This window comes from Choristoneura fumiferana, chromosome 18 (assembly GCF_025370935.1).
Source record: "Choristoneura fumiferana chromosome 18, NRCan_CFum_1, whole genome shotgun sequence".
In the NCBI taxonomy this organism is placed as follows: Eukaryota; Metazoa; Arthropoda; class Insecta; order Lepidoptera; family Tortricidae; genus Choristoneura; species Choristoneura fumiferana.
In genome coordinates, this window is record NC_133489.1 from 9,696,971 (window position 1) to 9,841,149 (window position 144,179).

At 38.3% G+C, this 144,179-nt stretch overlaps 7 protein-coding genes and 1 pseudogene across 23 annotated transcripts in view; 4 read left to right on the plus strand and 4 right to left on the minus strand.

The window, feature by feature from the left end:
* Positions 1-6,825, plus strand: part of Lpin (phosphatidate phosphatase LPIN) — a 23,934-nt gene extending 17,109 nt beyond the window's left edge. For 3 of the 4 annotated variants that reach the window (XM_074102117.1, XM_074102118.1, XM_074102119.1), the window contains 3 exons: positions 842-1,057; positions 1,648-1,751; positions 4,567-6,825. In XM_074102117.1, the coding sequence (XP_073958218.1) occupies positions 842-1,057; positions 1,648-1,751; positions 4,567-4,729 (483 nt within the window). In that variant the 3' untranslated portion in view covers positions 4,730-6,825. Of the gene's footprint in view, positions 1-841; positions 1,058-1,647; positions 1,752-1,856; positions 1,993-4,566 lie in introns of all 4 variants that reach the window. The other variant, XR_012452472.1, reaches the window with a different exon arrangement.
* A 2,298-nt stretch (positions 6,826-9,123) lies between these two features.
* RpLP0-like (ribosomal protein LP0-like) lies at positions 9,124-11,428 on the minus strand. The gene is made up of 4 exons (XM_074102061.1): positions 11,319-11,428; positions 10,567-10,811; positions 9,936-10,184; positions 9,124-9,480 (listed from the first exon to the last, which is right to left on the minus strand). Exons 1-4 carry the CDS (start codon positions 11,344-11,346, stop codon positions 9,265-9,267), a joined length of 738 nt encoding a protein of 245 aa, XP_073958162.1. The 5' UTR covers positions 11,347-11,428; the 3' UTR covers positions 9,124-9,264.
* A 756-nt stretch (positions 11,429-12,184) lies between these two features.
* Positions 12,185-17,506, plus strand: 14-3-3zeta (tyrosine 3-monooxygenase/tryptophan 5-monooxygenase activation protein zeta). 6 transcript variants are annotated; one of them, XM_074102067.1, is made up of 5 exons: positions 12,185-12,301; positions 14,669-15,002; positions 15,570-15,693; positions 16,115-16,278; positions 16,604-17,506. In XM_074102067.1, exons 2-5 carry the CDS (start codon positions 14,703-14,705, stop codon positions 16,757-16,759), a joined length of 744 nt encoding a protein of 247 aa, XP_073958168.1. In that variant the 5' UTR covers positions 12,185-12,301; positions 14,669-14,702; the 3' UTR covers positions 16,760-17,506. The 6 variants fall into 6 exon arrangements, with proteins under 6 accessions (XP_073958168.1, XP_073958163.1, XP_073958165.1 ...); XM_074102062.1 differs by lacking the exon at positions 16,115-16,278 and adding an exon at positions 15,866-16,029 and having other exon boundaries at positions 12,187-12,301; XM_074102064.1 differs by lacking the exons at positions 12,185-12,301; positions 16,115-16,278 and adding exons at positions 12,427-12,580; positions 15,866-16,029.
* Positions 17,507-22,235: 4,729 nt separating this feature from the next.
* On the minus strand, positions 22,236-25,117 carry LOC141437697 (uncharacterized; annotated as a pseudogene).
* Positions 25,118-30,528: 5,411 nt separating this feature from the next.
* Positions 30,529-70,544, plus strand: LOC141438178 (A disintegrin and metalloproteinase with thrombospondin motifs adt-2-like). 4 transcript variants are annotated; one of them, XR_012452458.1, is made up of 15 exons: positions 30,529-30,758; positions 39,929-40,095; positions 51,759-51,930; positions 52,912-53,238; positions 53,571-53,779; positions 54,044-54,235; positions 55,706-55,834; positions 56,526-56,643; positions 59,287-59,433; positions 60,176-60,306; positions 62,174-62,333; positions 63,091-63,214; positions 63,700-63,875; positions 69,382-70,314; positions 70,349-70,544. XR_012452458.1 is itself a non-coding variant. In XM_074101918.1 (14 exons), the coding sequence occupies exons 1-14, from the start codon at positions 30,684-30,686 to the stop codon at positions 69,628-69,630; spliced, it is 2,376 nt and encodes a 791-aa protein (XP_073958019.1). In that variant the 5' UTR covers positions 30,529-30,683; the 3' UTR covers positions 69,631-70,544. The 4 variants fall into 4 exon arrangements, 3 of the variants coding, with proteins under 3 accessions (XP_073958019.1, XP_073958022.1, XP_073958021.1); XM_074101918.1 differs by having other exon boundaries at positions 69,382-70,544; XM_074101921.1 differs by lacking the exon at positions 30,529-30,758 and adding an exon at positions 36,324-36,549 and having other exon boundaries at positions 69,382-70,544.
* A 16,857-nt stretch (positions 70,545-87,401) lies between these two features.
* Positions 87,402-114,630, plus strand: CAH1 (carbonic anhydrase 1). Its single transcript, XM_074101924.1, has 5 exons — positions 87,402-87,587; positions 106,254-106,445; positions 108,110-108,327; positions 112,899-113,120; positions 113,483-114,630. The coding sequence occupies exons 1-5, from the start codon at positions 87,551-87,553 to the stop codon at positions 113,609-113,611; spliced, it is 798 nt and encodes a 265-aa protein (XP_073958025.1). The 5' UTR covers positions 87,402-87,550; the 3' UTR covers positions 113,612-114,630.
* Positions 114,631-116,167: 1,537 nt separating this feature from the next.
* On the minus strand, positions 116,168-123,748 carry LOC141438179 (uncharacterized). Of its 2 annotated transcripts, none has more exons than XM_074101922.1 (4): positions 123,471-123,748; positions 122,051-122,222; positions 118,972-119,119; positions 116,168-118,228 (listed from the first exon to the last, which is right to left on the minus strand). In XM_074101922.1, exons 1-4 carry the CDS (start codon positions 123,577-123,579, stop codon positions 117,647-117,649), a joined length of 1,011 nt encoding a protein of 336 aa, XP_073958023.1. In that variant the 5' UTR covers positions 123,580-123,748; the 3' UTR covers positions 116,168-117,646. The 2 variants fall into 2 exon arrangements, with proteins under 2 accessions (XP_073958023.1, XP_073958024.1); XM_074101923.1 differs by lacking the exon at positions 123,471-123,748 and adding an exon at positions 123,109-123,189.
* A 1,002-nt stretch (positions 123,749-124,750) lies between these two features.
* The window catches only part of gpp (DOT1 like histone lysine methyltransferase grappa), a 45,437-nt gene continuing 26,008 nt past the window's right edge, over positions 124,751-144,179 (minus strand). For 2 of the 5 annotated variants that reach the window (XM_074102263.1, XM_074102267.1), the window contains exons 4-16: positions 142,730-142,870; positions 141,902-142,087; positions 140,913-141,341; positions 138,552-138,712; positions 137,575-137,747; positions 136,584-136,753; positions 135,702-135,926; positions 135,031-135,237; positions 133,170-133,829; positions 132,596-132,868; positions 131,692-132,016; positions 129,489-129,677; positions 124,751-128,954 (exon numbers count right to left, since the gene is read on the minus strand). In XM_074102263.1, the coding sequence (XP_073958364.1) occupies positions 128,578-128,954; positions 129,489-129,677; positions 131,692-132,016; positions 132,596-132,868; positions 133,170-133,829; positions 135,031-135,237; positions 135,702-135,926; positions 136,584-136,753; positions 137,575-137,747; positions 138,552-138,712; positions 140,913-141,341; positions 141,902-142,087; positions 142,730-142,870 (3,516 nt within the window). In that variant the 3' untranslated portion in view covers positions 124,751-128,577. The remainder of the gene's footprint in view (positions 128,955-129,488; positions 129,678-131,691; positions 132,017-132,595; positions 132,869-133,169; positions 133,830-135,030; positions 135,238-135,701; positions 135,927-136,583; positions 136,754-137,574; positions 137,748-138,551; positions 138,713-140,912; positions 141,342-141,901; positions 142,088-142,729; positions 142,871-144,179) is intronic. The other 3 variants (XM_074102266.1, XM_074102265.1, XM_074102264.1) reach the window with 3 other exon arrangements.

Below are 144,179 nucleotides of genomic sequence, written 5' to 3' on the forward strand. Positions count from 1 at the left end.
CATCTACAGCACACATATTTTCATATAAAAAACAAAGTTTAGTTGAACTTGTTTCCATCAGTGCTGTGCTATGTAGACCAATGAATATGATTGGTGGATATCAAACGCATCCGTAGCAACGTACACAGCACATCTGCTGGAAAGGCACCTTAAACGTAATTTATGCTAAGGAAGTGATTTCGTTGCGATCGTGTGTGTGTGTGCTTTGAATACTTCATTATACAAGTTATGCTCATTTGCAACAAATCGAAACGGAATGCTAGAAAACAATTGACTGACGATAATTCCATGCTATCTAAAGAATTCAAGCATAGCCCGCAAGGAAAATGTAAAATGAAAATGTATGTTATTAATTAGATTGAAATACCTATGTAGAAAGTGACAGTGGTTCACAGCACATCTGTCATCATAAATGATGCATATTTATGTAAGATAACAATAATCCATAAAAAGTTTAAAAAAAAGTATTACGTCGGTGAGATTGCCAATTCCGATATATGCATTTTTTTGATATATGTATTTTGGCATTTAATTTAAAAGCCATTGAGCCAAAATTAATATATGAAAAATACACATAACGGAATTGGCAATCTCACCGACGAATTTAGTTTCTTAAAAATAAATATTTACAACAACATTCAACATAACTTAAATTATCATTATGCATTAAAATAAATACAAATTAACATTAAAATCTGGTATTATAATGTAAGTTCCCAATCCGTACTGGGCCCGCGTCGATACTACGGCCCAAGCCCTCTCTGAGAGGTGACCTGTGTCTACCAGTGGGCCGCATACGAACTGGGGAGATGAAGACGAATAAACATGTAAACATTAACAGGTGACCCGCGAGTACCTCCGCTCCATCCGGCAAGGCGAGGTGTGTCTGCCGGATGGCCCGCTCCTGCTGAACCCTACGTCGCTGCTGCGCGCGTTCCACCGCGAAGTCATCGAGAAAAAACCCGAGGAGTTCAAGATCCAGTGCCTCGCCGACATCAAGGCGCTCTTCCCGCCAGGCTCTAACCCTTTCTATGCGGGATACGGGAACAGAGTCAATGTAAATAATCCTACTTCCTATATATTATAACTCCACATCGCTGCTCCGCGCGTTCCACTGCGAAGTTATCGAGAAGAAACCCGAGGAGTTCAAGATTCAGTGCCTCGCCGACATCAAGGCGCTTTTCCCGCCAGGCTCTAACCCTTTCTATGCGGGATACGGGAATAGAGTCAATGTAAATAATCCTACTTCCTACATATTATAACTCCACATCGCTGCTCCGCGCGTTCCACCGGGAAGTCATCGAGAAGAAACCCGAGGAGTTCAAGATCAAGAAGTGCTTCGCCGACATCAAGGCGCTCTTCCCGCTAGGATCTAACTCTTTCTATGCGGGATACGGGAACAGAGTCAATGTAAACAATGATTACTATTTTTAAATAACGACAGTTTAGAATCACCATTAGCGACACCATGTGGATGAGAAACATAATTGCTACTAATTGAAGCAACAGTTGATATAAGTAAACCCTACATTATAGGTTCTTTTAATTTTGAATCTTTAAATCTGATTTCGAAGATCACGATCGCGACAATGATGTTTTTTATTACGTACCATATTTTTTTTTAATGTTATTTTTTTTTATTTGTAGGACGTGTGCGCGTACCAAGCCGTCGGCATTCCGATCGTGAGAATATTCACCATCAACTACAAGGGTGAACTGAAGCACGAACTGACCCAGACATTCCAATCAACGTGAGTATTCGTCCCCCCTATCCGCACCGCGGCCGCCTCACTGCCTCACGTCCACTAACATCCCGTACTTCCGCATTGTAATAAAGAAGTATATTTTTATTTCAGTTACAACGTGCAAAGTGACATGGTCGATGATTTCTTCCCGCCACAAAAATGCGATAAAGTTGTTATAAGCTAGCTCAAATATTAGCGTAGTAGTAAATTATTTAAATGGCGGGGATAATCACGCAACGCATTGCCGGTAAGCCGTATGGCATGACAAGGGCTTGGTCGCTCGCGGGCGCACTTCACTCCCATCAGTCGATACTCTCAATATCACACCAACCGATAACTTCATTACAACTAAACTGCCCAATAACAGACAGTTACCATCGTGAGTCATCTGTTTCGTATATTTTCTGTCTTCAGAGTTGAATCCAAATAATTATAACTCAAGTGTGAACATCCTTGCGGATGCTTCAATTACTAATTTTTGCTTATTAACTGAAATTATAGTAAAAACTCTAAGAAAACTAACATTCAAATAACAGCCTTTAATATCCAGCCGCGAAATAATTAAAAATATGCTCAAATTAATTGCTAATTCAGAAGCTTCACTCCGCCTAATATGATGTATAAAAACTTTAAGCGTTCCTTGCTTGTAAAGTTCAGCCCTAAATTGTGGTTGTGGAACCCTAAATAGTGTTGTAGACTATCCACTCTTTCAGCACATGTGAGACCTAATTATTTTGATACATCATTACAGTGAACATACTTATTCAAACGGGTCTTAAATTAACACAGAATCCATAGAATCATGCACTATTTTTGTCTTCCCTCTGTCTATGTAAGTAAACATTGGTGATGGAATTCATATTCTGTGTCGGCTTCATTCAAATCACAAATCAAATAAAACATATAATAAAAGAAAATTTCATAAAAATAAATATGAATTCTCACCTAAAGTAAAATATTAGACCAAATAATTTCAACTTCAGCAGAACACTAAAACTTAAAAAGTTACAAGGGTTCATGCTCTAATAAAGCTTCGTTTCTATTCTATCTGGCCGGATAATCATTTGATCTTCTAAATGCTATGCATGGCAGTGCGTGTTTAGTCTGCCCTACCAAATTGACATTGAGGATGGGCAGAATCGTCACAAACACATTACAGAATGTAGTAAATATATAATCGCTTCCAAATTAAATATCTATTAAAAGACATTTAGCTGACGATTAATTTCGTACTTCGCACAAAGAAGATTATCAGTCAAAACAGACTACGAACAAAGAAATGTCGCCTGTGCTTCAGAAGTAATGTAAAAACAACCTCCGCTCCTTACCCTACACCAAGTTTCCTCTCATTGGCCCTCATTATAGAACTGACAGTTGGCGGTCAGTACTACGTAGTACGAGTATGAATTCCTCGACAGGTATTACGGGGCCGTATATTGGAAGTAGCGCAGCATAATCTGCGTTACTTATCAGAATCGATCAGTATTCGGCCCTGCTTCCTGAAGGAAGCCCAGCTCTATGGCCCTAGATGGTTTTCAGGGTTCCGTAGCCCAAATGGTAAAAACGGAACCCTTATAGTTTCGCCATGTTTGTCTGTCTCTCCTTCCGCGGCTTTGCTCAGAGAATATCAGTGCTAGAAAGCTGTTATTTTGCACGGATATAAGTAGATTTTTTTTTTAGGGTACCTCCCATAGACTTAAAGTGCGGGTGTTATTTTTTTCTTATCTAACCCCGTAGTGTGGAGTATCGCTGAATAGGTCTTTTAAAATCATTGGGGGGTTGTGAAGACGATTTTATGATTCAGTAATCTGTTTGCGAAATATTCAACTTAAAGAGCAAATTTTCATTAAAATCGAGCAGGACTCTAAAAGCGGTTTGAAAATTTGGAAAAAAATCGTGATGGTAGTAAGTATATCAAACTTACAAGTAATACTGTAACGGCTAAGTTTGCTTGAGAATTAACAGTTAGTTTATGAGTAAATTGCAGCCTAAGGTATAAAATATACTTAAAAAAACTTGGAAGTTTTATCGAAATGGCAACGGAACCCTATCTTGGGCGTGTCCGACATGCTTTTGGCCAGTTTTTTATATTGTAATTAGTTTTTCTTTACATTACCTAAACACAAATAGCTACGGTACTGATGACTGTAGTCCTGATTGATATACCTATCACTTAATTGACTCGTACGACTGCTTGGGCAGTATACTGAAATTTACATAACAGATAATTTCTAATTTCTATTGGTATTTACGTGTGTACGTGAGCCCATAATGTGTGTTTTCAATGTACTCAGTTAATATTTCATGCCTCTGGGACCATTGTGTTGTCTGAGTTGAGTAGTAAATGTAGTAATAAAATATCAGCACATGGGAAACTACGTCTCCATGAAACCTATTTTTAGTTGGTTTGTTTATGATCAAATTCGATGTAAATACTTACTACTTAATAATACTTTAGAGTTTTTTTTCCGAAATCATAATATTGTAATGTAACACGAAAGGCTTTTAAAAAAGGCATTTTAGTCTTTGAGGTCCCTCGGGACATGGTCTTTACGTTGAATCCTATCATGACAGAAAAGTAACGCTATTATATTGTCATTATATACATATACTAGTATGTTAATATTTATAGTTATACATTTTGTGGAGGCTTTGAACACTCCAGGTGATCATGTCAGCTTTATGAAGATATATTTTATAATATAAAAGGGTAACTTTTATTCATCATTGTAATTAATTAAAATGTAATAGCGTTCCAACCCCCTGTATAAATTCTCTACCTGGTTTATAATTTTATTTGTCTTGCATGTTCTGTTCTTAGGTACTCTCACATGACGGTGCTTGTGGACCAAGTGTTCCCGCCGGCGCTCTGCGAGCCCAGCGACGAGTTCTCCCAGACAGTGTTCTGGCGCGACCCGCTCCCGGCGCTAGAAGTGCCGCTGCCAGTCACCTTGGCGCCGCGAGCCGCCCAGAAGACACATTAAACTGATACCTGCTAGTACTTTGAAAATGTTGTCCACGAGGCCATAAAGATACAGATCGTCCAGTCACACAAAGTGCGTTATACAGGCCCGCCGGTGACAATCGAATGATTATGGCCTCACGGTCATCTAGATTTTGGTTCTACTCTAGTTGTGCTACAAGGGATAGTTAATTTTATGTGATGGTAATAATATACTGCATCCCTTTCGTTGGTTGGCGTATCAACGTGATTGTACCATATCAACGCCAAAGGAGTTATGAGTATGCAGCTTTTGGATGTTCTCGGAAAGCATTCATGATAGATTTTCTAGTTGAAAATCCATTCGATGTTATTACTGAAGCCTCGGGGTAAGCTACGAGTACTACAATTTTGTCATAGTAAACGTAACAGCGTGTCTGCTATCCCAAAAGTCTCAATAATATCATTTAGAGATCCGGGCAATATTGCGTCATGAATGTAAGGAAATTAAACCAGTTCCGTATCGAGAATCTCAAAAATTATACGCTCGTTCCTTATAGGTTACTTAATGAATGTCGTCTTATTGGAGTACCTAAGTATGTACATGAATGATACATAGTTAAATGGGTTGGAGCACCCTTCTCATAAACCATTGTATCTGTAAGGCTATGCACCAAGCTAGTTGTCTGTACACGCCATTTTTAAACGGTCAGCGTCTAGTATTTTAGTAAATTGAGAAACCTACTTAGTGTACCTAATGATCGTTTTTTTATAGCGTGTGCAAACCATGACGTTTACTAATTAAATCGTACGGTCGGGCTTGCTTGTACCAAAAATATTGTTAACTTTGTGAACATTTATAGAAGAGAACAATGTATGACCTGAGTTACATAATACTTTAAAAGTAATAAATATAAACTCCAAGCGACCCGTGCTGGCATTCTTTGAGTTTGAACTAGTGTTATTGAATGGCCTATGATCAATTTAACATGCGTAAAGGGAATGAAAAAGAAAGTAGCACGCAAATAGTATTGACATTTTTAAATATCAACAGTACAAAAAGCTTGATTCATTTTAATTTTTATTTATACCCGAAATTAAAACAAAAGAAAACATTATTTAATTTATTGCATCTTTAGTTTCGAAATGTCATAGCTGATGCTAGACTATTCAGTGATTATTCCCGGAACGCCAGCAGTCATATAGCCGTAGGTATATCTATTAGTAAATTTTACCCCTTCCATTATTAAACGTTATTACTTATATTGTCGACCAACCCGACTGAGTTAGATACTTACCAGTTCCAAGTCCTACTTATAGCTCTCGTGAAAATGTGTAAGTTTACAAATACCCCACGATATAGTTGCATAAGAATTGATTAAAAAAAATTGGAAGCAAATATATAGTTACACACTTGTAATTGACTACTGCGTTTCATAAATGCTGTGATACTGATCTCGGGATCGTGACATCAGTATATGCCGAATGTTGCGATCTGCTAGATTATCTCCTTACAATAATAAGCGGCAACAAGCATGTTGCTGTAGCACTGTACGTACTCTCATTCAATACATACAAAGCTTTTGATTACACAAGGCATCCACCAAAATGTAATAGGATAACAAAGCAGTAGTCTCACTGACGTAGCGACAAGATATTTGAATGATTTGCTTTCATTGTATTCAGTAAATATGAGTGTTTGTAGAAACGTAATTTTAGTTAAAAATATAATTTACAAAGACTGGTATAGTTCCACGCTTGATGATTATAACGTATCATGAATTTGTAGATTGTAAGTCTAGGTCATGAGTTTTGGTTTGCTGATGGCGTATGCTGTGATGTCGACTGATGAAGCTATGCTTTATTTTTGTACTGTGATTACTTATTTGTATGTATGATTAAGTTTTCTTGTTTAGAAACATCCATAACAAAACAATAGGGGCAAAGCCCCTTTCATGACTTCTATTTGACATATTTTACAGAGAATACTGATTACAGAATCACTATTTTTTGTACTAATGTAAGTCCATACAAATTGTTTATAATGTTTTGTCTGATTAGAGTTTGGTATTTTTCTTTTAAATTAATTAGATAATTTATTGTTGTCTCTGTGATTATTTTAATAAACTATTATTTTCATATTTTATTTTAATACAGTCTTTATTGGTCCCTGTTTTCTTTTAACAGGTTCCCAGTCTCAAATCAATGTGAAGCGTTCTTTTGACACGTCCCCATAGTAACGATAAAGTAATGTAATATCCCCTAAATGTCCCCAATGATTACATCCCTATAGTAATTTTCTTTGGTTATCTAAATGTGGTTCAAGAATAAAAATAATGTAAGACATAATAAAATTTATTATTTATCGAAAAAACAACTGCATTATTTACATCACTGGCCATGAGACCAGCCATGAGGGTGCCTCATGGACGTACGAGTCACGGCCTCATGGTACAGGGAACGGGAACCTGTTAAATACTGTCAATATTCCAGTCTTAGTTGGTCTCGCTCGCTAGTCAAGTTGTAGACTGATGAATTAAAAAGTTTTAATGTCGTTCGCATAAAGTGTAGTTTGCTTGGTCCAACTCACAGATAAGTTGGTCAGTCTTTACATGAGAGGGAATGAGAGATCATTTTTAATTAGGAGCATTCAAAAGACATAACTTTGCGTTTGAACCTAGTTTGAACTAATAAGACTAATTGAGAATCACGAATTAGCCAGTTTTTTAACCAACTTCAAAAAAGGAGGAGGTTATCAATTCGGTTGTACGTTTTTTACCCCAGAACTCCGTCATTTATGAACCGATTTGTTTTTTTTTGCGTTTGTCTAGGAATGTCTTGAATTAGGTCCCATAAGCACCAAATCAGGATCTGATGATTGGATTTTAAGGATATCGAGGGAACTCTTCAAATGTTGTAGGGACACCTATAGTAAATTGGATATATATATTTAGTAGTAACTCGTGCATTTGCTCTTGAAAATCATCATTTGGTGAAGTGGACCTGATGATGAACACTACAGTTGACCATCGGAGTTACTACTCAATAACAAGTATTTCATGGGTTAAATTTTAATTACTTTGACACAGTTGCTAAGCAATTTATGCACCTCGTAATGCATAGGTATGGTAAAACGGGTGGTGAAGCACCAGGATTCCTCAATAATGAACGTCTCTGCATCGGAAAAACCAATCTTTCGTAAAAGGTGACGAGCAGTTGATATAAAACTATTGTAACTTAGATTACTTACACTAAAAAGCGTGAAATAAAAATATTACAAAAAATTTAACTAACTACAAAAAAACCATGAAAATAATTTTCTACCAGTCTGAAGTCGGTCGGTGCCTCAGCACGAGCCAGCAGGAGTGGACCTATAGTCATCTACCTCACCTACGTAATTTTATAGTGCTTTATATTGGGCTTCAATCACATCTGCTGGCTCGTGCTGAGGCACCGACCAAGTTCAGACTGGTAGAAAAATATTTTCATGGTTTTTTTTTAGTCAGTTAAATTTTTTGGAATAATTTTTAAATGTTTTAAACACAGTAACATTTTGAGTAGTCTGTGTGACAGTTTGGTCACTATGCACACAGATATAGATTACACTATGTAATGTAATGTATATCTATGGGATGAGGGCTGGCTTGTGCGTGTGATAGCAAAGAAGCTAGGAAAAAATTGTTGGTAGTTCCTTTGTAAAGAATTTTGCAAGTATGAATTTCAAAAAAAAAACAAGAAACAGGATAATAAAACGAGCAAGCGAGTCGTCCGCAGCGCAGGTGTTCATCTGTTTACACGCAACAGTAAGTTTGTCAATGCATTGATAACTAACCCAAATAATGTAGAATGGTTACTTCTATTTACGCACATCTAGGACACTTAAATGAATCCGCAAGTTTACAATGTTGCAAGTTTTTGCGTTGGGTAAAGCTTTCTCACGCGTATCTGCGTTTCAGCACTAAACGCTATAGAAATGTGGGTAATATATCCGTGCGATACTATGATAAGTTTTGTGACATAGGTAATTACGTCGACCGAGGTGAAGCTATGAAGATTATTAATAGGTAAGATAATACCGCCAGTTCTTGACTAGGTAGCAATTTAACTATTCATGTGAGCGACGACATGCGACGACGGCAACATTGTGTTGCTGAAATTTTCATGCAATGACGCACGGACTAAGGTCAGACTTCTGTAACTATGCCTTGAAACATAGTGAAGAATATTATGCCTGCTGGCTGATCTAAAATATTTTGGTTCAGACTGACTTCAGGAGATGTAGGTATTGATAGGATTGATGGTGATGCCATTAATGATGTTGCGTTCAATACTTATTGCAAGTTGCAGGTGAAACGAACATCTTCATTTAAAAAATCGTTATCATGCATTTAAAAAAATAGGTGTGATAGATTGGTTCCATAATTAAAAAAACATTAAAACATTATAAACACTAATTATAATTTCATAAAACCAAGTATCCTACAGACAGACATAAACCACAACTATATTTTATACAGTAGAATCCTTTGGACTCAAATAATAAATTTTGCTATGGTCATTTGTGTATCTTTGGATCACTTATGTTTCATCTGCCTCCATGTCTTCATCCTCCATATTTTCTTCCTTCTCATCTTCTTCATCTTCATTATCGCTTGGCCCATCAATATCTTTGTGGAATCCCTTGCCTTTGGACCAGTGGCATTTAATGGCCACTTTGAATGTTGCTAGTTGTATACCAAGTAGTTTCAATACACTAGCTTGTTCCGGTGTTAGTACAGCACCCTCCTTGCAAACCTAAAATAATTCAAATTATTATTTTATTGTTATTTGAGCAGAGAAAGCTGAATAATTATTGCCTCGAAAATTATGCAAGTCAAGTGATAATAATTATATATAATCTACTAAACGATTCCAAAATATGTAGGTGGTAGGTACCACATGTTTTATACCAGAATAGCAATGCAAAATACATTGGATACAATAGTACCCAACTGAAAAAACAATTAAGCTCATTTGTTACATTAACTTTAAAGGTGAAAATAATAAGGAATGTTTTAGCCATACAACTGAAATAGAACTTAGGGTGGTAGAAATTTCATGGTTGACTATACCTGTTCTAATCATTTGTAGAGAGTAATATTTCCACTTAATTTTTTTTTTATTTGACCTGTTAGTGAAAGAGAGCTTCAACAGGAAAGATTTTTGCCAGTGGCATTATGAATATGTCTATCGTAAATGTTATGGTGTACCTGGTATTCCTTGATTAAAGTCACAACACCCCTTTCAAGGGCTGTGGGCAATCCTAGTTTTCTTAAATGTGGCTCTATAGTGTGTGAGAAGTCTTCAAGGGGTCCTTGTGGCAATATCACATCCCGGGTGGCGATGTTGCCTGAACGGGCATACTCAGCTTCACTGAAGTCATTGAACCACTGCAGGACATCCACAACATCTCTGTTTGTCATTAGCAATCCACATTGACCCTTAATTTTTTTTGATAGCTGAAAAATAATAACAATAAACAGTTTGAGGTACTTTTTTTAGATTACCTATATTTTTAGCTAATTTTTTTACTCATCAGGTAAGACAATGGTCAATATTAATATAAAATAACCTAATCAACTTAGACAAGTTGAAAAATCCTAAATTTCTAAGTTCAATAATAATATCTTAAATCAATAAGAATGAATGTAAGCTAAGGCCGCTTGTAGATGTCTGTAGTTTCGTCAAACAAACTTTGTCCAGAAGTAAACAAAGAGTGATCCATGACAAAATAGTAACAATCTTGATGATTTCCATAAAAAATACATTCCATACATTTAGAAAAAAACTTTTAAAACTGCATAACTAAAGTGAAACATTCATTAATGTAATGAATCTTACCAGATTGAGTTGATCTTCTATTTCATCACTTTTAGTCCTTCCTAGAGCAATTGCCATTACTTTATTTTTTCCAAAAAAGAACCTTGAGTCTTTCCATTCATGACGTAAATCTTTCAGTTTTGCATTTCTCATATTATCCACCGTAAATAGAAATATATGTTCATATTTCGTCAAGCAATTTCTGATTTCTTCAATAGTTTTTTGTTTAAGTTGAAGTCCTTTCTTGTTTGTTTTTGTAAGTGATACTGGAAATTATAAAAATAAAGTATTTGAATTCAAGGCCCAATTGCATAATAAAGAATAAGTAAATAGTATTAGCGATTTCTGTATTGAAATACACTAATATTATCTGAAATTCTTATTTCATTGTAATGTTTATCCTACTAATATTATAAATGTGAAAGTTTGTGTGTGAGTGAGTATGTTTCTTACTTCTTTAGGCTGAAACGAATAGACGGATTTGGATGAAATTTGGCAAAAAGTTAGTTTACAACCGGGATTAAAACATAGAATACTTTTTATCCCGATATTCCCACGGAATTGGGATAATACCTCGAAATAACAACCGCTAATTTTAGGGAATTCCCACGAGAATTTAATAATCCCGGAATTTCAATTCAACTGCAATATTTTATGATTTACGCGTGCGAAGCCGCGGGTAAACTCTAGTCTATCATATTACTGTAGCAGTAAAAATCAGTCATTTATAAACAATAAATAGCAGTTAACGAGCGAATATAACCCCATTTTACCTTTTTTATCTCTTTTTGACTTAGGCATTTTGTGCTTCTAGCACTTTTTTATATTTCCACTAATTTGGTATAATAGAAGAAGACTTGGTACAACTACCACGTTTTACAACTTCATACAAAAAGAAAGAAGAATGAGCGAAGATGCAATGCACGCACGTGGTAAACAAAAATTTACTGTCAAAATTTTGACAGTGACGTGACCGACCATTGTCAATCAAAGTGATAAATGCTAGTCATATTTTTCTCATTATTTTCAGGGTTAACTCGACAATTCTAAATGCAATTTTTCGAAGTTTCTGATTCCTACGATTTCAAACTGATTTGCTAGCTGAATAGATACTTATCTATCAGTTCTTTCAACAGAATTTCATAAACAATATAGGTTTAAAACATTAAAAAAGACTTTTTGTGTGGCTTTTCGCCTTTACCTTTTAAGAAGATGAAGATAAATTCGGAAGTAACTGATTGAGTTCAAGCGGTTTAACTAATGTCTAGAACAGACTTCGATATGGATAAAAAATAATATTTTATTTATTTATGCAAGAAAAAAATATTAAATACGTTTATCTGACAGCGATTTAACTGGATTTAACCTTAAAATTATTGCTTGTTTCGAGTTCTGTCTCATGATTTAACATTAATTAAGTTAATAAAAAATCATAAAAAATTGATTATTTTGCTTGTTTATATATTGTTTGTATTCTTTCTAGCATAAATATCACATTTATGTAAATTATGTTTATTATGAAGTGGTCTGCCAACGAAGTAACATTATTTAAAATCAACTATTTAAAATTCCCGCTCAGACTAACAACTTCCTTTATAGACATTTCAAAATGGCCGTCTTGCGTTGAGAACCCTGTTCCGTTTTTTGTTTCCCCTCTGGCCCCGCCGCCGTCAGTGTAGTGTATCGTTCGCCGCAAGAGAAAAACTGATATTGTCCAGCAATTTGCTGTTTTTATTACTTTTTTCCCTTCCAACAAGTAAGTGCATTAAATTTTTATCGAGTGCTTATCATAATATGTGTTATATATGTACGGAAAGTGTCCATGTTGGAAATTTACATCTCCAAATGTGACTGTGACGCATAGAAGGAGTGCCCCTTGCAGCCATTTTGCCAGAACCGGCGACACGATTCCGCGGCGCGGTTAGCTATCATTCCAAATTTTATACTCAATTATGAGATTCCATTAGTTTTACTTAAATTTGATTCTGTAATTGCTGTGTGCGGAGTTAAAGTTGTAAGTGTCTTGAAATTACCCGTAAGTTGAAAATTGGCCCGTGTACATGCTTCTGAAGTCTAATTATATTTTTGGAGTCTTCAAGTAAACTGAAGTACAAATCTCGTTGATGAGATTATTCACGTTTAGGAAGGATTGTAGAAGATCGATTTAAATTTCGTTTTATATCGAGTAGGAGTATTGAACTTTCCACAGACGTAACCTTAACCAGTGCTCACACTAGTGCGTCGTAATTTCACCGTGCGTAGTCGTGCCGTTATCAATGTCGATTCGATAACGAATTAACGTCACCCGAGTTGCTAAGAGTGTAAACTAGAGAAGTAATCGGTCAGTTCATTTTTAATTACTGTGTGTGGCCTTTTGCTGTCCTGAATGATTCATCGCAATCGAGTTTCCGTTGTGTAACTAGTAAAGGTTGTCAGGCAGAGCTTGGTACTACGTTACCTACATACCTGTATTGAAGCTGTGGGCCGCGGCCCTTTTCTCGCTCGTCGAAATGGACACGTGCGTGACATTGAGGCGTTGTGCGGAGACGCAGCACGCATTATGCCATCCATCGCCCATCTAATACACCACTTTATTTAAATTCGCAGCAACTCTGACGCATTACTAGTTTTCATCACATCATATTTCCAGTATAATTTCCTTTTTACCTGCTTGGTTACGATTTCCCCATAGATTTTAAAGGCAAAATGTCGTTAGAATCGTTAGATGGAATAACCACCCCATTACTTAGTTCTTTAACGTATTTTACAATACTTAAGTTTCATTGCCCAATCCCTTCAATATTATATAGTTATGTCCATCTCCATTGTTCACTGCATTTTGATACTGTCATTTCATAACACTGACTCATAGGATGCGAAATTGCCTTCTGTGATGTAGTTAGGTATATTCAATTAGACCCATAAAATTAAAATTGAAAATAATATTTTATGGAATAAATTAAGTGGGAATACAAGTGTAGGTGAAATCAATTCTGATCTCTCACCAAACTATCTGATCAGATGTGGTTCTGTTAACAAAATTCACTGTAAATAGAAAATATATTTAGGTTAGGATTATATATGTAATTTTAAATTTGATTATTGACAGACATTATAATTTATTTGATCTTCATTGCATGCATTATTTTTTTAGTATTCTAAAGATGAACATCGACTCTTTCAGTCAACCATTAGGCAAATCAGAAAATTGGGATACAGACAAGGTTTTCCTTATACTAGGTATTTGTTGATGGGGCAAATCAAAAACTCCCTCATTTTGTCAGAACTATTAGTTGAAATGTCATTTGTTTGAAAATTTGTTACTGATTTACTTATCACTTATACTGATAAACCTGTTTGGCAAATGTCATCAGCAGTTATTAGGTATTTAAGAGGTTTCAAAACTATCAAACTATGCATATGGTTTTGTGCCATTCATTGTGATTGATTTCTTGATAGAATGTTTCTAGATAGATTTAGAAATAAACCCTGTGATTCTACCCAATCCTGGGGAACACCTCAATTTAAATGTCCATCAGTCCCATAATTTTGCATCAAAATTGGTGTTTAGTAATATAGCCTGGCAACAAAGGTATGGGGTGAAATATAAAGTAGGTACAGGTTAGAATGGTACATAGAGGCAGAGGAGGCATGTTGGGTAGGCAGGCGCCGGGGCGACGGGCGCGGTGCAGGCAGCGGGCGGGCGGGCGCGCAGGGAGGGCGAGGGGTGTGTGCAGTCGTCGCGCTAGTCGTATTTCGTCTGGAGTGTTTATCCCGCGTCGGCGGATCAATACCGGTGGCGCAGTGGCGGTGGCCGAGCGGTGGCGCGTGCCTTGTTCACCTCGAGTCTGTGAGATGCTGTCGAACCGTGCGGACGCCGCGTCGATGTCGCGTTTGGCGTGAGGGGTCGCTCTTTGAGCTGCTGAGTTTTCACATTGCGCCAGTGCGCTCGGGGCCTCTAATCAAGGTGCTTCTGCATTCTATGATGACAAATACCCTAACTGCGATTCGCTTCGGCGAAAGTGACGCCTAACGATTAGTCTTTCTGAACGATCAAATCTTTTTCCGCGGAACGAATCGTAGTAATTGGAGGTAGTTGAACTAGACTCGTACTTGATTGCAGGGGCATCAGTAAAGCATCCTCTTGATCGTCCACGATGTCCGTCGACAAGGAGGAACTGGTGCAGCGCGCCAAGCTGGCGGAGCAGGCGGAGCGGTACGACGACATGGCGGCCGCGATGAAGGAGGTTACGGAGACCGGCGTCGAGCTCAGCAACGAAGAGCGGAACCTGCTCTCCGTCGCCTACAAGAACGTCGTCGGCGCTCGCCGCTCCTCATGGCGAGTCATCTCCTCCATTGAACAGAAAACCGAAGGATCGGAAAGAAAACAACAGATGGCTAAGGAATATAGGGTTAAAGTAGAAAAGGAGCTGAGAGAAATATGCTACGACGTTCTGGTAAGAATTTACTCCGAGACCGATTTACTTTCAGATTTCATTAACATTTCGGCAACTTCAAGATTTCAATTCCGAGAATATTGTTCATCACGTCTGCCAATTAGCGGCTGTTACGGAATTTGTTCCGAAATTGAGTAGGATTAGGTCGAGCCGTCGCCTACGCGGGTGACGTCATTTGCGCGTCGCCAATTCGAGGGGTGATGCAAGCGACAAGTTGTCGTGGTCATTTCCTTCGCGGCCGGTGCTCGTGGATGATGGGCGTTACGGGCGCGCGCGGGGGAGGCGGCGCGGGGCGCGGGCGCGGTGACGTATTGCGCCGCGTCACTGCGCGCGCTCCTATCCCGTTCTCGTTCGTTGCCCTGTCCCAATATTATAAGCGTTCATATTTTATTTTACCATCACATTAAAAGTTACTTTAGCACCAATCCATAGTCAATATCTTATTCTTATTATACCTTAACGGAGAAAAATTAAGGAACTTGTTTCTCGGAATTGACTTTTTGGCTATTTACTAGAATTGATTTGTAAGTTGAAGCATATCAGTATTGTTTTTTTTTCTTGTTGCAGGGTTTACTTGATAAACATTTAATTCCTAAAGCTAGTAATCCAGAAAGTAAAGTATTTTACCTAAAAATGAAGGGTGATTACTACAGGTACCTCGCAGAAGTGGCCACAGGAGAAACCAGAAATAGTAAGTTTCAGAGCACAAAGCAACACCCCATTTTAAAGCTGCTTTCAGTCTTTTCCTTAATAGTAAAAAGCATTGCTTCTAAGGCATAGATTAACTATAAAACTACCTTGGTCAGGTTCCCTAAAAGTAATCTATAAATGAAGCCTTTTGTAAATTTTAATTTATATTACAGCTGTTGTAGAGGATTCACAGAAAGCTTACCAGGATGCTTTCGAGATCAGCAAGGCGAAAATGCAGCCCACACACCCAATCAGGCTGGGTCTGGCGTTAAATTTCTCCGTCTTCTATTATGAGATATTAAATTCACCAGACAAAGCGTGTCAGCTCGCCAAACAGGTCATTATTAGTGTCAGTTATGCATAGGCGCTGTGCTGGCTGGCACGAGGTAGATCCGATGTAATGCGTGCTCGCTTGTCCGCAGCCGTCGTGGAGGACTCGCAGAAGGCCTACCAGGAGGCGTTCGACATTGCCAAAGCCAAAATGCAACCAACACATCCTATCCGGCTCGGTCTCGCACTCAACTTTTCAGTCTTTTATTACGAGATTATCAACTCCCCTGCGCGAGCGTGCCACTTAGCTAAACAGGTTTTTTAACTGAACACGTTGATTTGCAGTGTGATGACGTCGGTTTCATAACTCATTACTAACTGGAACTACTAAGCGAAAGAAAGAATTTCATTTTATCTGCATGGACTTGCAAGAATCAACTGTATAAAATTGAGTGAAAGACTAATTAATGTATTTTAGCATGACCATGTTAAAAGCAATTAACCTCTTAATCCTCGACCCAGCCAGTATCAGTGTTCTGTTTTTTATTGAAATAAGATAATGAATAAGTGCAGTTCTGTTGTTTGAAGTGACAAATTTTGAAGGCGAGTGTGGTGAGACTAACATGCGTGTTGTGTTACAGGCGTTCGATGACGCGATCGCGGAACTCGACACATTGAATGAAGACTCTTACAAGGATTCGACGCTGATCATGCAGCTGCTGCGAGACAACCTGACGCTGTGGACGTCGGACACGCAGGGCGACGGCGACGAGCCCGCCGAGGGCGGCGACAACTAATCCCGCGCAGCGCGCCCTCCCCAGCATCCAAATGTTCTCATCGGTGTTTATAAGAAAACGAGTAACATTCGAGAACGCCGCGCGGGGCGGACCACCCGCCGCCGCAGCGAGCCGTCGCTTGTAAAAAAATGTTAAATGTCGTTCGCAGCGGACCTTCACGTTCCGTCTAAATGTTATGTGTCATCTTTGACGGTTTTGTATTTCTGTATTTACACTGGATTACAGATATCGAGCTGACCTGATGAATATAAATATTTATAACTTAAGTTATTAAAATTACGGTTTCTTAAGTTAAAAGTGTTTTCCTTTCATATTATTAAAACTAAACAGCTTGGTCGGCCCCCAATGATACATTCCTTTCGCCGCATGTCCGCAGTGAAATGGAGTTTATGATGGTGAATGTTATTTTAAAAGTTTGTTAAAGTGCGCCCAGTGACCCTAGTTAGATTTCATAATCAACCCACAAACTGTAATGGCTGTATTAAAGTAAGGGCACAAAAAACTTGTTAGTGTCTTATGTGGTTTGTGATGTCCTGAAGTTTTAATTATTACCTAAAAAACTAATTGTTGTTGACATTAACCATTTTGTTGTGCCCATCACTGATTAATAGCATTCTGATTTTTCAGGCATTTATTAGCAAAATAGTCTAGTGATGGACATTTAATTGTAACATTTCTGCTGCATTTTATCAGCCATTGATCTATTATATTTTTCATGTTTTCACCAATAAACTTTTGTATTAAATACACTTTAGTTTTAGAACCAAATGAAAAATAAACCGCCACCTATTAACCCCAAAGATGTTTGTCTGAATGTTTCAGTCTTTGAGTTTGCGGTGGGCGTGTTGTTGCGTAGAACTTCTGTATATATATCTGCAGCATTCCACATTTTTAATTTCATTGCAAATGTTGTTTGATCTACTTAAAGAAGTCCTCTGCAGCAGTCCGTGATACATTGCATATCGAAGATTGCGCATTTCCACATGCTAAAGTAGATTACGAAATTTCGCATACCCGAACCATATTTGCCTTTTCATTATAAAAGTATGGCGGGCGGAGCAGGCTGCATGCACCAAGCAGTATTGTATTTGGTGGGGGTGGGTTTGGATAGGCGGGAATCGATTCAACTTCTGGTTATTGGTTCCACAGCGCATGCGTTAATATGTCACTTAGATCCAGCATAAATACGAAGTCACGAAGTTTACGAGCATGAGAAGTGGTAAAATTATATTCAACCTTCGTCGTTATTCACTAGATAGTATAACGCACTGCATTGTTGTAGCATTCCACCTGGAAGCCGTTGAAGCCGCCTATTTCTCATCCGGTCGTTCCGGAGACACTACTTCCTAAGTGTAGTTTAGTGTAGTGTAAGACTTCACTTGCGCTAAGAGCAAGTGTCCAGAAACGTTTGGTGAGCTTTGTGGGATTACAGATCATCATTATTGGCGGTAGAATTAGCAATCATATGCCCTATGCAATCCTTTAATCCTATGCTTAAGCTTAATAATATTAATAGTTAAAGAAACCGGCTAAATGCGTGTCGGCCCGCTCGCTGTGTAGGGTTCCGTAGTAATAATGCCAATGAAAACAAATGAAATGAGTGCCAAGTTCAATCCCACTAGCACTAATATTATAAACGCGAAATTTTTTATGGATGGATGGATGTATGTTCGTTACTCTTTCACGCAAAAACTATTGAACGGATATGGATGAAATTTGGCATACAGGTAATATATAACCTGGATTAACATATAGGCATCGACTTTATATTGTTATAAAGTCGATGCATATTGGTTACTTTTTATCCCGATATTCCTACGGAATGGAAATAAAATCTTGAAATAGCAACCGCTGGGCTTAGTCATGAAATTTGGTATGTAGGTAGCTGGCCGTCTGGAATAACACATAGACTGCTTTTCATTTCGATATTCCCACGGGATAGGGATAAAATCTCGAAATAACAACCGCTGGGCTTAAGAGTCATGAAATCGGTTTCGGCATGGAGAGTAAGACAGCCGGCGAAATTACTGGCACTTGAGGTATCCCATCTTAGGCCTCTAGGTTGGCAACGCATCTGCAATCCCCCTGGTGTTGCAGGTGTCTATGGGCGGTGGTGATCTCTTATCATCAGAAGACCCACTTGCTCGTTTGCCATCCGGTTGAATAAAAAAAAAAAATTTGGTACTTATGTAGATTCCGTATAAAATATGAAATCCTTAGAAAAATATTACTTATTTTTTTCGTAATGGCTACGGAACCCTATTTTGGGCGTGTACGACACGCTCTTGGCAGGTTTTTTTAATTGCCGCGGTTTCTCGTGGACAGCTTTCGCTGGCCAGAGTCTAAATGTTATATTGCGATGAATAAATAAAGAGCAAAGAATAATAAAGTACTTAAATTAAGCTTCACAGTCAGCCATTGATCAGCCAGTCGTTAAAATCAACAATCAAGGCATATATCATAATACTAGAGTTTACCCTTACCCCCGGCTTCGCACGCGTAAACTACTCGATCTGGTAGTTACAATTGAAATTATGGGATTTTACAAAATTCCCCTGGGAAATCCCAAAATGTATATCGTGATCTTCATTGAGGTTGTGTTAAGAACAACTGTACATTTCATGACTCTAAACCCAGCGGTTGAAATTTCAAGATTTTATCCCTATCCCGTGGGAATATCGGAATAAATAGTAGCTTATCTGTTATTCCAGACATCCAGCTACCTACATACCAAATTTCATAACTAAGACCAGCGGTTGTTATTTCGAGATTTTATCCCTATCCCGTGGGAATATCGGAATGAAAAGCAGCCTATGTGTTATTCCAGACGGCCAGCTACCTACATACCTGCCTAATTTCATGACGAAGCCCAGCGCTTGTTATTTCAAGATTTTATTTCCATCCCGTCGGAATATCGGGGTAAAAAGTAGCCTCTATGCTTCGACTTTATAACCATATAAAGTCGATGCCTATATGTTAATCCAGGGTATATATTAACTGTATGCCAAATTTCATTCTAATCCGTTCACTAGTTTTTGCGTGAAAGAGTAACGAACATACATCCAAACAAAATTCATCCATACAAAATTTGTAGGTAGGTAATAGTTGGGTTTGTGTAATTTGTGCGTGTTCAGTGTGGAGGTGGAGGAGCTGCATGAACACACATTTGTTGCATAGAGGAGCTATCACAGGGTCACGGGTGAGCAAATAATTATTTTAGTTCATTGATGTGGACTTTTGTATTTAATTTAAAAAAAAGTTAATATCATCGCCCTACCCCCTGTTTCACCATCCACCGATAAAATTTATTTGACGGATAAAATGTGATGCCGTCTGTTTGTTTTGTTCGAATAGACGGAGACGGCATCACATTTATGCGTCAGTTTGGTGAAACAGGCCCTATATGATATGACTAGTCTAGAGATACTTTTAGGACGGAGACCTTTATCATAATATTATGTACGTACATATTTTTTTTGGGTAGAGTCGCCGGCCGGAGTTGAAGGGACGGGCCGCATAACGCATTGAAAACCAGGAAGATTCGTCACTACACCAGAGTTTGAGGCAGCAGTTCCCAATAAACAACCAGACAGGATGGAACGTGGTAGAAAGATCGCTCAGACGATTCTTCCTTTGCCCTGTTAGCGCTATTAGCTTACATACAAGTAACTGTTAATGAGGCTCTCATTTTTACCATCCTATAGGTAATATTAAAAAGGTGTCTGCCGGAAGGAACCTCCAAAAAAGTATTGCACCGTTACTTTGTTTCCGTTCAATCAGACAGCTAAATGATATGCATGGAATGTACATGTCATTATAGTATACCTACTAGCTGCTCTGTTATTCGCGATTTCGTCTGCAAATAATTCGTTTATCGCTATCTCGCAGAAACTGCAGTTTTCCGGGATAAGAAGTATCCTATGTGTCTATCTAATCCAGGTTATAAATATGAACTAACTGTGTACCAAATTTTATCCAAATCTGATGAATCGTTATTGCGTGATTGAGTAACAAACATCTAAAAATATTTACAAACTTTTTTATTTACAAAATTTAAAAATAACAAAGTAGGATATAATTCGGATAGGATAGAATATGGGGTCCTATTCGTTTATTTTGTCTATTCGTAGGTATATTTTAGTAGGCACGCAACTTTATCCTAGTATATGCGAGGCTCCACACGCATTTTTTATACGCTATTATTTAAGGTTTACCTACTAGAGCCTCTTCTAAAATAGTCCCAAATTGAATTCAAAAGACGCACTTTCACGCTTTTGCGGTCTGTAGGTATAGTTAGTTATCTATACCTACGATATAACTCCGAATTGGCTGCTAACTCAAGATTAAGCAGTGTTAAAAGTATGTGGAAACCCCAATTCTAAGGCAGATTTAACGATTTACTCGTAGGTATACTCAGCGGCACAAAATTTGGCCCACCCTTCATACAAAATTACCCATTACTGCAGACTTTTGACAGATAGATTTTATGATGCTCATTGCAGTATTATTAGCTCCAGGCTCCAGGCAAGCTGCCCTTAGTGTCATAAGTACCTATACGCCTACTTACTGGCACTGGTATTGTGGGATGAATATTTTTGGAGTAGGTACGTACCCAACTCGGTAAATACAGTAAAAAGCTGTAAGTATTACAAATGTTTAAATTTTAATGTTTACGGTACTTAACAACACTATGACTCAGCGGCGTCTTTAGCCCATGTAGCGCCCGTGTGCAATTATTATTTTAGCGCCATCTAGGAAGAGCGCGGTCAAAATGGAGTGGGTACAAACAAAGTGCCACGGCCGGCGCCCCTAACACCGCTGCGCCCGTGTGCAACGCACACCCTGCACTATAGGTAAAGACGCCTCTGCTATGACTTAACCTACGATTAAAACAGATTTCTGAACTTAGACATTATTTATTTTCGTATAGGTAGCTCAGTAAAATAATACCTACATACATCGTTGGTTTAAATCGTCTTATTGTATTATTAAACGTATTACTAACTTTTTTTTCCTAAACGCAAGCCAGGCTGTCCAATAAATGCCGCAGGTGACACCTAGGACCTTGTGCAAGGTCCGCCCGGATTGCTACCACCATCTTGCTCGCTAATCCTGCCGTGAAATAGCATTGCTTGCACTGTTGTGTTTCGGCTGGGAGAGCCGGTGAAATTACTGGCACTTGAAGTATTCCATCTTAGGCCTCTAGGTTGGCAACGCATCTGCAATCCCCCTGGTGTTGCAGGTGTCTATGGGCGGTGGTGATCTCTTACCATCAGGAGACCCAATGGCTGGTTTGCCATCCAGTGGAATAAAAAAAATATCTAAGAAAAAACTGATAGGTTTGTCTTTGTTAGTCGCTCGCTAGGTAGAAAGAGTAGGTGAGTATATATAAGTACCTAACGTAACGTAGTTATATCATACATAATTAAGATTTCTAACGAACGACGTACCAGCCTACTCCACATACAGTTCTCTACTTAAATAAATACTCCTAGATTTTTTTATTTAGAGCAGTGTAGATTAAATGACCTGATAAATAATATCTAACACTAACATTTCTTGAAAAGAGACTTCAATTAGGCATTTTGTGATCACATCAGATCTCAAAGAAGAAAATGTCGACGACCAAGGCATATGGGCGGTTTTAGGACTGTACAGCTTTTGTTTGTTTACAAGCTCTACATTTACACTTTGACTTAAACTAAGTCAGAGAGCTTATTTTAATAATTATAATTACGATATGATGCGCACACGCATCATGGAATGTCCACTAAGTTAAGTGTTGTGCGATGTATATGGCATTTTACTCTAACACAATGTGCTAGACAGAATCGCGAAAATACGCCAAAATAAGTACTTCAAGAAAACACGGCAGTTTGCTTTGCACTCAACTTGGCGGTGGCACTTCTGTGCCCAGATAACAATAAACGAAGTGTAGAGCCACTAAGACAAATCTTGTTTGTGTTGTAAAGAACAGAAATGCGTAGGAATTATCAAGGCGAGCCGCACAAAACGCAGACACTTGTTTACACTTCCTGTATCGAACGAACCAACCATAACTACAAGCTTGTCTAAAAGCCTTTGTGTATAATTATGGCTAAAAATAGCGGCTATTTAGTGGTATCTAGACACTACCACACTGACACTGTACCCAGCCACTGTCTAGGTGGCCTAGACACTAGGTGTTTAAAATGACACCATTACCTACATTTGTGTTGCTTGTAGAAATGTAGACTTATCTATGTATCTGATAATAAATATGGGCACTAATTTAATACTACTTAATGAACAATCACTTACTACTACCGTTAGTTAATGTAAAAGGAAGTTTTAAGTTTTTTTTTGTCATCAGTCTTTACTTTAACTTATTCAGTACAAGTTGATGTTTCAAAGCCAAACTAGTATAAACTAGGTACAGTAAGAAAAACTGAATCACGTAAGTACGAGGGCGGAGTATTTTAATTATCCATTTCGCTATGATTTCTTTGGCAAATATTAGGAGCATGGGATGTCAACATGACATTAGTTAGTAGCACAAAGGTTCCCTTTTTTTTTATTCGACTGGATGGCAAACGAGCAAGTGGGTCTCCTGATGGTAAGAGATCACCACCGCTCATAAACATCTGCAACACCAGGGGTATTGCAGATGCGTTACCAACCTAGATGCCTAAGATGGAATACCTCAAGTGCCAGTAATTTCACCGGCTGTCTTACTCTCCACGCCGAAACACAACAATGCAAGCACTGCTGCTTCACGGCAGGATTAGCGAGCAAGAAATCCGGGCGGCCTTGCACAAGGTCCTCCCACCTAAGTCCCTGGTACATACATGATTCAGTTACCTCGACGTGCCTCGACTACTATAAGTTTGACAATGGAAAACACTTATTATCATTATCACATTTATTTTTCAAACAATTTCAATATCATTTCGAAAATTGAAAGTGAACTTTGTCCTTAGACTAGGCAATAACGTTATGCACAATATAGGTCGTATTAGTGTTGCTGCTAAGTAAGCGCCACTTAACGCTAGGTTTACAGCCACAATGGTATCACTCGGCCGGTTGCGGAGCACCGACTCTAAAAGAGAGTCCGCGTCGTAGTCATTTGACGCAGAATACACTGAGTAAGCATCTACAATTGAACGAGGGATACACAACACTATACACACAATAATTAAACATAGAGACAATTTTAACGAGGGCACCAGTTCATCACTAATTTCACGAAGTCTTTTACGAGCCTTTAGTTTTACAACTATTAATGCAAATGCGATAGACATAATGAACATAGGCAGAAACAAGTTGAATAACGCAATCAACGAACGCATGTAGAATTTGTGATTCGAATCGACCAAAGTGCATATAAATATGCCATTTTCAAAATGAACCGATGAAGCTAAGGTGAATTCAGGTACGCTTAAGGATGCCGACAGTACCCAAACGAACAGAGATGGCCGAGTGACTAATATTTTACTATCAGTGAGCCGGCGGTAGTCCACATTCATTGTACGAGGAGGCGTAGACGAGTCGCTGCTGGTCGCTACAAGACTGTGGCGCGATGATCTTATTTCTTCGTCTTCATCCTGATCAGCTTTCTTTGATTTTCGATTGACTGCTTTTTCTTCGAGGTTAACTGTAGCAATAGCATGTAACGCTATAGTTGTAACCAAATATAAAGACAACGTCGTCGCAAACACATTTAATCCTTGATGCACAACACAAGCGCTATTCCCAAAAATCCATGACCTGTTGTTTTGGGACCATATTTCTGGTCCTAATGTGGTCACGAGGAGGAGCAGATCGGCAACCGCTAACTGTATTATGATTGCATACAGACCTAAAAACAGTTAAGTTATTTTGAATTCATGAACGTAAAAGGTAATAACAGTTATCGTGTTTAAGGGATATAAAATATACCGTTTGCCGTCCGGCCCAGCAGTGCGGAGAGGAGGGCGCAGTCCGCGAGGGCAGCGGCGCCGGCGACGCACGCGAGGCCGGCCGCGAGCGCGAGCGGCGGCAGCAGCGGCAAGAGCGCGCGCGCGGGCGCAGCGGACATGGCGCCGCGTCGACACTCCGGGAGCGTTTCGGGATCAATGACTCTCAGACACTGCGTCACTCGCGTTCTCCGCCGTCCCTCGGTATGTTTTTTTTTTCAGCAGTGAATCACCGCACATGTGTATGCGAGAGAGCGCTCTCCGGCGACTCGGAATAAGTTTTCTTCTTAATTTCACTTTTGAATTTAACGGGTGTATTAAGTTATTTTGTAAAGTATTCCAGGGGATGACGTGCTTGACGCTCGGTACGCTCAGACGTAAATGTGCGAATAACGCAGACGCCCTGTGCCCACCTAATAAAATGTAGGAAGGACTGTATAGCTGTTTCTGCTCATTACTATTCAATGGTCGCAATCCACTGCCGGCGCCGGTGTCCACTGCCCCCCCGACTAGTGAGTGTACTTACTAGACATAAATAACTGCGTTTAAGTAATTACTTAAATTTATGTGCTACTCGTATTGTGTAAGTATTTCCTCGGAACGGTTTATCTGAGGATGCATCTGAACGCCAACGGATCCCTAAATCGAAAAACGATTTTTGCAAACCTAATTAAGTATTTAAAAAGGTGTACCCAACGATACCCAACGTGGTTTTATACGAAAGAAAATATCAGGTTACGTGTGGGGGGCCTCCCCTAAATCGTAAAATATTTTTTCATAACGTATTTAACCATTTTTATCCGCGTAAGTAATAAATAAATAAAATATTTAAATGCAAAATTACAACTTTCTAGCACTGAATGTTTTATACCTACTATCAGGGTACCTTGAACGGGGAACTATCAGGGTTCCTTGTTAGCATCACGGAACTCTAAACAAAATTGTAATTCATAACTATAACATATTATATAAATTTGGAACAGTGTCAAATTATTCAGGTTACCGAATTTTATTAATCATCGAAAATGAAACCTCAGAATTTATGACAAAGGGTCTTGGCACCGTTACTTCAATTCACCGCGGACTCAAAGCCGCATTGTAATTAGTGTGCTAACAAACCTTACCGGCTTTTCCATACAATAAAAAATAATGTTTGTCCCGTCCCGAGTGACCCAAAAATATTTTGTACAGGGGGCTAATGCTCTCCTTATTCTTTGTTTGTGTTTATACATTCTCATGAGTCACGAGCCCTTGGCTGCACGTTGATAAAAACCATACGGGCAGTTTGGACGTGGTTATCTGCTTTCATATAAAGAACCGTGAACGCGTGAACCGATAAATGAATATTGGTATGGTACATCATTGGTATCAGTAGCGTGGGCACGTCAAGAGTTATGAGTTCGGGAATGGTTACGCTAAGCCTCGAGAGCGGATTATCGGCATCGGCAACCACTTTACGACCGCTTCCGTAATTCTGTAAAGTATTTCAGTCCCAAAGCGCCGCAAAGTTTACTTCGATGCCTTACTTGTCTCAAGGTTACAATGTAAGCGCAACTTGATTATTTTATCAATAAGTAATATCGAATGTACAGAATGTCATCGCTGGAAGTAGACATAACATAACAGATCTGTATTATAAAGCATGATAAAACAAAAAATTAAATAATGTTACCGCAAGGTGAAGTAAGAGCAAAGATTATACAATTTTGATGTTAACGTGCGATATTTACTAGAAATTGTGTATTTTAATGCAGTAAGCCTGTTAAAGTGCACTGCTGGGCAAAGATTATGAGCACAATTTTTTGATGTTAACGTGCGATATTTACTAGAAATTGTGTATTTTAATGCAGTTTATATTTATATCTTATTCTTTTTTTTTTAGCCTGTTAAAGTGTCCCACTGCTGGGCAAAGGCAAAGCCGCCACTCGTCCCTATCAGCAATTATTAATAAATTAATTTTTTTCTGTTTTTTCCCCCGACGCCTGGGTTATGAGAAGAACCCCTTTGTTTCTCTCTTTCTTCGTCTTGTCTCTCTCTCTCTTCTCTCTCTCTCTGTGTGTGTGTGTGTGTGTGTGTGTGATTTGATGTGTGTTTTTTTTTTTTGGCAGATCTAATTTTTTCTTTGAAATCGGAAATGTTCAAGCCACATTAAAAATATATGCAAAATATCTGTTTTTAGTTATGAGTTTGAACGCTATGTGTGTCTGTGTACAATGTCAGGCGGTTTTCGGTTTTCCAACTTTTCGTTGGTTAGGTTATATTAAATTATTAAGGTTGCCAGTTAATTTACAAAATTAGGAAGAAACAAATATAACGGTAGTGCACTAGTGCACCCAAAAAGTGTATATAGTGAGGTGAAAATTTGTGTGTTTTGCTCGATAAGACTAGTTAGCGTCTGCAGGCGCCTTGAAACCCTCGGCTTAACCAGGGATTCTTCTTTTCATCTGAATCCTTCGCTTCCTCGAGCTTCAAATTAACGTCTGATCATATGGATTAAATAATCGAAGTGTCCCCTCCGACACGATTCATATAATACGAGTACTTGAAACGTTCACAAATACGTTGTCTCAGAAATGGTAATAATAAGTTGGGCTATGTGAGAGAAATGACAGGAGATAGAGGTGAATAGAGCCCATGTTTTGTAAAAAACATTAGATCATTAGGTAAGTGCCAGAGAGTGTACCCGTCTCCTTATTATGAGCTGTCTTACTACTAAAGCTTCTACTCTTCACAACTTGTATGTGTACTCTAACAGTGGAGCATAACACGCTGCAAAACAAAGGTGCGCTAGTGTGATTGAACTTTAACTTTTCTGATCTAAACAATAACATGGTTAAGACAAAGTATTCGAAATAGCTTGAAATTAATGTTTTCATATTAAGTATATATGTCAGTATCACATGAAATATTATAAATAAGTAGGTATTCTATCACCAAAGCCTTCCGGTATCTCTACATGGAAAAATTATAAATAGGTACTTTTAAAGTAGTCTTGAAGTTCCCAATCCGCACTGGGCCCGCGTGGAAACTACGGCCCAAGCTCTCTCATTGTGAGAGCAGGCCTGTGCTCAGCAGTGGGACTATGTAGACCGATATGATGAAAAAAAATATTGAAAAATAATGATTGAAATAAAATGCAGCGATTATTTGTGTTCGGTACCTGGCAAAAGTAAATACTTATGTACGGTCGAGATCAAAGACATTATGTTTATTCTTTTAACTATAGGTAGTGCCACGAGAGTTGGAGTGAATGATTACACACACAGCTAATAAATTGCTGATTGCACAAAAGGAGAGTGAATGAAATGAACGAGTAAATGTCAAAATCCTGCTGTCATTACACGACATGTTATAATGTTATGTTGTATGTGTAATCATTCACTTCAACTCTCGTGGCACTATCTATACCTTCTCGCTGTAACATCGTATTTGAAGTTTTGTATAAAATTGTCAGAAGACATACAAAGACAAGTTTAAAGTAAGTAAGTAAGTTTAGTTTTTTACTAAAGTGTACTTAAAGATATCTTGACTTCGACTGTACTAGTTTGGCACAAGACGGAGTGAGGTTTCGGCATTCCCCGGAATGAGTCATCATGTTAGTCATAGAGGTACCCATTTTTGAATTAATTAGGCACAGTGAGTAGTATTATAAAAAAATAAATTGTAATAGTTTAATACAAAACATATTTTACATAAAATACTAGCCGCTGCCCGCGACTCCGCCCGCGTAGAAGTATGAAAAATAGTTTACGTCCTATTTTCAGACCTTTCAGAATTCCATAAAAATCGGTCAAGCCGTTTCGGAGGAGTTTGGTCACAAACATTGTGATACGAGAATTTTATACTTATATTAGAAAGATCTACCTACGTTTTGGAGTAGTCCCTTTCAACTACATAATGTAATTCTAGAAAAGCTTATTGCACCGTGAATCTAAATACCTATTTAAGGTACCTATATTAGACAGGAGCTATTTAACTAATTATTTATTTATGTAGGTATCTATTTTAAGGGTTTAATACCTCAGTCGGATCATGTTGTTGTGTACCTGTCATGTAGAGGTCTGTTAGCTACCCCTTGGAGCCGTGAAAATCTCAAACTTCTAATGAACTAAAACAATTACTTTGCTCACCCGCGACCTTATTATGATAGCTACACATTTATGCAACATGCGTGTTCATGCAGTTCCTCCACCTCCACACTCTAAGAACACACACAAATCACACAAACCCATCTATCACTACCACCACATTACACTGACGCGTTTCGAACTCGACCAGAGCTCATCTTCAGAGCAACAAAACCGTACACCATGCTACCAGATGTTAAACTAACAAACCAAAACAAACGTTTTGATTTGTCACTGTAACTCCCAAGTACCCACTATTTTTTCTTAAACAAAACTACCCACAAATATTAATGAACTTTAATCGTCATAACTACCTTGAATTTTTATTTACTCACTGTTAAGGCGTGGATCCGACTCGGATACCGCTACCGCTAAAAGTACACATTGCCACTGAACGAAAATGGTCCTAACATAATATAGTTTTTCTTAGAAGCACTTATCTACCCGAAGTGCCATTTGCGAAATTTAATTTGGTCATTTGGCAGTTCGTTAGTAGCTTTGTTTGATTAGGTACTTTCCAACACACTTACCACAAGTGGACCACACGCGATTTTGTGTTTGTCGTTGGAATTGCGTGTAATTGATGTTTAGAAACTAAAATAATGATGACCTTTCTATGCTTTTTACGTGGATATTAACCTTAATAATAGGTACTCAGGTACCTAGTACCTATGTATAAAAATCCGTAGGTACTTGGTATTTTACCAAGTCCGACCCACTTCGTTAGAGTATACAGTCGAGCAAATTGAATCATGACCCAGGGTGAAACCTTTGCTCTACTAATGTCATGTTGACATCTCATACATTTGTCAAGGAAATCATAGTGGAAGGACCCTGGACCTAAAGTATGCGGTTTCAGGTTTCCTGTGGTTTTGATATGTTATAGATTTCAAAGTCCTGAACAAAAGTCTCTAAACACTAAACTAAACCCAGAAAGGGACTCGGAAACAGAGGTCACCCTTAGAGACTTTTGTTCAGGACTTTGAAATCTTATAACATAATCAAAATCTCAGGATATTTAACTGAAACCACATTTTCTATACTTTAGGTCCGGGGTCCTTGATTATTAAAAAGTTGTGGAACCTTTTATGGGTCATGATTCAATTTGTTCGACTGTACCTGCTTAAATTTAAAATTTCCGCGTATTCAGTAGCTTAATTGTAGGCACTAACGCAGCGCTCGCTTGTACCACCTTTGTTTGTAAAAGAGGTCAAGTTGACTTTACTTGTTATCGTATCGCACGCTGTCAATAATTCTGACGATGTGTCAGCTCATGCTAATAATCATAAGCGATGGTTAACACTTGCAGATGATTTAGGTATTTTTTGTTATATTTCTAAAAATAATATTGCACTACTAATTAACACAATAGCAGGGGTGATTTTACCTCTCAGTTACTTTTTAATGACTGGATAGCTAGTCCTTTACACAATAATTTTGACATGGTTGGATGGTTGATTCAGAGACGCATTATTTCGATTAAAAGCTTTATGATTCCGTGATGATCAATGAAATTGAAAACCATCTTCCATGAAGTGACGGATAAGTGTCGCAGTGCTCCCCCGGGACGAGCGTGGGCGGTGTCTTGACAGCCAAAATGTGCACTTTCCTTCGACTTTCTCTCAGAGGTGCGAACGGTGTTCACTGGGGGCTCGCGATGCTTATTCGGTAGCTGGCGCCGCATAAGTGTACGCGCTCTAATCGCGGCATAACAACGGTTCGGTCCGCGGCTCGCACGGTGCATCGCGCTCTTCAGATATTCAAAGCACCTGCATGACGCTTCAGAGTGCCAGTTTATAAAGTAGTGCAAGGGCCGCCAAGATCAGTTCGCGAAGAGTCGGAGTGCAATGACAGTGCGCAACCATGGCGACGAGAGTTGATATAGTGATCGTGGCGCTATTCGCCGTGCTGCGTTCGGCCGCGCCGGCGCATTTCCCTGTAAGTTTCCTCGAGGGCGCGAGGGCGGGCGGATTTACAATTGCTATTTAGTTTTGATATGTACGAGTATGTATCAGAAAAAATAATGAAACAAACACAATTGATAGATTTTAAGATAAATATTAAACTTATATATTAAATGGATCTCTACTAATCAACATTTGAGTGAATGAGAGGAGGAGCATGTAATGTAGATTTTGTCGCGTTTTTTTGCTGTAGTTTTTAAGATTTGGTCGAGGGCACGAGGGCAGACGGATTTAAGTACGTAGGTACATATATACCTACTACATACTTGATTTGCTAACTCTGATTTGATTTTCTATACAGTAAAAATAATAAAATATACTTTTATTTATTGCATTACAACAGTTGTACTAACTAAGGGTTGCATGTGGATGACGTTACATTTATGTAGGTATTTACCAGTACAAACTCAATCAATTAAGCAATGAATGATCAATTTCATATTTAAATCACTATTTAAACTAACTTTTTGTAATTGTCAATTGGAATATTGCTTGTTGAATCTAGACATAGGTAAATGAATCAATTATTTTACTATGTACCTACTTACTATTCCTTAAAAATATTTAAGTACTTGTAGTATAAAACTACACCTACTTATGTCTAAGCATACTTTCAAAAGTCAGCATCAAAGTTAATGAAAACTAAAAAAAAACAGTAGCTAAGTTTATCTTTAAATAGGGAGCGGCCAATGTGGGCAAAAATATCGGTACATGCACTCTATTATTAAGATTTTAGAGTTCATGTATCGATATTTTTGACCATCTTAGCCGCTCCGAAATATTTGATGGATGGTGACTGTTCATGTAAATATTTTAAGATAAACTTAGCCACTGTTTTTTTTTTAGTTTTCATTTACTTTAGTTACTTACCAGATTATTAATTCAGGCTTATATTTTTAATTTGGCACCACATAACTGTTAGCTATTTAAAACTGACTTGGAAAAGTTAAGTATTTTTAGTTAAAAGGATATACTTAATACCTACTTCAGATATAATCCCATGTAAATTTTATCAAAATCCATTAACAAGTTATAATTTAATCTTGTTTGTTAAATTTGTTTGTAAATAGATCGTTGATGAAGTCTCGAGGATTTTTCCCGTTGTACCTGATTGTTTTTTTCTTCAAAATTTGTCCTGACAATGTTTTTTTTTTGGGATAAAACAACATTAAAAATATTTAACACAATGGAAAAAGAAAATAAATAAAAAACAAAAAAAACGTTATTACTATTCAAGGATTCGAAGTCAGGGCCTCGTGCACCGTAGTTCACGCGTGTACCACAACCGAACGCCACCTTGATCTACGGAGCGAGTGTTGAAATAAACCATAGCTTTCGAATGAAATAAGATTGTAATCAAAAAAATATATTAGGTGCGTTCCCGAGAAAAAAAGGTTTTGACATACAGACGGACAACAAAGTGATCCTATAAGGGTTCCATTTTTACTTTTTTAGGTACAGAACCCTAATAAAAAACACTAGAAAAACACGCTTTTATAAATGCACGTAAAAACAAGAAAAAAATTAGGGATCGTTCAAGTTGTCTCTATTTCTGGGCTGAAGTGTAAACTATGTGCTTTTAATTATAATATTTGATTGTAAAAGCGTGGGGCGCTGGAACAGTAAGTTAGTATTAGTATTGGTAACAAGAAAGTGTTGTTAACAATCAAATATTATAAATAATTAAAAGCACATAGTTTACACTTCAGCCCAGAAATAGAGACAACTTGAAAGATCCATAATTTATTTTTTGTTTTTAAGTGCATTTATAAAAGCGTGTTTTTCTAGTGGTTTTTAAACTATTAATTTATTTTTTGGTCTTTGATAACGAAATATTTTACAAGACTTTTCTGAGAAATCCAAAACAGCTAAGTATTATGACACGATTTTCCATCATGAAGTTCCAGTTCATATCTTCTGGCTCCATTTTCAGATCAGTTCGACAGTACCAATTATTGTATTGTCATCAGAACTACATACAGCTACAACCCTTGGAAGATGGTTACATTAGTTACCTTAGATTCCATTACATAGTTAGTTACATACAGGTCGACCTTATAAAAGCTTGTTAATAATTTTTAACAAAAAAGTTAAACCGACTCCAAAAAAATAAAAAAATAACAAAAAATGGAACCGACTACAAAACCCTCGAAAATATTTTTCTAGGTACTTACTAGCTCGAAGTCGGTGACTCAGCACGAGCCAGCAGGAGTGTAACTATATTCGTCTACCTCACATAAGCTACATACTATGGGTTTCCATCCCTCCTGCTGTGTCATGCTGAGTCACCGACTTCGAGCTAGTAGGTACCTCGAAAAATATTTTCAATGGTTTTGTAGTCGGTTCCAATTTTTTTTTGGAGTCAGTTTTACTTTTTTATTAAAAAAAATCTGTATTTCTCACTTTTTAGTGATTCGTAGCCAAAGTACATCTCACAACGATTCCATTAAGCCCAAACACGGCTTAGTGACGCTGTTTTATAACAGAGTTCCGTTGCCTACCTTCTGGCTTCAGCATCAGATTAGTTCGAAAGAATCATTAACTTAAAGTTTCTTCTTAGTCGCATATTAATCATGATCGTTTATAGACGAGCGAGCATTCTTAGCTTTGACGAGTTCCATTGGTCATCTGCGGTCTTCTTCATCAGGTCCAGTTTACCAAATGATACGTTCTGAATGTAAATGCTTATCTTAATGCTAAAAATGACAAAATCGCGATAGGTGTGCCCATAAAATTTAAGGTTTGCCCTCGATTTCCCTAGAATCCCATCATCAGATCTTGACTTGGTGACTATGGAACCACCTCAATAGAGTAGGTACTTTTTCGAATAAATTAACAATTTTGAAAATCGGTCCACAATTGACTGAGTAATCGGTGAACATACATAAAAAAATAAATAAATACAAACATTGCAACATAGAACCTCCTCCTTTTTTGATGTCGGTTAAAAATGATGATTGGTCTCTAATACCTAATGGACGTTAAGTCATACATCATATATAACAAAGTTTTAGGTCCTATGCTCTTGCTATAGCTTTGTTGAGTTACAAAACAATTCTATGTCATCGGTAAAATTTCTAGGATCAAGGTCAACAATGCTTTTACGTGAATACCTGCGTACAGTTCTACGCAAAATGCGACGCTACGTAGCTACGCCGGGTAGGTAGTAAGTATGCGTAGGTAAATTGAATTCGTACCACATTTAAGAACCTTACCAACTCTTGTCAAGGGCACTCATCTTTCAGTACTGTCGACAGTTATTTTATTTGTTTGGTCCTTGTCCGGGACTTAGTTTTGAAATATGTAGGTACATTACTATCTTCCTTTATATTTATGTATTACACGTAAAACTCTAATGATACTATCAGGCCAACTACCTATACCTACAGGGTGTAACATTCAGATCGGTCAGTAGGTATGGGAAAGTCTGAAACTATAAGGTATAATACTAAGATCTGTTCTCAGGAACCATGTCATAGATTTTAGTAACAAGAAAAACTGCATTCAAACATTTAAAAAAAAACTTGTACTCAGCTCGGGAATCGAACCTGGACGATTTGAAAAATAAAACTTACATTATTAAAGAATATGAAATAAGTACTATGCATTTTATTCATTTTAGGTATCGTGTTTCATAGTAACATTTATTGATTATGACCTACACTATCGATATCCAAATAGAAATAATGTAATTAAGTTTAATTTTTTAAATCAACCGGGTTCGATTCCCGTTCTGAGTAAAAGTTTTTTTTTATCTATGAATGCAGTTTTTCTTGTTACTAAAATCGATGACATGATTCCTAAGAACAGATCTTCGTATGTCGTATAGTTTCAGACTTTCCCATACTGACCGATCGGAATGTTACATCCTGTATAATGCCTACCTATGTAAAACATGGTATAGATAGCCCAGGAGCACGTTCGCATCTAATAAGATTCTTTCAATAACATTATGCAACAGAAAGACGTGCAGGGTGAAAGGGGGTAACTATGTTGCAAAACACTTTCGCAGAATTGGTTCAAAAGCAAGTTGCATAACTTAATTGAGTTCAGCCGATTCCGCGCGGCATCACGTACCGTACGCAGCGTGTCACGTAGTTTTTCATTGGGTAGTTCATTGGGCGATGATTCACGGCGAGCTTTGCGCCGCGGCGCGGGCGCACCGCGGCTCTCGGCCCGCGCTTGAGATCGATGCTGATGCGAATCACTTTCATTATCTATCACATTCAAACGTAACTCAATCGAGTTTCGAAATTGAAGTAATAACTTTTAGCTGTCGATTGCGTCGTCGTTGAGGAGGCCGATAATTCACTGGAATGCCATTGTCTAGCTTTAAAGAAAAGGAAAAACAAATAGTTTTACTTTCCCCTTTACTTCGCTCACATCCGCTAATGTCGAACCTACACTTAGCTGACTCACGTGGTGTCGATTTCGGTTTCACTAACCTCCATCAGTTTGACTGACTTGCCGAAACTACTTTACTCGGTGCTACACAAATAAACCCAATGAACAACTCAAAATTAACATTGAAATCGTCAGTCGCATACAGTCGGGGCTCATCAATCATACACCTTCGTTGTTATATTTTGATGTGGATGTCAAGAGAAGAAAGTTACGTTTCGTGTTCAGAAATCATTTAACATTTGTTTGGTAAACACGTCCCTGAGTCAATTAAAGACTAACGTCGCTAATTGATGTTTTGATTAAGACGTTTAGTGAAGGATCATTTATTAATTAAGTGGTGTCAAGAAGCGTGGGAACAGGGCGCGGCGCCGGGGAGGGCGCCCGCGGCGCGCGGCGCCCGGCGCGGCCCGACCCCGATTATCGCCGCATTTATCAATGCCTTGTTGACTCTACTTTGACGCGTTCTTGATGCCCACATTGATTGCATTGTTCAGCAAATTCTCGGAATATTAGACTCAGCAAATGAAATTAAAGTTTGAAAGCGAGTGAGTCAGATCATCGCTTAATCTGAGTATTCAATACATACATCACCATTATATCGTAGTGGAACCCGCCGAGATTAAAAAATCTCTCTACTCTAGTAGATGCCTCTGCCATTATCCTACTAATATTATAAATGTGAAAGTTTATGAGTGAGTGAGTGAGTTTGTGAGTGAGTGTTTGTTACTTCTTCACGCTGAAACGGCTGGACGGATTTGAATGAAATTTGGCAAAAAGTTAGTTTATAACCTGGATTAAAACATAGGCTACTTTTTATCCCAATATTCTTACGGGATAGGGATAAAATCTCTTAAGACCAACCACTGGGCTTAGAGTCATGAAATTTGGTATGTAGCTAGCTGGATGTCAGGAATAACACATAGGCTACTTTTTATTCCGATATTCCAACGAGATAGCGGTAAAATCTCGTATTAACAACCGCTGTATCTAATGATTTACGCGTGCGAAGCCGCGGGTAAACGCTATTCAATAATCTCAACTATTCGAAGCACGTAACGCTTATAGAGTTTGCGAGAACGTTGGCGCTCTCTTCACAGAAATAATACAGACGCTAGTTAACAACGACGCTCGTCGCGCTGCACATGTGTGCCTGTTCCTAAATACGTAGGTACATATAAATATCGACAGAGTATCGACAATACATTGTGTACATGCGTAATGCCAGTAATGCGTAATACACGCGCTTGACTTTACAAAACCACTCCACAATGTAAAGACACGCAAGTCTATAATACCATAAGGCCTTGATTGATCGTGATAATTAATTTTGGTTGCGAGTGATTTTGATGAGATGTGACGCTGTGCGTTTCAGTTAAGTTACATTAATTTGATCCTTTTAAACATTTTAGGCCTCTCACAATTTTGTGACTTTGTATTAGCTATTGAGACATGTAAAATACGCTACTAAGATACCTAAATATGTAACGTCACCAACGTACGTCTTGGTAGATACATTATGTTACACGCTGCACGATTTATTAGTAAAGTAGCTATTTCCCGCGACTTGGCGTACGGAGAATTCGGCTATCGCTACCCCGCGGGAACAATAAGTAAGTACTTACCCCCTTATTCATAAACGACAATCAAACCTATTTTAGTTAATATGCCGCTAAAATTCGTTTGTCCTTATCTGTCACTTCGACATTTGTATTTGTTAGAAAGGGACAAAGCATTTGTTAGTTAACATAGGCTTGTTAAGTTTTATGAATAAGGGGGTTAGAATTTACCGAGATAGATAAAAATTATATACCCAGTTCTTATTGAAAAATACATTATATTAACAATAATTTAGTAAAAGGATCGTCGAAGAAATAATTGACTATGAAGCTTGAGGTCCCGGGTTCAATCCCCGTCGGGATAGATATTTGTATGAATGAATATACGCGTGTTCTAGAGTCTTATCGTGTTATATATCTTATGGATGTATGTCGATTGCTTGAATGACATAAATAAAGGTTGGATATGAATTGAAAACATGTATTTACATAATCTGCATGTATAAGTCTGCTTATCCGTTGCTTAGTCCCCAAAGTCCCCATAATACAAACTTTGCTTAGGTTGGAACCAGGCCAATTGTTTTGTCAATTGTAATATGCTATTTAGGTTTTTATTTTCAGGTATTTGATGCCGACCGTTTAGCTTAAACACATGTCTTGAAATTCCGAAGAATGCGACGAACTATTTAAATTAGCATGCAGTCAACCATTTGATGATAATATCGTAATAAGTTCGGTCGCACTTTTTCCTAGAAAAACTCAATTGGAGTGGGCGGGGCTGGGCGGGTCGATACAAAGTATAGGTCATCACGTATGTAGCCGGGCTCACTAATGTTTCCAACCGTTACGAATGTTTTGAATTCACCAGTCTGTGGTCATGTCATGACGTGTGTGATTTCAAAACGCATATTTTTGAGGTTCCGTAGTCCTACAAGGAAGAAGGAACCCGTATAATTTCACCATGTCCGTCAGTTTGTCTACCTGTCTGTCCATCCGTCTGCGGCTTAGCTTAAAAACTGCAAGTGCTTCCTAGACATAGAGCGGAAATGTTTTTTTCACTTCTCATGCTCGTAAAGTTCGTATTTATGCTGGATCTAGGCGACATAAAATGACTTTTTATGGTCTAGTGCGTAAAGTAAAATCTTGGTCTAAGACTAAGGTAATCAGGTGTCTGTACAGCCACTAATAATAGTAGATTGTTGCACCAAGCAGAAAGTTATTTATTACTGCACCGAGTGCCGATTTGGAGCCCGAGCGTTAGCGAGGGCTTTTAAAAGCACGAGGGCAATATAAATTACTTAATGCGAGGTGCATAATCTGCTTTTGTTTCAATTATTACAGGAATAGTAGACGAAAAAAAACTCATGCTAAACCATTAATAGGAAAGAAATGTCACGCGCACTCGATGATTCCATTTTTGTAAGTTTACATTCGCACTCTCAAAAAATGTCCACGGAAAATTCACAAGGTTCCCGCCAATTTGTTTTTTTTTTTAATTTCTTACTTTTTTTTGCCAGAGTTAGTATATATAGCAGATATTTTTACCCACGATCTGTCAAATTTCGGATGGGAGCCAGGTTGGCCAACCAAACACACAAAGTTTTTTTTAAATATACGGCTACTTACTATTTTTGGTAGGATTGGTAGCAACATTTTTTTGTACGCAATCTGTCAAATTTCGTAAGACCGTAGGGTTGACCAACCTAACACTAGATTTTTTTCCACTATGCAGGCTAATTTTATAGCAAAAATACTTGTTACCTCGGTCGTGCAATTAAAAAAAATCTAAAACAATGCAGTAAAGGATTTTCATACATTTTTTCTGCTCTAGAGCAGAAAAGTCCCGCTTTGTGCTGCGTATTTAGTGCGGGTTATGATGAAATTAAAGTTTCTATATATATTTTTATTAGTATGATTCAAAACCTCTCTACTTACCGGAGACTTTTGATCATTGTCTGGCATTCTTAACTTTCTGGTGACTTTTTAAAGATGTAATGGCGACTGTACGTATCATTTTTGAGTAAAGGTTTTAAATGTGATTATTATATTTGTGTCTTAATCATCGGATTATATACTGAGTTGAGCGGCAAAAAAGTTGCTCCAAAAATGTATGTCGGTTCTTATTTTAACTGATCATTACTTAGCTGAATAATGTTTTTGCTAAGATTAGAACTGTGACCAGTAAAGTAAGTTAGGTTAGAACTGCGACCACAACAGTCAGAACCGAACTTATGCTAGACGTATAATGTTAGACGAAAAATAATTATGTCAGTCAAACAATATATGAAATAAATTTATACAAAATGAAAATTAGGTCAATAAAATTTTAAGTGACCTAATTAGGCAAAACAAAATTATGTAAAGTAGGTATACGTTTACTTACGTATCTAGATATAAAAGGTTAAATAAAAGCTTTTGAAAAACACAAATATTTATTTTGTAAAAATATACGTAAAATTACTGACACTTGAGGTATCCCATTTTAGGCCTCTAGGTTGGCAACGCATCTGCAATACCCCTGGTGTTGCAGATGTTTATGGGCGGTGGTGATCTCTTGCCATCAGGAGACCCACTTGCTCGTTTGCCATCCAGTCGAATAAAATAAAAAATACGTTAAGTAGATATTATATATACTACCTATTCAAAAGTTGTACCTTGTTTTGCCTTAACAACTTTACAATATACAATATTACTTAACCTGATGGCTAATTTTACCTCATTTTCATTTTAGTGAAAGTCATTTTGTATACAACGTATACCTCATCATCATCATCATCCCAGCCTATATACGTCCCACTGCTGGGCACAGGCCTCCTCTCAGAACAAGAGGGCTTGGGCCTAGAGGCCTAAAATGGGATACCTCAAGTGTCAGTAATTTTACGTATATTTTTACAAAATAAATATTTGTGTTTTTCAAAAGCTTTTATTTAACCTTTTATATCTAGATACGTAAGTAAAGTAAAGCACAATAAACAGTAAAATCAATAGATTAGCTTATTTTCAGTTATAGCTAAGTTAGTTTATATTATTTGTATAATTGACGAAAAAATATCAAAGTGATTTGGAAATTAAGTTTGGCTTTTTAAAAAATCTTTGGTTTGGTTGGTCTATTTCCCCACACAGATCACCTACTAAGATTGAATGGATTGTACCTACCTAATGTTATACGGTCGCATGTGTTCAGGAGTTGCCGCCCCTGCCGAGCTGGTGGAGCGAGGGCGCGCGCGGCGGCGGCGGCGGCGCAGACGTGCAGGTTGTGTACTTGCCCGCGCTACTGCCGCGGGAGGCGCAACTGGCCTCGGACCGGCCCGACGACGTGCCGCTGCCCTACAGCTTCGATGCCTTCGGTCGGTGAGTCGCTTCTACATTTAAACATAGCCTTAGAAGCACACAGAATTAATAATAAGAGAAAAAGAATAGTATATTATTGCAGAGGGCGGGAAAAGTCATTTCGCGGATGAGTATGGTTTACGAATATTATGAATATGAAATACAAATCCACGAAATTACATTCCTGCCAAGGCCTGTATACTTACTGCTTTTCTCCAAATATGCGAGGAAATAAAACGAAAACATTATATTTATTCGACACAATATGTTTATATAACAATCTACCTAGAATCTAAACAAAATTAACACTTTAATAGTAATAAAAATAAACCTTACTGATAAAAGATGCTGCGCTACGAGTTAGGAGTTTATGGTGTGCCCATTAGGATATTTTTGTCACCGCTTGTAGAACTCATTTTATTTTCGTATAAATAACACGGCAGAAAATCTTTGACAAAATGAAATTCACGTTCCCGCCTCAATTTCGATATTAAAGATTTGGGTCCGAATCGTATACTTGGTTCCTCATAAAATATAGTAATCAAAATAAATTAAAATAAAACTTATAAGATTAGTAAATATAAGTAAATATTATAAATTTTTACTTTTAGTTAAAGCGGCAATTCCTAAACGCACAACATTAAAAAAACATACCTTTGTTACAAAATATTTAGCAGTGCGAGAAGTCTAAATACACCTTATTATGATTTGGACACAATCATTATTGGCATTAGCTAAACGCAGAAAACAAAGTTTTTTTAAAATCTCGGTTTTTGTACGTGACTATTGAACAATTGGCTGGCTGTTTGGTGGATTTTCGGTCTTGGATGAAATTAAACTAAAAAAACCTGCACAATAATAAACACTTCCCGGACATGTCCGGGAAGTAATGACACTTTTTTTTTAATTTATTATCGCATCATCGCATATAACGATGGACTTCCCTGTTGAACATTTCCGAGCAAGTTAGAGAAATAGTTATTTGTTATGCAAGGCTGGAAAGTGACTGTTTGGCACGAGTCCTTATATTGAAACCTGAGCAAGCGAAGGATTCTACGATTGAACCACGAGCGAAGCGAGTGTTTCAAAAGAAGAATCCTGAGCGTAGTCGAGGGTTTCAAAGGCACGAGATGCTAAACAACTTTACAGCAGAGCGGAACACACAATTTTTCACCTCACGACAGCGAGAAAAATAGTAGGTAGATGAAAGAAAATAAATTGAACACTCTTATAAATCAGTTTCAGTTTCAGCTTATGCTAGTGGCTTTTTCTAAATCTCAGAATTCTCGTCCCACGGAAATATGTCAAAATACATTCATGTTCTTGTCTCTATAAAAAGAGGGAATTTCGAAGTCCAAGTAAAAGTTCAGCTTCAACACTATCATACTTAACATAAAGATGATTCTAAAGCAATTTTGTGGCCAGATACGAGGTTGTGAAAGGAAAACGGTTGATATGTATTTTCAAGAGGGCACCCGTTCACGATAACGTTCGAATTTCAAAAACTCTTTCCAGCCAAGAGGATAAAAAGCGACTTTCCACGCAGATTTCGAAGGATAAAGAAAGCTTTTTCGAGCTAGTGAGGTGAAAATGTTATTTTGTGTTTCCTTCCACTATGGATGTGGCCACCAGGGCTTGTTAACGTTACCAACTTCACACTATAAGTAACGTTACATAACAATAAAATCATATAAATATCCAGTACCTACCGGTATTAAAATATAACGTTAATTGATGTCTGAACATTATAGTATCGTTACCCAATTAACGTTACTTTTACCGGTAAATTCTTAGATAATATATTTACTAAGAAGATCTAAGAGCCATATCTACATTATACCTCTTTGGTCATATGCGATCAAGGCTTTTCTTTTCGTCTTACTATTAGTTCTTTGCAGAAGTCCCTATAAGTGGTGTTCCGTAGAGTGTATCTAATCTACCTGCGTGACTAGTGGCGCAAGGAGTAAAGTACCTGTAGGGCTGATGGTGGAAGATGAACGGTATACTTCCAACGCTGGTGGTGCATGGTACTGGGCGCCGTACAGCTTTGATAGCGGTTGAATACTTGCTCTACCTGTTCAACTACCAGAGTGTCACCACAGTTAGCTGAGTAGACCTCCAGGGGTGGAGGCTGAACCTGGCTGATGATGGTCCATGTTGCACAGTATAGTTACAGGCACTGCTGTCGAGGGAGGGAGGCTCAATGAATAGCTTTCTTTCGTAAATTCAACTTATTTAGATACATATATAACAAAAGTTTAATTTACTGTAACATTTCAGGGCGTCTTTCGCACTCCTAACTAGCAAACACTTGCTTTTCTAACGCTATGAACAGTCAAGGTTATAAATATTTGCACGTTTCGAAGACGTCAAAAATATCTAGACACTTTTATGCCACTAACCATAAGGTCGATTACATCGCCGTATTACATTATATTTGACGCTATGGCTGTATCGTATCTATAGCTGTGGGCTGTAGTATCTATGCCCTCGATTGAATACTATGGCACTTTAAAGTCTTGTTTGTTATTAAAACAGTTTTTTGTTCCCTTACGGAAACTAGGCGAATATGACGTTGTGTATTTGTTAGCTATAAATAGTCAAAAGAGAAGATTAATTATGTCTATGTACATATCTTTATCGCAATGACACACGCACATGAAGACGCATTAATAAGCATTAATATGACGTGAGTGTGATAGCATGCTAATGCGTCAATCAATCGCTTAGTAGGAATTGCTCTTCTCATTGAAAATGACTGACAAAACAAAATTATATTTTCACTTCTCATGCTCTTAAAATGTTACTTTAGTCTTTGCATATCGGGACTAAAGGTCCTTTTTATTCTCTAGGGATTAAAGTTTTTTTTTAATTTACGTTGGAAACCCCTAAACAGCCAACACGGTATTTGTGAATGTAGGATTCTTAGGGCGTAGAAATAACCTCAAAATGCCCACTGTGCAAAAATAATGATTACGAATATTAATCTATTCAATTATATTAAGGATTAATTCATTTTATTATGCATAGTCCAATTAGTTTTAAAATAGTTTTCAATTTTTAAACTGTTGGCTAAATATGCAAGTATTTAAAACGTCACTTCATAAACAATAAAAGAAAAGAAAAACCGCGGATTCATTTTTTTTTCCTATTTGAATTTTGAACAGATAGCCTGTCCATTAGTCAAGCGTACGTTTTTAAAAAGTTATATTGTAATTATGAACAGAACATTGTTTTTTTTCCTCGCATTCAAAGTGAAAAGTAGAGTGTTTAACGTGAGACTAAACAACCATAATGTCACTCGAACTATAGCCACCCACGCTCCTGCTCGAGTGGCTAAACATCTCGTCTTATTAGTATGATTGCCGATTGATTCCCTGGAAAAGACAAAAGTAGGGTAGTTTTTACTCCGGAAAATCGCATAGCTACCGCGAAATAATGATAAACGAATTTTCAGCAGACGAAGTCACGGGAAAAGCCAGTCATAAATATCGAAAATACAAACTGAGACATGGATGCACAAACAGAAAAAGAGACCAGCGCTGGAATCGAACCAGGTCCTCAGCAATCCGTGCTGCGTGCTTTAACCCTACACCACCGCTGGACAGGAATTTAGACACGAATTTTTCCTACGCATACATATCTCAGGTTGCTTATTTCTACTACGCTAAATGCAGCAGCACTAGCACATCTATGTTTTTCGCCCTCAACGAAGACGTCACATTCTATCGGAACAACCGCTCACAGACAAGAGATGTCGCTACTAAGCTATCAAATTATGATTGGTTATTTGGAGTCTTTTTGTATTTTTTATTTCAACTCAAATTTGTTACTTTTACGGTATCCCGTGAACCATATCGAAAATACAAACTGAGACATGGATGCACAGAAAAACCAGAAAAAGAGACCACGCTGGGAATCGAACCCAGGTCCTCAGCAATCCGTGCTGCGTGCTTTAACCCCTACACCACCGCTGGACAGGAATTTAGACACGAATTTTTTCCTACGCATACATATCTCAGGTTGCTTATTTCTACGGGATACCGTAAAAGTAACAAATTTGGAGTTGAAATAAAAAATACAAAAAGACTCCAAATAACCAATCATAATTTGATAGCTTTGTAGCGACATCTCTTGTCTGGGTGAGCGGTGGTTCCATAGAATGGACGTCTCTCGTTAGGGCGAAAAACATAGATGTCGCTAGTGCTGTGCATAAGTAGCGTAGTAGAAATAAGCAACCTGAGATATGTATGCGTAGGAAAATCGTGTCTAATTCCTGTCCAGCGTGTGTAGGGGTTAAAGCCGCAGCACGGATTGCTGAGGACCTGGGTTCGATTCCAGCGCTGGTCTCTTTCTCTGTGCATCATGTCTCAGTTTGTATTTTCGATATGGTTTCACGGGATACCCGTAAAAGTAACAATTTGGAGTTGAAATTAATTACAAAAAGACTCCAAATACACCAATCAGTAATAAATAAATAAATAAAGATAGACAATTAAACTAATGTATTCCACTCGAACAGTGACGTGATTGTTTAGGCGGATGTATTGTCCCAGTTAGAAGTTGTGGTCTGTATTTGTTTGGATCCATTTTGGATACAATGCGCTAACCAGCGAAATCGGCGGGAAACCACAAATGTTTATTGAGAAACGCGTGCCTGACCGTAGTTTACATACAGGTTATTTTGTCGTAAACAAACAATGCAGATGTTTTAATTTTATTTCCATATTTAATTTTACTTCACTAAATTAAATATACACATTACAAGGGAACAAAGCTAAGCTCGTTTTTGTCATCGGAACCTCACGCACACAGCGCCTCAAGTGTGAATTCATACGCACTCTCGTTGCGTTTGCTCGGATAAATTTTCACTAAATTTGAAGTGGATATCTTCAAGATCATTTAATATTTTTCTCAAATGACCGTAAAATTGACATTATTCTTTACATATCACAGTGAAGTGCATAGGTCTGGTAAAATTAAAAAGTTAAAAAGATTGCAGCATTAGATCTGTGGCGCGAAAGCTCGACAAGAATGAATAGCGCGTGTTGTAACATTCACATTTTTTTTTTAAAAAGCCGTGGAAATGTTGGCACAATTCGTATTACAGCCAAGTCTAATGGCCATGTCAGATATTTTGTTTGTCCGGACTTTTTCTATTGGGTCTGAAATAGCTTATATGTTTTCGGTGGAAAATACACCTGCAGTTTTTTTTAAAAAAATGGCAAGCATAACAAATTTTTTGGAATAAAATTAAATTTAAATGTGGTTTTGAAAAAGTTTATTCTATTTCAGAATTATTCACCATTTTTGAGAAAAGCTTTATATTTAGTCTCGCTGGAATAGCAATTGCTGGCTTTAATTAGTAAGGACTCGCAGAGGTCCGTTTAATACTCAAACTCAGTAGCAATTGCCTACTTCCAGGCCACGAAAATCTACTATTATCTAATGCATATCATAACTTACCTATTATTTGTTCAGAAACGACTATCAAATCTTTATTTAGAACCTGGTATATGCGGGTGCATCTTAATGTTCACATTAAAGTACAGTGCCAACTTAATGTTTACATTAAAGTACGGTATTTTTTTTTGATGGCGCCTGGCAGGAGTGGTTTCAGAAGCAAACAGAAAAAGGGCATGCAAAAAAAATTTATATTAAAAATTTTAATATAGTTTCGGTGAATATTGACAAGCTTTTCTTTTTACCTGTTTGATTTTTTATTTACTGTATTTTTTTTGTTTTTGGGTAAATCTTACAAGCTAATTTGACCCATTTCCAACGTACTGAAACTCGAAACTCTAAGTTCATCGTACCGCACTCTCATCTCGTATTAAACTAAGTGTGGAGGGACAAAACGACACGAATCCGATTCGTAGTAAAACAGAGGTCCGCGATTGACATAGTTACTTATGTATTTGGACAACCTACAATAATCGGGCATCTTGGTGGTCCTACGAGGATCGTCTTTGCAGGCGGAATTCCTATAGGAATAGTTCACGACAGAATTTGGTACAGATATGTAGTTTAGTGACAAAACGTACAGTCAACAAAAAGTTCCGTCGCAAAAAAGCTTGAGCCAAATGAATATTCAACTTTTTCAAAAATATTTATATTTGCAAAATTAGGTTAATGACTATCGTTCGTTTCTTAATGCACTGTTGCGTGAGGTTTTATATTTCGCAAAGTCTGCTAGTCAAAATAGTTTAGTAAATCATATTTTTAACCTTAAAAACCATAAACTATAGCATGGAAGTTGCATAGTCCCCGTTTTGTTCATTCAAAAGGTTTTTTTTTTTTTAATGTCAAAACATTGACATTTATTGCCCCGGACGCATTTTTCCATAATAAGTAGATATTGCAAAAATTAAAATTTTCTAATTATTGATAACCCGCTGGAAAACTATGAGATTTGACATTTCGGAGACCTCACGCTACACTAGCGCCTCTAGTGGTGAATTCATACGCGATAGCTCTCGTTGCGTTTTGGGTGGAAAAAAAGTGGATATCTTCAACCGATCGAGCCCCGCATAATATGTTTTTCTCAAAAATGACCGTAAAAGTTGACATTATTCTTTACATATCAGAAGGTGAAGTGCATAGTTTATGGTCAGCGAAAAATTAAAAAGTTAAAAAGATTGCAGGCGCGCATTAGTAATCTGTGAGGCGCGCTAGCTCGACAAGAATGAATCAGCGCTTTTTAAATCATTTGGCCAAAATTACAGCCATAAAATTAGTTTTCTAACAGCCAAATCTATGCGTTATTCAGAATTTTGGAACAAAGTTTTTCTATTTGGGCTGAAATAGCATAATGTTTTGTATAAAATGCATTATTGTAATGTGCTCTAAGTTTTTAATTTTTTACTAACATTAAATTTGATAAAGAAAAATTACTAAACAGCAACACCATTATCTAAAAGCATTTCATAACTCGAATGAATGCAATGCGACGATTCGATGCCTACGATTGCAAGCCGTAATGCTATGCATGCGAATGACTTCCAGGCCATGCAAGCTGCAATCGGTGCCAAACTTTAAAGTTCAGCGGTAAATGGTATTAAGCTGGTGCATGCGTGCAATCTTATGAAAGTACAGTGCAACTTAATGTTTACATTAAAGTATCGGTAATACTTTTTTTAAGCAATGCATATGTACATATTGTAGAAAACCTTGACATGCGTAGATAATAATATTATTCAAAGTCAATGCAAAGTCAATGCAATGATTGAATTATGATATAATGGATGGATGAAAATATTATCCTCACATATGTTTGAGAAAAATTATGTAAGCCTCGCCAGAACAGGCATTGCTAACTCGTATCGGCTTATTAAACTCGCCTTCTACTCGAACTAAAACCTCACTCATACTTCATGCCTCTCATAATGCACCATTATTAAGTAATATAAATTTGATGACAATGCAATATCATTATACAGAGGTTAATCTGATGATAAAGCTAGAGGGACCATAGGAACTCTGTGATAAACGACACGACTGCATCGAGTTTGGACTTGTTTGATTCGTCTTGACGAGTACTTTCAGTACGACGAATACTGTCAGCAAAAAAAACTTATATTAGAAGAATTTTAAGAAAAACTTTCACTGAACTGTTTACAGAACCCTTCATGTACGAGTCCGACTCGTACTTGACCGATTTTTTATTTTACTAATTACTTATAGAATTGAGCTTTTGCCTGTGTGTGACTTCATCTGCCAAGAACTCCATCCCGCAGGAACTAATTTGCGGGGACAAAAAGCATCTATCCTATAAGTGTCAAACCAGCTTAGGTAACAGACAGATGGACAGAGTTACTTTCGTATTTATACTTAGGGGCTGTTTCACCATCCATTGATTAGTGTTAACTGACGGTTAAGTGTGATGCCGTCTCCGTCTATTCGAACAAAACAAATAGAGACGGCATCAATGGATGGTGAAACAGCCCCTTAATATTAGTAGGGATATTTTGTGTAAAGTTAAGTACGGCTATCATCTTCCTCTCTTTGTTTTTCTAGCAACTCTCATCTCATTCATAGTTTACCTATTCTTACGTTGGCTCGGTGTCGAACGATTCCGATTAGTGACGTAATCGTTCGTATCAGAAAAAAGACAAACTTATTTATAGTAGGTCTACGAACAAATTAAGCTTTTTCAAGCAAAATGATACTGGCCGATGGTAATGCAGCAAAAAAACATAAAAGCTGGCAGCGCTTGATGAAAAACAAAAAAAAAATGAACATCGCTCTTCGCGTGACTCTTGGTGTTATTTAAATGGTTAATTTTTGTTATAATAAAAAAGTAATTGCCATAAAGTTTATAGTTTGCATTGTTCGTAAGTATTCGTTCGTAAGTTCGTTAGTGCTTGGCGTTTGAAGTAAAACAAAGGTAGGTTTGATAAGTATAAAACGATATCAGGATGTTATAATATTTGTCCTTTAAGGTGTAACAACATAATCGGGTGTTTTTGCTATAAGTAACCTATTGTATTACGGTAACTTATCGTGCAGCGACATATGAGAAGAGAAGCTGTTGTTTACGGACTTGATGAATTAGTTCCTTAACTAATGAACCGAGTGTCACGTAATTGCCTAAATGCTTTCTACTTAATGGTTAATACGATGCTTACTAAGTACCAGTTCTCTTCACCAGCTTTTTGCCATTTTGTTATGCAACATAACGGTATTTTAAGACGGGGTAATAACATCCAATCTTTTTAGGATTCCGGAGCCAAAATGGCAAAAACGGAACCCTTATAGTTTTGCCTTGTCTGTCTGTCTGTCTGTCCGTCCGTCCGTGGTGCTCAGGGACTATCAATGCTAGAAAGCTGTAATTTTGCACGGATATATATGTTAACTATGCCGACAAAATGGTACAATAAAAAACTAAAAATAATTTTTTTGTGGTCCCTCATAAAGGTAAAGTGGGGGTGTTTTTTTTTTCTCATCCAACCCTATAGTGTGGAGTATCGTTGGATAGGTCTTTTAAAACCATTAGGGGTTTGCTAAAATGATTTTTCGATTCATTGATATTTTTGCGAAATATTCAACTTTAAAGTACAATTTTTTTATTAAAATCGAGCGTCCCCCCCCCTCTAAAATCTAAATCGGTGGGTGGAAAATTTTGAAAAAATTCAGGATGGTAGTAAGTATATCAAACTTTCAAGGAAAACTATAACGGCTAAGATTTGCTTGAGAATTATTAGCAGATTTACTCCTAAATAGCAGCCTAAGGTATAAAATATACCTAAACTTAGAAGATTCCGTATAAAATACGAAATCATTAGAAAAATATTACTTAATTTTTTCGTAATGGCTACGGAACCCTATTTTGGGCATGTCCGACACGCTCTTGGCCGGTTTTTTAGGGTTCCGGAGCCAAAATGGCAAAAACGGAATTATAGTTTCGCCATGTCTGTCTGTCTGTCTGTCTCAACAACACTCACTGGATCGAATCAACAACACATTTATCTATATGATTTCAATATTTATTTTTCATTTGAAAAATCTTCGTCAAAATCTGACGTTATTTCTTGATTGAAACATTGTGTATAATCTGTAGTAGCATCCACCACATCTATGAGTCTACTAGCGTAGAGATGGTGGAAAATTTGACATTTTAAAAATCGATTAATGAGCGTTTTTTATAAACTTTCCTTAAAATTAAAAAATAGTTACTGTTTTTATAATTGAATAAACAGTCTTTGCAATGAATTGTCTTAGTATTGTAAATAATAAAATAGTCAAAAATACTTTGATCTACTTATAAAATTTATAAATTAATCGATTTACTGAACAGATTAATTCGTTTTCAATAGGTTTTAGGTTTTCACATCATTGAATGTCTGTGGTCGGATAAATGGCGTCTTTGTTTACACTTTTCATAAATTGGATCGAAATTCAATATAGAGTCATTCACGATGACGCGTGCCGTGGTTCTTACATCACGCGTCTCACATTGCAAGGTAAATGGAAGCTTTTAAAATGTGTTTTTTTTTTCACTTATGATTCACACAGTCAACTATAACAACGAAAAAATGTGCAGAATTTATAAACATAGTTTACAGAGATTTTGACCAGGTTCGATTCCCGGTTGTGTATGAGAGTTAAATAAAAAAAAAATTTTTAATTAAATCTAAAATCGAAGCTCTATGGTTCCTAAGAACAGATTTCGCTCTCTCATAGTTTCTGATTTCACCTTACTGACGCATTTGGATTTATCATCCTGTATAATCAATCATTAGTAGGTACTTAAATAAACAACAGGTGATAAGTAAGTAAATAATATTCATGATATGATAATCATGATACCTCCAGGAACATCCTGTGAACATGTACACATTGGCCTTCTCAAGCTAACAAATTCGTTTAAAGCACTGGTTCAGTGGTCCGCAAGAGCTATAATTAAGTTCGCGAAGATTGTAGAAAATAGGTATGGGTAGGTAGACAGTTTAGTTTGCATCAATAAGATTTTTCAAAATTATGTTTTGAGTTACACACTCTACTATTAAAAAACTATTTATGCTATGTACTTACTTAATACATGTTTTTGTTTAGATTATTTTTAACCTTGTCCTGGTCAAAAAACCGGCCAAGTGCGAGTCGGACTCGCGCACCGAGGGTTCCGTAACTACAAACCTGTAATTAAAATTATTAAAAATATTTTTATTATATGATGTAACTAAAAATTTACTGTTTTCGCAATTTTTCCTTTATCTGTCTGTACTTACTATAAGACGTTGCTTCGTACTAAATTTCAAGATTCTGAGTTCACGGTAAGTACCCTATAGGTTTTGATTCCCATGCGAGTTTCGAAAATTTGCGGCATAAACGGCTGTATCTTTTGATTGCGTTGCGTTGGCTTAGAAGTTTGATTTTTTCACAGCTCCAAGGGACAGTAGACCTGAGTTTTTGATATAAATTTCAGCTTGATACCTCCACGCGTTCCTGAGAAAAAGGGTCTTGACAGACGGACGGACGGACGGACAACAAAGTGATCCTATAAGGGTTTCGTTTTTTCATTTCGAGGTACGGAACCCTAAAAAGGGGTTGAAGTTGAGTTACCTTAAGGGAAGACACATAGGTACATACATGTATGTGTTTAGGTACCTATCTATTTGTTTTTGTAGGTACCTATTTTAGTTATCGTCGTCCCAGCCTATAGAAGTCCCACTGCTGGGCACAGGCCTCCTCTCAGAACAAGAGGGCTTGGGCCATAGTTCCCACGCGGGCCCAGTGCGGATTGGGAACTTCACACGCACCATTGAATTTCTTCGCAGGTTCGTGCAGGTTTCCTCACGATGTTTTCCTTCACCGCAAAGCTCGTGGTAAATTTCAAATGTAATTCCGCACATGAATTTCGAAAAACTCAGAGGTGCGAGCCGGGGTTTGAACCCACGACTCTCTGTTTGAGAGGCGATAGGTCAAACCACTAGGCCACCACGTCTTACACGTATTTTAGTTATATACTTATTTTTTATGTGGTGCCTTAATATGAGATGGAGCCGTGCAGTCGGGAATAATTCAATAACGACAACTCGGAAGGAGAACCCAGCTGTCTGGGTCCCGAATTCACACCGGCTAAAAACTCGGCTGCACGTCCCCAACTCCCTGGAGCTAATAGCGGGGGTCAAAACAGGTTGGGACCCACAGGTTTAAAGGATGGATTAACAGTGCACAAATTGCAGGAGCTTTGAGCTGCAGCTGGTCCCGAACCGGCGGCTGTTGGCGCGCGGCTTCGGCGTGTGGTCCGAAAGCGGGCACGACGCGCCGCTGTCTGCCGTCGACGCCACTTGCCACTTCCAGCACGCTGGCCCGGACGCCGTCGCGGCCTTCTCCGCATGCAAGGACCATGCGCTCGTAAGTCGGTTTGATTTTGGTTTTTACTTTATTTTACTTTTTTATTTTGTACTGATGATGTTTTTACAGATTTTTCAAGTCAACTCTTTAGTTTGGAGGGGGGAGGACACTTGCCTATAGCAAAATTAACACTTTAAAGTCTAATATTCTGCAAACGGATCCTTAAATCGAAATAAAATATTTTTCATCACTTTTGCTCGTCTTTCATCACACTTGCTCGTCAATGACGTTATTCCATGCCTGTAGGTATAATAAAGGACAATGGCCTCAATCGTTCCCGCGGGAATTTTGGATTTACGTAGGTATAGTTTTCCTCCCCAAGGGAGTTATGACTTTAGTTTTAAAAAGTTAGTAGGTAGGTACGTCATTTCAGAGGTTTCAAGTCAGTCAACGTTTTATTTGCATCTTTAAAACTTACCTATAACCTAATTTTGCACCATAAAAATTTGCCACGCTTCATGAAACTTCATTATTTTTATATTTTTAATTTATATCAAATTGTTTTGCAATAATTTTAGTAAGTATTTTTTTAACATGTTGGAATAAAATATTACTAGGTACTTATACTAAATTAACTTAGGCTAATTTTGAGGGAAATCAGCATAGTCTCCGCGGGATAGGGATAAGCGAATTCTTCGCAGATGAAGTCGCGGGCAACAGCTAGGTAGTGCATAATTATGCTTCACTTTTTAGCTGTCTTTTTTAGCGGCGTTTTTTTTCGGGTGTTTTTATTTTTATTTTTGCTGGCTTTTTTTATGTCGGGGTTTTTTAAAATGTTTATCCCAGGTCGTCCTTTACTCATAATATACGTAATAATAGGTATAAACAACAACTTAACTCCTATCCACTTTTTCATACTAGTTTCATGGACAATTGGGTACTTACATATGTTGGGGCACCGACTGTTGACATTGACCGATGAATGTTCTTTCGCTTAGTAAGTATTAAAATAGTTATGTGCCTCCATATATACAATTTCAGCACGGCCTGATAGTGGTGGACAACTCAACGTATGAGGTCCGTCCGCTGTCGGCAGGTGTGGGGCGCGCGGAGGAGGGCGGTCGCACGGCGCACGTGATCCGTCGCGCGCCGCCGCCGCCCGCGCCGCGCGACGACGCGCGCCCGCTGCGCCCGCGCCCGCGGCGCACGCGCACCCCGCGCGCGCACTACCACCACAAACCCGAACCGTCGAGCTACACCATTGAAATAGCACTCTTCCTAGATGAAGCCGCCTACAAGATTTTTTACCCGTACTTTAATTACAAAGAGACTGATCTGAGAGATATGCTGTTGGCTTATATTAATGGAGTAAGTTAGTTGTTGCAGTACCTTCTTCTTCAGTTAAGTAGCTCCACCTTACTTAATCAATTCTCCAGTTTGATTTAACTTTGACTCATGAACCCTACATCATTTTAGTAGTTATGTTGAACAAATTTACACAACTATCTACCGAACTCTGTAACTATGACACGGAAAATATTTTTGGTCCTTCCAATTTATAAATGTTAATGGTCTCTTCTCTAGTCAGTGTTCAGATGCAATATTAATAAATATAGGTCAACAATTTTGAGCACATTTTAATAGACATATTAATAAACTTTAAATATTCCATCCTGGGAACTTTGCACTTCATTTTCCAGGTACAAGCGTTGTATCAGCATTGGACCTTGGGCACCCGTATCCAGCTGTCCCTGGTGAGACTGACGTTACTCCGCACTCAGCCGCAGACGCTGCCCGCACACGCCGAGCGAGGAAGACTGCTCGACTCCTTCTGTGCATATCAGCGCTCGCTCAACGTGGAAGATGACAATGATCCTGAGCACTGGGACATGGCGTTGCTGTTGTCAGGGTATGTACCAGCGCTCTACCCTCGGCACCTTATCCAGCTATCCGTAGAGCCGCTGATAGATACTGCTACGCATGAGAGAAATAACATTCATGAATGATGCCAGGCACCTTCATAATGAAGGACCAAAACTGTGCATTTCACTCTGTAGACAAACGGTTACATCAGTTCTAACGTCGCTGGTTTACAAGACCATTGCAGTATTAAAGCTCTCTGCTATAATTGATCATGAGTTATTACAATGTACCTACGTGAATTATATTCCAGGTTAGACTTCTATTCAGAAGAGGGTGGTCGGCGCAACGGCGTGACGATGGGTCTAGCACCGGTGGGCGGCGTATGTCTCCCGGCGCACGCCTGCGTGGTGGCAGAGTTCGGCGCACAGGACCTGCTGGGCCGACCCTACCCCTCCGCAGGGTTCACCTCCGTCTATATACTCGCGCACGAGATCGGACACAAGTAAGAAACTCCGACGACCTCAGGATGGGTATGGCGCTTATACAAAATACAAAAAATACAAAATCGTTATTTCACAGAAAACAGAATTTACAACAGTATACTGTTAGTCCTACTGCAGTAGGACTATATTATCCGTCACTAACTAAACTAGGCTGAGCGTGTAACTTGGCCAGCTGCGATTGCGGTTGACAGTAAAAATTTAACAAATGAGGAGACAATATTACTTATAAAACGAACATAACATTATTGGTTTGTTATAGTTATTTTTTTATCTTAAGTTTATTTGTGTATGTATAGATAAGTGGTTTATTTATTATATTTTTGTATCGTTCCGTGAGTCACAGACGGGTCTGGCAGAAAATCAGCGCTGCAGGCGTTTAACGCTTCAGCATAATGCTATGATATGTATGCATAGGAAAAATTCGTGTCTAGATTCCTGGCCAGCGGTGGTGTAGGGGTTAAAGCACGCAGCACGGATTGCTGAGGACCTGGGTTCGATTCCCAGCGCTGGTCTCCTTTTCTGGTTTTTCTGTGCATCCATGTCTCAGTTTGTATTTTCGATATGGTTTCACGGGATACCCGTAAAAGTAACACATTTGGAGTTGAAATAAAAAATACAAAAAGACTCCAAAAAACCAATCATAATATTGTATTTACTATTTTCATGTCTTTTTATGTAATTTTTTTTTTTTAATTTTATTTGTGTTAATTTTGCTGTATATGTGTGTCTTCTGTGTTAGTGAATAAATGTCTTCTTTCTTTCTTTCTTCCTTTCTAAAATAAAACATGTACTTAGTGTATGTGTGTGTGTGTGTGGGTAATGAGCGGCGTAGTCTTTTCAGCTCACGCGTGTGAAGGAAATTCCAGAGTTCGCTAAGCAGAACTACCGTAAACTCAGGTTTCTATAGTCCGAAGCGTTCATCAATAGTCCAAACGGACTTTTTAGCATTTCGAACAATTACAGAACTGCTAACGATAAGGAGGTTTATCGTGCGTTTATATTGGATTAGGCTGCGATGAACTTCCTAGATGACGTTAGCAGTTCCGTAATTGTTCGAAATATTAAAAATTCTGTTTGGGCTATTGATGAACGCTAGGACTATATAAAACTGAGTTTACGGTAGCTAAGCCAGTCCTATCTTTTCGCTGACTTTATCTCCGTCTACATATGTTCGTGTCAAAAAAAGGCAAGGATGCGGTAAAAAAATTATCAATGAGATGATTCAGTTGAATTTTGGCATACTTAAGTATGATAGTCCGGTGATGATAATTTGGGAGAGAAATTCTAGTAGTCCGGCTAGGAGCGACGCCGCTGGATGAAACTCTTCAACGGTTACAATAATGACATCAACTTGAGATTTGGTAAGATATGTAGTTTGGATGAAAATCCAGTACAGTCAACAAAAGTACAGTTAGCAAACTATTAAAATGATTTTTTGACATAAACTTATTATAAACATTGATTTTCAGCTTGGGGATGCACCACGACGGCACAGGCAACTCGTGCGCGCGCGACGGCTACATCATGTCGCCGTCGCGCGGGACCAGCGGCGAGGCGGCCTGGTCGCCGTGCAGCGCGCGCGTCGTCGCCGACTTGCAGTAAGATCATGCTTGCTTGTATTATTGCAGCCAGGGGTATCCACTTCACATTGTAAATTGCATCCTTAATTACGAAATAGACCATTATACAATATATTATTGGCAATAATCGATATATGTAAAGTGTTTGCTTACCTACTGAAAACTAAAAGTTTTCTGCTTTTGATACATTATGCGTTTATGATATAAAATATTTTGATTTACGCCGTAATATTTCTTTAACTCCTTATAAAAATATTAGCAAAGTTTGTCAGTTTCACTTTTCAATGCAACGCCTGCTTAATGCTCATATTATTATGTTAAGTTTATATTTGTAGGTAGGTACTATTATTAATTCACTTGTTGGTATTGCCACATTTCTTTATTACCCTTAAGCCCAGTTTAGACCTGCAAGAAAAATCGTGCAAGTTGCATTATGTTGCGGTACTTGATTGACTACTTCAAACTCATTGTGTTTACGGCCTCGCAATGTATTGCAACTTGCACGATTTTTCTTACTTGTCTAAACCCAGCTTTAGATACAGCAGATAGCTCGTTATTTTTCAACAGTTCAATTGCATATCAAGGGTAAAAGTGGCCTGCCAACTACGAGTACAATACTTTTCTGTTTTTTTTACAAGCCGCACAGTCACGACTATTTCAGTGCAAGGCTATGTTGAATTAATGTGGACCAAGTGCGTGACCCTTGCAGGTGGGCAACGTGTCTGCTGGACGGCGAGCCGGATGCGCTGGACACGCCGGACGCGCTGCGTCACGAGCGCTACGGTGGCGCACCCGGCCGGGTGTGGGGTGCCAAGAAGCAATGCGAGGTAAGGGGCCAGGGGGCAAGTGTATGTCCCTTATAGGTGGGCGACGTGCCTGCTGGACGGCGAGCCGGACGCGCTGGAGCGCTGGACACACCGGACGCGCTGAGTCACGAGCGCTACGGCGGCGCACCCGGCCGGGTGTGGGGCTGGGGGGGAGGGGCCAAGTACGTCTCTGCTGGACGGCAAGCTGGACGTGCCCGGCTCGCCGGACACGTTCCGCTATGTTCTAATTATTGTGTGATAGAATAACAAAACCTCCAATCATTTAAACACATCATCGGACTGCAGTACTTCCGCTGGCGTTCGTGTCGTCATAGTGTGTTGTATGTTTTTATATGTTTTAGTTTTTAAATGGGTCCCACTGAAAAACAGCGTTGCGGCTTGCCGTATCATGTTTCTCTCTCTCTCTCTCTCTCTCTCTCTCTCTCTCTCTCAGTCAGTACAGTACAGTCAAGGGCAAAGATATCGACACGGCCAAAGTTACAAAAATATGTATATACACGACTTTATGCACTTAACATTAAGGCCGTGTATACATATTTTTGCAACTTTGGCCGTGTCGATATCTTTGCCCTTGACTGTACAGTCGAACAGTGAGTATTGTTTCAAAGTGACTGAAAATCTGATTTACAGTTAATTGAAATAAGTAAATATACATTAGAATAAATAATCAATCAATGTAATAAACACAAAATTTTGATCCAAGGAAACTATATCACATGCGTAAAAGCCGCGTCCTTCTAGGTTAAGCCATTTCTGTGATTAGCGTGAACAAACGTACTACAGAAAAACCGACAAAAAGACAATATTAATTCTAAAACTCCTTATTTTGGAGTCCACTACGCTAGATACTTCTAGTCTATTATTTATTATGTGCTAGTACTAACAGTTTTTTGCAAATATTTTCAATGTACACTAACTTATTACTATACCGGGTGTGGCTGGTAACAGCAGGGCTACTACGAAACTCGAAACTCGAACTTCGTATCGTACCGTCCCTCTCGTTCTCGTATTAAATAGTATAAGTGTCAGAGGGACCGCACGACACGAACTTCGAGTTTCGAGTTTCGTAGTAGCCCTGTAGGAGAAAATAATGAGGGTTTTCACAGAGGCGAATTATCGCTAGATGGCGTTGGTATCGTGAGGTCCGTTTCACGTTTGCTCGTGATTGGTTAAATAACTAAATGAGCCAATCGTGAGCAAACGTCAAACGGACCTCACGATACTAACGCCATCTAGTGATATTTTACCTCAGTCAAAACCCTCATTAAAACATAGATCGTACTCGTCAGACTGGAACTACTGGAAGATATTCAGCTACTTTTAAAAACAGCGGAACCTTTAGATTTCCCCTTTTTCATGCAAATTAAATAGTGCTATCAATGTAGGACCATCCTAGACCCCAATTGACGTCGCCGGTCACCCTACAAACATTAAACATTTTGGTTTACATTGCTTCTTCGAATAAACTTTAAAGTGTAATAGAAAAAATAAAAAAAACCGGCTTAGTGCGAGTCGGACTCGTGCACGAAGGGTTCCGTACCATTATCTATACAACATTAGGTATTAGCAAAAAAATACGTTTGTTGTACGGGAGCCCCCTTTAAATATTTATTTTATTTTAATTTAAATATGTATTTTTAAAGTGAATATACGACTAAATATTCTATGAATATTTCAAGCGTCTACCTGTTTCCCTTATTAATATCGAGCAAAAATAGCAAAAAATCACGTTCGTTGTATGGGAGCCCCCCTTATATATTTATTTTATTCTGTTTAAAACGGAACCCTTATAGGATCACTTTGTTGTCCGTCCGTCTGTCCGTCTGTTAAGACCCTTTTTCTCAGGAACGCGTAAAGGTATCAAGCTGTAATTTATATCAAATACTCAGGTCTACTGTCCCTTGGAGCTGTGAAAAAAATCAAACTTCTAAGCCAACGCAGTCAAAAGATACAGACGTTTATCCTGCAAATTTTCGACACTCGCAAGGGAATCAAAACCTACAAGGTACCTACTTCCCGTGAACTCAGAATCTTGAAATTTGGTACAAAAGCAACGTCTTATAGCACAAATAAAGGAAAAATTGCGAAAAGCATACATTTTTAGTTACATCATATAATAAAAATATTTGTACGGATCCCTCTGTGCACGAGTCCGACTCACACTTGGCCGGTTTTTTTAATATTTCGCACCTCTATTGCAACAACGAAGTAAATGCTTTTTTTTTCTTTTTTTTCAAATAATGACTGATGCGAAACGCGTTTTTTATTTACGTCGTTGTTGCAATAGATGTGCGATTTGTTGTTACAGCGGAAACAAAAATACATAATCTGAAAATTTCAACTGTCTAGCTATCACGGTTCATGAGATACAGCCTGGTGACAGGCGGACAGACTGACGGACGGTTAGCGGAGTCTTAGTAATAGGGTTCCGATTACCCCTTGGGTACGGAACCCTAAAAACTACTTAAAATTTTTAAAAGTCTGAACTAATATCGTTAATTTTGAGGAGTAGGTACGATCTATGTTTCAATTATTGCTCCTGTTACAGGCCACACCATATTTATAAAAGATATAGGTAGATTAGAGTTGCGTCTTTAAATGATTGTTTTATGGCGTCAACTACGTTATTGGTATTGTTTCCAGATCCTGCTGCGCGACGTGGACGCGGCGGCATCCCCCGCGGGCCCGGCGGCCGCGCACTGCGCGCAGCTGGCGTGCCGCTCGCCGCACCGCGCCGGCTTCTACTACGCCGGGCCCGCGCTGCCCGGCACGCCCTGCGGACCGACCATGGTCAGGCGCAACTTTCACATCACTTCTCACTTAACTAACCCTTATTCTATGACTATTTTCTCTATGGGGGTAGGAGTAGGACCTTGTGTGTTGTTCAGTAAACTGTAACTTAACTTGTGGGGCGACTATAAAAAATAATTTCACAATGAAATTATTTATTTTTATTCGTTTTTGCAACTATAATTACTTAGTTTCAATTAAAAATAATTTCAAAATTAACTTAGGTATTTATTTTTTATTTTAGTCATTCATTATAAATCGTCTTTTACTAAAACTAAAAGATGACGTTTTAAAATTGTTGAAAATCACTTTATATGGATTTATATTTAGATATCATAGTAATTGTAAAATCATCACATCTATCGAGTTTAACAATGCCACCCCATTTTACTTCTTTGGATCGCTACCAACATTAACTTAACGTTACTACTTAAGTGCTGCTCTGTGTTCTGTTGTGCACAGTACCTACACATCAAGCATTTTATATACAAAAAAAGAAAGGATTCGGTAAAGAAAATTGCAAATGACCGTTCCAAAGCACATTGTAGATTTTTGTTAATACCACATAGCTCGGCTTGGTGTGATATGGTGAGCACGCATCAGCATCACGGGTCGTTGAAGAACCAGGCTCGATTCTTAGAACCCAGCTTTGTTTTACTAGTTTTTTTTTTTCGATGAGATCTACATAGTTGCGGTATATCATGATGCGGTATGTAATAAAATTCGTTTTGCATACTTCCAGTGGTGTCAAGGCGGCGAGTGCGTGTCGTCGGGCGGCGCGGACGCGGCGCCGGCGCCCGCGGCCGCCGCTACGGCCAACAGCAGCAGCGCCGACGACGCAACGCCTGCGTCCAACGATAGCGCCAATAATGGGTAGCTTTACCAATGTCATTTAGTCTTGGCAACCTAGTGGTTTGACCTATGGCCTTTTAACCAGACGTTCGTAGGTTCGAGCCCGGGCTCTCCTCTAACATGCGCCTGGTGAGAGCTCTATTGTGGCCTAGACAAGCGTTATACTCTGAAATTAATCCAAAATGATCGAATGAATGAAATCTCTCTCTTTCAGGATCTATATGGGCTTAATCGGGTTGGGCCTTGAAGCGTTTCAAGCGCCGTATCCCGTGTGTTACGAAAATCTTCTTATAATATATCCGTCAATAAAAGTCCCAATTACCACCAACATGCGGGGTGTTGTGTGGTCGCAGAATTGCAGTTAAAGAAAGAAAGAAAATCAGTTCGTTTTTGTTCATAGATGAAGTTCCGTCTGTTTTTAAACGACTTCAAAACTGTGAAGCATCTTAACTTAATACGGTTGTAGTTCTTTTATATATTTTTTTATAAACTCATTTGGATTTTTTCGTTTAGGTGTGTCTACCTGTGACATTGTATCTCAAACGGATGGAACGATTTCAATGTGTTTTTTTTTTAATTAAAGCTAGTTTTCTGAGCTATATTTGATAAAAATCGGTTCAGCCGTTTTCGAAATATTGAAGTTTGAAATGACAATGTCAGGGGGTTTTCAACTTTTCTTTTGGTTAGGTTATTTCTTGGACAACCGTATAGCCCAGTGGTTAGAGCACCTAACTACGAAGCTTGAGGTCCCGAGTTCGATCCACGGTCGGGCCAGATATTTTTATAAGATAAGATAAGATAATCCTTTATTACTTAAACTGTGTACATTTGGTCTTAAAAGTAAATTTAGTTTCAACAGTTGCCCTTCCTTTTCGCGCATTAGAAATAATACGAGTAGGTAGGTACTTGTTCTTGAGTCTTGAGTGTTTAACATGTATTTAGGTATCTATTTTTCACCTCAGCAGCTCAAACAGGCAGGGTTTGCTAATAAAAAGCAGTGAGAAAAATCGCATTTTGTTAACTTTTTAATTCTAGACAGTGCTGGGTATAGTAGGTAGGTACTTACGATCACTGAATTCACTTCAACACGAAAAAGCGAGAGATAGGATCAAATGTGTTGATTACAATCTTAAATTAAATTTATAGTAAGTATTAAAAATATATCGATAATAAATTACATGAAAACGAAATATTTTCAAAATGCCAAAATTTTCCCGCTCTTATACAACCTCGTTGCACGAAAGCAGCTGCTCTTGTTTTTTTTTTAATAAAAACGTTCCGCAGACTGCCTACCTCTTAGGGTTGGAATAAATATTTGTCAAACTGAATGAGTTTGTAACTAATATTTCTGTTTATTTAATAGAAATCCTAATAAAAGCATATTTAAAGGTTTAATAACATTTATAATAAAATTTACGTTTATTGTTCAACCTTTTTAATGACCCAAAGATGAGGCTTTTAGAAGTATCAAAAAAGATGAAAATAAATATGACTTTTGATCATTGTTTGGCATTCTTAACTTTTTGGTGACTTTTTAAAGATGTAATGGCGACTGTACGCTCAGATAGTAGGTACTGCTTAGTTTGGGACTATGTCAATGAGGGTTTTCACATGGATATCGCTGATGGCGTTAATATCGTGAGGTCCGTTTGAGGTTTGCTTGTGATTGGTTAAAAAACTAAATGAGCGAATCGCAAGCAAACGTCAAAAGTCAAATGAACCTCGCGATACTAACTCCATCTAACAGTATTTCGCCTGTGTGAAAACCTTCATTGGTGTAAATTTTCCCATATATATACAATAAATATATGTATATATGTGTAAATTTTTCCATAATTAATTTTTTTTTTGTGTAAATTTTTTTTTAATGAACTTGTTGGTCGGGCAGGGTGGCGAGCGGAGAGGGCGGCTGGGGCGCGTGGCGCTCGGGCTCGTGCCGCTCGGGCTGCACGCTGCGCGCGCGCGGCTTCCGCGAGCGGCGCCGCGCGTGCGCCGCCAGCGCCTGCGCCGGCGTCTCCTACGACGTCGTGCTCTGTAACGACGCCAAGGTATTTCCTATGACATCGGTAAACGCTCATTCTGGTGTCAGTTCAGTCCATCGTTCTAGTTTTCTGTCAATCACAAAATACTCGTAGATTGACGAATATTACTGAATACATTTTATTTTTATCAGTCCGGACCAACAATCCGTCAGTACTTGAAGATTAAATAAAAATGATCTCGTCATTCTTACAGAATGATGGACTTAACTGACGACAGACGTAACGTCTAACCGATGTCTACAGGGTTAAATTTCAGGCAGCCTAACCTAACCTCACCTGCTGCTAGGTGTGAGTGTGAGTGTAGGTCAGCGTAGGTGCAGTAGGAGGCGGGTAATTACGTGTGTGTGCGACGACGAGATATGATATGATGTGATTTCCCAAAGTCTGATCATTTTCAACCACTTTTAACAATATATAGTGCGCTGAGTAATACTGACAAGTCATGTGAAAACCCTCGTTTGGTTTTCCTTACCTTTATTTGTGTAGGTTGACGTTACAATAATGTTCCTTAGGTTTTGTTGATTCACATTGCAACAGTCTTATGCGTTTTAGTTACTGTAGAGCACTGTTTATATATGAGACGAATTAAAAGGCCAAAATTAATGTTGAACACGTATTTTTTATTTGAATCTGACATTATTTTCGGTGTTGCCATGCAACACAGTTGGTGATCATACAGACTAACGCGAAGAGTCTCCTTAACACGTATGGCTCAAGGTTCTTAATATGTACCCTGTATGTTGAAGATATGGGTATTATCCAGGTGTGCGGCAAGAAGAAGCGCGTGGGCGCGGGCGAGCTGGCGGGGCGGCGCTGCGCGGAGTTCGCGGCGCGGCTGCCCGCGCTGGACGCGCGCGGCGGCGGCCTGCAGGCGCCACACGACCCTAGTAAGATTAACAATCAATCAATTTATTATGAACAGTTTAGGTAAAGTACATAGCTTTTCAATAATTGCACTTTGATTAAGTCTCACTACCCTATTATTATTTGAACAATCATGTATGTATTATTTTTTTACATGCATTATTTAAAAAATTACGAACGTTTAAAGGCAGGATTTCGGAAAATTTGAGAAATAACATTAAAAAAATCATATCTACAAAACCGTGACGTGACCCTTAGGAGGGCAAAAAGATAGTAAATAACCCCAAAAATATCCCAAAAAAATTTGACGCTCCATGTGCCGAACAACAACTAAAAATCAATCGAATAAATGTGCTGAACGTAGGTACTCTAGCATAAGGTAAACCTACTTTCCCCTCGACGTGTCTACTACCCTCTCTGAACTGGCTCGGAAGTCTCGGGTAAAATGGCTCGTTTTAGCCTCTTGTTATAGGTACAATCTATACTGAGTAATTGTTATGTTCTGTAGCTCGCATGTGGATGGGTTGCGCGGTGTTCTGCCGGCGCGCGGCGGGCGGCGGCTTCTACGCGCCGCGCGTGGAGCTCAACGACGCCGGGCTAGACCCCTACTTCCCGGACGGCACCTGGTGCCACCACGACGGCGCGCAGGACTACTACTGTCTGCAGCATCACTGCCTGCCGGAGGTTAGACGTCACGCCGCTAAACGGCTATCATGCCATGATCGTAATAAGAACGTGTCAGACGGAGTGTCAAACGGAATGTCAAACGCAAGTCAAACGCGTATATGAATATGACACGCGACGGCGACGGTTGGTTACGAAACGTGCTTTTGGGCATCGTCTAACACCTACTTTTCGATACAAGAAAATATTTTTTCATCACACTTGCTCGTAAACAGTGTCAAAACATGAAGGCTACCTTGATTGCAACCCCCCAAATAAAACCCTCGATCTTAATGTGCTTGTCATGAAACCCGTGGGCGGTAAATGAGTCATTGCTCGTACAAATTTTGTTGTCATGAAGCCCAAGGTCGGTAAATGAGTCGGTGCCCGTACTGATGGTGCTGCGCGCGCTGCTGTACATGGTGTAGCAGCAGTACCACATGCACACGCGGCTCAGGCACATGCTGAGGGAGGGGTAGGGCATGCAGCGCTGCCAAGAGCGCAGCCGAAGGTATCGCCAATATTTGGAACAATTATATATTTTCTTTGAAATATAAAATTTTACTCGCAAATGTGATGAAAAATATTTTTCATCACACTTGCTCGTAAACAGTGTCGTAACATGCAGGCTACCTTGCTTGCAACCCCCCAAATAAAACCCTCGACCTTAATGTGCTTGTCATAAAACCCGTGGTCGGTAAATGAGTCATTGCCCGTACTAATTTTGCTGTCATGAAGCCAAAGGTCGGTAAATGAGTTTGTTACTGAATGGCGTGCTGCTCGTGCTGGCGTGCGGGAGGGCGGCGTGGAGCTGGCGCTGCCAAGGGCGTAGTCAGCGGTATCGGCAATTTTTGACAAAATATTAGTTTTTATTTTACAAATATACAATTTCACTCGCAAATGTGATGAAAAACATTGTATGTCGCACGGGCGGTACTATAATTACGAACATCGACTCATTAAAGCCCTCAGTCTTCGACTTCGGGCTTCTAATAGACTCTCGTTCGTAATTTCTTATTTACCGCCCTTAAGACACAATGTACTAGTATGTCGCACGGGCGGTACTAGAATTACGAACATCGACTCATTAAAGCCCTCAGTCTTCGACTATTTATTTACAAGGTCAAAATTTAAAATCAGGTGAAGATTTATTCACTACTTCATAATAAGTAGGTACGCGCCGTTTTTTTTTTCGGCGCATGGCAAAAGTCTAAAGCGCTATTCAGCCTCAGACAGGGCGACAGCCAAAGAGAATGAGAATTTAAAATTGTTTTTTATTCATAATACTTGCACCTAGTGCTTACATTTTGGTGATATGTTTTTATTAACTTGTAATGTAATGTAACTAATTAATGTTTGTAACTATTAATGTTTGTTCAGGTGGAATAAAATAATTTAAATAAAATATTAAATATTTCAACTTAAATTTGAAGTGAATATCTTCAACCGATTGAGCTGAAATTTTGCATGCATGTATAAATCCGATGACAATGCAATATTATTATGACGTAGAGCTGATCTGATGATGAAGTTAGATGATTAGATGTTGGCCATAGGAACTCTGTAATAAAACGACACGACCGAATCGATTTTGGTCTCATTTGATTCGTTTTGACGACTACCTACTTTGGTAAACAGGGGCAAAAAGTACCGTAAACAAAAAAGTTTGTATTAGGTTTTTTTTACAAAAAATTATTACTGTACTATTTGTTTTTAAAACATTTTACGGAGGTGCGGAACCCTTCATGCGCGAGTCGCTCGCACTGGCACTTGACCGATTTTTTATTTACTTTTAAAAATGCCATCAGATTCTGGTACACCTATATATCAAACTTATATACAAGGAAAACTATAACGGTTAAGTTTTCTGGAGAATTAATTATTAGTAGTTTTACAGTAAATAGCAGCCTAAGATATAAAATGTACCTAAACTTGGAAAATTCCGTACAAAATACGAAATCCTTGGAAAAATATTACTTAATTTTTTTCGTAATGGCTACGGAACCCTATTTTGGGCGTGTTCGTCTTTATCTTAACGTTGTTTCGATTATAATGTAAAGCGGACAAAATGCTTTCCATTTCAACATGTTCTGTTTTGTATTGTTTGAAATGTCTACAAATAATGTACAAAGTACCTAAATGACCAACCAATAGGTTGTGACTAATACTGCCGCATGTTTAACACCGCGTCTGACAATAACAATACCGCGTCATCTCACGTGCTCTCTCAAACCAATAGAACCCTAGCATTTAGTACTAGGTGTGGAGGAATGATAATCATTGTCAGCAGTTTGCTCAACTTCGACCATGTGCGCCTAAGCGTCTATTTTGCTGGCGTGTAATTTTCCGGTGAAAAGCTACCCTATATCTCTCCTAGGGTTTCAAACTAGTTTTCAAACTATCTCCATACCAAATTTAATCTAAATTGAATCAGCGGTTTAAACGTGAAAAGGTAACAGACAAAGAGCTAGAATTATAGCATTTATAATATTAGTTAGGATAACCCTCTTAGTACCGCCGCGGTAACGAGACATAGATAATAATACGGCGGCTCTATTTTTCCGGAGAAAAACTTAACCTGTCATATTGGGGTTCTGAACTAATTCTATGCAAAAGATCAAATCGAAAATCGTTCACCTGACACGGCTTAAAAAAAGACAAATTCACCGACACACTTTCGCATTTATACTTACTTAATGAGGCGATGGCATGTCCGAACTATCTGTATACATTCCTTGTTGCTAAGCAAACAGCTACTAGTTCCGTTACATATTACAAAATTGAGAAAAACTAAGAATAAAAAATCGATCAAGTGCGAGTGCGAGCGACTCTCGCATGAAGGGCCTTCCTACAGAGGCACCTTCATACAATGTTTTAAAAACAAATAGTTCAGTAATAATCTTTTGTAGAAAATTCTAATACAAGCTTTTTTGCTGACGGTACTTTTGCCCCTGGTTACCAAAGTAGGTGGTTGGCAAGACGAATCAAATGAGACCAAAATCGATGCAGTCGTGTCGTTTTATTACAGAGTTCCTATGGCCAACATATAACTTCATCATCAGATCAGCTCTACGTCATAATAATATTGCATTGTCATCGGATTTATACATGCATGCAAAATTTCAGCTCAATCGGTTGAAGATATCCACTTCAAATTTAAGTTAAAATATTAATTCCACCCGAATAAACATAACTAGTTACATTACATTACAAGTTAATAAAAACATATCGCCAAAATGTAAGCACTAGGTGCAAGTATTTTGAATAAAGAACAATTTTAAATTATCATCCTCTTCGGCTGTCGCCCTGTCGGAGGCTGAATAGCGCTTCAGACTCTTGCCATGCGCCGTAGCAGAAAAAAAAATTAGCTGTCAGTTTGGTTCATTCGCGGGCAATTCAGTGGACTTCGTATGTTGTGTAATTTTATTTATTTAATTTATAATAAGAAGCTCGACTAGTGTGAATAAATTTTAAACTGTATTATAAACCATTTAAATAGTACTTACTATGATACTTACTTACTTAATACTTAGTATGATTTTTTTAGTGTAAAATACAATAGGTAAACATAGTGATTATACAGTGTGAATTTGGCGAGCGCTTTATCAAAGTTGGCTTCATTGAGGTTCGTGGTTAATAAATTGCTTTATTAATTTTGCACAAAAACGAATAAACCACACAATCAGACAGTCACTATATTATATTATCGAAGCTTTTATAAAACATAATTAAAATCGCAAACTTAAAAGGTAAATATTCAGGCGAAATAGCTAGCCGTTGCTAGGCGACTCGGTCGCCTTAGCAACGGCTAATAAAGTCTAGCTACCAAAAAATGCTGAAAAAAACACGTTTATTGTATGACGACCCCCTTTAATTTGTAACTTTACTTTATTTTTAATTTTTGTTGTTATAGCGCCCACAGTAATACATAATCTGTGAAAATTTCAGGTGTCTAACTTTTACGGCTTAGGTAAGAGATAGAGCCCTGTGACAGACGGACAGACAGACAGACAGCGGAGTCTCAGTAATAGGGTCCCCTTGGCACCCTTTGGGTACGGAACCCTAAAAAGTGTGTAAAAAATATTGTGATATGTGGAAGAAGCAGCTTATCAGCTATCAAACGAACCAACATCGAGCACCATCAGTCTCCGTGTTGTTTGTCTGTCAGCCGCTGCTATCCGTGCGTCATCCTTTATGATATTTGCCATGATCATGTTAAATTGTCCACTAATTTACAAAGCTAATTTGTCATGATTTTATCTAAGCGCTTCAAAATATGCCGTAACTCCGTCATGTACTTGGCATTATCCTGACGTGTGACGTCGCTGTTTACTTTTGATTATGCGACTAATAAACACAAACAGTGTCCAATTTAACGATCATAACTTCTTTTTAATCACACAAGATATACTTAATTTGGGTAGATGAGTTTTCCTACGCTACAAAGTCATATTCCACTATAGGATCTTTAGTGTAAAATCATTGTGTGATTTACGTTTAACATGTGTGCAAAATGATTGATAAGTAAGTATATACTATTGTGGGTGTTTAGAAAAACGGAAGTACGCAAGGGCATCTAAGGATCAAGTTTATTGTGGTTTGATCAAGGCTCGTGTAGCCGCGAGCTGGTTGTTAGTACTGCTGGTAATTACTTGCATACTTACATACTTCCCATCACATAAAGTTACGTATAACAAATTCAGTTTAACTTCTACATATCCTTGTTACGTATTCTAGCCTTACTATATAATCCTTCATTATTGATGCAGAAGTCTTGGAGCTTACTAACATCACTTAGGCCGTCTTGCAGGAAAAAATAAATCTAGATTTAGTAGTTAATCCAGGCTTAAGCTTGATAGTTCCATACAATTTGACACTACTAAACTGAGCTTAACGCTAACTCGAGATTTATGTGTTTACTGCAAGTGGGCCTAAACACTAAAACAACGTAAGACGAAAAACAACGTAAGAGCATAAGCGTTGTCGTTAATCCATCTGCATTAGAATTACGTAACTAGACAAAATAAACTATAGAGACGTCTATGATGACTTTTTGCACCTACTTTATTTAGATACTAGCTGTTGCCCGCGGCTTCGCCCCCGTTGTATTTTTTCTGTATTTTCTTCCATAAAAACCTTCTCCTGATAGTAAAGAACACAGCAAAAAAAGAATTAGCGAAATCAGACCAGTCGTTCCCGAGTTTTGCGCCTAGCAACACATTTTACGATTCATTTTTATTAATTTAGATATTATTTTTAAGACGACCCTTTTTCTCAGGAACGCGCGGAGGGAGATATCACGCTGAAATTAACGTTAAATAAGTACTCAATTAGTGAAAAAATCAAACTTCAAACACAATGACGGTAGTTTTTATAGCACAAACAATAAGAAGAGTCTGAAAATCTTCCTATCGTCTGCCTTTGTCAAAAACTGTTTAAAATGACTTTACACTGCGTACCTACCACGGACTTCGTTTTGTGCAACTCAAACTGATTTGATTCTAAGTTCGATGTTTTATTCCAACAGAATTTCAAGATGACTACTCAATTCCACATTTGGGAGCTTCCGAGTGAGGACATAGACGGGCCGTTCAACGCGAGAGCCCGCGAATCACCAGAAGACACGGGTCTCGAGAGCTATCTCTCACTCAGCGCCGACGGCGTGCCTCTCACGCGCTCGGCCTTCCCGCCGCAGCTCCCGGAGGAACCTGAGACCAACTGGGAAGTCATCGATTACATCGACCTACCGACAAAGAATGACACTCTAAAATCATGACACACGCCACGCTTCAATGTTACGCGATAATAGCAACTAATTGGCGACTATTTTGCTCAGAGATAAGGCCCGATATCTTGCCCATGTAAGAAATAAGTTAGTTTTCGTTGTAAAGTTTTATTAAGGGAAACTGATTTCACAACTTTAATAGGTAGTGGGATGGGATGTGGTTGCATTTATTAGTTCATAAGGTTTTCAGTATTAGTAATTTAAGATTATTTTTAAGATAAGTAGGACTTTTACTTAAGTACTTATTTAATAATTTTCACTCGAATGCTAGTCTCTTTCCCTTACTTTTTATACAAATCATTTAATAGCTTAATAGTAGAAGTAGTGAGTAATGTTTTGTCATCGTATTTTTTTTATTAAAAGTTCGTATTTATATGTTGTTTTTTCAACTAGCTTACAGAATTTTACTGAAGGTAATTGAGACTGTTGGGAGCGTGGACTGTAAGAAAAATACGAACTTATCCGACAAAATACAATGGAATAACATTATTCACTTGATCTGTACGTTGAAAATCGAAGTAGGCGCCACTAAGCGTAAGTACACTTGCATTTGATAGGGACCCAGATTGATCCAGTTATTTCAGGGGGCTACTACGAAATTCTAAAAACGACTACGTAACGTACCGTCCCTCTCACTCTCGTATTAAATAATATTAGCGTCAGCGGGACGGCAAGGTACAAAGTTCGAATTATGCACTTCGTAGTACAGGGTCTTTTGTATACTACCCTGGAAAAATCTATCATTCACAATTATGCAGGGAACCCTATTTCAACTAAATCAACTGTTGTGTACTTTTATTAGTAGCTAATTAATTAGACCTTTTTACCAGAATAATATTTAAGTGATAATTGTTTTGTTACCAATGAGAAGTACATTGAATGATTAAATTTAAATAAATCGGTTACCAGAGATTTCTTTCGTTTTATTTTTTGGTAACACTGTGTGGACTTGGTAAGCACGAATACACGTATACCCGCCCCTCTCTTTATAAATTAAACATTATTACGTACCTTTGTTTAAACTCAATGTGAATATTGATTAGGTAGGTGATTTAGAAAATAAATAATGTGTAGGTATACCTATGGCGAATCAATCGTGCAGTCAGTCATGCAAGGCATACAATATACTAAGGTTACCTTAAATATAAATATTAATGAATACCGAAAAGCTTTAATGTTTACATAAATCACTCAAACCAGATAACAAGACCGTGGTAAATGAGAACAAAAAACCGGCCAAGTGCGAGACGAGCCACTAAAATGTAGCAATAAGTAAATAAAATTATAAGTATTCATTAGAAAGTTTTGATCGACTAATACTCGTCAACTTGTAAATCCTACTAGACTACAACAGTTTTCCTTTTAAATTTATTACATATGCATCATACTTATTACAGATTTTTAGAACCAACGGTTTTTGAAAATCCTATCCAACGGTATGTCAGACTACTATGGGTTTAAACAAGGAAAAAAAACATCCTTACCTCACGTTAGGGGAGAATAGTTATTTGTGTCACAAGGGAGTAAAATGGTGTATTGACGGCAAGGGCGTACATTGAATCCAGAATATATAATATATTCATTAATATCATATATCATTGGACACGCCCAAGATGAAAATAATTTTGCTCCCGAGTGGCTCATACAACTTTTCACACCGAGCATTAAGAAACTTGAAAAAAAAACAAATTCTAAATATTATTAAAGACACCTAGCATAGAAAATGGCGTGACTTTACAATTATCAACTTAAAAAAAATGGCATTTGCAATAAAATACTTAGAAAAGCCTTGAACTGAAAAATTGCACTTTGCTCCCTCCTCGTCAGGGAGAAAAAGTTACTTTTCTGAAGGAGAGGTGTGAAAAAGTTATTTTCACTTCTCATACTCGTAAAGTTCGTGTTTATGCATAAAATAAAATCTTCGTCTAAGACCAACTTAAGACCAAGGTAATCAGGTGTCAACAAGCCACAAACAAAAAAGTTTCTGTATATTTTTTAAATAATTTTTAATTTATATAAAACTAAAAATCATTTAAATCAATCATAATAAATCAGTAAAATAAAAAAAAGAATTATTATAATAATGCACAAAAAAATAAAAAGTACATAGAAAGTGAATCATTGTTTCCACTGTTGCTATTTCATTTCCTCGCCATCGAAGTAAAAAGTAGATTGTAAAACTCGAGCAAACCCATTTTCCCCTCGACGTGGCTATCCACCCTCGCCGTACCGGCTCGGGTGGCTATATGAACGCCTCGGGTAAAATGGCTCGTTTTATGCTCTTGTTGTACAATCTACTATTTTTCTAAATTCTATTTCACAATTTTTGTCTGCTTGGTAAGCATTACTTACAGCTTGCTAGCACTAACGGTCAAACGGTCGGAAATGGCGACACTATGAGAGTTCCTTGTTAAAGGACAACGGAATCTTAAAAAAAAGGTAAAAGAGAGATGCTCGTGTATTAAATAGGGTCTCATATCGTCACCAGGACGTTGACCTATTGAACTTTAACATTCCCTTGAAACGGAACAAGAGACACCTTGTACCGCTTCGTTCACAAATATATGAATAAATAAATAAATAAACATAAAATTAAATAACTACTGCAAAGTTCACAATGTATTAAATAAGCCTCTGCTGTTTACCATGTCTGGTCTCTATTATTCGGTTAATCGCTTAGTTATTTACCTAAATGATCACATTAAAAGAAAGGGTGACTATATTTAACCACAAGTGAATACATGGATTCAAATGAAATATAATATACTTGATGATAAAACAATAAAGCTCTTCGATTTTCACAGCCCCATACATTATTCAAACTTAGAACTAACCTTCGCTTCCATTCATCTTACGGTGTTAATATGACTATTTCATTACAACCTTTATGAACCTTATTTCCTTCGCGTTCTAACACTTTCATTAATAAAAATCGGTGGTTCTCCTATTAGGCGCTGCCTCCCTAGTGATTCATATTGTAAAATTTACCTTAAATGCATGGGATTTGGCCATAATCACAAACAATTTAAAAGCGGATAGAGAAGAAGGTATCGTGCGTCTCATGGTCTAACTCTTACATATTGTTTAGAATCAACTTTTACGTTTCATTCTTCATTCATTATTCAGAGTCGTTCACCTGTCTCGCTCTTACTCTTACAAACTCTATTTCTTTCGCACTCTGGCGACTCCATTCAAGCTGCAATATTCTTCTTTTATCGTTCGGAACTGACAGCCATATGTCTGTCTCATTCTGACCTTCGCGAGCTCTATTTCTATCACACTCGAATGACTTAGTAAAACCGCGTAGTACTCCTGTTAGGTGATGCGTTCCTGGTGATTTATACTGTGAAAGATCCGGCTGGAAGCGCGGACATGGAGGCATATAGGGCCCGGGAAAGTTGTAGTTCAAGTACTTGTATACTCCTTATGACTCCTGTTATCCTGGTAGTTAGTGAGGTAGGAAATCCAGCTAGGTGCTTAGCTCGAGGAGAGCGTTAAGCATAAGGAGATTGAGTTATATATGTGACGTCGTGAAATGTAGGAATATATGTAAACGCCGGGATCGCGAGAGAAACCGTTGACTTTGTAATAATTCTCACGGCAGGGGGCGTCGCTGTCGCATAGTATTACGCTATAGTATAAAGACTAGCTGTATGAAGAAGTGTAGAAATTAACTGTAACCCTTTAGGCGGTTCTGTCTCCCTGGTAGTCGAAGACACAGTTAGAGACACAGAAGCTTGAATTGTAGGAAACCCTTGGGCCACAGCTAGCTTGTAAATAGCTCGTGTGACAGGAAAAGCCATTACGGCCGTAGAATCCTTAGGTTTACGAAACACGGGAGGCATCGTTGTCTCTGGAGTAATAGGAAATATAACTGAAGTTCAAGTAGCTCGAAACTAGATGCTTAGAACGCCACGGCCTGTGTAATAGTCCGTACGCTAGGAGATGGCGGAGGAGGCTTAAGCGTTACTGGCTCTCGGAACACATAGTATGAGACGTCGATATAGTAGGGAACGTATATGTGCGCGTAGACACCGCTGCCTCGTAACAATTCGCAATAGTATTAAGTCTAGCTGTTTGCCAAAGTGTAGGAGTTGCCTGTAACCCCTTAAACGCTTCTGTCTCCCTGGTAGTTGAAAGCGCGGTTGTAGGCGCAAGGGCGCGAAGTGTAGAAAACTCTCGGGTCGCTACTGTCCCAGTAATAGCTTGTATGATAGGAAACGCAGTTGCTCTAGTAAAAGCTCGGAGTTTACGAAACGAATGAGACACCGTTGACTTTGAAAGAATAGGAAGTGTAGCTATTGGTTAAGTAGCTCGAAACGTGATGCTCTAAACGCCGCTATCTCCACAGTAGGACGAGCGCTAGGAAATGAAGGAATTTACTTAAGCTCTCCGGACGCCGGAAACGCATAGCACGAAACGCCGTTGACGCAGCAGTAGTATGTATAACAGGAAGTGTAGGTATACGCGCGGGAGGCGCTGCCGCACGGAACCGCGCAATAGTAGGAGTCTTAGCTGTGTACGTAAACGCCGGTATTACATAAAACCTCTTAAGCGGCTCTGTCTCCCTAGTAGTCTAAAACACAGGTATAGGCGCTGCAGTATGGATTGTGGGAAAACCTTGAACAGCAGCTGTAGTTGTAAACGCTTGTATGATAGGAATGCAGTTGTTCCAGTAAAAGCTCGAAGTTTACGAAACGCATGAGACACCGTTGTCTTTGAAAGAATAGGAAGTGTAGCTGATGGTTAAGTAGCTCGAAACGCGATACTCGAAACGCCGCTGTCTCTGCAGTAGGACGAGTGCTAGGAAATGAAGGAATTTACTTAAGCTCTCCGGACGCCGGAAACGCATAGCACGAAACGCCGTTGGCGCTGCAGTAGTATGTATAACAGGAAGTGTAGGTATACGCGCGGGAGGCGCTGCCGCACGGAATCGCGCAATGGTAGGAGTCTTAGCTGTGTACGTAAACACCGGTATTACATAAAACCTCTTAAGCGGCTCTGTCTCTTTAGTAACCTAAAACACAGGTGTAGGCGCAGTCGTATGAATTGTAGGAAATCCTTGAATAGCTACTGTAGTTGTAGACGCTTGGATGTTAGGAAGCGCAGTTGTAACCTTAGGAGCATAAAGCGCGCGAGATGCGCGAGACTTAGCTGAAGCGATATGCGGAAGGGCCCGAAATGCACGGAAACGAGGGAACGCAGGCGGCCGGAGGCGCAGCAATATTAAGAAAACCTCTTAACGGCGCTGGCGCCTTAGTAGCTGGGGAAACAGGAAGTGCTTATAGAGCAGGAAATGTAGGAGTGTTAGCAGTATTAGCAGGTGGGGTAGATGTAGTTATAGCAGGAATACACGCTGTCGCACGAAAAAACTATAAAAAGGGCTGCGGCTCGTAGGAACGGATAGTCAACTTTGGGTTCTTTCAAGTGCAGGTCGTTACGCTGCTGGGTAATTGATCTACATAGTAACTACGCGATTTTATTTGTATATAAGCTGGCGGGCTGGCAGTGTTAGGCCGATGTCGCTGGGGTTACCCACGCGTTTTGTTTCGGTCTTTTCGCTGTTAGTTCTCCAGGCTTCATTTTTGTGTTTGTGAATAGCTGGCGGGATGGTAGCGGAGCCGATGTCGCTAGGGGAGTACCCATGCGTTTTGTTTCGGTTCCTTTGCTATTAGCCCTCCAGTTTTCCTTATTCTGTGGGATCGGACCGTTTATATTCGCTTGAAAGTAGGGACTGTACGGGACGAGGTTCCCGGCCTCTAAACCTGATACCTAACGGTGATATACGAAAGTTTAGAGGTATAACGTCCTTCGGGACGGGACGGAATTGAGGAGAACGATTCCGCGTCTGACTATAGTCGCCAACTCTGGCGGTCAGGCTATCTTCTCCCCGGCGCGTACCCGGGCACCGTGTATCCGCAGTGTCGGTGCACGTGAGTTCGGTGGTGCTGGACCCCCCTTTATATATGTATATATTCGCACAATTATCTCTCCGCCCTACTCCACTCGCATCCCTGACTTCGGTCGCGGGTGGGGTTATTACACATGGCGTAGGATTAGGAATAGGTACACTAGAGGATGCCACCTCGATCCCTTAGTTAGTTAGCTAGCAGTTTTCCCTGTCATTCCGGAAAACTTTGAACATTACACACCACGCAATTAAAAATAAATGTGAGGTGCTCGCCATCTCTAGTTTTGGGACGTAAGTATTACATTTTAGCCTAGGGCCTAGGTAGATCGATACAAGGTTAGGTTTGTTAGGGCATCTAGGTACGTTGAATAGGTTTGTGGTAGGGAAGGTATTTACTAGGCGGTATTTCATAGGTTTATAGGGCGTAAAACCAAACTTCATGAGTTTGGTAGGTTTTACCACTTTTATTGTACTAGGAGACCAGAACTAGGCAAGGTCCGTTAGGTTTTGATCGTACGTCGTCTAGGTTAACACGCGTTCGGTTTATAGGGCGTTGTAGGGAACTAACGGTTATCATTAGAAATTCGCCGGTGAATGTATGATGCTGCTGCTGGGGACTCGCTTGGGGATCGTTGTCTGACTGAACTGGCCATTCGGTCGGATAGTGATTCCTAGGGAGAGTACCGCACGGTGCGCGATTTTGCCTAATCTTAAGATTAGAATTAAGTCTAGATTTAAGGAGCGCTTAGGGACATCTAATACGAAAATAGAAAATTAATGATAAAATAATCTATTAAAGTTTCTATGTCTGATGTTGACACAATTATGGATACCTACTGATAATTCCATTCAAAGAAAATTCTCGACATTTATGTGTTATATTTGGTCAAAGCTAGGCATGTAGCAAAGTTCTATTCTTGACAGGGGAACGCTATTCATGTACTGAGAGCCAGACTGAATTAATCATAAATGTATAAACTATCTGCTATCGACAGATTCTTACAAAACAATAATATAATTAATTGCAGTATTCTTAAAGTGAGTAACTCATATTGTGTTTAACTGTACAGACGGGAAGACCATTACCTCCATCCAATAGATATTAAGTTGGCTGGTATTCTATAGGTAGTGAATGAATACTACTTACCTGCAAATCTAACAATCTGCCTTTACTTGGTAAGATAAGAATACCCGATTTATTATCTACTAACCCGGTCTATAAACGGTGGGAGGTAAGGGGGGGTTTATACATATAATATATATATATTAACCCTTTCTACATTAACCTCAAGCTTATAATTAATCGTTGAAAGTGATGATGTAGATTATTTCTAAATAAATCCTATAATTCTTCATGAGTATTCAATCAATACAAATACAAGCTAAAGTAAGAATAAACCTAACACATAGTGCATTAATACATTATAGGAAAGGAAAATATATTTCATCTACAAACAACTGGCAAGCATTATTGCTGGTGATTATATACTTTACCTAGATACAACATTTGAGCTTGCATTTGAGTCTAGAATCCCACCGCTGTGGAACTAACATAGCTAAAAATTAGAATTGATAGGCAGATGAGATTTGCTGTATACTATTAACTAATTAACCACTTCATAACCACGCAATTACCAAAATTATCAACTCTCAAGTCTTGAGCAGTAGGCTCCTCTCTCTCAGGGTGATCATATAAGGCGATAGGTAGTGTTATTAAATTAAATACTGTACCACCAATCTTCACCTTTCACTAAAAGTACCGTATGGGTTACCTAGGACGGACACAACGAAGGGTCTATCATTTTATTTAGGCACTAGACAACCACTAGACGATCACATGGCCAATTCACATCATCGCGCTATCATATAGTAGGTTTCAGACATCTCAGTAGGACTCATAAGCTCTAGTTATATAGGTAGGCTGTATATAGGTAGGTCATAGCTTGAGCTTAGGAGCTTTTGATTTAATTACCAGTTAGCTTCAGGAGGTTGAACTTTAGGTCGAACTTTGGGCTTTTAGTTTTGAGCTGGTAGAGTAGGTTAGTTAGGATAGGCAAAAAAGTTTTTTATTGGAGGGGTTCGTTACACCCTCTTAATATAAGGAGATTGGCTGCCTTCAGTTGAAATAGATAAGGAATACGTATTATACATAAAAAGAAAAAAACAAATTAATCGTGTAATAAATTGCAGACATTGAGCCTGCAATCTAGAGAAAACATGTTATAAAAATGATAACTTTGTGATTAAAATAAGCAAATAAACGTGTAATTTTGAACGTAGGATTTCTTCCTTCCATTGCTATTCTGTTTTTGATATTATCACTAGCGTCTACCTACTAACCTAACCTAACTGATACACACATTTGATAAAATATATATTTTACCAGTACACATCCTACATACGTAGGTAAATAGAAAAAATAAACTATAAACCATAAATAATATAAATAAAAGATCAGATAAAAAAACATATCATAAAAGGACACACGAAGATCTTATTTATATACCTGTGGTCATGCAATAAACGATTTCATAACGAAAATAATAATTAAGCACCATGTAAGCAACCACTAGGTAATTTTTACCATACTGCGTGAAAAGGAGGGTTATTTTCTCTACCTCTCACTAACTCTACACATTTCTCTACCTCAACTACGCTTTTTAGGATTCCGGAGCCAAAATGGCAAAAACGGAACCCTTATAGTTTCGCCATGTCTGTCTGTCTGTCTGTCTGTCTGTCCGTCCGCGGCGTTGCTCAGGGACTATCAATGCTAGAAGCTGTAATTTTGCACGGATATATATGTAAACTATGCCGATAAAATGGTACAATAAAAAAATAAAAAAAAAATTAGGGTACCTCGCATAGACGTAAAGTGGGGGTAATTTTTTTTTCTCATCCAACCCTATAGTGTGCCGTACCATTGGATAGCTCTTTTAAAACCATTAGGGGTTTGCTACGACGATTTTTCGATTCAGTGATTTTTTTGCGAAATATTCAACTTAAAAGTGCAAATTTTAATGAAAATCGAGCGTCCCCCCCCCCATATTAAATATATTGACACGGATAACTCACGTCTTAAATCGAGTTTAGCTCGACATGTTTCGGGCTAATCCGTAACCCTTCGTCTTCGAAGCAACGCGACTCAGCGGCTGCTGCAACACGCGCACTGCGACTACCCGACGAAACTGACACCGGCACACAACTACCCCCGTTTTCATCATTTTCTTACCTCTAAAATCTAAGCCGGTGGGTGGAAATTAAAAAAAAAATCAGGATGGTAATAAGTATATCAAACTTTGAAGGAAATCTATAACGGCTAAGTTAAGTAATTATTAGTAGTTTAAGAGTAAATAGCAGCCTAAGGTGTAAAATATACCTAAACTTGGAAGAATATCCGTATAAAATACGAAATCCTTAGAAAAATATTACTTAATGTTTTCGTAATGGCTACGGAACTCTATTTTGCGCGTGTCCGACACGCTCTTGGCCGGTTTTTTTTTTAGGTAATAATGAGCTTCCTATAGGTAAGCAATCTAAGTAAATAATAAAGATGCACGAGGGGCCTTGAAATAAATTGAAAAAGCGTGCAATACTTAAATACTTACACCATATGAAATATATTAGCGTACCTACTTGAAATTGATTTTGTAAAGTATATAGACGTCTTGATGGTTAGCAGTCCTTACACAAGTATATACGTAAGTAATTTCATTTACACGTTTTACGTCAAATAGTAGATACATATTTGATTAAACTATTTAGTCGGAAAATCCTACATTTTATAGCGATCATTAAGTAACAGCAGTTACTACTAGATAACATCAATCATTATAATTAATCAGTAAAACGTATTTTCTTACATGCACTATCTTTAACTGTATACTCTAATATGTTGCATTTTGTCTTCAAAAAGGCCTGTGATATTTTTATAAGCAAAATAAATAGCTTATACTATATTAAATATACCTATTATTATATTAGTTTTCGTTTTCGTAATATTTAACAAGTTATATCTACGTCAAATCGAGAAAATATATCAGTGTATGTATCAGTCAGTGTGTGTGTGTAAGTCATATCTTTTATCAACAATAATTTAACTTTTCACAATTTGGCTAAATACCTATTTCCTAATTTATGAATGACCAAATACTTACTGTATTTGTATGTATCTATTATTAAAGTATTAGACATATTATTTTCGTAATTATATGTAGAGGACCTGAGTAGCAAGCAGTTAAATTTATAGAGTAAGATGTTAATTTCTCACTAAAATTATAATGTTGCTATCTTTAACTAACGAATCTCGTAAATTGACTTAATGTATCAGGACGCCATAGGTAACTTCTTGTTTTCACACTAGAACAGTGCGCTATGTAAGATTCCTCAAGTGTCTAGTCTGCGCAGGAGACTAAATCGTGAGCATTCGTCTTGCGCGGACGACTGTAGCATTGACAAAGAGCACATAAATCTCTCCGACCAAGAATTAAGTCCCACTTATCATTCTGCACATGTGATATAACCAACTTCATTAGAGAACAAGTGGCCGTATCTGATCACAATTACAGGATGGTTGGAATAAATTAGAGGTAAGTATATTAAAAGTTGAATAGAGTCGTTATAAGTCAACACTTTTCGAAACTTTAATATTAGGTATCTCTACGTATGATTTGTACGGCATATCCTTTATTTTATAAAGCAGCCCAACAGAAAACTTAGGTTCCTAATTCTTTATGCGATTACATTTATCTATGTATATATGTTCACAGTTGCTAGTAACTGGTGGATGCAAGTGGCGAGTTGTTTATTGCTCCTTTCTAAGGCGGAGGCCTTGTTCAACAGTGATGGATGTCTTCCAGCGGATGATGATGATGATTGCGACTGACTAAATACAATGTTGTTTGCTTAAAAAGGTAAGTTTAATTGAATTGATGAGCGCTAACTGTAGCTATGTATGGTTTATATGATGTTAACTATATGAGTTCTTAGAACTGATAGCCCTATTGTTATCGTGTACCTGCACCTAACATATCAAATTTAAATATTTAATCACCGACCAGCTACGAAAGGATCCTTTGGGTCTTTAATTAATTGGCTGTCCATGCATGTCGCAGTGCCAGATTAACTTTTCCTTATAGGAGATAAAAGGTAGTCGCTAAACAATATTAAACAATAGCCAGCAGTCGTGCAACCAAAACAGGAGGTTCGCCGAACGCTTGCCGAATATTGCCGATTGTTCAACTACTTGATTTTCATGAACACTTACATAGCGAAGTTATAATATAACGAAAAACTCATCTTATGATAATATAAGTACCTATAAGCTTTAAACAGTATACAGATTCCAATTTGTTTGTTTCCCTGAAGGCAACGACGGCCGTAATCCGTAACCGCTTTCGAGTTCCGATAAGTGGTTGATTGAGGAAAATAAATAAAAAACCTGCGGCGGGCCAAGCATCTGTGCACTCGCTTAGCGACTTAAGGTTGTCACACTCGTAACCGCTCGGCACCGGATCGGCGCCGCCTCAACTCGAGCCTTCCAGTATTCTTTGTAAGAAATTCCATACTGTAACACACATATCGGTATCGGAACAGCATCGCCTCGCCTCGACACAAGCTAGTAATCCGCAAGAGGCGTGCGGGCAACTCGCAGTCAATGAGCTTACGTCGGGCCGCCGCCGCGCTTGCGTCTCGCCGCCGGAACGGGGACGGTGCGCAGACCGCCATAGTTAACCCGGCGGTTACCCCGCCGACGACCCACCGCTTGTCTCTCTTACAGTTTCAATTCAATCGCGATGCCGCCTCGCTTTAAGCGCGCTCTCGCCCAGCCGTAAGCGCGATGTCACCTAGCCGTAGCCGCTGGGAGGTGCTGTCCCGATTCCGTTACGTGCTTGCGTATGGTTGACGCCTGGTTGACGGAGAGCAGATGAGGTGAGACGGCGCCGATCCGGTGCCGAACGGTTACGGGTGCGACAAGCTTTAAAGTGATAGCGAACAATAAGAATTCCCAGAACTTTTTAATGAAATAAGGCGGAAAATGAGTAAATGAGTCTCCCAATGGTAAATAAGAACCAACAACTATGGACACCTGTAGCACTAGAGGATTGCCCGAGCATTGCCAAATGCCAACGATAGGGCACAGTATCAGGCCCAAGTAATTTTACCGGCAGTATCTACACGTCGTAGCTCAGCAACGCAAGCGTTACTGCTTGGCGGCAGTACTAGCAAGGAAGATAGGGGTAGTTGCAAAAAACAACTGTATAAAAAAGTACCTACAACAAGCAAGCCAAAATAAACATGCCACATTATTTTGCGCGCATATATCGCAAAACCGATTTTGCAAAAAAAAATAAATCAATTAGTAGTAAATCAACAAAATAAAAGTAGTAAATCACTCAGTAACCTTAGTTCAGGCACACGTGTTACGTAGATTTTATCAAAAGATTGTATTTTTTATATTGTACCGCAAATTTTCTGAATAAATCAATATTATTATTATTTTATCATATTATTATTAGTGGCATGTTTATTTCTCTTCGCTCTTCATTGCGAACAAACAAAACATAATGTGAAAATATCACGTGTCATATGTTCAAAGATTTAAACTCTAGAAAATAAAGCTAAACTAATATTCGCAAATTGGAATTTTAAATTGGTGTTATAGATTTGAAGTTATCACCAGCATCCACAGATGTTCGTCAAGACTGCGCCTACGCAGCGCTGCTGAACTCATCGACACAGTTGGAGAGGAGCGGTACAGATCGGCCGTTACCCTTTGGCCTGAAAACGCACTAACACCGAAACCGAAACGCACTCAGTTTTCGAATTGGCGGCGCCGGCGACAGATTTAAATGTCGCAACTCTTCCGAAACATCATCATCATCATCATCCCAGCCTATATACGTCTCACTGCTGGGCACAGGCCTCCTCTCAGAACAAGAGGGCTTGGGCCGTAGTTCCCACGCGGGCCCAGTGTGGATTGGGAACTTCACACGCACCATTGAATTGCTTCGCAGGTTTGTGCAGGTTTCCTCACGATGTTTTCCTTCACCGCAAAGCTCGTGGTAAATTTCAAATGTAATTCCGCACATGAATTTCGAAAAACTCAGGGTTGCGAGCCGGGGTTTGAACCCACGACCCTCTGCTTGAGACGCGATAGGTCAAACCACTAGGCCACCACAGCTCAGTTCCGAAACATACTTCAACTAATTCATATAAGTATTTAAAAGCTTGTCTTGATTATTTTGTAGCAGTGTCTAGTCTATTATTCCGTAGCCTTTACGAAAAAATCAAATAATATTTTTCTAAGGATTTCGTATTGTGTACTGAATCTTCCAAGTTAGGTATATTTCATACCTTAGGCTGCTATTTACTCTTAAACTACTAATAATTCTCAAGCAATCTTAGCCGCTATAATTTCCTTGTAAATTTGATATACAGTTGTGGTCATATAATTAAGAACGATTTTTTATAGAGAAGATTTTTTCAAACTGACAAGTGTTACTAACTGCATGTATATTTTTGTACTTCTCTCGGTATCGTAAAACTTTTCCGTACTAGCGGTAAATTTATTTATACATATAATTGGCTAAAAAATAAATATATAAACTTTATACATTACATCTAAACCTAGTATTACTACTTACTGGCTGGTCATATAATTAAGAACGCTGAATAGTTTATTTTTTATTCAAATTTATATAGAGAACGGACGGCCGCTTTGTGGTTTTAGGTTATTATTCGAATAATTTTGGCGCCATTTAGTGCCGTAAAAGTCTTAAGGGCGATTGCTTCATATAAAAACAATGGGAAAAATAAAAGTTGTGATAAATCTACAAGAGAAGTAATACTAAAACTTCGCGACAAGAATTGGTCGTATAAACACATAGCCGATCATCTGCAATGTTCAAAAACTATGGTTTTCCACGCCATAAAGCATTTTGCCACGTATCAAACTACTTCAAATGTTCCGCGTGTACCTAGACAAAGAAAGTCATCTCGTCGAGATGATCGAAATATCGTTCGTTTGGCAAAACAAAATCCTTTTAAAGGGTCTAATACCGTCTAATGAGTTAAGAAAAAAATATTTTGGCGAAAACAACCCTTCAGCAATCTCGGCACGCATTATTCGAAGGCGTTTGGTAGAAGAAAAGTTGCACGGAAGGATAGCAAGGAAGGTGCCTATGTTGAAACGGTGTCATAGGCAAGCCCGGCTTGCATTTGCAAGAAGATATGAAAACTGGACAGTCAGACAGTGGAAAAACGTTCTTTTTTCTGACGAGACAAAAATAAATAGGGTATGTTCTGATGGCAAACGATATGTAAGATGGCCTTCAAATAAAGCATTCGACCCAAAGTACACAAAAGTGACTTTAAAGCATGGCGGAGGAAATGTGAAAATTTGGGGATGTTTTCTGGACATGGTGTTGGACCTGTTAGGCTGATAGAAGGAAACATGGATCAATTTCAATACAAAAACATACTGGAAGAAACAATGTTACCATATGCTGAAGGCGTGCTTCCGGTTATTTGGACATTCCTGCATGACAATGATCCCAAGCATACTGCACGTACCGTTAAGGAATTCCTCACATCGCAATCAGTTTCTGTCTTAGATTGGCCAGCCAACAGCCCCGATCTTAACCCAATAGAGCATCTTTGGTGCGAAGTCAAGAAAAAGGTTTCAAATCGACAGTGTGGCAATTTAAGAGAACTGTATGACGTATTCTTAGAAGAATGGAACTCTATCTCTCTTGCGAAATGTCAAAAATTGATAGATTCAGTGCCTCGCCGGTGTAAGGCAGTAATAAAAAGCCGTGGACATGCTACTAACTATTAATTTTAGTTAAAATGTATTAAATTGCTTTTTTTTTGTGTACAAACTTCACGTTAGTGTGATTTAGTTAATCTAAGTTTCAAATAAAAAAACTTTCGAGCAGTTCAATAAATCGTTCTTAATTATTTGTCCAGCTTCATTACTATTTTAATTTGTTACTAAAGAGAATAAAAACAAAATTTGTTAAAAATTGTCAGCAATTTTATTCTTTATTCTTAATCCCGTTTGCTCTATACATGAGGCTATTTCATAACGTAACTAGTTACTTCTAAGAAGGAACCACGACTACACATGACATGATTTAGTTAAAAATAATCTGGAACTTCAAATCGTTCTTAATTACATGACCACACTGTATATATATTTTTACTTTTTTATTGTACTACTTTGTCGGCGTGACTGATATGTACATTCATGTCAAATTACAGCTTTCTAGTACTAACTGTCTCTGAGCTTACCCGCGGACAGACAGACAGACGGACAGACATGGCAAAACTATAAAGGCTCCTAGTTGACTACGGAACCCTAAAAAGCCGTGTCTGAAATTAAACACATCTATTCGCCATAGCGGCCGAACAAGAAGGAGAGAGAGAAATACTTCTTACACACAAACAACGGCAATTATCGCTAGAGTTAAAAATTAAGTGAAGGTGTTGTATAGAATGACTGTCTAGCAAGTAAAAATAAGTCAGGGATAGAAATATTTTGAGTATTTTCTTCTTCAAAATTTCGGAAAAAGAGTTGGGGGAATGGCATATTTTCGTTTATTTTCTTAACTTCGAAATTATTTAATTTAAAATTAGAGCAATTATATTTTTGAGATTCTCACAACAAGTCCTTTATAAGGATAATGTATGATCACTTGGGTCAAAGACTCTCAACAGACGGACGGACGGACAAAAAGACACACGGGTGATCCAATTAGGGTTCCGTTTTTTCTTGAATTACGGAACCTTAAAATAAGTAAAATGACCTTTAATTTAGATACTTTTATCATCAACGGAAAAGTTGTATTGCACTTTGTTTACAAGTTTTATGATCAACACTGCAGTGCGAACGCGCTCTTTGTTGTTATGTGCTGCGCAAACAACATCAAAGCATTGTTATTTACCGCCCAGAATTAAATACCTAGGGCTCGCACTGATACGGTATCCCGGCTATTGCTCGCTTATCAATACACAGGTCAAATGCCTGCCGTTTAAATAAGCACACTCAATACTACATAGAAATATCTACAAAGGTCTAAGAATAAGCTAATGTAAAACAAGATCACAAGTCACAACTCTAAGATAATGCAACCCCGATAATGTTTACAAAATATGAGAATAATTGTAAAAAAAACACGGCAACGAATTTAAACGTTGCTTTGTGGACTTGTTATTTGGAACGCAGCCAAGTGCCAGTTCTGTACTTTCAGGTTCAGAAACCCTATATTTCCACGTTAAGGCCCTAATAAATATTCAGTGTACTTACTCATATATTATCACATCACCCAGTTAAAGTCCAAGTAATAATTTATTTCTGTCTTTTGAAATAGAATTTATTACACGAACAAGACGCGATGTTACTGCATAGAAGTTTTTTAAGCAAAATGTCTTGTCCTCGTATCCTGCATACAAATGAATAATCCTGATACCTAAACTGACACTGTTGAATTAAAATTGCGAACAAGCCATGTCCTTAAGTACTCAAATAAATCACGCTGTCATTCTTTTTCCGGAGGCTTGTACTGTGCGTTGATATCTAATCAAGTTCAAGAACGTATAAAAGAATTCAACGCGCAGTACAAGTATCAAAATATGGAAACTATTTGGCTATTAATTTTCACTTGTGGATGATATTAATGACTATACGATGTTTGTTAATTAACCTAGGAATTTCTATGCTTGTTATTGAATTTAATTATTTAAATCTTAACGTTTTGATTGGGTTTTAATGACACTCTCTACAATGACGGTATATCATGACTCTACAATCCGCTGGCTTGATATAAAAATATGTCATAGTAGAGCAGAATGTAGAACCATATTACGCGGTCGTTTCATAGTTAGTAAGTTGACAAATATAGTTCATTTCATTAAAAACAGGAAATATAAAATAAACAAATGGCTGAGCGTTCCGGATTCAGCGACATAAATCGTAAGAGTTTAAGATTTTCTTGTTGTAAGTGGTTTTGTGCAATTAATTTATAAAAACAAGCGTAACGACAAATTGCTATGTCTTTTTGTGTTCTTGGAGGTTTGTTTAAGTCCGTGCGAAAACTTGGTCTGCCATAACGATTTATCATTTTAACTGTTAATCTCTTGGTTTAGAATAGTTTGTTACATTACATTCAACCGAATGACTCAGATAACGTAGTGAGTTTCTTGTTTTTACAAATTAATGAAGGTCAAAGTTAATTTGATTGCGTGGCCACAAGTCATCGCAAAAACTATCGATTCGAGTGATCGGTCTATTGTTTACTCGACTGAGTACAGCAAAATATTCTAAGCGAAGATGTTTAATTATTTTTTGTTACGATGGTGACCACAATGCTAGTAAATAATAAAAAAATACATTGACTTTTGGACCAAGTGGGGAACATCGAAGGATACCAATTGAAATACTACATATTATGTAATTTACGCAGCTTACTTACATAAGCATAAAGATCTCTGAGCAAGTATATTGCTAATAATAATAAATAATATCGTAAACATAAAGATTTTTCTCTTCTTCATACTTAATTAATAACGTCATACTTACTTACATTTGATTCACATTTTCATGCAGTCATTTTTCAGATTTTTTTGCAGAGGTCGTCTGAAATTAGTAAACATGGGTGGGATCTACATAATAATTCAACAATGTACCTATGGAAAGTCATCCGTAGAGGGGCGGCGCGTGACGGCGAGTGGTCGCTGGTCGCGCGCGCAGTGGAGCCCCCGCCCGCGCGGCGGCGGCGGCGGCGGTGCCCGCGCCCGCGCCGCTTCAGCCTGTAGCCGAGCGCCGAGCGCCGAGCGCCCGCACCTCATTGCAGCCTGCCCCCTCGTATAAAGCGGAGGCCCGCGCCGCCCGCACGCACTCGCCCGGCCGCGCTCTCCCGTGCACTCCGACCCGACGCGCGACGCGCAACACGACTAAATACTAAACTAACAGTACTTACTCGACGCAGTGAAACAGTGACAATGGCCGACCACGATTGGGGATACACCGGCGAGAATGGTGAGTCCGCAATTCTTGACCTTCTCGTTTTCGCGGGACTCCGCGACCGGTTTGTTTACATCGAGGCACGTGATGGCCCTTGTAAACAAAGCGACACTACGATCTTATCACGAAAGGATTAAACTTTGCAATCTCCGCTGTACAATTTGCACTATGTTCATGTTCGTTAACAAATAATCATTGTATTAAACATCTATAAAAGTAAAATGACGTGGTTGCCGCGGTTTTACTTATGAATGATTTTTGTTCAGGTTCACGGTACACCTGCTTATTTACATAAAATACAAGGTTGTCAACATAAAAGGTTTTATTTAGTCTTTGAAATGAATGTTTAAATAAAAAGAAACCGCAAAATATGATACTAGACATTATTTTTTTTAACTTTAGGTACTGTAACATTTTTACGACTTATTGTTGGATTTGAATGCATGTAATATGTGTAGTATATGTACATACTTATTTGCGACGGATCTTCCGCAATCGCAATGAGATCGTCATACACTCTCACTGCGTTTCTCATTTTTAAGAAATTCTAATAACTATGTGTCTCATTATCTTTCTCTCGATAAGACATTTATTACATTGTATACATGATGTCACCCCATTAAATTAAGGAGTGATCAGTAATATAGGCTCATAAATTACCTTGTTCGTTAATTGCAAGCAGGCCCAAGTAGTGCCAAACATTTAACTGGTAGAGATTGCGTGCGGCGAGCGTTGGCCTAGATCAGTCCGTAAGCCGGTCTTACAAATGAAACTTCTTCCATCGAACAGTTTTTGTACCGCCTACTAAGTCTTCATACAAGCTGAATGAGACCTCGAATTTAGAACAAGAAATTTTAACCTACATTTAAAAACAAAGTGCTTTAGTCACTCTGAAAAATATTTATAAAGAGAACACTTGAAACTGATATCGTTCAGTACTAAAATGACGTCACAGTGGTAAATTATACTACACATTTATACCTATACACCATCCAATACCGTGACTGACAGACTGGCGGAAAGACAACACACAGACTGAAATATAGTGCTAGACCACTGTAGAGCCGCTGGTTTTGATATTTAGGTATAGCAAAGACATACCAGGAGCACTAAGTAAGAAGTTTGGAAATTCACACGGAAAGGGAATTAGTTAGCCTATTTTTATTCTTCCACGGAGACGATGCCGCGGGATAAACTAGTTTATACCATAATGTTTACAAAAGTACTTATTGTAAACTTGTGTTGAATAGTCTTTCAACGATATCACCTCTACTAGGAACAACTTAAAGATAACAAAATAAACAATGTACGTTACCTACAAACAAAAAAAAAACCGGCCAAGAGCGTGTCGTACACGCCCAGGATAGGGTTTTGTAGCCATTACGATAAAATCAAACAATATTTTTTCTAAGGATTTCGTATTGAGTAGGTACCTACTGAATCTTTCAAGTTTAGGTATATTTTATACCTTAGGCTGCTATTTACTCTTAAACTACTAATAATTCTCAAGCAATCTTAGCCGCTATAATTTTCCTTGTAAATTTGATGTATTTACTACCATTCTGATTTTTTTCAAATTTTTCCACCCAACAGTTTAGATTTTAGAGAGAGAAGACGCTCGATTTCAATGAAAATTTGCACTTTAAAACAGCTTTCTAGTACTAGTACTAACGGTCTCTGAGCTTACCCGCGGACAGACAGACAGACAGACGGACAGACATGGCGAAACTATAAGGGTTCCTAGTTGACTACGGAACCCTAAAAATAGGTTGAGAATCATCTCATACATTTCATCTCTAATCTAACCATCTCATCTTGAACATCAGTCTGCCCCTCATTCGCAAAGCATACTATTTTATAAAGCGTATACATTAATAATAATAAAAAATCGGCCATGTACGAGTCGGACTCGCATACCGAGGGTTCCTTACAAATTAAAAGGTAATTCTACGAATGAGTACCTAGGCTATAAAAGCTAACGAGTAATAGTCGATCAAAACTTAATATTGAACGTTTGCCGCATATTGTACGGAACACAACACGCGCATGGCCCGACATGCACAGGCCACTTTTTACTTATTCTACTCGTGTTTCAAATTCAAAGCAAATTTTCACCATTCTCGAACGATGAGATGAGAAATTTACCCCTGGCCTGACCACTTGAGTGAAATTATTTTAACTTTATCAGATAAGGAGAAAAATATATACCTATAAACTAGCTGTGCCCGCGACTTCGTCCGCGTGGACTTAGATTTATCTCAGTTAGTTATTGTTTTGACTACCTAGCAGTTTACAAAAGATATATGCCATCAAAATGTTCACTTCTTATTGATAGTTACCGAATAAAATACCGGTTGTGGCTTAACCCGATTAGTTTATCTAGACGGATGGCTTTTCTGCGACTTTTATCCCATTTTGCTTTTCTACCGCATGACGGGTTGGTGGCTTTCCACAAAGTATCACTAAGGACCTAGTTTCTCAGGCCCGTCACACGCGACCGGCGGCATCTGGATGTGCGCCGCACCACGCGAATTAACGGTGCCTACCCACTGCCGGTGACGTTTCAGAGAAACCACCCTCAAACATTCCCGAACAAAACATTGGGTCGCGGACACGCGTCGGTCACCGGTCGCCGGCGGCGGGTGGTCAAAGAAACCATGGCCTTACGGACAGGAAACTCCACTCTTGGCACAAGCCTACCTAGAAGGTAGGGCCAGCAGAATTTGGCGATCTGTGGGAAGTGCGTAAAGTGGCTGTCTTGTGTTGAGTTGTCAGTGTGGTCAAACATAACGTGAGCGAAGTGGCCGAAGAAGCAGTTCAAGTTATTCCAAAAGCGACTGCGCTGGATGGCCTGAACAGAGACAGGTGCGCGTATATATGTTTTGGGATAGATGACCTCTTGATATGTTACTTCAATGAGAGAGTCGTGGCTATGGTGACACTCAGGTCCTTTACGGTGCCTGAATAAAGCACCGTCTGTACACAAAATCGGAGTACCGATGCTACTTCATGGAGAATTGGAGATGTCCTGTGTTTTCCCTGTATTCGCCGACAATCTCTTTTATGAAGGTCAAGAGAGCCAGGTGCGCGGTGCCCTTTAACACCCTCCAACCTAAGCTGAACTCTATTGGATATGCTTAACCATAAAAATGTGAGCCAACTCACGTTGGTTATGCATTTCATCATCCGGAAGACGTCCACAGCTGAACAAATGCCGTAGAACGTCACCGACAACTCCACAAACTGACAAACAAACAAACTGACAAACAGACAATAATTTAAAAAAATCATTGTTTTGGGTTCGATTGCGCTTATCAATATTTGCCACTGTAACAGTTTTTCGCAAATATTTTTTATGTACAGTACTGACAGATATCGGCTAGTCACAGTTTTTTATCGGGGAACACCCAAATACTCCGAAATAGTTTATTCCGAATTTGCTAATACCAATTTTCAAAACTCCGATGTTCACAATTCCTAAGACATATAGTTCCAATTACTTAAAAACACGAAATTTATTTTTCCGAATTTCAAAATATCGTTTTTTTTTTAATAATTATCTATGATTGGTTTTTTGGAGTCTTTTTGTATTATTTCAACCCAAATTTGTTACTTTTACGGGTATCCCGTGAAAATCATATTGAAAATACAAACTGAGACATGGATGCACAGAAAAACCAGAAAAAGAGACCAGCGCTGGGAATCGAACCCAGGTCCTCAGCATTCTGCGCTGGTCTCTTTTTCTGGTTTTTCTGTGCACGCCCGAAATAGGGTTCCGTGACGATTACGAATAAATTGAGTAATATTTTTCTAAGGACTTCGTATTTTATACGGAATATTCCAAGTTTAGGTATATTTTATACGTAAGGCTGCTATTTACTCTTAAACTACTAATAATTGTCAAGAAAATACCTATCCAACGATACCCCACACTACAAGGTTGGTTGGAAAAAAAGTCACCCCCAGTTCACGTCTATGGGAGGCCATCTAAAAAAATTTTTTTTTTGTTTTTTTATTGTACCATTTTGTCAGCATAGTTTACATATATATTTATGCAAAATTACAGCTTTTTAGCATCGATAGACCCTGAGCAAAGCTGCGGACGGACGGACAGACAGACAGACAGACTTGGCGATACTATAAGGGTTCCGTTTTTGCCATTTTGGCTACGGAACCCTAAAAATCACTGTTTTGGGTTCTATTGTGCTAATATAAGCCCCTAGTAACAGTTTTTCTCAATATTTCCAATGCACAGACACCGACTTTCTACAGATTTATTATATGTGTAAGTGTATAGAATAGATATAGATAGATATTATAAAACCTAGTTTTTATCCAAACTGTAACTTATTTTCTCAGCATTTTATTTTAAAGGTAAAGAAATTTATAAAAATATCCCATGACACAAACTATGGATCCTGGTCTGCAATGAAGCATTTTTATTTTTTTTCATTTAATTTGATAGTCACGATGGATGAACCACATAAACTTCGCACATCGCTTAATTTATCTTTATGTGGCCAACCTTTCGCAGTATCTCCCAACGTCATTCTAAAACATGATGAAGTTTCATTGTCTTAAGCTTGAGTGACCACTAACAGCGTACTCTGAAAGTTTGTACTAAGAGCAAATGATATGTGCATCGGACAAAATACATACTTATTCAATGATCGTTTTTTCGCCTACCGTAGGTACCGTAGGAGCGGCTGCATAAAACATCATTTTCAAAGTCGCTCATTTATATGATTATCCGTAATCATCTTATCTTGAGATTTTCCACGTGGTGGCATGCATCGTCGGCGCTCGATTGCTATCATATAATTTATATCGCTGGTTCAACATACACAATTAAGGTTGCCATACGTCAGGATTTGTCCGGACATATCCAGATTTTCGATCCTTTGTCAGGATTGCGGCCGGACTTACCAAGTGTCCAGATTTTTAGAAATGACCTCATTGAAAAATAAATTGTTTTCATTATACATTAATTACACCGTTTTTTATGAGTGAAATGATAAATTAAATAGTAACCTATCAACAAATAATAATATCTCTTTCAAAGCAATTTAACATAGGATGAATTGTAGCTAAAGCGATCTCAATCAATTATTTGCTTAAAACTAGTTACAATCTATTTTTGTTATTTCGTTTCAATTATTAATCAAAGGGTGAAGACCAAAAAGTTGGACACCTTAACTTGCGTTAGTAGTTAGTAGTAGTTAGAATTAGGTACCTACTATTAATTTTTTCCATTGTGACACGAAGATTAGTCCCTACCTCTAACCCTACCTACCCCTACCTACATATGTATGGTATTACAGTCGGATAAAAAAATCCTTTACCTTACTAAAGTTCCATATCAATTGCACGGCTCCGTAACCGTAACAGACATAGATACGAGTATACTGTAAAATCAATAAATTATAAACACCGCCGGGGATTGATGAATGTAGAGGAAGCGAGAGTTGTATTCCAGAATCGTAGCAAGTGGAAGGATATAGTCTCTGCCTACCCCGTTGGGAAAGAGGCGTGATTTTATGTAAGTATGTATGTATGTAATAAAAACCGGCCAAGAGCGTGTCGAACACGCGCGAAATAGGGTTCCGTAGCCATTACGCAAAATTAAGTAATATTTTCTAAGGATTTCGTATTTTGTACGGAATATTCCAAGTTTAGGTATATTTTGTACCTTAGGCTGCTACTTACTCTTAAACTATTAATAATTCTCAAGAAAACTTAACCGTTATAGTTTCGGCGCTCGATTTTAATGAAAATTTGTACTTTAAAGTTGAATATTTTGCAAACAAATCACTGAATCGAAAAATCGTTTTAGCAAGCCCCTAATGATTTTAGCAACCCCCTAAAGACCTTTCCAACGATACCCCATACTACAAGGTTGGATGAGAAAAAAATCAGCCCCACTTTACGTCTATGGGAAAAAACAACTCTAAAAAATTTTTTTTTACAATTTTTAATTTTACTATTTTGTCGGCATAGCTTACATATACATTCGAGCAAAATTACAGCTTTCTAGAATTGATAATCCCTGAGCAAAGCCGCGGACGGACAGACAGACAGACTGACATGGCGAAACTATAAGGGTTCCGTTTTTGCCATTTTGACTACGGAACCCTAAAAACCGGTCAAGCCTAAATCTGTCTTAGGGGAAAAAGTTTGCTATCTGTCTGTCAGCGGCTGTACCTGATCTATCAACTTAAACAGGTAGTCAGTTTATTTCTTTTTTAATTTTTTAGTTAATGTAGTAGATATTTTTGCCTCCGACTGCACGGATCCCTCGGTACGCGAACTCTATTCGTAATCTACCAGTTTTTAGGGTTCCGTACCCAAAGGGTAAAAACGGGACCCTATTACTAAGACTCCGCTGTCCGTCCGTTCGTTTGTCACCCACCAGGCTGTACATATCTCTTGAATCGGAAAGTTAGACAGTTGAAATTTTAACAGATTGTTTCTGTTGCCACTATAACAAAAAATACTAAAAACAGAATAAAATAAGTATTTTAGGGGGCTCCCATACAAGCAACGTTATTTTTTGCCGTTTTTTTCTCGGTATTAATAACGGCAACAGTACCACTAAGTACCATGAGTTTACTGTGACCGTACTCGATAGCGACGGCGTAAATTATTTGTAAAGGCGCTGTACAATTCTCCATATAAATAATTTACGCCGTCGCTATCGAGTACGCTCTCTGTAAACTCATGGTAGTGGTACAGGTAGCCGCTTGAAATATTCATAGAATACTTAGTCGTATATTCACTTTAAAAATAAATAATTAAATTAAAATAAAATAAAATAAATATTTAAGGGGGCTCTCATACGACAAACGTATTTTTTGCTAATGTCTAATGTTGTATAGATAATAGTAAATGGAAAAATGGTAAAGCACTAACTTGGACAGCTACCTATAGCTACAAACTACAATATGACCAAAGTTAGTATTGAAAACAAAACTTTTCGAGTGTTGGAAAATACATAATAGTTTAGTTTAGTTAGTTTATTTTAGGTAGGGTATACTTAAGTTCTAAAAGTGCCCACTTTGAATAAGTTACTGTATGTCTAACGATGTGTGAAAATAATACATGTACCTACTCCCGTCATTACTTACTGCCTTGAAATTGGAGCGATGTAATGATAATTGTCAGCTTTGTACGTCAAAAATTAGTTCAAATCAGTGTGGCTAATTATGGTAATCTTCACTTGGCCGTATTAACATATTCAGGCGTAAATAATTGCCGAAACTGACCGACTGAATAACTCTATTCATACGAAATTGTCTGACAGTTATTGGTTCATGGTAATTTTAATGAGCTAACAAAAAACAACAATTAACGTCTTTGTGTAACTAACTCAAATGTCAGAATTAATTTAATGTTGCATGCAATGCAATAGACTAAGTAAGAAACAACACATGACCAAAATATCCACAAATGGGTTAGCCGAATATGCGCACAGTGACGTCGTTTTCGCCAAGAATTTCATTACCGCTTACTGGGTGGGTAGGGTACTTAATAGCTTAGATAATAGAGTAACTGCCTATCTTAAAGGCGGTACCCTTGCAAGCCTTCATCTCGGCCGATAGACGTCAATGAGGGTTATTGCAATGGCGATAACTGAACCTCTATTGCAGTTACGCGATATCGTAGAAGAATCGCAAGAAAATACCTACTCAACATTTACCATTTGTCAGGGTAAAGTACCTCAAAGAGAAAAAAAAGAACTTTTATAGTACCTCTCCCTTCGTTGCCCGTCTCTCTATCTGGTCTTTCTGTCAAGGACCAAAAACAATGCACGGGGGTATCCAGTTTAAGTAGATTAATTTAAAAAAAATCGGGCTGTGGTCTTTTGCCACTTTTGCCGCACAAGTGTCCAGTGGCACTTACAGCACGGTTAATTACCTATGTGGGAAACGCGTCATTAATTCATTAAATGTTATGAGACACATACTTAATCAATGAAGACAACTAATTAATTGTTTATCTGTAAGGATAAAAAACACCATGGACATGACAAGCATTGTTCCTGGCAGCAAAATTATAGGTTGAGGTAAACGGCATAATAACCAGTGGATAGATTAATTGTGAAGCACTCTTAATGCTGTAAATAAAGTTCCAGCCATTATGAAATGTGCACTTTGCAATTGTATTCTGATCACGTGTTTTTTTTTACTGTTAGAATGTTTAAAACTCTCAATGTTTGAGTGTTCGTTCAGTTATACAATAAAGTATCTCGGGGTAAAACAAACAGGTAGGTAACTAGTTACTTGATTTTTCTTCCAAATGTAAAATATTCCAAATGTAATCCTCGATCAATAATGGCGTTTTGCTTATTTTTGTTTTTGCTTTAGAGAGAGAAACCAATTTCAAATATTTTTTATTTATTCTTAGAACTTAACTCGAGATTTATGTGTTTACTGCAAGTGGGCCTTAATGTCTAATTATAGACATTAGAGCATCATCTTAGTTGTTATGGTATTGGTTATGTTTTGTGAATAGGTAATAATTAATAACCCATGCGATAAAACTTAGATTAATACTTACCGTGTTTTTTTGACGTATGAGACGTATGAGAGTCTTGATTTGGTAAATCTACTCCTACTTTAAATGTTTTTTACTTACAAGGTGAGATCATTGCATTACTAAAAAACCGGCCAAGAGCGTGTCGGACACGCCCGAAATAGGGTTCCGTAACCAATACGATAAAATGAAGTAATATTTTTCTAAGGATTTCGTACTTTGTGCGGAATATTCCAAGTTTAGGTATATTTTATACCTTAGGCTGCTATTTACTCTTAAACGACTAATAATTCTTAAGAAAATGTAACTGTTATAGTTTTCCTTGTAAGTTTGATATACTTACTACCATCCTGAATTTTTTGAAAATTTGCATTTTCAAGTTGAATATTTTTCAAACAAATCACTAAATCGAAAAATCTTATTAGCAACCCCCTAATGGTTTTAAAAGACCTATCCAACAATACCCCACACTACAAGATTGGATGAGAAAAAAAATCACCTCCACTTTACGTCTATGGAAGGTACTCTAAAAATTTTTTTTTTATGTTTTTATTGTACCGTTTGGTTGGGATAGTTTACATATATATTTGTGCAAAATTACAGATTTCTAGCATTGATAGTCCCTGAGCAAAGCCGCGGACGGACAGACAGGTAGACATGGCGAAACTATAAGGATTCCGTTTTTGCCATTTTGACTACTGAACCCTAAAAAGAAGTTAGTAGTAAGTTAGGTTCTTCCTGAGAGTCATAGAACAAATAGATCGACGTAAGTAACTACATGACTATTCGCTTGCATAACTTAGGTACTAATCCATTTTATCTAATCAAATCTTACTATAGCAAGCCACCCAATCTATTGTCTGTAAGAGCTGCCATTACCGAAGTGTCTAGCTAGCCCCTAACATAATCAGTGTTCAGCTCATTTGAATAATATAAATAATATTTCCATAAGAATTTCGTGGTTATGAACACGTATACCATTATAATTCTTGTTTTTGTATTGGCGCAAGAGCGTTTCCAAATAACTAGATGGCCGGAAAATCGGCAACTACTTGTAGGACACTTCCTGTAAACAGAGCTGATAAAATTAATTCGGTTAATTTTTTTGTTATAATTTTTTTAATCACGCTTTTTAGTGTAAATAATCTAAGGTACAATAGTTTAATATCAACTGCTCGTCACCTTTTACGAAAGATTGCTTTTTCCGATGCAGAGACGTTCATTATTGAGGAGACCTGGTGCTTCAAATCGGTTCATAAATGACGAACTTCTGAGGTAACAAATATAAAAAAAATACAAACGAATTGATAACCTCCTCCTTTTCTAACAAACATAAAAAACCTCCTATTTTTGAAATCGGTTAAAAATAGCATATTTAGGGTTATGGAGCCAAAATGGCAAAAACGGAACCCTTTTAGTTTCGTCAGGTCCGTCTGTCTGTCTGTCTGTCCGTCCGTCCGTATGTCACAGGCATTTTACTCGAAAACTACAAGATGTATATCAATGAAATTTGGAGTACAGATGTCTTGTAAAAGCCGCTATTTAATTTTGTAGTTAAATCACAAAAATAAATATTTATAGGGGGGGGGGCACTCCATACACGTAACAGAATTATTATTTTTTAACTCGCATCAACGTGTGGCACATAGTTCGACAGCTCTTTTGAAAAGATAGTAAGGTTTCTTAAAAAACTTTTTCGAGTAAGTGAAGATTTCCGGAAATAATCGCTCCCAAAGTAGCAAATATTGTGTCGTCGTCCCCCCCCCCTCTATCTCGTAAACCGTTTGTGCAAAAAATATGCAAAAATATGGAAAGTTACGCTTAATAAATACTTTCAACGAAAATTGGTTTCAACATGATCGGATATACCGTTTTTGAGTTATTGCTGAAAAACTGCGCTTCTCAACAAAAGGACGTAAGTGCCGTGAAGATACGCTCTTTCTGGTAAAACACTTAACTACAGTTTTAAGATGTAAGACTGTAGTTAAGTGTTTTAATTGTGTTATATCGCACATAACATTACTTGATTTTTTTCGTAATGGCTACGGAACCCTACCGTGGGCGTGTCCGACACGCTCTTGGCCGGTTTTTTTTGTTTTCTTCACGTCACCATAAATAAAAATTTCATCGTACTCGGCGATAGGTGAAAAATTAAAAAAAAAGTCATAACTCCGAAAATACGAAAAATCGCGGAACATACATGGGGCTGATTCAGATAGCCCTCTAGGTCCTCTATCTCCCGGCTTTAGTATATCACTACTTCTTGGGACACCTGTATATAACAGATTAATACTAGTAAGTAAAATTCTCTCTCTTCGATGCTTGACGGATCTTTGTCGAAAATATTGTTAAAACGAAACATCAAGAACACAAGCATCTAATCCAATACAGCTATAAATTACATATTAACTGCATAGAGATTGTTAAATGTCTTCGATGTCAATAGGGTTAGCTACCTACGTATTGTCTGCGTGCAGATAATAAAGGGTTATTATGCCGAGTCGAGACTATTGGCTCTGTAATGACATCTCTAATGTGACGAGTGTCTCTGCCTGACCCGCTCTTTATGTGATTGTTTCCTAACTGAGTGCGAATTAAATGAGATGACCTTACTCGCTGAATCGCTATGAAAAACGCACTATTAACTTTTGAATTACACGTGTTCGGACCACCGACCATTCATGTAACAATGGAGAGAAAAAATACAGTTATATTAACTCTACAGACTCATATAGGAAGTTAATTAGCATTATTAATATTTCCGGTATTACAAAATTAAGGAACTAGGAAGGTTGTTTGTTGCAATATTGGAAATCATTCAGTATCAGAGATTGAATTAAATATGTGGATAAAATGTAAAATAAATTGTGATATTTTATACGAGAGCAACGCTCGCGCCATCGCGCGACTTGCAACTCTCGACCTCGCCCCCGCGCCAGCGCACTATTGTCACTACGTGCGATGCAGAAACGAAGGTTAATTCGATTATTTCCAGCCAATATAAAAAGCCTTAAAATAAGGAAGTACGTGGTCAACACACACAACACACCTAACTAATTAAAAAATATTAAAAATCGATTTTCTAAAACGTAAATTACAATTAACAGCGATTACGGTATTTATAAAGATCAATTTTCGGAAGAAGTGTTATATTCCTTTGTATTTGAGATGCCGGTGAGAAAAACTCGTATTTGTACCGATTCGATTCACTGAGCAACATTGTTTTTGACTAATTCATAACAATTCTGCAAAGTTCTGAGAATAACCATGCAGGTTCAACAAGGGCAATGTTTCTTGCTAGTGTGCACACCACAGTCCTTTGAGCAAGTTATTTAAACATAAAATGTATTGTTTTGAATAAGGTCGAATTAATTCTGGTTTACCTAAAGAAGAACAAGAATATACATTTTAATAAAAAAAAAATTAGAAATACTTAGTGAAAAATGAAATAAGCAGAGTTGGTTAAAACAATAAAAAACTATAAATAGAGCAACGTCACATTGTTAATCAAGTTTCAAGCTCAATCCAAGCTATAAAGCAAATAAACAAATCCACTTCTAAGAAAGTAGATAAAGCAAGAACAAGGTCCGCAAAGGATTGAACTGCGTAGGAGCAGTGCTCGTCGAGGGCGCGAACAGACTTGTAAAACTGGATAAATAAATCTGGCTGAGATAAGCAAGGCCGAGGTCACAGCGCAGGCGGCTGCTCGGCTCTTTAGAGATCACTTCAAATTAATGATTACTCAAAAATATTTACCTACAACTTCAGGTGATTCTCATCTCACCTGAAGTTGTTGATACTTGAAGAGGAATTTGACAAAAAATAACACGAGCACTGCTTGCGCAGAAGAATTTATTTTCCGCCATACATAGGTAATGGCGATCTTCGATCGTCGAATGTTCAAGTATAACGGCTAAGTCTTATAAGTGCATCCGCACGGGTATGATGAATCAAGCTTAAAATAAACACAGTTCAAAGCACAAAATAAACAAAAGGATAAGTGAATTAACTAAGTCATTAACCAAATTGAACATGTGTGCAGTTTTGATATTCTAATAATGAATCTTAAACAAATTGTATCAATTCGTTGCGATTGTCCATTCATAATATGTAACAAGTGGTAGATACCTACGAGCATGATTTGAATACCTACAGTGAAGTAGTTACCAGGAGGGGTTGCTGTACTACCTGTAGCTAAATTATTGTTGACCCGGAATGAACTATAGTATTGAACAGGCCGGTAATTCGTGGCTTTATGCCCTTATGCCTTATCAGGTCGTACATTATTGTCTTTCATTCCGGGTCAACAATAATTTAGCTAGGTAGTACAGTAACCCCTCCTGGTAACTACTTCACTGCAACGTTCACTGACTGTTCACAGTGAAGTAGTTACCAGGAGGGGTTACTGTACTACCTGTAGCTAAATTATTGTTGACCCGGAATGAACGATAGTATTGAACGGGCCGGTAATTCGTGGGTTTATGTCCTTATGCCTTATCAGGTCGTACATTATTGTCTTTCAGTCTGAGTCGATAATTACAGGTCCGTATGTTAGCCACACCCGGTAGCTACCCAGCCCAGACCCACGTATAGTCGAAGTTGAAGTTCAGATACTAACCTTACTGACATATTTAGAATCATATCAGCAGGGCTACTACGAAAATCTAAACTCGAAGTTCCTCTGACACTTATACTATTTAATACGAGAGCGAGAGGGACGGTACGATACGAACTTCGAGTTTCGAGTTTCTTAGTAGCCCTGCAGCAGTACACTGAACCCTCGATTGACTGAATAGCTAACTCCCAACTAACAGTAATAGCATAACCGATATTGTTTTAAACTTCTGTTATTTACATTGCGAACATCCGGTACCGAAGTGGCCCCAATTGATAAATTGCCGTATATTTTCATCAACGCCCACCGTTCATTGAAGTGCTGTATTGAACCGATCAGTATGCTTTCTCAACTATTTGCTAATGACATTAATTTATTAACTGGATGGCTGCCTATCAACAGTTTTATAGCCGGAATCTAAACAGTTTCTTCGTTTGTTTATTTTTATTTTAGTGGGAGTTCAGCTCTTTGGTCCAAAGTAAACAAACTTTCGTAAATCCAAGTTAAGAAAATCTTTTTATGAAAGAAAGTTCGTTGCTGATGACAAGCTGTATCAGAAATATATAAATGTTCGAACTGTCATATTTTTAGGCTCTACTTTTTAATACATTGTCGCAATCGTTAGCGTCTCATTGTAGGTATTTTAAACCTATTAACGAACATGAATACACTTCACTAACTACTAAATAAATGGCACATTTGATTTGGCCCATTGTCCTCGTTTTTGTTGCGAGACAAATGAAGCGTCCTTTAAAGTGGTACAAAATTGATGTTTTGTTTTGACATAATGATAAGTAGAGTTGATGCGGAGGTTTTAAACAACACTGTGTGTGACTCATATTATAATCACCCTTCTCTATCGTCCCCAAAAATGTTCATGCTCAACTCAAATAGCTGGTGCAGCCATGCACTTGCCGACGAGTTGGGGTGATTTGATTTGTAGCTATATCATGAGTCATTTTAAAGAATATACCTAAATGTAATCCTTAAACCTAATGAGTAAGAATCAAGTTAGTTAAACTACTGTTGTTTACAAGTTAGGTTCATCGAGAAATTATAGCCTTAGCCTTCAGCTCTTGGAACTCATTCGGAAAATGAAGGTACTTACAACGATTTGTAAGGTAAAATTACTCTAAATGGTTTGTTTTTCATGGAGTTGCATTAAAAATTTACCCGTCTACTTTACTTACTTTACTTAGGTTCGTGTTTTATAATAAGGTTGAACATTGCAAATGCAAGGACCACATCTGACTTTTGATTGTTAAATGGGATGCTCTTCAAATTCAAAATAGCATTTTAATGGGAAACCATTCAAATCATGAACTCAAATTTAGCTCAAGCGAGCAATTCACACCTTCGTATTTTCCGAGATGCTCTTTATTATCCAACCGGCTGCCAACCATCTGGAGAACAAACCATATAGCCCAATAATAATAAAACGAGTTGCCTTGTTTTACGACTATTTTTATGAACATAAAACATCAACATCGGATTCTCACGATTTTATTTTCTTTTTTTGTTATTTTTTATATTTTCAAAGAGTTCTCTATTGTAGTGAGAACGGGTGGAAATAGTATTAACGTTCAATAAACGTAGCGTCCTTAATTGTTCGTCGTAATCAGGAAGTTATAAATTTAGAGAGTTATCGTTATAAAAATTGTTTCTCCAAGCTGTCTCATCTCTGCATCCCGCGCGGGCGCCGATAAGATAACGCGCTCGGGCGCATACCATGTCAGTGTCACGCTGTCAGCCACTCGACTGAAAACGGTCACAGTTTGGCGGCAAAGGCCGTCACACGCTGCTACTCATCTTCCGAGTCAACTCAAAGTCAACACCTCTACACTTATCTAACTGTAGCAAAAATCGAATTTAGCATAGCATATTTGTTTGATGATGTTAATAAATTGCCGTATTGGAAATTCCATCTTTCAATAACAACTTATGAATAGGTAATCTTTGTTTGAGCCATTTTAACGAGCACCTGTATTTGTACATTTAGCATCAAATGGGGTGTTCAATAAAATGTCGAACTCTAACGTTTAATATTCCTAACTATTTTAAGTTAATGGATATGCTTACATGTTATATATTATCAACTAGCTTTTGCCCGCGACTTCGTCTGCGTAGATTTCGATATTTACACAATACTTCATAGTACATTCGAACCTTTAGTCGAACCATTTGAGTCACGGGTACTGCCTTTTTGCAACTTTTCATTTCGCAACTCTAAAACTGTAAATATTTCAGGATTTATTTCAGGGCCATCGTGTAGAACCCTTTAGGTTAGGTTAGGTTAGTTTTATAAAAATCCTGAAATATTTACAGATTTAGAAATATTAAACAGTTGGGAAATTAAAAGTTGCGAAATGAATCAGGTTACCAAACGATTTTAAACGAAACAACAGTAAACCTCTGAGTCCTCCTGACCCACCGTGGAACGTTCACTCATGATTAATTCCCTTGTCAAGCAATGCGATGTCACTATGACTTTTTCTATGAAAAGGTTTCATAGTAAGTCACGACACAGTTGGTTCGAGTGTACCTAATGAATGAGATTTTCTGAGATTCCATGGGGTTTTCGAAAAATCCTTTCAGACTGCGGATAAATATCAACCTGTTCACTAAGTTTCACATCTAGGGGCATTTCAATTCAAGGGCATGTCTCTGCCGTTGTACCCTGAGTTCTCTCCGATTTTAACAAAATTTGGGAGGTAGACTCAGTCCATGATTATGAGCTGTACAACAGGGTCTCCCTCCAGATGTGTCCCCCAAAATATTAATGAAATCGAAGAGATAAACTCTGGGTACAACGGTATAAAAGGAATCAAATTTTCCATACAGGAAGGCATGGGAACACGTATAAAACGCGAGCCACAATCGTTTGACATTTACCTACACCGCAAACGACAGAGAAAAATGTTTTTTTTTTTAAAGTTCCTACCCACCTTTGGGGCCATTATTGATACGTCGGATTTTTTTATTATTTTGTAGTATATTAAATAATTATAGGTACAATTATACGCGTGTTGATAAGTGTGTTGATTTTACCACTACATAACTATCTCATTTTTGATAATGTTTACTCAGTTCCCCAAAAGATGGCACTGTGCAATGTGTGGCAATTAATTTATTGTCGTTTAATTTTGTTGTATTATTAAATCAATTAAATTTGTTTATATCAGTACACCCTCTTCTAAACTTAAGAGTTAATTTGGCAAAATCCTTCCTCAGTAGCGTATTCATGTCACAACATAATTTTAATTTCAGCGCAATCTGCTAGTTTAGCAGGGTAATCGAAATCGTTGAAAAAAATATCTAAAAGTCTGCATCTCCATCCTAAGAAGCGTTATAAGATCCAGGTGCAAACTAAACTCAATCGAGTGTAGTGGCTACCTAATCCCCCCCTCCCCCCTTAACATTTTCTCAATAGATTAGTAAAGTCTGCATCATAATCCGTTGAGCCGTTCTCACGTGATGCGCGGTCAAATAAACGACAACAGATAAACAGACAAACATTCTAAAAACTGTTGGAATGTGTTCTGTTATCGATTGTAAGTACCCCCCCCCCTCCTCCCAGCCAACTACATTTCGGATATCTTCCATATACAGACTTTCGACCCTCTTCAGTTTATTATACCTATGTATATGTCGGCGGCCGATCCTAAAATTCGCCAGATCACGAAATTCTAAAAGTTGGCCAGGCATATCACGATGTGCCTAAGAAACAATACGGCAGATCGATTAGAGCAACGCATTCGTCGATATTCCTAGCTTTATGACGGGCACATCGTGATATTGCGAAAAAAATAAAAATTTAGGTACGACGAGCGAAGCGAGGAGTAGTTAGTATGAATTATGACCATAACTCACGAGCCGAGCGAGCGAAGGCGAGGCGAAGTGCCAGAACCGATATGGCTAGGAATTTCATGATCTGCCTAAACTGGCCAAATCATGAAATGGCGGCGTTTCATGATATGCCTAGGAAGGTCATGATCTGCCTAAACGTCACTAGGCTAATCGTTAAACGGCGAGTTTTGAATGATATGACGGATGTTTCATAAACAATTCTTGAAATGGCGCCATTTCACGATATGCCTAGGAATTTCGTGATCTGGCGGATTTTACGATCGGCCGCCAACATAGATAGAATAGATTAAAACGTAAGGTAAGGTATTTAAAAATGAAATTAGCTAAGCCATTAATGGTGCTACAGACCTTCATGTCAACCTGTAGTTGCGACACTTTAAACTTTTGTACAACGGGATCCGAAGCCGAGAAGGAAACGAGTGTATTCGATCATCCTGATCGAGCAAACTGTAGTCAGTTTAGTGTGGACTTAAACCGGTTTGACTTAGTTCAAACTTAAATTGGTATAAATCGATTTGTGGACTCGTTTTGTTGGTAATATCGGTATCAATCGAACCCTTGTCTTTACGAGTATTTTTGTCTACACACGAGACGTAAAACAAACGAGAACTCGGCAAATGCAGCATTTGCCGCATTTGCCTGAATCTGATTTGTGCCAGGTCTGGCAAAAAGAAGCGGTTTTATTTCAGTGTTTTTAGGGTTCCGGGGCCAAAATGGCAAAAATGGAAGCCTTTTAGTTTCGCCATGTCTGTCTGTCTGTCTGTCTGTCCGTCCGCGGCTTTGCTCAGGGACTATCAATGCTAGAAAGCTGTAATTTTGCACGGATACGGACATATATGTAAACTATGCCAAAAAAATACTACAATAAAAATAAAAAATATATTTTTTTAGGATACCTCCCATACCTAGACGTAAACTGAGGGTGTTTTTTTTTTCTCATCCAACCCTATAGTGTGGGGTATTGTTGGATAGGTATTTTAAAACCATTAGGGGTTTGCTATGTCAATTTTTGAATTCAGTGATCTGTTTGCGAAATATTCAACTTTAAAGTGCAAGTTTTCATTATTAAAATCAAAGCCGGTGGGTGGAAAAATTTGAAATAATTCAGGATGGTATTAAGTATATCAAACTTTCAAGGAAAACTATAACGCCTAAGTTTGCTTGAGAATTATTAGTAGTTTAAGAGTAAATAGCAGCCTAAGGTATAAAATATACCTAAACTTGGAAGATTACGTATAAAATACGAAATCCTTAGAAAAATATTACTTATTTTTTTCGTAATGGCTACGGAACCCTATTCCGGGCGTGTCCGACACGCTCTTGGCCGGTTTTATAATGTTGCACATAACGACGCAACCAAAACACTCACATAGTGCTACTGATGCATGGGAACAATGGAATAAAAACTAGCATGTACAAATTTTTATTGAATAAACTGTTGGAGATCTAGAAGTAATCTATTTTTTTTTTGCATCCAAAGTACGTGCCTACTGAAACGACAGCCTAGATTTTAGTTTTCATGGAAGTTTAACTGACAACTAGTAGGAACTAGCCTTACCTACCTACTCTAACTCTAATGTTAGGGGAACCCATGTGTCTCAATTTCATTCATCAAATTGCATCCCGTTTCTCACGCCTCCTCGTTAAACCAAGTGGTGTATCCGCAGGGCCTGAGACCTGGACCGAGAAGTTCCCCGAAGCACGGGGCGCGCGGCAGAGCCCCGTGGACATCGACACGACAGCGGCGAGCAGCAGCGGCAGCGCCCCGCCCCTGGAGTGGCGATACTCTGTGAACCACACACGCTCGGTTGTCAACCCGGGCTACTGCTGGAGGGTCGACGAGAATGGATACGACTCAGGTAGCTACTTAAAATAACGTCAGTGGCAAACAGGTATTAGGTTTACCGGATGAACAGAATTGGCATTCGACTGTAACTGTTGCTGACCCTGCAAAATTTTGCCATTCCCCTCTGTTTGTCAATGTAAAACCTAGACATTCAGCTTATTTTCATCCTTAGGACGAAACACCTTTACTTATTTGAAACCCTCGTGTTTTAATCGTTGTTACAGATTAACGTTTATGGGTGCGCACTTAGCACGTCCATGGCTCTTAGAATCTTCACGCCTCTAACGTGTAATGCAAATATAATCTAAACTAACGTTTAATAAACAATTAGCAGTGGTAGGTATTTTCAAATGTTTATAAATGTTTACATTAGCAGAAGTGGCGTGTTACGGAAACGCGCGTGTGGCGTGGTAAAATTGAGCGTTTCGTTAAATAACACACATTTTCGGGTATATTACGATACTTTCTTAGTTATGTAATTCACACAATTAATTAGGTTTTAAATATGCCAGGTGCTTTAAACGCCACCAATTTGCACACCATCGCGGCTGTCCTCTGGTTGAATTCGCGAATACACGATGACTCACCTAGGCGCTGGCTAGTCGTTCCGACCAAATGAGTTCTACAGATCTGCATCTAACTGGGATCAGTTACCTAAAATAGGTAACTTTTTAATCAAAATTGTTAAAGATTGAGTTTTTGAGACGCAAACCAGTTAATTCAGTACTGTACAGAGATAAATACTTAAAGGTATATAAATAATAAATTGTGATGGATGACAAGAAACCGCTTCATAAAAAAAGTTGTGTTTTCATATAGGTACCCACAGTTAATGTTAATGCAAGGATGATTATTTTTGGACGGAATGGTATTTTTGTATGAAACAAAAAAAAATATTACCAGACAATACTTAAATAACTTACGTGTATAATTGAATCTTAGGTTATTAATTACATACCCTGAAAATATCCACACCTAATTTTCCAGCACCTTAAATGTACACGTGTTATTTTTTACGTGTTTTTCTTATGTATCACGTCAATGTCACTTGTCAAGTTTGTTTATTTTACAATTAAACAATTAATGCGAAGCTATTACCTATAATTATGCAAGAAAAACAGATTCTAATTTAAAATTATTTTTTTTCGTGAAAAATTTAATGATCATATCAATGAACTGTAGTCGTCTGCCGAAGTTAACGAAGTTTGATTTGATATAAATTATTCCTTGAAGAATAAGTTAGTCTTTCGAAGGTGTTGGTAGCTTATAGCTTAGTGGTTTCACCTATAGCTTCTCAAGCAGGGGCACTGTTCAAACCTGGCTCGCACCTCAGAGCTTTTATAAATTTATCATATTATGCGTAAAATTACTTTTTAAATTTACGGTGCGAGATTTACGGTGTAGGAGAACATGGTAAGAAACCATCGTACATAGGTGCTTATTTAATGGTGTGTGTGAAGTTACCAATTTGAAACTTCAGGCCTAAGCTCTCTCGTTCTGAGAGGAGGTATGTGCCCTGCAATGGGACGTATATTAATCCAGATACGTGCCAATCGCAACGTTACATATGAACTGAAACAATTACTTTGCTCACCTGCGACCTTACAGTTCATTGATATCGCCTCCGCTAAGTAACACCCGATTCAATAAATTATTTAAAAACGTTACCTGTTGCAGAATTGCGCGGAGGCCCGCTTGGTACAGACGTGTACAAGCTGCAGCAGTGGCATTGCCACTGGGGCGCGGTGGACGGGCAGGGCTCCGAGCACACCGTGGACGGCCGCTCCTTCTCCGGCGAGCTGCATCTGGTGCACTGGAACACCTCCAAATACAACAGCTTCACTGAGGCCGCGGGCCAGTACGATGGACTCGCAGTGCTCGGCGTTCTACTTATGGTAAAGCAACAAAGTCTTTCACTACTGTAACAATTAAGGGGATCACTAGTGACGACGGTTTGCATAGGGTTAGTGAATTTGACTATGAAGCTACGGCTCCCGGACTTGACTACTGATAGGAGTAGACTTTTGGGAGATGTCATTATGGTTGTTTGTAGTCCATTCGTGTATGGATGTTTCATACATTTATCTATATAGGTAAATGTGTTTAGCCGTTGTCTAGTACCAAAAACAGCTACAAGCTTTGGTTGTTTTGTGGCTAGGTCAATTGGTGTGAATTTATTAAAATATCAACCTTGCTGTACATAGAATAGTCTGCAAAACAGGGAACCTTTTGTCAACATACATACTTACTTACGAATCTGAATATTGACCACCTTCACTGGCTAATATTGCTACCTATTATTACATAGTATTTGATAGTGACTACCTTAGTATCTTATAAACACTCCATCTCTAATCGTTTTATATCAACAACAAATCATCCATATTGTAATGTAAACACATTAACCGGCCATTTTTTGGCGGCGTTTTTATTTGCTAAGCATTTATGATCTCGCGTGTATATTGCATTACCAGCTACTGAACACAAATAGCATATCAATTACATGTATCTTCAGTGACATGCTGGGCCGGGGTATATAGGTAGTGTGTCTTTCCCACCTACTCCCTAGGTCGTTGATTGGACGCATTACGCGAACCGAACGCTGCGTTGATTGAAATTTCCGTGATGTCTAGATGTACCTGCTGCAGAAATGTTAAGTACGTCTACAGACCTGTTTAGTTCCTGTGAAGGTGAACATACAATCGTAACATAAGTACATAGACGTTTTATACCGCTCACAAAGGAAAGAGACCAACGAAATAGAGAACGGCACGCCATTCCGATCACAAACTTTCACCAGCATGCCTCGTATTTGCACGTGGTGCAAAAAATATTGTTATCCTATTATAATCAACAAGTATTGGGTTCCTCAATATTACGTTTTGATCAACTACCTATATTACTTACTCGTTTATTTACTTTCTTTTTGAATTCTATTCTCCCACTGAAACCTTACAGTTTACTGAAATTATTAAATGGTCATCCTATAGAAAAGTATGGGTTAGGTTAGGTTTGTTTTATAGCAACTCTGAACAATTATTGGCCTCAGAGAAAAAAGAGTTCTGACAAACATTACGTTCGGACTTCCAATAAGTATGCGAGCCGTTATGGACCCACAGAATCCCGGCCAAGAGCGTATCAGACACGCCCAAGATAGGGTTCCGTAGCCATTACGAAAAAATCGACTTATATTTTTCTAAGGATTTCGTATTGTGTGCGGAATCTTCCATGTTTAGGTATACTCTTAAACTACTTATAATTCTCAAGCAATCTTAGCCATAATTTTCCTTGTAAATTTGATGTACTTACTACCATCCTGAACTTGGGGGGGACAGGCTCGATTGTAATGAAAATTTTCACTTCACAGTTGAATATTTCGCCAACAGATCATCCCCACTATACGTCTATGGGAGGTGCCCTAAAAATTTTTTTTAGTTTTTGTTATTTTACCACTTTGTCGGGCGTGACTAATATGTATATTCATGCCAAATTACAGCTTTCTAGTACTAACGGTCTCTGAGCTTAGCCGCGGACGGACAGACAGACAGACAGACATGGCGAAACTATAAGGGTTCCTAGTTGACTACGGAACCCTAAAAACGAGTAGGTAATGGTGTTTGAAAAAGGAAAAGTTGTATTTGCATTAGCGCTACATAATATCTAATATGCCTACATGTGTGTTGCTATGATGCAACATCGATCTTGTTACGGAGGGCTTCTGACTCCCCCCTGAGCCTGAGAGCTAAGCCGTTAGTGTCGTGCAAATGCTCTAATGAACATAAATAGAACAGTTATATAATACATGTTGGTGTGAGACACTGAAGCCGCGCCGAGTCAGCAATTCAATCCTTTTATACTAACGCAACTTACTTAATTACTTGTTCACTACTACTCATACGCGTAATAATGTATTTACATGTACTTACCTACATGTATCCTAAATATTTCCGTTACCGTTCTACTTATAATTGGACCCTAACTCTATTTCATATGCAAAATGACTAACTTATGAGACGTTATTATAATGACTTGAAACGTACCTACTGCAATTAGAAGTATACGATCTCGATCTTAATTTGATTGGTTAGAAAGGCAAAACCAGATCTGTGGGAAGACTATCAAGCCCTATAACACGATAAGATTTAGATCATTCTGACTAAAGGACAGTTACAGAAATGTCCCTGTTGTCCTGGTATGGTCCCATCAGTATTGTTGGATTGTCATTACTCTTACCTTAGGTAGTGCTCAAAAACAAAATAATAAACATTGCGTCTTTGGGTCGAAATCTGAATACAATGGAAATACATCGGAATAAAATTTGCATCACAATACGTATGTGTATGAATAAGTACCTACTCATAAATAGGTATGAACAGATGAGCGCACACATAAAATTCACGTAAAAACGATAAGTAACCCATTGGCTTAGGACAATATAGCTGGTCATACCTCGCGTCTCGTAATTAAATTGATGTTTTTGTTTACTTTAAGTGATTAGATTACTAACACATTTCAATAAAATAACATTCTACTTTGTCACAAAAATTAAGGTCGGTATATTTTCTATTTCACTACGATCCACTCATGAGACCTAATGACAATGGAACCTAATTGAAAAAAATATATAACAAAAAATAGAACCGACTACAAAAAACCATGAAAATATTTTTCTATTTTTTTTTTCTACTGAAGTCGGTGCCTCAGCACGAGCCAGCAGGAGTGACCCTATAGTCGTCTACCTCACCTACATACGAGTACTTATATATTAGGCTTCAATCACTCCTGCTGGCTCGTGCTGAGGCACAGACTTCAGACTGGTAGAAAATTATTTTCATGGTTTTTTGTAGTCGGTTCTATTTTTAGTTATAATTTTTTTTCACGCTTTTTAGTGTAAATAATCTAAGATTCAATAGTTGAATGTCAACTCCTCGACACCTTTTACGAAAGATTGCTTTTTCCGATGCAGAGACGTTCATTATCGAGGAGTGCTTTACCAACCCCTTCCATTTCACCATATACATTACGACGAGCATAAATTTCTTAGTAACTGTGTTAAAGTAATTGAAATTCAACCCGTGAAGTACTTGTTATTGAGTAGTAGCTTTGTTAGTCAAATGTGGTCTTCATTATCAGTTCCACTTCATCAAATGATGATTTTCAAGAGCAAATGCACGAGTTACTACTAAATATATCCAAATTACCATAGGTGTCCCTACAATATTTGAAGAGTTCCCTCGATTTCCTTAGGATCCAATCATCAGATCCGGATTTGGTGCTTATGGGACCCAAATAAAGGCATTCCTTCCTAGATGAACGAAAAAATATATTTCAAATCGGTTAGTAAATGACAGAGTTCTGAGGTAACAAACATAAAAAGTATTTACAACCGAATAGATAACCTCCTTTTTAAAGTCAGTTAAAAAAGAATCTCATTCCAACGAAAAAAATGATTTCTAATCGGTTCATCAATAACGGAGTTCTGAGGTACCCAAGAGGTATCTAAAAATCATAAAATACAGAACTTTAATCACCTTGAATTGATAACCGTTTTTCCTCCTCTTTTGAAGGCGATTAAAAAACCGATTCACTTTATAAATAGGTATCTCAATATAAATTTTCCCCGTCGCGAAAACATACCTACGTAATGTTTTCCTGCCTACATCTTCAAGACAGGCGCGGAACCAGCCCTCAAAAAAGGTTGTGGTCACAGCCACCCGAAAATCAATCAAGTGCGAGTCGGAGTGTGCACTCACCCATGAACAATCATGACTCATGGACTTTTAATTTGATTATTTCCTTTTTTCCGTGCATCAAGACATTGGGCTATCGATCTCGAATGACTGTGAAAGGGTGTCTTCACAATTCTATTAGGGTTGTGGGCATGCCCATCGTGCCCAAAACAGTGCATCCGCCCTTGTTCAAGAGGATTTTGTACAGTCGAGGAAACTGAATCAGGGTGGAAACTTTTCATAATCAATTTTGCTATGATTTCTGTGGCAAATTGTACTCTCCAACTTCTTTGGTGGCAAATGTATGGGATGTCAGTCATCATGACATTCGTAGCACAAAGGTTCCATCTGGTACGTGATTCAGTTTCCTCGACTGTACCTAAAAACTGAATTATAGGCCACTATAATGGTTGCTAAGTATAATGTTTATTTATTTTCTTTATTTATTCGACTGGATGGGAAACTAGCAAGTGGGTCTCCTGATGCTAAGAGATCACCATCGCCCATAAACATCTGCAACACCAGGGGTATTGCAGATGTGTTGCAAGTGCAAGGCAGCTACATATAATATACCTAACGTAGTCATGAATTCTTTAAATTATACTATAGAAATACATATATCCTATTTTTTACATCATTTTTATTCGGTCTATTTAGATCTCGCTTAAGTTGCCGCCGCAGACTGGAAGTTTAGAGATTATTTCATGTTTTAAACAGTGGTATTTTATTTTTCGTAGGTGGGGAAAAAACACACTGAGCTGGAGAAAGTGGTGCGTCTCCTGCCGTTCATCAGACACAAAGGCGACAAGGTGACGATGTCGGACCCTCTGGACCCGGCGCGGCTGCTGCCCGCGCGCGCCGCCTACTGGACCTATCCCGGGTCGCTCACCACGCCGCCCTGCACAGAGTCCGTCACTTGGATCCTCTTCAAGGAACCCGTCGAGGTTTCCGCAGAACAGGTCATTTACAATTCTATTAAACGACAAAGCTACAACAATTAGTAGTCAGGTCACGCACCTGGCAAGAATTGAATTCTTTGTTAGGTAGTAGGTATCTTTGCCAAGTCAGCCGACTCTCATATCGGGTCGTGTTTAACTTATGCACATTGGAAACAAGTTCCCGTGGTAAATACATTAAGCAGCTAAAACGCCGACGGGTGGCGCCTACCGGTTCTCGAGAGCGTCGCGTACATGTTTACCTGTTTGCTGATGTGCACCCACGGACCTCACTTTCGAATGTCATTAAGATAAGCGCGTTATTGTAGCGTCGCCTTATCATTTGAAATGCCACACGGCTGACGTTTTAACGTTTCGAATTTCAGTTGGCGCTGATGCGTAAGCTGCGGTGTGGGGAGGCTTCCTGCGGCGAGGAGGCCATGGAGCTGCTGCACAACTCGCGGCCCACGCTGCCGCTGGGCAACCGCGAGCTGCGCGACTACGGCGGCAACTAACACCAGCCCAGCCCTGTGACCGTACAGCCGCACCACTGACAGCTAGCCGTTGCAACTGACGAGCCACCACGCCACCTGCCACGCTATCACGCTATAGCGCAGCCAAGGGCGTAGTGACGTATCTTATGTGGGAATCACGCAAGAGTTCCTAGTTGCACACAAGTATTTTATGCCGTTGTATTATTATAACCGCCTCAGGTACTTACAGGGTGTTTCCGTAGTGTGCCCGCAACGCGCCAGTAACGCGTGACGCCGGATTAAATACGAACGGGTCGAAGGTTAAAACAATAAATGGAAATCATAATATGAACATTCAAGTGCCTTAGGCTATCGGTTCTCATCTTAACAAAATAATTATAAGACATTTTATGTAAGAATTGTACGATTTGTATTTAATTTACCTTCCTTAGAAGGAAAACGCTTGGTTAGCGCAATTAACCTATGTAGGTACTAACGTTATCTGCATCTTATTTACCTACCGTAATGGGACTTTATGTATAATGTATAACGTTATCACAAATTTGTACAGTGGAAAACCGCATGTCCGGGTTAGAAATTGAAATAATGTTATATCGAAATTTGGCTATAGATATAACCCCCTCACATGGTTTTACTCGTGTATGTGTTTACGTAAAAAAGTAGGGCAAATTTAGAGCAAAAGTGTCAAGATTGATGAAAAGATTATATTTTTGTATAAAAATTGTAGAAGTTTCTGCTTGATACAAGCCTGTAAGTTCATATCTCGTCCATACTGTTAACCATATTTCTACAACTATTATATCTGTTGTGCATGATGTTTTACAATCTTGTAAGTGATATATTATGTGCATTAACTGTTGTACGTGCAGCTAGTTATGTCGTACGTATAGGATAACCGCGTGCCTCGACTGTAGACAAACGGCGCAGTTATGTTAACTGTGTCGTTAGATGAGTATTACAATAAGACTCAATCTGATCCGCGAGACGCTTTAGAGTAGGATAAGCTTGTAATGATTTACAATAAAATATATGTTACAAATTCCACGTGTTTTAATAGCCAAAGTCAACTTTTTTAGGTTTCCGTACCCGAAGGGTGACAAACGGAGAACTAATATTAATGTCGCTTTGCTGTCCGTCTGTCTGTCTGTAACAGAGCTGTGTGCAGAACTGTATAGATAGGCAGCCACGCCAATGTTTTGCCAATGTCTGAGACCAAAGCCAATATGATATTTATTATGAAAAGGTTTCAAAGTGCGTAACATTCAAAATAGGTAGAAGTCAACGGATTCCTGAATGGTCAACATGTGTACATGTGGCGGAAGGTCCATTCGATACAAGGGGTTCTGGTTAAACAATTGATTTTTACTTAATAAATATATATTTTTTAAAAAGGTAAAAACACTTAAAACACTCCTCGTTGATACAAATCTTATCACTATACGAAAATAATACATATTAACCGTCGTCAATTAAATTATTGGCAGAGAAGTAGAAGTGATCAAAACAAAGTTAGGTCAAGTAAATAAAACCTATAAGGACCTTTGCACACCGCGTTTATTTTCTTTTATTTGATGCCATCGGAATTGACTGTAATCAGCTAGGTATTGTGGTCTTCTACATATATATATATATTTCTATGAATAGAATCAAATAATGCTAGATTCTCAAACTATTATCGTCCATATTCGCCTCACAAAACTTTAAAAAGGACAAATTTAAATATCAACTTAATCTGCCTTATTTCTTTTTCTAATACGACAAGAATAGTGCACAATTTAATTAGTATATTAAGAGTATTATGAGGCCAATTAACACTAAAACTTAAATAAATTGCAAAAATATAGGAAATTACATCGAATGTATAGTCAAGTTCATAAACTTGTTAGAAAAAAATTGATCAAAAATAACTGAACTCTATTGTTAACGGCGTAGAAGCGTGATCAGATATTTTTGATCAAATTTTTGCTCAAAAGTTTATGAACTCTACTCTATAATTTACTCTTAACCTTTTGCGTGACACAAGTAGTTTTGTAGCAAATAGTCAACCAAGAAAGTAATAATAATAATAATAATCTCAAAGGGAATGGTGACTGACGATAAAATAATATAGACTGTGATGTCTGTGATACTACTTTCTGCCATACCTATTACCTATATACATACATGTAGGTAAAGTCGAACCTTTTGATACCTGGCCTACCTTAAAACATTCTCACAGATATCGTATTACCACAAAACTTTAAAAACCGTCGAACGTGTGTTTAATATATGCCAATTCATAGAAACCTGATATTTTAGGTATGTCTAAGTACCTAGTGCTGATATTTTAGGTAGGTCTAGTAGTTTCAAATTTTTGGTAAGACCAGTCAGTTTTAATGATTTTTTCCTTGTCAATGTGATGTCACTATGATATTATCTGTGAAAATATTCTACAGTGGATAACGATTCTATTGGTTCGAAAGTATCTAGTAGTCTTTCAAATAAATTACATTTACTGAGCCATTATGTGATACAATCAGTCCTTAAGTTTAATGAAAGACTTTTTCTCTGCATTAGGACGTAAAAAATAGAACAAAATATTGGACAAACATGTAATAGTTACTAGGTACAGAAGTGGTACAGAAGCATAAATAAAGGAAATACTATTTTGACATAAAATTGTCTACTGATTAATATGATACACGTCGTATATGGAGCAGGCAAGTCAGAATGAAAAACGGATGAGTGGTTGTGGAACTACTCGATCATTTTCAGGTCCACAAGCACTTATCTGCTTCTGCTGCTGACCGTATAATATACATTACATTTACGCCACATTTGTTCCAGTTAGATTGACTAGAAATTCTGCACATAGTTTTCCTTCTGATCTTAACAAAAAACAATCATACAAATCCTTCAATGGGACGGTTGTTACTTGTTCGCTTTAAAATATACCGATGAGCAAAAATAAATGGTCATTTCTTGCCATTAAAAGTTGCGTGCAAAGTCGTCAGTATAATTAATTATATTGAGCTAACTCAATATAATTACATATATCTAAATATATGTAATTCCCACGATCAGTCGATCAAGGATCTCGTCACATCTATAGACGCGGAATCGGGAAAACTCTATAGAAAAAAGCTTCATGTCTACAGAGTAGGAGCTGAAACGCATGTTTCGATTCCGCGTCGATAGATGTAAGGAAACAAAGCACAACTGAAACCGGCAACCGTAGCATCATTCCTGCGAACATGTAATATTTTTTGACTTAATTAACTGAGCGTGGCAATTATACGGATTTATTACTAGCTCGAGATAAAAAAAAAACAATGCACTACCTACACGTTTAATATAAAAATAGTTCAAATCTCTACTTCTTCATATGTTATTTTATTGCATGCCTCGTCAAGCAAGTCAGTGTTAAAATATGAACTTCACATATCACAAATTTGGCAATCATACAAGTGGAATTGGCTAATGCATTTGATATTTCTATGTAGGTATAGTCGACCAAGAAATCTCTTTACCACCCTAAGGTTCTATGTCAATTGTACGGCTTAAAGCGTCAAGGGCTATTTTCAATTACAAGTCAATACGACAGTCTGCCTTTTTTGTTTTTGGCTCACGTGGTTGGCGTATTTGGCACAAACGCAACAATTATTCTTATGGACTGAACCGTAGGATATGTCACAAAAAATGGTAAAGCACTTACAGGTCGATTTATTAAAATTGAATTTCAATTGAATGAGTCAATGATAATTCTGTGTGCATTACAAAAAAATTAAATACCTACAGATTGATTCAATAACTGATAATCGTGTTACAATAAATAATTGTTTACAAAACATTAGGAGACTCTGTATAAGAACAGCACTCACACAGTGACAAATAAAATGACATTACTTCCGTTCAATTTATTCGGGCCAGCTTGTTCTGAATCGACCTATACTAAGTCGACTATAGCTATAAGAGAATATCATTATATTTTCCTAATTTCTACACCGACAAAACAAAGTCTGCGTGATATTCAACTAGGTGGGATAAATTGTAAAAAGCACCATGTTAGCAAGCAGGCTAAAACTTAATAAGATCTTCTTCAGATTCCTTACTGTTTCCATTTTCATTATTAACACCATATTCCATTGGTTTCGGTGACATTTTCCTTCTGGGAGGCACAGGGGCATCTCCCAATATGCCCGTTGTGCCCAGAAACTTGCCGTACTCGGCTAGCATTTTGACTTCGGGGTTGACGTCGGCCCTCCGGCTGTTCGGGGACAGTTTGGTGCGCACGGGCGGGCTCGGCGCGGCGCGGGAGTACACCGGACGGTTATCGAATATCGTCCCATCTAAAGATTCAATATGACTCTTGAAAGCCGCAGCCGTCTTACTTCTTTCCAAGGAGAAAATTTTGGCGTCACTTTTTACTATTTCACTTTCATCTGTTTCGTCAGTATAGAACTTAGTTTTGTGTGAGTGATGCAAGTGTTTGTGTGTGTTGGCGTCTGATTTGCTTCGCTCGAGCGTGAAGGCACTGGCGGCGTGCAGGTGGCAACTGAATGAGCTCGTGTTGACCGTGCAAGCCGGCACGGTCGAAAACGGGATGGCAGGCGCCCATAAGCAAGCACCCTCATTTCGCGGTACCAGTAATAGAGGGTCCTGTAATTGATTTATTCAAGGGTCACAACTTTTTGGATGATTTATACAACTTTTTACTTTGTTCCTCCGCTTCCAAAGCTGCAGTTGGTAGCGCAGGAGCATATATTATATACGACACAGATACTTAAACAATAGTACAGTCACCAGCTTTAATATCTGCCACAGCGGAGCGTGTAAAAATATCTGACACGTCCTTCCGGCCCTAGTAATACAGTCGTATCAGATATTTATGCACTGTACATTGGCAATTCGTGAATAATAAAGTTTGACGGACGAATCGTAGCTGAGTTCACGGATTGCCATTTCCTCCGAAGCGTTGAATAGTGTTTTCTTTGAACAATTTTATTGGAGGAAATAAAATTAAATTGTCAAATATCTCAGGTCTATTTCAGCAATTTAGTATTGTTTCTGAGCACAAGATGTTTGAAATAAAGATAAAACTTTTAAAGACGTTGATTCTATTTGATACCTATGTGATGAAATTTCTTAGTCTAAAACACGTAATTTTGTAAGAAAAGGAAGACAAATATGGTATTTTATACTTTTTTTGATGGCTGCTGAGACAGTACAATATAATGATACGTAACATAACTTTTTTTGCGGTAGCCAAGAAGGCTCCGCCGAGGTCTATTTTTGCTTCTGTAACACATACATTTCGGAGAATAGTTTCAGTCAGCACAGAAAAAGTGAAATGTTAAATAAAACTATACAGAGTACGGGCTATAATTATCAGAAATGTTTACCTTTCCCGTAATAGAGTATATTCTGGACTGCAATGTATGCAGCCTTTCCCGAAGATATTCATAGGAGCATTCGCGAAGTTTGATGACCCAGTGCACGACGTTGTCCTCTGCGCGCGCCGCAAAAACATGGCGCTTCTCGGGCTCATCTCTACCAATTCATATAAAAATAGTTAAACAAATACTATTATATCCTGTAGCATCGTCAGAACCTAAACTATTAAACAAGTTATTTTTGTAAATCAATAAACATAAATGCTGCTGTGGCCTGCAATTGCGTCTGCATACCATGACACTTTCCTGGGATAAAAATAGTCTACATCAATTTGAGCACAGCTTCTTATTTGTGAAAGAATTAAAAATTAGGTTCAGTATTTTTAGATATTTCCACATACAAACAAGCAAACGAAGTTTATTAATCTAGAAGATGTAGATATAGAAAAGTATAGCGAGTTTCTGCTGTTTTCAGCCACTGTTTGTAATGAAAATGGTTTAATAATATGGAGTGTGATTGCAGAAATGCAATTGGTTTTAGTTCATGTACAATATGAGGAGGAATTAAACATGGGGAATGGCGGTTGAAACGCTTTAAAACCCCATCCAGATATTTCATGACAATAGACCAACAGGTGTTAGAGTTTTGATGAAAATCTTTATTTAGTATGTATTTTTCATTTTTGGTGGTGCTTGTTCTTGCATGTAGCTTAACTACAATACAATACCTCTTCATTGTACACCAATTAAATAAACAAAACTACTACCTAGACACCACTGAAGTACCTAGAAAGAAAGAGGCTATGTTTTGCCACATTGTTGAACTGAATGCGGCATTAGCTGGATATATTTAATGTAAATATGTTTTTCTGCGGATGTCATTTATTATTATTGAAAACCATAAAAAAATTGTTATTATAGTCGTTCTTGGACTATGTTGGTTGACATTTTTGAGTAGATATTCAGGGCAAGCAACATACTTCTTCTCTACCTCTCCTACAATTATATATATTAATAAAGAACGTAATAGTACAAGTACAGAAGGTTCTCTCTTTTGATGTTGACGAAAGCCGCCATTTTATATGCCTACGTAATTTTTATTAGCAAAATCACCGCGCACCACCAAGCAACATTGAACTCTAGTGCTGCGCGCGAAGGTCGTTATTATTCAGCACCAACGTTTTGGTTTAGGATAGGGTTGCAAATCAATAAAAAAATAATACTCACATATAACTTAAAAGTAAATTCGGTCAAAAATACTTCGTTTTCTAGCATTTTTAAATTGACGCGCCTACGATCTCCAACGGTCACAAAATGGATAATTGTACAAAGTCGCGTGCCGAATGCGTCGTCGGCTGCCTCAAAGGTTTTGTATACTCGCAGTGGGCATTGGTAAATCGCGAATTACCTATCTGTTCTTTTGTCGCACTCGCACTTAATATGGTTTCGAACAGATTTGGGTTAGTTAGTGTAATGTTATGTACAGAATAGAAAATAGTAAGTGAATTTACAATAAAATAAAATTCATGTTCAGATAACATTATGTACTTTATATACTGTTTAGTGAGGCTATATATATATACCTACTGTTTCAGCGTTCAAACTGTATAATTTAAATATATACCTACTCCTCATCCCAAAAATCGAAACACCACGCTATTTCATGATAGATATTCTAATATCCTCACCAATCATAAAATCGCGAGGTTTATTTTAGGTTCATATTTGTTTGCACTCATCGTGAACTAGTTTCACGAAATCACTCAGCTACACGTAGCGTTACCCGGCGCGACTAGTTCGAGCGAAACTGCGAGCGTGCATGCCGGGCGGTGCTCATAGCCCTACTGAGTTAACCCACGCCGGCGTGGGGTGTTTTGGTACTTACAGAATTGCACCTATATCGAGGAGTGCGCTCCGCAACCCCTAATATTTACAAAGTTATGATTTTTCTTTAGGTAGTCTGAAACTTTTATATTTTTACTTTATAAAATTGTTTGTTAATTAATTGAATAAAACATTGACTTCATTATTTTAAAATTGAATATTTAAAGAGTAAAATATTAAATATGTTCGATTAAATCTAGCTGGGTCTTTAATTTTGCTAGGTGCTTGGAAAACTATTCTGCAAAACAAAAAAAAAATACGCACTATTCCAGCCATGCCAGATCTGCAGTTCTGTGTCAGGCTACAGAAAAGGTATAGGACAATTTTTCAGTTTGTCTCAAAGACCTATCCAAAAATGACAACCAGTTTGTGGACTCTGCAAGCAAGACCTGGCTAAATTATAGTACATTGTGTCTTAAGGGCGGTAAATAAGGAATTACGAACGAGAGTCTAATAGAAGCCCGAAGTCGAAGACTGAGGGCTTTAATGAGTGGATGTTCGTAATTCTAGTACCGCCCGTGTGACATACAATGTTTTTCATCACATTTGCAAGTAAAATTTTAAATTTCTAAAAGAAAAAATATAATTCTTCCAAATATTGGCGATACCTTAGGCTACGCTCTTGGCAGCGCCGCCCTCCCCCTCCCGCAGCATGTGCCTGAGCCGCGTATGCGTGTGGGCCAGCGCGCGCAGCACCATTAGTACGCACATTGACTCATTTACCGACCTTGGGCTTCATGACAAGAAAATTTGTACACGCAATGACTCATTTACCGACCACGGGATTCATGACAAGCACATTAAGGTCGAGGGTTTTATGCAACCAAGGTTGCAACCAAGGTAGCCTGCAGGCATGTAACGACACAGATTACGAGCAAGTGTGATGAAAATTCCTTTTCAGTCACATTGTTTGCAAAAGTAGAAATAAGGAAAAAAACTGAATTCTAATTCAGCATTCAATTAATAATAACTGTAGTGTATTGGAAAAAAAAGGTGTACACTGTAGGTCTTTAATTCAAAGTTGACATATCAATATCATTGAAAAATTTGTACTCCACATAGTCAAAGTCTAATTTTCTTACACTGTGACATAGTACATTTGGCAGTTATTCTTACAATTGATTTGTACTTTATGAAGTATGCAAGGACCTACAAGGATATTAATATTACTTAAAAAAAATTGATGCAGATAATATTCACTTACATGAAAGATATCGAAAATGAAAATGATATATTTGGTCCATGTTCCATCTGAATGGATGAATTTTCCATAACAAATACACCTGCCGGGTTCTTCGTATCAAATTTGCCCATCTCACTTATTTTGAAATAAAACAAATAATTGTTGATGAGCCGAAACCATCTTTCTTTAAACACTGCAAAACAAACAAAGGGTGAACATAGTTAACAGAAATTATGCAATAAACTTCCTTAGTTTTGCTTTTAATTAACTAAGTATAATATCAATGTAACCAAATCTTGCATGTTGATTTTTATCTATTTCCAATAGTCCCCTTGCCTTGAAATTTGGTAAATGTATAAGTAGATAGATCCCTCATGATTATGCAATAATCAAGTACCAATCAAAAAATCTAGGGCATATTAAAAAAAAATTAGAAAGATAAAAAAATAAAGATAAAGATAAAATAATGTTACTAGAAGGAGTTACCATTGAAACCATCACTGGCCATACTATAGTACTATTCATTCGGATAGGATGGGTATGGTGAAACTTGCGTTTTTTCAATTTCACGCCATGAATGTTTCAGGCCAATAATTTATAAAAAAATATACTTGAACCCGAAAGAACAAAACAATAAATTTAAACTATATTACTATGTTTTAAAAATATATTATTATGTTTTAAAACTAAAAAGATAAATTTTAATCTCGTCAAAGTTTCATCGCATAAAACGGAACTCTATTTCAATGGAGCTTGACTTTGCTTATCAACCGAATCGATTCCACAATCTTGTCATATCGTTTAACTTGCATCATCTGTCAAGTAGTAAGAGAGCAAAGGTCTTTAAATGCATCTTTGTATGGAGTGCTTCATATTGTTTGATGTTTTGAACTGGTACTTTGTTATTAAATTTTGTTAAGTTTTTTACTGTTATTAGTTTTGTTGTAGTGCCAAAGAAGACCACACCACATGGTTTGTTAGAACCTGATAGACAAGCAAAAACACTTACTAAGTGGGTGAAGCCACAGGCAAAAACTAGTTAAAAATATAAACTATCACTAATAAAATCGATTACACACCCTTAGCATATTTAATCGCAAACCGCAATAAATCGATTAGTATTTACATTGTCACAACTTGGTCACAACCCTTTAATTGCTTTGACATGTGTCACCATACCCATCCTATCCGAAAAGTACTATAATTGCACTACTGCATTAAAGAATGTGAAAACCAGCAGTAAAAGGCAAATCTAACAAACAATATAATAAAGGCAAATCTAATAAGCAAACATTTGCCTTTTCCAGTTCATCATTTATGCACAACATTCATGAAAACAATAACAGATTTTTCTTGTAAACAAGTGTTTGACATTGCATATTTCACAGCATATTTTGAGGATTCCCTAAACACCTTTTCTGTTTCTTACTGATGGTCATACCTGCTTGATTACGGTATCCGCCATTAGAAACCTTTTTATAGTTTAATCTCCCCTCGATAACACAGGGCTGGTCGCTCAAGTGAGCGAGTTCGCGAACGTTGCATTTCATGACTATGAACGGTCAAAAACACTGCACTTTAGAATTAGGCAAACATGGCTTCCTTTTATTTCATTTTATTAAAAGTAAGCTACTGAAAACACAAAATAAATAAATAAATAGAAGGCATTGAAACCTTAAATAATTTCTACAAAAGGATAACAGACTTCATTTTGTCATTTTTGACATCGAACTATTGACATCTGTGGTGTTTTTAATTTAATTTGGGAAAGGCTAAGGCACCTTAGTGCATACTGCCTAATCTCATGCTAAATAATAAACTCACTTTTGCGTGCCTGAGCCTATGACACGTTTGTATTGGGAGGAAGCGGTTGCTCTCGGACCCCAAGTCAAAAACTCGCTGTTTACACAACCTACTACAGTTCGGTTATTATAAGTTATATGACGTGATTATTATCATATACAATTATTAGTACATTACTGCAGAGGCCATGAAGTAAGGGATTGATGGACGAGTTCGGGGTAGAGAGTCGTAGACGAGGCCGGATAAAACGAGTCTAGCAAAATGTATTACATCAATACTTTAATTATTATGCTTTCTAGTTATAAATTAGTGTGTTAATTAATAAATTACATGTCTAGCAATCCCTGTTCTGGCCGAGGTTTGTATAGTGCTTTTCTCAAACAATGTGAGGAAATATTTCATTCATCCATCCATCCATGCATCGCAACGCATCGCATCGCATCACATCGCATCGCAGTATCGCAAATGCTTACAGAGTAGTGGTGGTTGGCTGTTCGTAATTTTTCCTTTGTCAGTTTAATGTTAGCAAGCAAATTTAAAAAAAGTTAGAGCAGAGGACAATAATGGATTTTCATACATACTTCATGGCCTAGGCCAAGAAGTTATGTAGGGAGGGTAGGGAGCCATAAATGAGAAACTTCATGTCTCCATTTCGTGACATTAACGCATACATTTCCGAGCATATTTGAGAAAAAAATATTATTGACATAACCTCTGAGAGTTTTATATTTATTACCCAATTCCAATTTAAATCTATATATTCTTCAATGTGTCCTCCATTAGCAATCCTCCGGTCACCTCCGGTTCTGCGAGTGTCCATGAGCTCGCTTACCGTTAAGTGCCTGCTCGTTTTGACCGCAGAATTATTAATTTAGGGTCTGATGATTATAATCAGGTGATGAAATAAAAGAAACGATTATAATTATTAATTTATTTTAACTTTTAGTACAAAATAAAACTAGTACACCGGGATACATCTCAAACTTAGCATTTGCAATGTTGAATAGTCCGAGCCTTACCACAATAAGTCTTCTCATTTGTACTATTTTAGACACTATAACCTCACACAATTAGCTCATTTCCCCATCAAAAAATAAAAAATAAGTCAATACTGAATAATGTTATCACTCCCCGAGAGTACGTGGTCAAGACATGACATAACTCTACCTTACAGCACACTTTTGAATGATTTTTAGTTAACTTAGTATTCATCAATCATCACTTGATGAATAACAAATTTTGAGGTTTGGAGCGGCATTAATGAGTTTTTTCAGGCACAATCAAGCCGGTGCAGTCCAATGCTCGAAATACAGAAAACGACATCAATAAAGTGTTTCATCGTTACTTTATCCGATTCCTTTTTATCGGTCAGTTACACGTCGTTTCTGTATTAAAAGTATTAAATCTAAAAATCTCATTCACTAAGCCCAATATCGTTCTGTCTGATTTTTACCGATGCGTACATGTTAATTCATTATTCATAACGCTATCACAACATTTGTATATTGTGAAAACCCTTATCCATATAACAATATAATAATAGTGCACAATTTACGTTCCAATTAAGTGATTGAAAATAACACCTTGATTTCAAAAATATGTTTGTCACACAACGGCACAATATCAAGGAAAATTGAATTATTTTGAAAGAAATACATTGATATTTTTAACAATATGGACCACCTTCGCGTCTTTACATAAGATTAGCGACTTCTATCAAAATATTTAAGTCTTAAAAATATCTTGCTTGGTAGACATCGTATTTCGCAGTATGAAACTTATTACTAGAAGGCGGATTAGTCCAAGTCGACGAAAGTACTGAGCTGAGTCTGTCCGTTTGTTTGACCCGATCGCTTAAAATTAAGTTCTTGGAAACCCGGGGCACACCTGCGTTTACAGCCTATACATCAATGAATATAGCATTAGGCGCAAATGTGACCCAGGCATCAGATAAAAATGACTACCCCACTTTAAACAGTTTGATTACATGAAGTTCAGCAGTACGCATAAAGCAAATATGACCTGTTCATAAACAATGTACTTATTATAATATACGTTAGCTTCTCGTATCATTAAGTGATAAGATAACCTATGAAGTAATGATGGTCAGTCAAAATAGCGCTCTCTTGGTTTAATAATATCAGTGAGGAGATTCATAAATAATGTTAAGGTTATTTAAATTGAACAAATGAGGTGTGCTTTGTTTTAAGTACAGCTCCGTCTTAGAAGTCTATGCTACTGCTACAAAGTCCTCTTTTTTACCGCAATTTGTAAACAAATTGCTTTTTTCTCATATTTGTTTATGAAAATAGTTGTTTATACCTACACTGTAAGGCTACACGAAAAAGAATTACTAGCCGATATAATTTAAATTTCACACTATTTACCGAACGTACAATACCAACATGGGCGTGTACACGAAATATCGGGTCGGTATTTCCATGTCGGTATTATCCATGCCGGTAAATAGTGTCACCCCCGGAAACGGCTCGTTAACACTACATGATTGGCCAGATATATTTCTGAATCGTATTATGTGGCCTACAGGGTATATAGGACGCTGTTTTGCAATACTGAGTCAACCCACTGTCATTTTGCAATACAATGTCAACTGTTAAAATTATTTTCTGAGGGTTGACAATGTATTGCAGGTCATCGTTCATCAACCATTACCTCTCATATTTCGTTTTCTAGAATTTTTTAACCATACAACGGCAAAACCTACTGACACTGGCAAATTGTCTTTCAATGGACAGAGCCATATTTTATTAATAATAATAATAATAACATTGTATTGCAGAATTAATCAGGGTTAACACACTATTGCATAACAGCTTCCTTATGTCGTCATCCCTTAAAAAATAATTAAAACAAAAAAGAGTTTCTTTAGAAAATGATACAATGGTAGTATTTCAAAGTATTCATGTTTTCCTATTGATAATATACCTAGCAAAACTAGCCACTTAAGAAACTTTTTAAGTTATTTATTTGTATCAATTATTTGAGATTAGTTCTCGTGATTTGCCTAATATGTATAATCAAATCATTTTTCATTCAAATGTGTTGACATCTGAACCTTCTGGGATACCCACGGCAAACAAAAAAATCTTTTCATGTCATTTAAAATTGAATATGTATTCCGTATAACTATGTATTTACAACTATCTCTTTGAAGATCACGAATTTAAAGTTTCATTATCTTCGTGATGTTATCAATTTGGGGTTTCGGTTTGCTTATGGTTTCCAAGCAGCAGACACTGCGGCTAAAAAGACTTTTTTATTCTACGAACTAGATCCATACAATCCTAAACGAAATCAACTGTTTTGCTTAAAGGTTCACAATACCTAATGAAATGACAGACAATTAAATGATGAAAAATTTTGCTTCATAAACGTTAATTCTCGTAACAGACTTTCACGAGTCAAACCTTCACATTCAGAAATTAAACCTTCACATTCAGGTATTAAACCGTCAAATAAAATGCTTAATCCATGATCATAATCATAACTTATAATCACAATTGAAATGTCATAGTAAAATCAATATGAACAAAATAAATTTATGTGAGTCATGCAAAATCAACGCAAAAACAAAAACTGTTTTCCAAAATACGACATGATTATTTGGCACTTTACAATTTAGAATTACATAATTCTAAAGGTAATTAAAATAACATAAATTAAAAACAGCACCACATAACGCTTCTTTTGCTGTATATTTTGTAAGTTATTACATGTCAGGCGTCTATTGTAGTCACGGTATTTAAAATTGAAAGCTGTATAAAATCGTGTTATTTTGTTTAATCTAAAATTCTACTGCGATTAATATTATTCAGAAACCAGTTCTGATGCCAAACTACCTTTAGTCAGAAAATCAGTGCAGGGGACAACTAGAACTAGTAGCGACTCATTCGGTATTTTAATTTTTATTCATATGTTCTTAGTGTAGTCAAAAATATGTTATAATTTAAGGTGTAGTCGAGATGTTGAAGGACAGTAATTTCACGCATTGTATTGCTTGTTTTTTCGTTAAGTGAGTATGTACGCAAAAATAAAACTTTGCCGCACTACTAACAATACGCAGTGCGGCTAAGGCATCGGTAGTAAATTCAGTCAGTATTTGGCGCCAGTCAAGTTTCGTATTTCACGTACTAACTAAGACTACACAATGTCCGTCAAATGCATCACTTACATTACCTATATTCATAATATTTACAGCGATATCACCTAAGATTCTCAAAGAAATGATTAACATTATTCAGACTGAGCCTTCCGTAACATCGAAAAATAAAAATAAAACTCATAAACAACAAACATTCATCGAACAACCAGCGACAGAACGAACCGCCGCATTATCAGCGAATCATGTATTTCAGAATCTAGGACCTAAATGAACACATGAAATACGATCCGTCACGGTGCTATCAACCCGCGGAGCGCCCGAATGGAACGGCGACGTAAACCTATAATTAAATAATTACAATTCTTAAACGTATGATAAACTCAATAATATACATAATTACATTATAATATATTCGAAAAAAAAAATAACAAAAACTTCGACGCGGTCGACATCCAAGCGGGCTCTCGCGGTCTCCACACAAAATGGCGGGCGACCGACAAGGCGCTCTATTTACAAAGTAAACATTACAGCGGTCCGATGGTAATTATCCTAGGGCTATGGGGCCGCGCTAGCAGCGCTGGTGCGCGAACCGGCAGACGTCGCAGCGCTAGGTGCGCGGGCGTCACATCGCCGGCCGCTCCCAGTCCACGGCGGCGGGCGGCGGCGCGCCCGACCACGCGCCCCAGCGCTCGCGCCGGAAGAAGCGCTTCTTGAAGTGATGCGCCGCCAGCGGGGACGGCGACCGCGCCGCCGCCGCCGGCGTGGCGCGCCCCGCACCGCCCGCCGCCGCGCCGCCCGCGCCCCCCGCGCCGCCCGCGCCCGCCGGCCGCGCCACCTCGCCGTGCCCGATGCCGGAGTCGGGTGAGGTGTTGTACGCCTCGTCCGACCGCCGCCGCTTATCGTCGATCGCCGTCGAAGCCATCGATATTATCTGATCGAAGCGAAAGGCTATCCGGTCCTGCCATTTGCTTTCTTCCACTTCCTCACCGGCATCGCCTTCTGAACAAAAATAAGTATTATAACTTCGGCTTCAAAATTCTTTTTCTCAAACATGCTATGTAATGTTTATGTTGTGTTCCATAAAACAGGCTTCAAAATATACTGTTGCAGGCCTAGGCCTGCAAGACAACAGTCTTTTGTTTCAATGCAAAACGTCAAATATCCACGATAAAGGCCATTATTCACGACTTGAAATTAATAATCTGAATTTCTATTGTTTGCAAATCAACTTTAAAATATCTGGCCTAGTCAATCAGTGTTTTCCTGTTTCACCACTCCCTGTTGAGTTCCTGTTATCTTATGGGGCAGATATGTAATACGCCGTCTCTGTTCATTTTATTGTGTAACCAACAGCAACGGCATCACAGAAATAAATCACATTGTAGCGACACAGGATAGTTTGCGATAATGGCTAAGAGACACCATCTAAAGGATTCGCGTCGAAAGATAATACAGTATTAGGAGTAACCAGGCAACCTGCACAGCAAAATAATAGAGGAGCTTAACAGCGAGTAAGCAAGTAAGCCTACGCACCTGGCGGTCTGGCGCCGTCGGGCAGTTCGTCGACGAGCGGCGTGGACGTGTTGGAGTGCGGGTCGGCGGGCGAGCGGCGGCCCGCGCCCTCTTCGCCGCCGCCGCCGCCGCCGCCGCCACCGCCGCCGCCGTTGCGCCCGCGCCAGTACTCCGACGCGAGCACGCGCGCTTGCAGGCATGCCGCTAAACCTGTCGTAGTAAAAATGTACTAATTAATACTTACAAGGAAATATTTACTTCTGAGCGTTGTTAGAGGGTTATTCTAGTATTATTTTAACTTGTGTTCATTGCAATGTATGTAATATTAATATTTGTGTTCGTAGTGATTATTCGGTAAATTGATGGTTTGATAGCTCTAACAAATTAAGTTTGTACAAACACAAACATCACGCCTGTATTCCCAAATGGGGTAGGCAGAGCACACGAAACGTTACCGCTTCGGAGCCACTAAGTAAGTTTGTTAGAATGAATAATCACGAAAAAATAGCAGATGCGCGGGTGGCCGATTGCTACCTATTGGCGCACAAATGATTACAAATCCAGTTTCGATTTCGGCCCTAGTTTTGGAAGATTTTCTGTAGAAACTTATACCCAGTGCCATCCACGAAGACGCGTGATTTTGTCAAAATTAGCCATTAATGACATTGTAATAAGAACCACGGCACGCGTCATCGTGAATTAATCTACCTATAGTCCATTCAGGATAACATTGGACTCTAGAAGGTCACAGAAGAAGGGGTCCTAAACATTTTTTGTGAAGTCGTAATAATGATGATGATGATGATGATTATTAAAAGCAGTAATAAGATGAAGTCATAATTTTCTTTACTTTGTAAGTAGATTAATACGTAATGTAGGTACTTATAGAAAAACAATATTAATATGTAATTTGATAAATAATATTAATTCGATTTATATAATTTAATAACCGAATTTCGTGGACACATCCGCTCTCAATCCCTGTTTAAAAATATTCTACTCGTAGTTTCTGCTATGAAGTTCAAGCTTTTTTCCATTCTAAATTTCATCAAATTTTGTGAAAAATTAACTATTCGTATAAATTGATTAAAGGCCATCACATTTTGATACAAACTGGCGATTAAAAACTATAAATAATGTACAGAATATTTCTTGACTTAACAATTTTTATAAAAGTTTCGTTTCTAGCAGTGTGTTCTTTATCTCTGCCACTTTAGGTATTTTATAGGAAGACGTTTCTGTTTTTAACAAACTAGAAAAAGTTTATTTTATTGTTTTAAAATTATCATATGAAAAAATCCCTCTTGTTCTGAGAGGAGGCCTGTGCCCAGCAGTGGGACGTATATAGGCTGGGAAGGTGGATGGTGATTTATAACTGGGAGAGTTTGTAAGTCTGTATGTTTGTTTGTTACCTACCGCTTTACGTCTTAACCGCTGAACCGATTTAAGTTAAATCCGGTATACAGATAGTACAAGTTCTGGGGAAGGGCATAGAAAAGTTTTTATCCCCGAAAATTGCATAGTTCCCGCGGGATAGCAACAAACGAATCCTACGTGAACGGAGTCGCGGGCATCAGTTAGTTAATGAATAATTGAAACTAATATTGACGTCTTCGATATTTTAATTAGAATACGATATTTGACTAATTTGTATATGTTTTATAAATTGTGTAGATGCCTGTTATCGAATAAAGAAACATTTTTTAAGCTACCTTTACAAATAACAAAGTTATGAAGGTTTGAAATTCAAGATTAGACAGAGAAAGACATACTGGCATGTGACGTCACACGCCAGTACCGCCATACTTGCTGCATAGAGAAAAGCGTTTGAGAAAAAGACAGGGTATATAGATTTTTGAAAAATTCACTTTATATCCAATTTTCAACCGATTTAAGTTTTCTCTTCGCTAAACACTGTCTGTATATCTATATTTTCATAATAATATTAAGATATGGCAAATTCAGGAGTTGTCAAATAGCGTATTTAGTTTTAACCGTATACAAAAAAAAATCAATTTATTAAATGACTTCTTAAAGTGTGCATTATAAAGAGCCTATTTTCCTTCTGTCCATTCCTATATCAAATAGACTGTATACTGCGAGAACGTTCTACAGTGAGTCCGGAACCAAATGAGAACAATCCTTTCTAAATGTGGTACCGCTCCTAGATTTGATCAATAATGATCATACATATGGATGTGTTTAGTAGGAGGTTCAGGTTTACCTTCGAGCGGCTGATGCTGTTGGTGCTGCGGGTGCTGCTGCGGATGCGGCTGATGCGTCTGATGCGTCTGATGTGTCTGATGCGGCTGATGCGGCGGGTCCTGGTAGCGCGCGCTCATGTGCACGGCGGCGTTGATTATGCTCTGGTTGGAGATCTCCAGCGTGCGCTCGATCTCGCCGTTAACGAGGTCGCCGATGGTGCGTGTGCTGGCCCCGCCCCCACCACCCCCCGCCCCTCCGCCGCCGCCGCCCGCAGCGGGCGAAGCCAGGCGTTCCTGCGACAAGTGACGTCGCAATGCTAGCTTCGCTGGCGATACCTGCGTGCCCTTTTGGGTTTTTAAATCGAGCCTATAACCACACTATTCATGATTTGCTTTCTTAATTTTCGATAGGAATTGCAACATAGCATATGATGAATAGTGAGCGTGGCATGATTGTTACAGCTAATAGCGTAGTTACTGGTTTTTAAGGCCAGCATTCTTGAAGCAACAATGTAAAATTAGTCGAACTTGTGGCAATAAGACTTTATTGTCTAACACGCGCCCCATGTTAATTGCAATCACCATTTATATCTGTCAAAGAGAATAAACAATATGGCAATAGAAGCGTGCTAGGCAATTTGGCCTCGGATTTTCAAACTGGTGTTATGTTGCGCACTTCACCCCAGTACACAATTAGGCATGTACGCGGCCATATAGCTATATCGCCATTGCGTGCCATGATCTACCATGATGATGTGCCATGGCCTACTGTCAATTATCCACCATCACGCAGCATTGCCCAGTGCTCACAATGGCGACAACCGACAACGGCCTGTAAGGGATCAATGTGTACAGGGGGGCTTTACACGGTGACCGCGTCTAGCTACAGACTTATAGGTTGACTGAGCAGAGTAGTATATTTACCTGCGTGTAGTCTGGCTGTCCGTGGCGTAGATCGGGGCGGTCGAGATGCGGGCGGCGCTCGTACTGCGCGTGCGAGTAGCGCTCGCGGCGGTAGTCGCGCGAGCGCGGGAACGCGGCCCCACCAGCCGCACGCGCGCTGTAGTGCTGGCCGGGCGGCGGCTGAGGCGGCGGCTGCGGGTGCGGTTGGTGCGGATGCGGCTGCCCTGGCTGCCGCACGTAACCGTTAGTGTACGCGTGGTTTGGCGTCGGTTGTCGCGAAGCTTTACGCTGCTCCTGGAATAAAAACTTTATGTAAAGTCGATGCGGATCCAATTTGTGAATAATGTAAAAAACCTTTTAGCTGCTAAATTTAGCGGAAATTTCTCAATTAATTATTATTAGACTCGCTCAATACGGCTAAATACATATATTATTATGATATTTATTAATTTGTTACCCTTATCACACCACTAGGTCATCAAATCATCAATTTCAATACAGTGCGCGGTGGTTTGAAATTCAAACCATAGCGACTTTAATTACTGAATGGCATCCCCACGACATTCCATATTAACTGTAAATAAATCATACATACCTGATCCTCGTTAAGCACGGACGTGATGATACTCTTGAGACGGTCCTCGAAGTTGATAACTTTGGGCGACTCCTGCACCTTCCCGACGACGTTGAGAGGCTTTTGCGGCTTGTGCGGCGAGTGCAGCCGGTGTGCAGGCGGCGGCTGCGGCGGCGCGCGGTGCACGGGCGCCGCCTTATGCCGCTCTGGCTCGCGCAAGTACCCGTTCACTATGACGTTGGGCTTGTTTTTGCCGGCTTCGATCTGACGCCCCGTTTCTAGTATCTTCTGCGCGAGCAGCTCGGGGTTCTGCTCCTCTATTTTACCCATGTCCGGCACGTCGGGCCACTCTTGCGAGCGTGAGCGGTGTTCACGCGATTTCCGTGGCTTAGAGTTGACGGTGTGCGGTTTGACTGTGGCGACGGGGACGGAGGGCGGCGCCTTCTGGTGCTCGCTCGCTCGCTCCATCTGTATGATCTCGCTCTGGAGATGGCCGACTTGGGCGTGCAAACGCTTCCGGTGCGCTAGCGTGGCGGATATCTCCTTGAGTATGCAGTCGTGCGCCATGTTTTGCGTGATCTCTGCGTCAGGCGGTATGTGGCCGAGCTGGCGGTACTTTTCTGTTATTTCAAACGTCCTCTGTTTAACAAGCATAGCTTGCTCGGATTCTATGTTGTTCACCTGAAACAATAAACCTAATGCATTTAGGGAACTTAACACTCATACCTGAATTTCTTCGCAGGCTTTTGAGTAGGTATCAAGAGGTAGAATAAATAAATAAATAAAATAAAAATCATCCACCTCATTGTAGTCACTCTTACTCATTTGTGTACCAGTCCAATTGCCGTTTAACTTTTTTTCGTACAAAAGCGACAAGGTAATTACTAATTAGACTAAGTGCTCAGATCTGAAAATAGGATGACGGCTGTTCGCATTCATGAGCATTTCACAAAAAGTTGTCCCGTCACGAAAAATTATTAACACCAAGGACGAGATCGTAAAACATAAACTGCATAAAACATCCAAAATTTCTTGACGTCAAGAAAACGTCACGAAATCTTGTGAGGAAAAAATCGTAATTTTGTAACTAAGTAAATCGAAACTTTCTGTTGAATCCAACAACAAAGAATATCAAACTTTTTATCACCTTTACCACAAAGTTTTGTATATATTTAAACACAATATTAGTTACTTTTGCGTTGAAATAGCGTCAGAAAATATATTTTTATCACCCCCTTAAAGCTTTGCACGTAGCTACCAAACACCCTGTATAAAGTTATCCATTTTCAGTTGTTCACTTATTAAAAATGTTCAATTAAAAAAAAAACTAATTTCGGCTAAAACATATATGGCTAAAAATGATCAAAATACCTCGGCTATTATATAGTTTGGTTTTTTACTTTATTTTGTTTGCTTTTTTTTATGGCTCAGAAAAAAAGACTGTTCCAACCTAAGACATTTTTAGTACTTTCAAATGCCTCCATTTTGTTTTTGTGGCAAGAAAGACACTTAAAAATTATTTTATTTGGTCCAATACAGATTTAACTATCAGAAATAAAAGTTTTTGTTTACAAATTAAAGCTAATTGGGGCAATATTGACTCGTGACTATCACATTCTGGGTATTTTCCTAAAATTTCTAAATTTTCAATTAAAAAAAAAACAAATATCGGCTAAGACATATATGGCTAAAAATGTTCAAATATACCTCGGCTATTACCTCTTTAAAGCTTTGCACGTAGGTACCAAACATCCTGTATATAATAATCTCTTCTGTGCACCAGTCCAATTACCGTGCCTCTTTTGTTCCCGTACTAGGATCCACAGCGTTGCTGGCGTGGATGCCGAGCTCCAGTCGCGGCACGCTGTCGCTTGTCAGTTACCTGCGCCTGTAGCTTGCTGGCCTTGCTCTGCAGCTCCTTGTGCCGGCCGACGATCTCCTTGGCGCGCGCCAGCAGGTCCACGGTGTTACTGGCGTGGATGCCGAGCTCGGTCATGCGCGCCTTCAGCAGCGCCACGCTGTCGCTTATTAGTACGTTGATCTGCTTGTCGAGCTGCGATGCGCGCGACTTCAGTTTCTGGTTACGCTCCTGAGTAATGAAGAGAAATTGTTACAGTCTGACCATCGAATTTTGGCAGCAAGGGATGGCGGTAAATTAAAAAAAAAAGGGATTGGCAACATATTTCACCATTTGTCAGAAAAAAAATATATACATTTATTTTTGCGCCAGATTACTGAGTTACCTAGATCAACAACGTGAGCTTGGCCACATGCTGATTGACCACTCAGATAAACAATCCCAGAGACATTTTATACCCCTTTTACTTTCAAAATTTTCTTATATTTTTGAGAAAGCTTAGTTAAAGACGAATAAACAAACTAAAACAAGTACTAGTGTTCACTCGCGTAGCGGACAACTAAATTTTCGAGCGTTAGTTTCAAATCACTTTTATAGACACATTTGCAGAAAGGTTCTGATAAAGATTCCAGTTATCTGGTAGCAGTACAGGACCGAAAAAAAAAGTGATTACGAAAGTGACGCCATTGAAATACCTTTTCCTTGTCGATCTGTTGCCTGATCTGCTTGGCGAAGTCTGGCTCGTTCATGCGCTGTATGAACGCGAGGTACTGGTCCTTGAACATGTCGAGCAGCAGCTGCAGGCTGTAGGGCGCGTGCGGCGCGCGCGGGATGTCCAGCTCCGAGTGCAGCCGCTCGGGCTGCAGCGCGCCCAGCGCCGACAGACGCTGGCCCACGCAGCCCGGCGGCGGCGCCGTCACCTGCACACACATAACAACAGGGCCGGGTTGTGGATTATAGAACACACGTTTCCTGACAACTTTACATGATACGAAAATGAACAAGTACATTAAGTCTTAAGGGCGGTAAATAAAACACTAAGAACGAGATTATTATAACAGGCACAAGGCACATGTAATTATACCAAATTGTAGCGCCTGCTATGTATGATGTGCAACAAAATAAACTAATTATGTAAAGGAATACACTCTATTATAAGTCGAAGACTGACGGCTTTCCGAGTCCAATTTCGTAATTCCTATAACGCCCGTGAGCCCATCATATTTGTGAGAAAACAAATATAATTGTGAGAAATCGTCTCATCCAACTTAACTTGGAATTTTAAATGAACCTAATTTTAATTTTGCACTAAAAAGAACACAATATTTAGGTAAATATTCTGTATAAATCTAAAGTGTGACGCATTACTGCCAACTCGTATGACAGCTGAATCGGGTGCGTAACGTTGAACTGCGAAAAGCTACTATGCGTAACAACTCATCGGCGACTTGATCAATCTGCGAATCTTTTATTGAAACAAATGTTTTCTGCGAAACGCAGCCAAAAGTTTGTCGCCAAAACATTAGGTACCCCTGTAGGATACGTGTAATACAAATAGTATCCGCTTGGTGACTAACCGTTCCATTGTGCAATGTAGAGGCGAGAGTAGTAGAATGCAGTAGATCCAAGCCGGCGATGGCGGCGGGCGCGGCGCGGCGCCGCTTGTTGTTGCGCGCCGAGCGTCGCCGCGCGCCGCCCGCGCCGCCGGCGCTCGCGCTGCGCTTGTTGCCCGTGCGACGGCTGCGGTCTACGCAAAGCAATGTGATCCTTAGGCCACGTGCGCACTATGCGGCTAACCGCGCGGTTTCAGCGCGCCGTCTCTTTCTCAAACGATACTTTAAAAAGGGACGGCGCGCTGATACCGCACGATCAGCCGCATAGTAAGCGGCTTAAAATATGGTTTGAAGTAGTTAAGACTACAAAAAATAAGTAATTTTATCACGATGAATTTCGTTTTAACGGGATAGCGGATAAACAAATACTTCGTAGACGGAGTCGCGGGTATTAGTTAGTATTTTATAAACAAACTAGCCGTTACCCCCGACTCCGTCCGCGTAGAATTAGTTTTTATTGCTATTCCGCGGGAACTATGCAATTTTTCGGCATAAAACTATCCTATGTCCATCTCCGGGACTCAATCTATGTGTATACCGAATTTCATCTAAAACGGTTCAATGGTTTAGACGTGATGAAGTAACAAACAAACAAGCAAACAAACAAACAGACTTACAAACTTTCGCATTATAATATGAGTGGGATTAGCCTTTATCCACGATTTCGATCACGTGAACCTGTGTTGTGGTAGTGGATTTGAAATTATGGGATATCATTAAATTCTTATGGGTAATATGAAATACCAGGAATTACATTGAGGTCTTCAATTCATCAACATCCGTGCAAAATATCAAGTCTGTAGACTTAGCGGTTGACATTTCGGGATTTTATAGGCGTCCGTCCCGATCCCGTGGAAATATCGGTGTAAAAAGTTGCTTAAGTGTTATTTCAGAGATTCTGCATACCAAATTACATTGAGCCAATAAAACGAATGCCATATTATGATATAGTTACTGGAGTCGGAGCTGGAGGCCCAGGGCGCACCCCACTCGCGCGGCGCGGGTGCGGGACCGGGCGGCGCGTCGTCGGTGCCGCTGGACTCCTCGTCGCTGTCGTCGCTGGAGCGCCGCGCGGCCACGCGACGCTTTGCAGCCGCCGCGCGCGCCCGCGTTCGTCCGTTCTCGCCTCTGAAATATCAACGTCCGGTTAGGAATACTAAATGCAAGTACGCACTATGCAGTTATCCGCGTGGTTTTAGCGCGCCGTCCCTTTTCAAAGTATCGCTTCAGAATGAGACGGCGCACTAAAACCGTGCTGTTAGCAGCGCAGTGGGTATGTAGCCAGGACCTGTCCACATCAACACGAAGTTATCGCTAACCCTAAATGGGCAACGGAGCGGCGTGACGGTAAAAATGATTGAATAAGTAATAATTAGAAAATTAAATGATTAGTTTCATATTTCTAATCGTGTGCCTACGATATATTTAAGACTATTTTTAACACAAAACAATCTCTATATGTATAGCTAGCCATCATTAGGGCCGCCGCGGCCCGGCCCGGACGGAATACACACGGTACACCACAGATACTCGTACATTGCTTGATATCTTTTTTAATGGAGGCTGTCGCGGTTACTGTTCCCATGGATCACTTCGAACATCAGGGTGGAACCTTTGTGCTACTAATGTCATGTTGACCTCTTATACTTTTGACAAGGAAATCATAGTGAAATTTATTATAAAGGTTCCACCCTGGGTCATGATTCACTTTGTTCAACTGTACCGACTTTTGTTATTATACCGGTATAAAAGAGACCAACTTAAACCAGGATTACACAATACGAGTAAAATCATCAAAGTAGCTATAGATTTCATGGCTATTGAACTAATTAAAAAGCGATGGACAATGAATGTTATAATCTATCTCTACTCAGAGATTTTACTTGAAACTTGAAACCCCCGCTGCCAACTAGGTAAAGAAGTAAATCTCACCGGACAGCCCTCGGTCGGGTGACTTTCCGCCTCCGCTCAGGCATAGATATGGTGCTGTGGTTGCTGTTTCCATTGAGCAGATCAGGAGTTGGCTGGCGCGTGGGAGGCGCACTCAGGTTCCGTTTGCCGGAGGTCTCGCCTTCGTCGCAGTTGCCGGCGCCCTGCAAGAGGAGACAACTCAATCCGATGGTACAACTAGTAAATATTGGGGGTAAAGTCAGCATCAAATGTATATAAAATCCCAACACTAGTTTAATAGTTGTTTACTACTTAGTCATAGCAAAAGTGAGAAGACACTTGAGTGTGACTGACATTGTGCTGCTGTTTCACATGAAGCTAATTATCTATCTACCTTTAAACGTATAATTTATATTTATATATATTTCGGGGATCTCAGAAACGACTCCAACGATTTCGATTAAATTTGGTATGTAGGGGTTTTCGGGGATGAAAAATCGATTTAGTTTGTTCTTATCTCTGCGAAAACGCTTGTTATCCAGTTGCTCAGGTACTATTTTTTAACTTGTCTGTTGAGAGTCAAGAGCTAATAAAATCGGGTTTAAGACCCAAACAACTGTTTATCGACTGCAGAAGTTTAATTGTAATTTGATGAGCTTGAAAACTACTCTACATTCTTTATGGAAGGTGATATTTGCTGAGAACAAACTGAGTATACCGAAAGGCTTTAATTAAACGCTTCTAGTTCCTAGTCTGAGTGTCATCTGTCAAAAACATTAAGGTATTTTTGAATATTTTTACCACTTTTGCAAACTCAGTGACAGAGTATAACATATACACAACACACTAAAAGACCATGTTTATTTTGTGCCAGCACTGTGAACTTTCAACCTCCAGTGAATTAAGAAAGGAAAGGGCCTCATGCTTTTTTTACAAATATGCAATTATTATATATTTTACATATATTGTGGTTGCATATAAATAGCAGTTTATACTTAACCCTCAGTGATGAAAAATTAAATCTTGTGCTTGCTAATATTATAAATGCGACAGTAACTTTATTTGTCTGTCTGTTACCTCTTCACACTAAAATTTCTGAATATATTTAGATGAAATTTGGTATGGTGATAGTTTGAGACCCAGGGAGTAGCGAGTAATCGCTAGTTAACTGTATTTTCTCACGTTTAGATATGAGTAGCAGGACATTATTAGGTGGCGCCAATAAATCGCGTGATATCTTATATTTTTTCATCTTTTTTACCCTGCTCTTTACACTTCGTGACATTTTTCGCCTTTGTTGCCATCTCAGCTCCAAAATCATACCAGGTTTTGAAGTACTCCTTTTACGACTTTAAAAAAATATGCTTTTACTAAACATGCTTTTAAAAACATGTGATATGTCGTAATATCTCTGCTCTCTTGTTGTTTCGAGATTATTTTTCCCTATAGAATAGAACATGATTTATGGAACATCAACATCTCTCATCTCTCATCACTTATCGGTTATCCAGATTTGTATTAGATATTCTTTATCAAATTTGTATTGTACAAGAGTGAAAACTATTCAACATTTTATTACAAGCAATGAGTTTCTGTGACAGGCTAGTAGGCGCTTTCAATTTTGACATATGTACCCCTAGAATAACATGTTCGCTACTTTTCTTACGATATTCCCACGAAATCGTGATAAACTCTCAAAATTTTAACAGATAGGATTAGACATGAAATTTGGCGAGGGTGTTTTTTAAGCAACGTAATTTAAGTTTAATGAAATCCTCAGTGTACTTTTTGGGAATTTCCACGGTAGTTTGCGAAATCCTAGAATTTTATTGCAACTTCTAGACTTTATGGTTTACGCGTGGGAAGCCACGGGTATGCGAGTAAAGGTTAGTTGGTTTATGACTAATAGAACCAATCGCAAGCATGACTGTAGCTTTACACGGATGTCAAGATTCTGACACCATCTAGCGATATTCCACCAGTCAGAAAATCCTTTGACCTTGGCGGGAATCGAACCAGCACCATCAGACTCTATGATCACCATAACCACATTAAACGAATTCTAGTTTATACTTACAAACTGCATAAAGAATGAGGTAGTAAAATAAAATAGTATTCAAAAATATATACAGTATTGAATTATTCTGTATGATGAACAAGTTTACAAATATAAGTGCATCATAGGTTTGTGTATGCAGAAAATATTTGTTCAAGGTAATAACAAAATGTAAATCCAAATGAATAAACTTAATTTATTTAATAAAATTTATAGTAATAATGGTAAATATGATGCACTATACGTAACTAATAAGTAAATAAGGTTGATTAAAGAAACGAAACAATACATAAAGACTAAAATAAAATAATAAACTATGTAGAAATATTATGTGATTGGAAACAGACCCTTTTGCTGACCTTGAGTTTCGGATTTTTCAGTCTTTGAAAATATCTCTCCAATTTGGTCCTATCTATAACGTGTAAATAGTAAGAGACGGGTTTCCCAGTCCAGGAGACGGATCCCTTCAGCGGCGACATCACTCTGACGTGCATGATGGTCCCGATGTCGCTAAGATTCCTGTCCGTTATCCTAAAGTTCAGCGGACAGAAACTCTTCGACGAGACTATCTTTGCTCCGTCCTTCAAATCAGCGAATCTTTCTTTCAACTGGTGGTCGACGTGCGGACCGAAGGCGAAGTTGTTAACGAAGACTATCGTCGCAGCGTTAATCTTTTCTCTATGTTCGTCCATCAAAAAGTCGCCCTTTATTAATTTATACTCTCCGAACTTTTTGCCATACCACTTCATCCACATCTTAAAATTTGAATCCATGCTCTGAAATTAGTAAACAGAAAAGATAAGTTATGATGGAATAAAAAATTAAAAATATATGACTCATAATCATAACCTAACCAACAAAAAGTTGGAAAACCCCCGACATTGTCACTTCAAATTCAATATCTCAAAAACGGCTGAACCGATTTTGATAAAACATGTCTAAGGACCATCGCCAGAAAACCTGCTTTCAAATCTTTTCACCCGTTTAAGAGCTACGGTGCCACAGACAGACACACACATAGCGGTCAAACTTATAACGCCCCTGTTTTTGCGTCGAGGGTTAAAAACGATCACCGTGAGGCAAATTAAGCGAAAATTTGTAATATTTGTAAAAATATGATTGAAAACTTGAATAAGGTAAATTGCATTAGGGTGCTTCCGAATAATTCAGATTATTTTTATATTTACTGCATCTGTTTACTCCAAACAATTTACTTGTGCGTGAGATTCGACTAAGTCTATCTATCTACGACTCTGCGATGATCTGCGACTGTCGTCGAGGATTCGAAATACATCAACGCATGAATAATAAGCTTATGATATTAAAATGTACGCACCTCGGCGTATTTGCTCGGCACTTCTGCTTTTTCCACGCCGAAGCAAATACGACAGGGCGTTGCGGCCGCCATCTGAAGCACAACCTGCCCCACTCCCGAGCCCAGGTCCACGAACACATCTTCAGACGTTATGTCAATCTGGTCAATCATCTGTGCGATCAGCTCGAATGACGTCTCGCCATACACCTGTCAAAAATTAGCAATGTCATTTATTAGAACCAAGTACCGTTCCTTTTATGACGTGTTCAGATGATTTAGATTTTAAAAACGTGGAGTGACGCAGAAGATAGACTTTTTTATGTTTTCGCGCGATTATTATAACGGCAATAACCTGAACTGACCCTTTAAGCCAATTATCACTGATCAGTCTGAGAAGAGATCTTTGCCCAGAGGTTGAAAAAAAGCAAGAAAGGGAAGCACAAATGATTATTTAAATGTATAGCTGGATGTATGTACATTAGAACTAAGTTAACTTGCACATATGGCCAAAGTTGCAAAAATATGTATGCACGTCTTTATGCACTTAACATTAAGGCCGTGTATACATATTTTTGCAACTTTGGTCGTGTCGATATCTTTGACTGTACTATAACTTTGAGATATTTCACGTAATAGTATTTTTGGTATCTCTTGAAATACGAAAAATATTAGAAATTATAACATTTATTTAAAAGTATTTAAACTTAAATTAATTTCATTCAATCCATTATAATAACCAAAAATCTGAGAACACAAATACATTCAAATAGTCTTCATAAATAATCAAAGGTAGTTTCATGAAAATGAACTGTATCTACATTGTATAGCGTATTGACAAAGATTAGTGACCTCAGGTGAGAAGGGTTCGTATTGATTGAGCTTGTCCGGGTCGGCGACGGCTTGGTTATACGTCTGTTGGAGGATATGTTTCAGCAGGCCCCGCGATGGATATTTGTTCAGGCGCTGGACTGGTAATGACGTGCCCTTCTCCTGAAACAGAAACACCAAATATGAAAAAACTGGGACTAATGACCAATGACAATAAGGATGACAAAATTTCGTCAAGGTTATTAAAAAATGTCTGTAATTTCCCGGAGATACAAGCAGTTCTCTTAGATTGATTAATTTACTAGCTTACGCACGCATTGTTCCCTCGGAAGCATTAAAAATTGGCTACCTCTCTATAACGCGGCAATTTTAGAAATGGTTTTCTTGGTGGACCTCTATGATCCTCAAGGAATACATCGTCTAAATTTCAAGTCTCTAGCGCCAGTGGTTTAGTCCGTGCGATGTCCGCTGTCCTTTTTTTATATGTATAATAAGAAAAATACCTCGTTGAGTTTCTTGCTGGATTCTTTTCAACAGCGGTTTTTCCGAACCGGTGGTAGTTTTTTTTTGACACTCATAAGTGCTTGTAATAGCCTAAATTGAATAAAGATATTTTGACTATGACTTTTAATGGTTAAGATTCCCTACATATATTACAGGTAAATGACAGAATCTAATAAGCAAACTAAAGAGCTAATAAAGTAATTCCTCTGAAAAAATAATTACACCGCCTTGACATTGATATTGTGACGTTATAAACCTGTCTGGGCCAATATAATTCTTTAAAGAGCAATGAAGATTGCCTTGAATGCTCCAAGGTTATGCAGTATCTTATTAATCATTGTGATACGATTCGTGCGTTTACGTACGGGTTTAATATATTGACACAGGTCATTAACATTTCAGAAAGAACAAAAAAACACAATGAGACTAATGCATACTAACCACGTGTTTTACTGTCTTGTATTTGTAATTCAAGTATTATAATAAAGACATGACATGACCCTGACAAAAATAAATCGATTTCTTCGTAACGTAGAAGTTAGTGTTGCATTATACATCTCTAAATCGACAGGCGCAAAAGGCTCATATCTACACCTACATAAGCGATCGTGACCCCAGTTCAGGCGGGGCCAGTAGGACAGTTGATTTAGTCGCAGCGAGTGCTATTTAATGCCAAGATTGCTCACTCACCCTATTTAACTAACAGGATAGGTACAGTAATATTATACATAATAGGTACCAGCGATTCTTAAACGACAAGTTATACAAGTTGCTTTTATTGAGCCAATTTCATAGAATTCGCGAATGTAGGTATACTATCATACTCATAATAATGCTACATGTCCGGTGCTGATGCTATTTGTTCAATACCGTCCGACATCGTTATTCATAAGGTGAGAACAAGCGATTGTTTACAAAACCTCGAGAAACTGTTAAATAATTAGGCGTAAATTGGTGAAGTCGCAAA

Excerpts from the sequence above, each read along its gene's own strand:
- RpLP0-like (XM_074102061.1), bottom strand. The coding sequence starts at position 11,346 with ATGCCTAAGTCAAAAAGAGATAAAAAAG. Across the intron at positions 10,812-11,318 it reads GTCAAAAAGAGATAAAAAAG|TATCACTTACAAAAACAAAC; the intron begins GTAAAATGGGGT and ends TATAATTTCCAG. Across the intron at positions 9,481-9,935 it reads CTTTAATCAAGGAATACCAG|GTTTGCAAGGAGGGTGCTGT; the intron begins GTACACCATAAC and ends GAATTATTTTAG.
- 14-3-3zeta (XM_074102067.1), top strand. The coding sequence starts at position 14,703 with ATGTCCGTCGACAAGGAGGAACTGGTGCAGCGCGCCAAGCTGGCGGAG. Across the intron at positions 15,003-15,569 it reads AAATATGCTACGACGTTCTG|GGTTTACTTGATAAACATTT; the intron begins GTAAGAATTTAC and ends TTCTTGTTGCAG. Across the intron at positions 16,279-16,603 it reads CGTGCCACTTAGCTAAACAG|GCGTTCGATGACGCGATCGC; the intron begins GTTTTTTAACTG and ends GTTGTGTTACAG.
- LOC141438178 (XM_074101918.1), top strand. The coding sequence starts at position 30,684 with ATGGCGACGAGAGTTGATATAGTGATCGTGGCGCTATTCGCCGTGCTG. Across the intron at positions 59,434-60,175 it reads CGCCCTGCGGACCGACCATG|TGGTGTCAAGGCGGCGAGTG; the intron begins GTCAGGCGCAAC and ends GCATACTTCCAG. Across the intron at positions 60,307-62,173 it reads AACGATAGCGCCAATAATGG|GGTGGCGAGCGGAGAGGGCG; the intron begins GTAGCTTTACCA and ends TTGGTCGGGCAG.
- CAH1 (XM_074101924.1), top strand. The coding sequence starts at position 87,551 with ATGGCCGACCACGATTGGGGATACACCGGCGAGAATG. Across the intron at positions 87,588-106,253 it reads GGGATACACCGGCGAGAATG|GGCCTGAGACCTGGACCGAG; the intron begins GTGAGTCCGCAA and ends GTGTATCCGCAG. Across the intron at positions 106,446-108,109 it reads CGAGAATGGATACGACTCAG|AATTGCGCGGAGGCCCGCTT; the intron begins GTAGCTACTTAA and ends TACCTGTTGCAG.
- LOC141438179 (XM_074101922.1), bottom strand. The coding sequence starts at position 123,579 with ATGAAATGCAACGTTCGCGAACTCGCTCACTTGAGCGACCAGCCCTGT. Across the intron at positions 122,223-123,470 it reads CGGATACCGTAATCAAGCAG|TGTTTAAAGAAAGATGGTTT; the intron begins GTATGACCATCA and ends TTTGTTTTGCAG. Across the intron at positions 118,229-118,971 it reads TATACTCTATTACGGGAAAG|GACCCTCTATTACTGGTACC; the intron begins GTAAACATTTCT and ends AATCAATTACAG.